Here is a 144179-nt window from a genome sequence, read left to right as displayed (position 1 = left end):
CCAATGAACAACAGACAACATGTTTACTCTACAAACTAATGAACATCAGACAGAATGTTTACTCTACAAACTAATGAACAACAGACAACATGTTTCCTCTACAAACTAATGAACAACAGACAGCACGTTTACTCTACAAACTAATGAACATCAGACAACATGTTTACTCTACAAACCAATGAACAACAGACAACATGTTTACTCTACAAACTAATGAACAACAGACAGCACGTTTACTCTACAAACTAATGAACATCAGACAACATGTTTACTCTACAAACCAATGAACAACAGACAGCACGTTTACTCTACAAACCAATGAACAACATACAGCATGTTTCCTTTACAAACCAATGAACAACAGACAACATGTTTCCTCTACAAACAAATCAACAACAGACAACATGTTTACTCTACAAACCAATGAACAACAGACAACATGTTTACTCTACAAACAAATGAACAACAGACAGCATGTTTACTCTACAAACAAATGAACATCAGACAGCATGTTTCCTCTACAAACCAATAAACAACAGACAACATGTTTATTCTACAAACCAATGAACAACAGACAGCACGTTTACTCTACAAACTAATGAACATCAGACAACATGTTTACTCTACAAACCAATGAACAACAGACAGCACGTTTACTCTACAAACCAATGAACAACAGACAGCATGTTTACTCTACAAACCAATGAACAACAGACAGCATGTTTCCTCTACAAACCAATGAACAACAGACAACATGTTTCCTCTACAAACCAATAAACAACAGACAACATGTTTATTCTACAAACCAATGAACAACAGACAACACGTTTACTCTACAAACCAATGAACAACAGACAGCATGTTTACTCTACAAACCAATGAACAACAGACAGCATGTTTCCTCTACAAACCAATGAACAACAGACAACATGTTTACTCTACAAACCAATAAACAACAGACAACATGTTTATTCTACAAACCAATGAACATCAGACACCACGTTTACTCTACAAACCAATGAACATCAGACAGCATGTTTACTCTACAAACCAATGAACATCAGACAGCATGTTTACTCTACAAACCATTGAACAACAACATCACATTTACTCTACAAACAAATGAACAACAGACGGCATGTTTACTCTACAAACTAATGAACATCAGACAGCATGTTTACTCTACAAACCAATAAACAACAGACAGCATGTTTCCTTTACAAACCAATGAACAACAGACAACATGTTTACTCTACAAACCAATGAACATCAGACAGCATGTTTACTCTACAAACCAATAAACAACAGACAACATGTTTATTCTACAAACCAATGAACAACAGACAGCACGTTTACTCTACAAACCAATGAACAACAGACAGCATGTTTACTCTACAAACCAATGAACAACAGACAACATGTTTCCTTTACAAACCAATGAACAACAGACAACATGTTTACTCTACAAACCAATGAACAACAGACAACATGTTTACTCTACAAACTAATGAACAACAGACAGCACGTTTCCTCTACAAACCAATGAACAACAGACAGCACGTTTACTCTACAAACCAATGAACAACAGACAACACGTTTACTCTACAAACTAATGAACATCAGACAGCATGTTTACTCTACAAACCAATGAACATCAGACAACATGTTTACTCTACAAACCAATGAACAACAGACAACATGTTTACTCTACAAACCAATGAACAACAGACAGCACGTTTACTCTACAAACCAATGAACAACAGACAACATGTTTACTCTACAAACCAATGAACAACAGACGGCATGTTTACTCTACAAACCAATGAACAACAGACAGCACGTTTACTCTACAAACCAATGAACAACAGACAGCATGTTTCCTTTACAAACCAATGAACAAGGGACAGCATGTTTACTCTACAAACCAATGAACATCAGACAACATGTTTACTCTACAAACCAATGAACATCAGACAACATGTTTACTCTACAAACCAATGAACATCAGACAACATGTTTACTCTACAAACTAATGAACAACAGACAACATGTTTGCTCTTCAAACCAATGAACATCAGACAACATGTTTACTCTACCAACCAATAAACAACAGACAACATGTTTCCTCTACCAACCAATAAACAACAGACAACATGTTTCCTCTACAAACCAATGAACAACAGACAGCACGTTTATTCTACAAACCAATGAACAACAGACAACATGTTTACTCTACAAATCAATGAACAACAGACAGCATGTTTATTCTACAAACCAATGAACATCAGACAGAATGTTTACTCTACAAACTAATGAACAACAGACAGCATGTTTCCTTTACAAACCAATGAACAACAGACAGCATGTTTCCTTTACAAACCAATGAACAACAGACAGCATGTTTACTCTACAAATCAATGAACATCAGACAACATGTTTACTCTACAAACCAATGAACAACAGACAACATGTTTCCTCTACAAACAAATCAACAACAGACATCATGTTTACTCTACAAATCAATGAACAACTGACAGCATGTTTACTCTACAAACAAATGAACAACAGACAGCATGTTTATTCTACAAACCAATGAACATCAGACAGCATGTTTACTCTACAAACCAATGAACATCAGACAACATGTTTACTCTACAAACAAATGAACAACAGACAGCATGTTTACTCTACAAACCAATAAACAACAGACAACATGTTTACTCTACAAACAAATGAACATCAGACAACATGTTTACTCTACAAACCAATGAACAACAGACATGTTTACTCTACAAACCAATGAGCAACATACAGCATGTTTACTCTACAAACAAATGAATAACAGACAGCATGTTTACTCTACAAACCAATGAACAACAGACAACATGTTTACTCTACAAATCAATGAACAACAGACAACATGTTTACTCTACAAACAAATGAACAACAGACATCATGTTTACTCTACAAACCAATAAACAACAGACAACATGTTTCCTTTACAAACCAATGAACAACAGATAGCATGTTTACTCTACAAACTAATGAACAACAGACAACATGTTTCCTCTACAAACCAATAAACAACAGACAACATGTTTACTCTACAAACAAATGAGTAACATACAGCATGTTTACTCTACAAACTAATGAACAAGGGACAGCATGTTTACTCTACAAACTAATGAACAACAGACGGCATGTTTACTCTACAAACTAATGAACAACAGACAGCATGTTTACTCTACAAACCAATGAACAACAGACAGCATGTTTACTCTACAAACTAATGAACATCAGACAACATGTTTATTCTACAAACCAATGAACAACTGACAGCATGTTTACTCTACAAACCAATGAACAACAGACATCATGTTTCGTCTACAAACCAATGAACAACAGACAGCATGATTACTCTACAAACTAATAAACAACAGACAGCATGTTTACTCTACAAACCAATGAACAACAGACAGCATGCTTACTCTACAAACAAATAAACAAGGGACAACACGTTTACTCTACAAACCAATATAAACAATTAAACAAAGTTTTATGCAATATGGTTAAAGTGTTTTTGAGTTAATGTCCGACATGTTGATGACGGACAGACGGACAGACAGACAGTCCGACAACGGTATACCATAATACGTCCCGTAAAAGCGCGTATGAAAAACGGCCTTGGTCGTCTTGATAATCTTATAGTTCAAAGTTTTTATCTATTATAATTTTCTAGATAAAAGGCAATAAAATGCTTTGCTGAGCGCAGCCTGATACAACTGCAAAGCCGGGTCGAAACTGAACATTTGGGGAAAATCTGGGCACAATATTCAAGCTTGATACTGTCTGAATTTGGATTGTGATAAAATATTTGACATAATATAGGTTTCTGACACAAATTAAATGTGATCAAAGATCTTACCAAATCTATTGCACAATACTGTGCTTTGAAGATTTCTATTTAATGCCTCTCTGGTGCAATTACCCTACTCAATCCCAGCCTTTCTTTTTTAGTATGAAACTTTGTAGTACACTTTCAAACAGATCCTTACACTGAAACACAAGTTTTCGTCTGCAAACTAGAAAAATGCTTCTTTTTGACCCCTTATTCCTACATGCTTGGGGCAGTTAACCCCAAACTCAACCCAGCCTTCCCTTTGTTGTATGGAACCTTTTGGTACAATATCAGAGAGATCCATACACTGAAACACAAGTCATTGTCTGGAAACTAGAATTATGCTTGTTTTTGGCCCCAATTCCTAAACTGTTGGCCCAATTGTGGTACAATTTCAGACCAATTGAAATACTTACACACAAGTTATTATCCTGAAACTAGAAAAATTTTGGGCCCTTTTGGGCCAATAATTCCTAAACAGTTGGGACCATCATCCCAAAAATCAATCCCAACCTTCCTTTCTGAAAAAAATTCATAAAGATCCATTCACTTAAAGTTATTGTCCGGAAACAAATGTGTCTTTGGACCACGACAATGCAGACAAAAGTTGACATCATACATTATACGATCCCAAAAATTGTTTTTGCGGTCGTATATAAACAAAAACATATTAATAAAATCCAGCATTGATATTGTTCAAAGTTTATCTCCATCTGTTATAATGTTCAACATAACAAGTATTCTGAGAGTTTTGCATGGCAATACATAGTCCCCTACCGGTTAATAACCAAAAACAGCAAAATTTCCTTAAAATTACCAATTCAGGGGCAGCAACCCAACAACAGGTTGTCTGCTTCATCTGAAAATTTCAGGGCAGATAAATCTTGACCTAATAACAATTTTACCCCATGTCAGATTTGCTCTAAATGCTTTGGTTTTTGAGTTATAAGCCAAAAACTGCATTTTACCCCTATGTTCTATGTTTAGCCATGGTGGCCATCTTGGTTGGTTGGCCAGGTCACTGGACACATTTTTTTAAACTAGATACCCCAATGATGATTGTGGCCAAGTTTGGTTTAATTTGGCCCAGTAGTTTTAGAGGGGAAGATTTTTGTAAAAGTTAACGACGCTGGAAGACAACAACGGACGACAACGACGGACGCAAAGTGACGAGAAAAGCTCTCTTGGCCCTATGGGCCAGGTGAGCTAAAAATATGTTTACTAGTACAGTGATACTGGAAGTGACAACTCATGCTAAACTCAGAAATTATACACAAGAAACTAAAATTAAAAATCAAACAAGACTAACAAAGGCCAGAGGCTCCCGACTTGGGACAGGCGCAAAATTGCGGCGGGGTTTAACATGTTTATGAGATCTCAACCCTCCCCCTATACCTCTAGTCAATGTAGAAAAGTAAACGCATAACAATACGCACTTTTAAATTCAGTTCAAAAGAAGTCTGAGTCTGATGTCAGAAGATGTAACAAAAGAAAATAAATAAAATGACAATAATACATAAATAACAACAGACTACTAGCAGTTAACTGACATGCAAACTCCAGACTTCAATTAAACTGATTGAAAGATTATGTCTTCATCATATGAATATCAGGCACAATCCCTCCCGTTAGGGGTTTAGTATCTTACCATCAACAGATGCATATTTAGGCAATTTGTCTCTTCAGTGTTCTGTCAAACCAAAATATTTCAAGTCCTAAAATTCCAATGTTGAAGTACTGATAATACCAACAATGACCAAAAGTAAAAAACATTAATTAAATATATCTATATTAATATTACCAGTAAAACAATACATGGTATAACAAGAGTGCTGAAATGTCTGGCCTTCTTTACTAATCATTGTGTTATGTTCATAGTCCTAAGTATAAAGCTTTATTACAACTGTCACATAAACTTAACATTAAGAAGAAAACTAAACATTGACAAATGAACCATGAAAATTAGGTCAAGGTCAGATAAAGCATCCCGGGCAGGCATTTACAGCTAACAATTCTTCCATACAACAAATATAGTTGACCAATTGCATATAGTATTAGAATAAAAGACCAAAACTTAAAAACTTAACTTTGACCACTAAACCATGAAAATGTGGTCAAGGTCAGATGACACCTGCCAGCTAGAAATGTACATCTTACAATCATTCCATAGACCAAATATAGTAGACCTATTGTATACAGTATAAGAAAAACAGACCAAAACACAAAAAATTAACTATAACCACTGAACCATGAAAATGAGGTCAAGGTCAGATGACACCTGCCAGTTGGACATGTACACTTTACAGTCTTTCCATAGACCAAATATACTAAACCTATTGCTTGGAGTATCTGAGATATGAACTTGACCACCAAAACTTAATCTTGTTCTCGATCCATGAAATGAGGTCAGGTCAAGAGAAAACTGTCCGACAGGTATGAGGACCCTTCAAGGTACGCACATACCAACTATAGTTATCCTATTACTTATAATAAGAGAGAATTTAATATAACAAAAAATCTTAACTTTTTTTCAAGTAGTTACTGTACCAAGTGACTGACAGAAACTTCGTAACATGAGGCATCCATATACAAAGTATGAAGCATCCAGGTCTTTCACCTTCTAAAATATATAGCTTTAAAAAAGTTAGCTAACACCGCCGCCATCACTGTGAGATCACTATCCCGATGTAGAGCTGAACAAAAATTATAAATTCAGCAATATTCAAGTTTTATTACAGCAATTATATATAATATATCCATAGTCTAACAATAGAGAAACATCAAAATATGGCATCCTTAACTTTATAACAATATTTGATTTATTATATCTAACAACAACCCTAGACACAATTGATCTAGTGGTATAAACCTGATCACAATAATACTTTACTATTTTGAACCATTTATATCTAATTAATTGTTATTTCATATCTGATTAAGGGTTTGTCTTTGACATGAGTTAATTCGTTCTGGATCATGTTGATGAAATATACTAATTATTACATAGCTACCATTATATAGAATTAGTTCCATTCGACAATCTTATTTAAAACTTAAAAATGGAAAATTAAAACAAATTTTGATGTAATTTCCTTAAAAGTGTGTTTTTAAATCACAGTTCTATAAAATGCAGTTAAAACAATATTTTAAAACTTAAGATTTGGATTTGACCAGTTGTGTATAAAAACATATTTCCTATCGGCTTGTAGAGAATATACAAAGCATTAAGCATATCAAGAAATGTCTGTAGGAAGCTCTGTAAATATAAGGCAATCTTTGGTTTCAACAGCTGTGTTAAAAGTTACTCAAAACTCCTCGTTAAATGGCATAACAGCTGTGTCAAAAGTTACTCAAAACTCCTCGTTAAATGGATAGTACTTGTGCTTTAATGCTCTGAAATTATAAATAAAATCCTACTTATATAGAAAATAAGGAAATATTTGTTTATCAATTTCAAAGTCAATTTGTCTTCACCTGTTGATAATTAATTTGTTTTAAATATACTGAAAGTGTGGTTCAATTTTACTTTTAAAAATCACTGAAATTGCATGAGATCAGCCATTTTGTTATCAAACTGTCAAATTCATATGTGATATCATGGCATTAACCAATTCACATATTCTATTAATTTTTCTAGAAAAAAAGGACTGAATATTATCAGACACACCCATTGGATATAATGTCATGATTCCAACCAGACATAGCTGTAGAACTAAACACTCAAATAGACACCCCACTTTAGCAACGGTCATACACCCATAACAGTTAAGGGCATACAGTTTTGATCCCATATTTACATTTTGATTAAAATTTCCATATAGACTATTTTTTACCTAATTAAAGTAAAGTTGTAATAAAAAATATACCTTCATGTGCTACTTTTGAGTTAAATGAGGTCGAAATTTTGTGTATTAAATTCGGATTTGTGGCTGTATTTTCCCTTTCGAAAGAAAGACATAACTTTTTTGTTTTAAAAGATAAACACAAATTGTTTTTTTTGTTAAATAATTTGTAATTTCTGTATTTTTTAAGTATCCTAAAAGTTTATACAATTTTTATTCAGAAATAACTCATATTTATCAAATGTTCATGAATGTAGAAAAAAACATAATTTTTGCTGTATATTTATCAAATTAAAAAAATTGCACTATTTACATTTTCATGAAAATTGGCACACATAATTTTCTCCCGTAATCAAACCAAATGACTTTTTAAAAATGAGGGGTCCATGAAGCCGTTTTCAAGTAAAATAAGTTTGAGTGATAAAAATCAGTCGAAAACTGAATCTTTTCCCAATAATAACAATTTAAGTTAGCAAAGTCATTACCTCTCCTGCAACTGTATCGTATGCCCTTTTTTTTTTTAAAGCATTCAAAGAGATGACCATATTTCTATACCCCAGCCAATCCTTGGGATATGGAATTAGTTTACAATAGATATCTTATACAATTGAGAATGGAAATGGGGAATGTGTCAAAGAGACAACAACCCAACCAAAGAGCAAACAACAGCTGAAGTCCACCAATGGGTATTCAATACAGCAAGAATCTCCAGCACCAGGAGGCATACTTTAAACTTACATGTCTTCTGTACTCATCACTCAATTTGTAATATTACCACATCCCCCCTCCCCCACCAGGAGGCGTACTTCATACTTACATGTCTTCTGTACTCAATCTGTGATCTTTATTCAGATTTGTCAGCTGCGTCATTTCCTCCTCAGATAATTCAAAATCAAATACCTATAAATAAACAGCAGTTATCAGTCACCATGGTTATACAGTGCAACCTGCCTACATCAGATAATTCAAAATCAAATACCTATAAATAAACACCAGTTATCATTCACCATGATTATACAGTGCAACCTGCCTACATCAGATAATTCAAAATCAAATACCTATAAATAAACACCAGTTATCATTCACCATGATTATACAGTGCAACCTGCCTACATCAGATAATTCAAAATCAAATACCTATAAATAAACACCAGTTATCATTCACCATGGTTATACAGTGCAACCTGCCTGCATCAGATAATTCAAAATCAAATACCCATAAATAAACACCAGTTATCAGTCACCATGGTTATACAGTGCAACCTGCCTACATCAGATAATTCAAAATCAAATACCTATAAATAAACACCAGTTATCAGTCACCATGGTTATACAGTGCAACCTGCCGACTTCAGATAATTCAAAATCAAATACCCATAAATAAACACCAGTAAGGGAGCTACCATTTGATTTTTATGGGGGGGCTAGGAAGAAAAATTTTGTCCTGCATTTTTTTTTAGTTGTAATCTCTGTCCTGCCTTTTTATTTTTCACTCTATTCGGTCCTGCCTTTTTTTTTATTAGTTTATCCTGACTTTTTTTACCTAAATTGTCATCCTGCCTTTTTTTTTTGCAAAGTGTCTCATCCTGCCTTTTTTTTTTACTCAAAACTCCTGTCCTGCCTATTTTTTTCAAATTTCATCCTAGCCCCCCCATAAAAATCAAATGGTAGCTCCCTAATCAGTCACCATGATTATACAGTGCAACCTGCCTGCATCAGATAATTCAAAATCAAATACCCATAAATAAACACCAGTAATCAGTCACCATGGTTATACAGTGCAACCTGCCGACATCAGATAATTCAAAATCAAATACCTATAAATAAACACCAGTAATCAGTCACCATGGTTATACAGTGCAACCTGTCTACATCAGATAATTCAAAATCAAATACCTATAAATAAACAGCAGTTATCAGTCACCATGGTTATACAGTGCAACCTGCCGACATCAGATAATTCAAAATCAAATACCCATAAATAAACACCAGTAATCAGTCACCATGGTTATACAGTGCAACCTGCCTGCATCAGATAATTCAAAATCAAATACCCATAAATAAACACCAGTAATCAGTCACCATGGTTATACAGTGCAACCTGCCGACATCAGATAATTCAAAATCAAATACCTATAAATAAACACCAGTTATCAGTCACCATGGTTATACAGTACAACCTGCCTGCATCAGATAATTAAAATCAAATACCTATAAATAAACACCAGTTATCAGTCACCATGGTTATACAGGGCAACCTGCCTACATCAGATAATTCAAAATCAAATACCTATAAATAAACACCAGTTATCATTCACCATGGTTATACAGTGCAACCTGCCTGCATCAGATAATTCAAAATCAAATACCCATAAATAAACACCAGTTATCAGTCACCATGGTTATACAGTGCAACCTGCCTACATCAGATAATTCAAAATCAAATACCTATAAATAAACACCAGTAATCAGTCACCATGGTTATACAGTGCAACCTGCCGACTTCAGATAATTCAAAATCAAATACCCATAAATAAACACCAGTAATCAGTCACCATGGTTATACAGTGCAACCTGCCTGCATCAGATAATTCAAAATCAAATACCCATAAATAAACACCAGTAATCAGTCACCATGGTTATACAGTGCAACCTGCCGACATCAGATAATTCAAAATCAAATACCTATAAATAAACAGCAGTTATCAGTCACCATGGTTATACAGTGCAACCTGCCGACATCAGATAATTCAGAATCAAATACCCATAAATAAACACCAGTAATCAGTCACCATGGTTATACAGTGCAACCTGCCTGCATCAGATAATTCAAAATCAAATACCAATAAATAAACACCAGTAATCAGTCACCATGGTTATACAGTGCAACCTGCCGACATCAGATAATTCAAAATCAAATACCAATAAATAAACACCAGTAATCAGTCACCATGGTTATATAGTGCAACCTGCCTGCATCAGATAATTCAAAATCAAATACCCATAAATAAACACCAGTTATCAGTCACCATGATTATACAGTGCAACCTGCCTAATCTGACACCTTATTATCCAACATCCTGCTTTAACCGACACATTTACATGGTCCAACAACATGTCTATCATTGCAGAAAAAACCTGAGTATTCAGACACCCTGCTTAATTTCTGGTCCCCCAGTGTGTCAGATAACACAGGGTACACTGTTTATACTGCCACATTTGGGTTAATAAGCAATTATTGCATCAATATCTACTAGTGATTTGTAAATTTAGAATTTACTGCATGCATTTATAATTGTGTTTTTTTTTTACAAAAGTGCACACGCTGAAATGTCTTGCCTTCTTTACCAACAATTTACATTGTGTTGATAGTCCTACACATAAACATATACTATCTATCTAGTATGAAAAAGAAAGTTAACTTTTTAAAATGACACAAAAGCTTAAATTTTTATTTTTAATCTAAAAATGTAATAAAAATAATTGGATTACCTCCCATTGCCCACATAAAAATAATTAACCAAATACTAGTCATGCTAGTTGGATGAAATACCAAACTGGCTTTAAAAAGGAAAAAACAAACTATAGGTATTTCAATCAATTTAAGTTTTTGAAATCTTTAAACTTTAACATGTTAAACTTAATATTACATTTTCAATGGGTGTCTTTTAAGGTTTGAACCTCCCCTAAAAACATTAAAGACAAACCCCACCTTGTTTTTGTACAAACATGACAAAATTGTTCTGGTCTCTCCATGAATGATTGAACATATTCAAATTCTTTTTGTGTATAAAATTAATATTATACTTTCATAACAAAAGATGGAAGTTTGGGGATCTATTACAATTTAAAAAAGGCATTTTAAGTAGCGTCTAACCATACAAAAATTAGCATTTTTGGCTATTTCTTTTTTCTGTGATAAGGCACATTATTTTCCAGGTTACTGGTTTATTCCATTAAATAAATGATCTTTATCTGCAGACACAAATCAATTAAATACCTGAAAGTTTTCTGTGATTCTAACTTGAGTTACACTTTTTGGAATAACAGCAAGACCTCTTTGTAATAAAAATCTAAGGAGTATCTGAAATACAACAATTTATTTTAACCATGTTAACTTTTAATATATTTGCCTACTGTATTGCAACTATAGAGATAATAGCATTTAAAATAAAGATCGAATACTTTAATAAATTAGGATATCTGAAAAGTAATTGTATATATTCATTTAAACTTGAGAATAGAAAAACGATAGAAATGGAGAATGTGTCAAAGAGATAACATTACCTGACAAAAGAGCAAGTCATGAGCCTGTTGTTCAGTGGTTGTCATATGTTAATGTGGTTTTAAGATGTTTCTCTTTTTTCATATATGTATATACATGTATATGGATTAGACATGTTAGACTGTTGATTTTCCTCTTTAAATTGTTTTGCACTAGTCAATTTGGGGTGCTTTACAGCTTGTTGTTCCATGTGAGCAAAGTCTCTGTGTTGAAGGCTGTACTTTGACCTATAAATTTTATATACATTGCAACATAGATGGAGAGTTATCTCATTGGCTTTTTTGATATTTGATGTTTGCTTATTTAGCTTTGATAAGTATTTGGTATAACCCCTTAAGCTTTGATAAGTATTTGGTATACCCCCTTTAGCTTTGATAAGTGTTTGGTATAACCCCTTTAGCTTTGATAAGTGTTTGGTATAACCCCTTTAGCTTTGATAAGTGTTTGGTATAACTCCTTTAGCTTTGATAAGTGTTTGGTATAACCCCTTTTGCTTTGATAAGTGTTTGGTATAACCCCTTTAGCTTTGATAAGTATTTGGTATAACCCCTTTAGCTTTGATAAGTGTTTGGTATAACCCCTTTAGCTTTGATAAGTGTTTGGTATAACCCCTTTAGCTTTGATAAGTATTTGGTATAACCCCTTTAGCTTTGATAAGTGTTTGGTATAACCCCTTTAGCTTTGATAAGTGTTTGGTATAACCCCTTTAGCTTTGATAAGTATTTGGTATAACCCCTTTAGCTTTGATAAGTATTTGGTATAACCCCTTTAGCTTTGATAAGTATTTGGTATACCCCCTTTAGCTTTGATAAGTGTTTGGTATAACCCCTTTAGCTTTGATAAGTGTTTGGTATAACCCCTTTAGCTTTGATAAGTGTTTGGTATAACCCCTTTAGCTTTGATAAGTATTTGGTATAACCCCTTTAGCTTTGATAAGTATTTGGTATAACCCCTTTAGCTTTGATAAGTGTTTGGTATACCCCCTTTAGCTTTGATAGGTGTTTGGTATAACTCCTTTAGCTTTGATAAGTGTTGGTATACCCCCTTTAGCTTTGATAAGTGTTTGGTATAACCCCTTTAGCTTTGATAAGTGTTTGGTTACTTTGGTATAACCCTTATTCTAATTTACATTGTTCATAGATCAAACGTTCAGTGTATGTTCAATTATTTGCGTTAATAGGTCTTATGAGTGAGTCTCAATGGGGTCTAAGCGTGACGCTGGATTGACGATTTTCTGTAAGCGTGACGCGTGAAAATCAAAATATTGTGCCATGAAAACGGGAAATGAAGTCTAGCGGGACATGGGAAATTACAAAAAAAGTTGCTTACGTACAAAGTGTAAGCGGGATACGGGAATCTGACAAAAAAGTAAGCGGGATCTGGGATCAGAACCCCCCAATGAGACCCCCTTATAATTTAATTAATAAGATTTAGTCTTAGATGCATTTTTTATCAGTTGTAAGTGGCTTTGAACTAGCTGTCAGTAACTGCTAGTACTCTCAGATCCGTACTTAGTGTCTTTTTGTTGTTGGGATGTACAAGTACCGTGCCATGTCTACTATGTGTAGTATTTGTATTTTTGTCCATCTGATGAGTTGAGCCTTTTTCAACTGATTTTTATAGTTTGTTCTCATGTTGTACTGTTACACCACTGTCCCAGGTAAGGGAATGGTTGGGATCCCGCTATCATGTTTAATCCCACAATATTTTGTATGTTTGTGTCTGTCCCAAGCCAGGAGCCTGTATTTCAGTGGTTGTCGTTTGTTCATGTGTAACACATTTGTTTTTCGTTAATTTTTTGTACATAAATTAGGCTGTTAGTTTTCTCGTTTTTTTTTAAATAAAATTGTTTTAATTGTTTTACATTGTCATTTTGGGGCCTTTCATAGCTGAATATGTGGTATGGGATTTGCTAATTGTTGAAGGCCGTAAGATGACCTATAGCTGTTAATTTTTGTTTCATTTGGTCTATTGTGGTGAGTTGTCTCATTGGAAATCATCCACATCTTTTTTTTTATATTAAATTATTTTATTTAAATTGATATTATATAGTGTGTCTTTCTAAGTGGTTGTCATTTGATGTGGTTAATAAGTGTGCACATGTGTCTCGTTTTTTTTATATATATATAGATTATACTGTTGGTTTCCCTCTTTAACTGGTTTCACACTAGTCATTTTTTTGGGGCCCTTTATAGCTTGCTGTTCCGTGTGAGCCAAGGCTCCTATAGTGGTTACTTTTACAAATTGTAACTTGGATGGAGAGTTGTTTCATTTGGACTAATACCACATCTTCTTATATCTATGTATATTACAATCTTATAACCTCCTTGTAAAAATTTTAAAATAACTTAATAGTTATTGAAGATAACAGAGTAATCAAGTTTTAAGAAAAACTATTTATAGTAACAGAGCTATATGATATATGTTCCTATATACACAAGTAGGTATATATAAAACAAGAGATCTCACCTGTGCTGGAGTTTTATTTTTCTGTGAAGCAAGCTGTTTAACAACTGGTTCTTCTAATGCTGGGGTATGGGGGGCACTAAAATAAAATAACATATTATTATAACAATGCTGGGGTATGGGGGGGGGAGGGGGGGCACTAAAATAAAATAACATATTATTATAACAATGTTGGACTCCTCTGTGGCTCAGGTGGGCAAAGATTACATGTTAACCAAGATGAGTTTCACAGTCAGCAGCTTTACCTTTTCCTTCAGGTGACATTGTAGTGGGCCAGTTAAATTTTGTTACCAGGTGAGCATAGCAGTGAATCTTTGTTTCCAGGTGATATTGCAATAGTAATGAACAAGTTTAGCCTTTTGTTTCCAGGTGAACTTGCAGTAACCAAATTAACCTTTTTGTTTCCAGGTGAAATTGCAGTGACCAAATTAACCTTTTTGTTTCCAGGTGAAATTGCAGTGACCAAATTAACCTTTTTGTTTCCAGGTGAAATTGCAGTGACCAAAGAAGTAAGTTCAGTAAGGGCCATATTTGGCCCTAATTATAAAGTTCATTAAATGTTTAAAGCTGCCTTAAAGACATACATGTGAGAAAGTTAAACAGAACTGTTTTGGTCAAAGTTTAATTCTAACACATTGAAATTTGACAAAATCAGATGCATTTCAACCGAATTATGGAACAGGAAACATAGAGAGCAGTCGTTGACAAACTTAATATTCAAACAAGATATGTGAAATGTCTTCACAAACATTATTTCAAAAGATCTTTGTTGTCGATGTATGCGCTCTATGTTTCCTGTCCAATAATCTATGGAAATTTACCCATTTTTATTGATTTTTTGGTGAAAAATCAATATGAGTACAACTTGTGATGTCATAATGAAACGCAGAATAGTAAAATTTTCAACAAAATGGCTTATTTCCTATCTAGTCACTGTATTAGCTATAATTTATTGTGATATTGGTCAATAAATCCGAATTTGAAATTTACGTAAAAAAAGGGGGCCATTTTAGGACCTTACCTTACCTTCTCCTTTACCTTTTTGTTTCCAGGTGAAATTGCCATAAACAATTTTACCTTTTTGTTTCCAAGTGAGATTGCCATAAACAAGTTTACCTTAATGTTTTCAAGTGAGATTGCATAATAAATAAGTTTACCTTTTTATTTCCAAGTCAGATTGCCATAAACAAGTTTACCTTTTTATTTCCAAGTCAGATTGCCATAAACAAGTTTACCTTTTTTATTTCCAAGTCAGATTGTCATAAACAAATTTAGATTTTTGTTACCAGGTGAGCTTAGCTGGTGAACAAGTTTACCTAATGTTACTAGGTGACCCTAACTAGTGAGTAAGTTTGTCATATGATACCAGGTGAGCCTAACTAGTGAGTAAGTTTGTCATATGATACCAGGTGAGCCTAGCTAGTGAGTAATTTTATCATATGATACCAGGTGAGCATAGTAGCATACCATGTTTACCTTTTGTTTCCAGGTGAGCCCAATGGTGAGTAAGCAGTGACTGTAATATTCTTGGATTTACAATATTCTATTAACTTATTTTGTGCAAGATGAAGATGGCACTCAACCTGCAAAGGTGAAGAGAATTTATAGTTTTACTATCTACAATAATATATATATGGTCTAGCGCGTCGAATACAGTGCAGGCAATTTGGTGTCACGATATTGCAGTAGCATTATGAGTTTGAATCATGGCCTGGGAAGAACAAAAATTTTGCAAAAGCGAATTTACAGAACCAACATTGTTGGGCTGATGTTTAGATGAGTTGCATATATATGCAGAATGTACACAGTCATGTATCACCATCACTGATGGTTGTCCCATGGATAAATCTGTTGTAGAGTTGTCACTGGTTCAGACGAAAACAATTGAAAACAACGTTCAAACCTATGATTGCGTTGGATAAAAACCTTTTTTTATACATGTGCATGTAACAAATTTCGTTGTAGAAGGGTCTAAATACAGCAAAAACAACATTTTCAAAAAGAATAAAAGGGTGAAAAAATATATTTTAACAAAACCCATTTGACTAACAGGTCGAACAACTGATGTTCTCAAACCCTGCTGATCATCATGATCATCATGTAGAACATTTAATCAATGTTTTTAATTTCTAAATTGTTTTGTTTCTTGGAGCACTCTGCACAAAATGCAGATATTTACTGTGTGTTTTTCTATGTTTAAAAGTACTTAAAGACTGATTGAATTGTTTCACATTTTCTCATTATAAGCTTCTTTTATAGCTGACAATACAGTTTTGGCTTTACTCATTGTTGAAGGCCTTTATAGCTGACAATACAGTTTTGGCTTTACTCATTGTTGAAGGCCTTTATAGCTGACAATACAGTTTTGGCTTTACTCATTGTTGAAGGCCTTTATAGTTGACAATACAGTTTTGGCTTTACTCATTGTTGAAGGCCTTTATAGCTGACAATACAGTTTTGGCTTTACTCATTGTTGAAGGCCTTTATAGCTGACAATACAGTTTTGGCTTTACTCATTGTTGAAGGCCTTTATAGCTGACAATACAGTTTTGGCTTTACTCATTGTTGAAGGCCATACAGTGATCTTTAATTGCTTACATCCACATCATTTGCACTCTGATGGAGGGAGACTTGTCTCATTGGCATTCATACTTCTCCTTACTTATATTAAACCTACCTGATTATTACTAGGTTTAATTCTAGCCACTTCAAGCAACCTCTCTATTTGTTTACTGTTAAAATTAGAAAGGCCTATATCCTTCACTAAACCTTCGTCCACACAGTCTTCTAATGCCTTCCATGTTTCAACAAAATCTACATCAGAATACAGCACATTACCATCTTTCCCTCGGGGTATAAACTCACCACCTTCCTGTTAATCAAATGAAAAAAACAAGACTAAATGGGGAATTCTTCCATGGAACATAGATGATGCCCTCAGCTTGCAAACAATATAAAGTTATAAACAATGATAAAGGGACATAACTGTAGAACAGTAAAAGTGATGCTTCTTAAATTTGTACTTGATCTGAGTTATACTGAAATATGTATTCTGTATTAGGTTCATAACATTGTTTGATGCAAATTTTTAAGTTTGAGAATAGAGTGATGCCACCCAAATTCAAACTTGATCTGTGTTTTGTGATAATAAGTATTGTGTAACAAGTTTCATAACATTCAGTTGGGGTAAACTAAAGTAAGAAAATGGACGGATTTCAACTCATATTGACAGACAAGGGAAAAACTTAATGCCCTCTCCACTATATATATATGACAGGGACTTTAAAAAAATCATTTTAATGTTTATATGAAGATAAGGCTATCCATCATGTCCATAGTGTCTGAAACAACAGTCTACCCAATAATGCCAATAGGCTTTATAATACAGGTACCCAATGGTCTGATACAGGCGATTTTACTGATTAACAAAATCCTTATGTAAAAGCTTTAGGTTGACTGAGAGGTGTCAATGCTGAAATCAAGATATGCTTATTTAAACTGTTAACTCATAGGCCAATGGACAAGATACAGGTCTAAATATGATAGTCCTAAATAATCCTGCCATACTAACCTGATAGCCCATAGGCCAATGGACAAGATACAGGTCTAAATAGGATAGTCCTAAATCATCCTGCTATACTAACCTGTTAGCCCATAGGCCAATGGACAAGATACAGGTCTAAATATGATAGTCCTAAATAATCCTGCCATACTAACCTGATAGCCCATAGGCCAATGGACAAGATACAGGTCTAAATATGAAATTCCTAAATCATCCTGCTATACTAACCTGTTAGCCCATAGGCCAATGGACAAGATACAGGTCTAAATATGATAGTCCTAAATAATCCTGCCATTCTAACCTGATAGCCCATAGGCCAATGCACAAGATACAGGTCTAAATATGATAGTCCCATACCTGCCAACTTTTCAGAATGCCCATGGGGGTTTTATGTGCAAGATGGCTGTCATAGTCCTAAAAAACCTTCAAGGGGGTCTGTAAATACATTTTAATGTTGTTTTTTGGCTCCTGTATACTTTTATAAGCCTAATGTGATTGTAAAATTAATTGTTTTGTTTAAATTGTGGACAAAATTGCACTTTCAAAATTTCATTTTGGGAGCCTCCATGGGGGAAATCCCCCGCAAATAGTGACAGTTGGCAGGTATGTAGTCCTAAATCATCCTGCTATACTAACCTGTTAGCCCATAGGCCAATGGACAAGATACAGGTCTAAATATGATAGTCCTAAATAATCCTGCCATACTAACCTGATAGACCATAGGCCAATGGACAAGATACAGGTCTAAATAGGATAGTCCTAAATCATCCTGCTATACTAACCTGTTAGCCCATAGGCCAATGGACAAGATACAGGTCTAAATATGATATTCCTAAATAATCCTGCCATACTAACCTGATAGCCCATAGGCCAATGGACAAGATACAGGTCTAAATAGGATAGTCCTAAATCATCATGCCATACTAACCTGATAGCTCATTGGCCAATGGACAAGATACAGGTCTAAATATGATAGTCCTAAACCATCATGCCATACTAACCTGATAGCCCATAGACCAATGGACAAGATATAGGTCTAAATAGGATAGTCCTAAACCATCATGCCATACTAACCTGATAGCTCATCTAGGCCAATGGACAAGATACAGGTCTAAATATGATAGTCCTAAACCATCATGCCATACTAACCTGATAGCCCATAGGCCAATGGACAAGATATAGGTCTAAATATGATAGTCCTAAATCATCATGCCATACTAACCTGATACCCCATAGGCCAATGGACAAGATACAGGTCTAAATATGATAGTCCTAAATCATCCTGCCATACTAACCTGATAGCCCATAGGCCAATGGACAAGATACAGGTCTAAATATGACAGTCCTAAATCATCATGCCATACTAACCTGATAGCCCATAGGCCAATGGACAAGATACAGGTCTAAATAGGATAGTCCTAAACCATCATGCCATACTAACCTGATAGCCCATAGGCCAATGGACAAGATACAGGTCTAAATAGGATAGTCCTAAACCATCATGCTATACTAACCTGATAGCCCATAGGCCAATGGACAAGATACAGGTCTAAATAGGACAGTCCTAAATCATCAAGGCTTTTCTTTAAACTGGAACGGACTAAATCTGGTCTGTGACATGTATTCCATAACTGTAACAATGATCATTTACAATTAAACTGACTCAGTACTTAAATGTGAATATTTGCATTGGTATTATTTAGGTCTCAAGATAAGAAATCAATTAAAAACCAGATGCTCCGCAGGGTGCAGCTTTATACGACCGCAGAGGTTGAACCCTGAACGGTTGGGGCAAGAATGGACACAAAATTCAAGCTGGATTCAGCTCTAAATTTGGATTGTGATTAAATAGTTGACACAGCATAGGTTTCGGACACAGAATGAATGTGGTCTAATGAACTTAAATGTTTTGTTTTGTCTTTGAGCAATTCACTATGCTGTTGAATATCAATAAAAAAAAATTGACATCCCCCTTTCCCTTATTCCAAAACTGATCTCAATTCAAATTTCTAATGACCCCTAACAATAACTACTCATTTAAATACATTGTAAAATATTAAAATGTGCTTGTTATCACTGAATGGTAAAGATTGTTTTAATTTATCTGTTGGTAGTAAAAGTGAATATACATTGTACATTGTATAAAACAATGATTTAAGTTGATTCAACTACTATTCTGGACAAAGAAAGATAACTCAAATTTTCAAAGAATATTGAAAATTTCTTGCTATTGCACAATATTGTGCAATGAGATATTTCTTGCCATTGCGCAATACTGTCAGACTGTGCAATTGAAAATACTTGCCATTGCCCAATACTGTGCAATTGAAGATTTCTTGCTATTGTGCAATACTGTGCAATTGAAAATTTCTTGCTATTGCACAATACTGTGCAATTGAAGATTTCTTGCTATTGCTGAATACTATGCAATTGAAAATTTCTTGCTATTGCACAATACTTAATATGATAATTTTGGATCCTGATTTGGACCAACTTGAAAACTGGGCCCATAATCAAAAATCTAAGTACATGTTTAGATTCAGTATATCACTGACGCTCAAGAATTCAATTTTTGTTAAAATCAAACTTAATTTAATTTTGAACCTTTTGGACTTTAATGTAGACCAATTTGAAAACGGGACCAAAAATTAAGAATCTACCGTATTTATTATAATAAACGCCCCGGGGGCGAAGACAATTTCCGAAAGGGGGGCGTCAATTAGAGAAACGAATTTCGTACCTTACTTCATTGACCTTTACCTGAATTTTGTTGAAACAGACTATAGTAACATACACATGTTTCTTATTGTCTCCATAATCTATAAATAGCGTTTATCGGTAATGTGACCTCATCAAATAATTTGTTAAAATTTTCGAATGAACAAGCGTGCACATCAATGGAATTTAATTTCAACAGCGTACTGTGTAACTGACAGATCTATTTTTAGAACTTGTACACACTGTGTTGGATTATCGGAGTGGATTAAAACATGGGCATTATTGATTTTTCGTTTCATGTTTCTGAGTGACCGGGTCGATGTCTTTGCAATATTGTAATGGTTAAGTTTCAATTTTATTTTTTTAACTACAAAATGGGGGCGTTTATTATAGAAGTCAAAAGTTCTGAATGCACAATTTTTGGTAGGGGGTGTTCATTAGAAGGGGGCTTTAAATAGAATTAATACGGTACATACACAGTTAGATTTGGCATATCAAAGAACCCCAATTATTCAATTTTTGATGAAATCAAACAAAGTTTAATTTTGGACCCCGATTTTGGCCAACTTGAAAACTGGGCCAATAATAAAAAATCTTAGTACATTTTTAGATTCAGCATATCAAAGAACCCCAACGATTCAATTTTTGTTAAAATCAAACTAAGTTTAATATGGACCCTTTGGACCTTAATGCAGACCAATTTGAAAACGGGACCAAAAATAAGGAATCTACATAGTTATATACACAGTTAGATTTGGCATATCAAAGAATCCCAATTATTCAATTTTTGATGAAATCAAACAAAGTTTAATTTTGAACCCCGATTTGGACCAACTTGAAAACTGGGACCATAATCAAAAATCTAAGTACATTCTTAGATTCAGCATATCAAAGAACACCAACGATTCAATTTTTGTTAAAATCAAACTAAAGTTTAATTTTGGACCCTTTGGACCTTAATGTAGACCAATTTGAAAATGGGACCAAAAATTAAGAATCTACATAGTACATAGTTAGATTCGGCATATCAAACATGTCAAAGAACCCCAATTATTCAATTTTTGATGAAATCAAACAAAAGTTTGACTTTGGACCCTTTGGGCCCCTTATTCCTAAACTGTTGGGACCAAAACTCCCAAAATCAATCCCAACCTTCCTTTTATGGTCATAAACCTTGTGTTTAAATTTTATAGATTTCTATTAACTTATACTAAAGTTATGGTGCGAAAACCAAGAAAAATGCTTATTTGGGCCCCTTTTTGGCCCCTGATTCCTAAACTGTTCGGACCTTAACTCCCAAAATCAATCCCAACCTTTCTTTTGTGGTCATAAACCTTGTGTTTAAATTTCATTGATTTCTATAGCTATATACTTATACTTAAGTTATTGTGCAAAAACCAAGAATAATGCTTATTTGGGCCTTTTTTTTGGCCCCTAATTCCTAAACTGTTGGAACCAAAACTTCCAAAATCAATCCCAACCTTTCTTTTGTGGTCATAAACCTTATGTCAAAATTTCATAGATTTCTATTTACTTAAACTAAAGTTATAGTGCGAAAACCAAGAAAAGCTTATTTGGGCCCTTTTTGGCCCCTAATTCCTAAAATGTTGGGACCAAAACTCCCAAAACCAATCCCAACCTTCCTTTTGTGGTCATAAACCTTGTGTTAAAATTTCATAGATTTTTATTCAATTTTACTAAAGTTACAGTGGGAAAACTAAAAATTTCGGACGCCACAGATGACGCAAACGTGATAGCAAAATTATATATGAAGAAAAATTTTTCAATTTTTGCAGTCGTATAAAAAGGTAAATGACTTTTTATCATGTTTACAAATGGTTTATGAGCTATTTCATTTATCAAGTCTTATATTGTATATATGACAAGAAAAGATGCTGTCTGCTCTTTGGTCTTAGGCTTATGGAAAGTTCTGGATCTGCCACTGGTAAACAACAATGGGAGCCTTGTCTCACACCAAACAGCAACTCAGGTTAGTATAAATGGCCCCACAATGACTAGTGTAATACAATTCATATAAAATCTCTAATGTATGTCATTCTGATATATAATATTAAAGTTATAAAGTAAGAGTGTATTCAAAGCCTATTACAGCATACATGACATATATACTGAGTGCCAATGAAAACGCAACACTTTTGTTTTTGAAAAAAATCTTAAAATTTTTATTTTATTTATATTAGAACTTTGTATAGTTGGTTGAAAATGACTTTTAAGACAATTGTCGACAATTTTACGGTTGAGTGATTTTTGGAACAAATGCCAACTAAGGGTTATTTTGAACGGACATACACAGAGTTCACCGCTTTTCAACATACCCACCGTTTTCACGATTTTGTCATTTAAAGCTTGGCTAATGTCATGAATTTTCCCGCCCTTATTGTTAAGAAACTGTACAGGGTTGAAATAATCAGCATAACTATAGTATATAATGCATAAAATTTTCCTGTACATTCAGTATCTCTTTTACAAGTATTTACAGAAAACCCAGAATAAATCATAACAAATTTACCTTACTGGTGACAAAGATATCTTTCCTAGTGATAGTTGATTCTACGATAAGTTGTTTAAGTGCCTGGCCTACAGCTCGTTCGTTCCTATAGATTGCAGCACAGTCAAGATGTCTATAGCCTGCTTTAACAGCGATTCTTACAGCTTTTAATACATCGTCTTCTACCTGTATAATAAATATATACAAATAAAACCATAGAAAAACTTCTACCTCTTTCATAAAATGTATAATATTAACCAAATAAAACCAGCCAAAACTTTCTATATAGTAAATTGATCCATGTAAATCAGGTCAAATATTAATAAAAAAATATTTGACTTTTAAATCAACATGATCAATTTGTAGTAATTTAAATTAAACTAAAAACTAAAGATTGACTCTGAATTGATCTGTTGGCTTACCTAGACAACCTTGGACAGTAAAATTTGGTCAGTCACCATAGATAACCTTCATTCTAAATATAGAAACTGAAGGATTTAAATGCACAATATAAATATTACATACATGCTTAATATCATATTTCCTCAGTCAAAATCTAAGTAACAGATCAGCAAGTTGAACGATTGCAAATGCTTAAATTCATTACATGTCCCAACATAAGGGGGAGGGGCATATCTAGGGGGGTGTCACTTTAAATACTATGTAATGAGAGGTAGGGATGAGCTGCTGGAATAGGATACTATTTCATGCTTCATGACATATATGAAAAGGGTGAGAAAATCAAATTAATCTTATCAAAACGTTGATATTATCACTTGCTTGATTATATCATAAGTATCTGAAACTATAATCAATGATAATCATGATAATCAGATGTCAGTATTTTTTTTTTTGGTGGGGTTAAACTACAGTCATGACAGTGGTAATTTCATCAGCTATTTGTGAAACAATTTTTCTCTATTAATATTCCATTCATTTGATTATGTCGATGTGTTCTGTCATTTGATTGGGGACTTTCAGTTTTGTATTTTCCTCGTAGTTCAGTATTTTTGTGATTTTTCTTTTTATTCCAATGAGGCATTTCCACTGAACATGATCTAAATTATTAAGGAACCTATTTTTTTATTTTAGTTTTGTCTTGATTTACAATCTATCATGTCTTTCCTGAGAAAAAACAATTTTAGCTAAAATATTGAAATGTCATGACATTGATGATTTATGGTGTCTTCTCAGCCATTTAATTACCAATTATAATGATTAACATTATTATAATGATCATCATGATTATAATGATTATCATGATTATCGTGATTATAATAATTATACACAAGATTCAATGGATCCAGGTTTTCCCCTTTCCTTTAAAAATACATTTTGTAGATTATTCACAGGTAAGAATTATGACTGAAATCTTGCACAATAAATAAAAGAAACCTATACTACATTTACTATCTGACAGCCATATTTTGAATCAACAGTCATGACAGTACATGCAGTTATTATGGTTCTTCAGCATGTTCAGATAAATATGATAAATAGTGTGTACAGCTATTCTTGTATTATAAAGTCCATGAGTGTTGAGTATTTAAATATAAAAACTGCATCCAAGACCATTATGTATTTAAGGTTATAAAGAGAAACATGATTATCGCTATTTTGTGCATTTTTCTTTTGATCTTTTTTTGTGATAATTTTCATATCATGCTTCTCGCTTGAGATGGAAAAATTATCGCTAGAAACTAAGGAGACCACGTGGCGTTGCTAACGAAATTGACATGAAATTGACAACGTCGTCCTAGGTAAAATAGCGATAAACAGATTATCATTGGTCATCTCAACTCGATTGCTTTTCTCACTTTCGCTGTACCAGCTCAAGCGAGAAAATCAATCTTGTTGAGATGATCAACGATAATCTATAAAGACACAACAAAAAGTTTTAAAATAATTAAATGTCCTGCTACTATGATAATAAATTCTGCTAAAACGTGCCTTTCACCATCTTCATGATTTTGAATTGTAAAAAAACAGAATCTAAGGTCCATTTTTCAATCAAGCTAGCAAAATTTGATGCAGGAATACAGATAACTAATGTTAATTTGCATTTAAAAGAATAAATGTATGCGATTATAACTCATTATAATTAATATTTTGACAAATGTACATTATTTTTGCTTGATTTTTAATGTTTTTAAATTGACATTTTCAGGGGAGGTAACTCTGAAATTCTGCATCTACATGTCTCTGATTTTCAGAAGGAATCTACATAGAATTTAGAACCCCCCTTTACTCTGGGTTGGGAACCACCCTTTTGAAATGGTTGGATCCGTCACTGTAGAGGGAGGGAAGGAGGGGTCCTGATCCCAAAATCCCTAGCTTAAAAACACGAAATCCCGAAATCCCAGAGTCCTGATAAAGGTCCTATCCCCCTCACTATAGATTATATAAAAATCAACTGCACTGATCAGTGTAAAGACCTCCTCAAGTCATGTTTTCAAATACACAAATCAAGATTTGTTAAAAGTTCAATTGTTATTATTATCATGATTATATTACATGAGGGGGGGCTAGAGGGGGTCTCATCCCGATTTCCCGGTTTTAATATCAGAAAATCCCAAAATCCCGGACATATTTTGTTAAAAATCCCGATCCCGATAAACAAGAAATCACCATTTATTTAATAAAGAGGTCCTCCACTATTTTAGGTAACGAATAGACACATCTGACACAACTTTTAAAGGAGGCCGTCCTGGTAAACTTTGAAAATTAAACCCTCTGAGTATAATGTTGTTCTTAATCATTTGCATTTTGACCAATATATTTAGTACGTACATTTTAAACACGTCAAGTTGGGGTTTTCTTCAAAATTGCAGAATGCCAGAAATATTTTTATATGATATTCGATTATAGAGAAGACTGTGTCTGTGAAATTATATGTGTAGTAAGGCCAAGAAAAAAATACATGTGTTTCAGGTAACATCCCCTAAAAAATTAGGATAGGTAGGAAAGCAAAATAGTTTTTTTTCAAACGTTTTTGACTGGTTCATATGGGAGAAAAATTTTGACTTTACAAGTGCTTGTCCACATAACATCCAAAAACCTTTTAAGAGTAGAGTTATATAGATTATAGGTAGTTAAAATTAGGGAAGATATACTAGTCAACAAAAGAAACGATACAAGACTTTTTTTCAAATTAAAGATAGAGTTTTCCGTTCATTGGACCAATATTGAAGGAAGTAATACTTAATCATTATGGAAATATAAATCCGTTTAAAAAAAATTTTTTTTTTGCTTTTGTGATGTTTTTTCGCGATTTTTTTTTTTTTTTTTTTACAAAATTTACATAAAACGACAATTTTAAAAACAGAAGTTTCAACTAATGATGCCAAACTCTCATTTAAAGGTAAAGACAGTGTTTGCCATCAATTTGTTTTTAAAAATCATACAGTTTCTTCGTTCATTAGTTTAAGCAAAGTTCGGCCCCACGAGAAATCGTTAAAATGTATACATTATCAACTGATTTACCATAGACAGTATGTGTAAAGTGATTTTCAAAAAGCGGTAACAATCAATTATTATGTGTCGATTTTTTATTCAACTTTCCGCAAAACTAATTTACACCCTATGATCGTTTACACGGAATTTAGATACTTTCCGAAAAGTTTTGATTTTCATTATCACATGTGCATACATTGCAAATGAAAGCTTTTTAAAATAGTGTATATCATTTTGTTTTATATGTAACACTTTTTGATAAATTTTATTTCAAAGTCGTGTATCGTTTCTTTTGTTGACTAGTATATATATAGGGGTACCGGAAACACATGTGTTTTCTTTTAGGTCTTACATGATCTTACTCTTATTGAAAATATCCAAATCAAGTCTAACTTTTGGTAAGGGTTGTAAGACCTTTACTACACTGTTTGGGTATACTGATACTCTAAATCAGAGCGACACTAATACCAAGGAGCTTAGACTATTAACATGAATTTTGGTTAGCATTTCATTCGCGTACAGTGGATATTAAATATGGCACTGGCTACGGTTACTTAAAAAAAAAACGAGCAAAAAATAACAATAATATCTGGATCTACTCTGTTTCAAGATGCAGTTCTGATTGAAGTATAATAAAAATGGCACTTTTATCTGTCCAAGGTACAGTTTTTTGTCAATCCCGTTATATTTCAACATAAAAATCCCGATTTCCCATGGCTAAAAACATGGGTTTCCCGTATCCCGATGTTTTTCTATCCCGAATTCCCGATCTTTAAACAAGGCAATCCCAATTTCCTGTTGCTAAAATCGGCCAATCCCGACGTCCCGAAAATGGTCTCGCCCCCCCCCCTTACATGTTGACATGTTTTATGGTTCACTCTTGATCATTGTTTGTAAGTCGTATTACAACTGTGTGTATATATATTACCCGGCGTCTTTAGTGTCAAGACCACATAACTGTTTAAAAAGCACTATTAATATCGTTAACTTGGTTTGTTGGTTAAGTATCACGTTATAATAGCATGCTGACTTACTTTCTAAAATACTAAAATAAACAGATAACTTGATACACGTGTTAAGGTCGGTCTTTATACTCACATGTTGAGGAGCATAAGTTCCGAATCCAAGAGCTGGCATCACACTACCACTATTTAAAGTAAAACTAAACTTATTTGCCATTTCAGTTTTTAAATGCACTTCTTGAATATATCCAAAACTTGACTAATAATACACACAAAATTCAGGAAAACACAACCCCAAGAATTTGCACAAATTCGGTCGACTTTTCTACATCCTAACCTTAAGCATGTGTTGAGATAAAACTTTAAATAATCCTGAATTTAAACACGTTATCTATATTGTTCAATAAGTCAGTTTGCTTTTAACCTGTCATTGGATGGACTCGACAAAAATCAAACATATTATCTGTACACACAAATCCTCAAGTGTTCACCTCTAACATTGAACCAATTTCTGGACATTTTTCCGAATGGCAGTCTGTTTTTATGAAAAACAATGAAAAACAAAGAGACGAACGAAATAGAATTTCCCGCGAAAATTAACAAATGTCTGTAATACTATAGTACGGTTTTCGAAAGAAAAACAGTATATGTAAAGGCTAGGTTTCTTTATACTTAATAAATGACATAATAGATTAACGTGCATACCATGAATATAAAACTTTGTAGACGACACTTGTCACATTTTATTGTGTTGTAGAATTCTGTAGACGATGAAAAATCACTGTGACAGCCATAAGCAGCCGAATCCTTATAGTTATTATGGTGGTCACAGTCGGTTGTAACATTCAATTAAGAATTGAATGCTTCTTTTTGTAAATTTATTGGGGTGTAAAAGCGTTGACCGAAGTACATTTTGTAAAAATGTGCGCACGGTCAACGCGTTTACCACCCTATAAAGTTACGAAAAGAAGCATTCAATACTTATAATTACATTTTTTAGCTATGATCATGAAAACACAAGTTTTTATATATTTTTTTATTTAATTCACCTGTGCATTTTATTGTTGGACCACGTGTTATCATGAATGAAAAGTTGTATTGAGCATACAACTGCTTACAGAATAACACGTGATGTGCAGTTAGCCAATCAGAATAAAGTATTATAATGAAACATACATCTAATGTAATTATTGCAGACAAAAAAATGACTTTTTTTTTTTTTTATAAAATTGATAAGATTGATATATATATATGATATCAGTGGCTGGACCCCCCTTTTTTTGTTTGTTAACTGAGTAAAACAAAATAAAACTACTATAAGAATCAGTTGGAAATAGTTCATCAGATCGCCACACATATTAACATCAAGACAATAGAAAAAAGTACCGATCTGACTGGCAGTTACTGAATGCTAGCTCAAAGCAATAACAAATAATAAATAAATCATATTAATTCTGCCAGACAAAAGAATCTATATCTGAACAAATAGAACGAATATAAAAACGTCAAAATCAGTCTAATCAGGGCGCTAGTTTTCTTGATTGCTTTTTGTTTTCTAATTATGTTTTATGTTGGGGCCTTCATAATTTTAGTTATGTTTAAAGTTTAGTAAGCTTTTTGGCTTGAAAATTATTATATAGATATATAGGTAAACTTGAAATAGTCATACAGGATGAGATCTTCAAATGAGACTAGACTGTCAAATGATTAATACTAATCGTTCGATTATGTTGTTGTTGCAGAATCAATGATGAATAGGGAAAAGGTAAACTAAAAAAAAACCCAATCTAATCTAATGAAAATTTAAATCGGACAGTCAGTTCACTTCTTCATCACATGGCAAATCATGATGAAAAACTCTAACATATCAAACAAATGGAAAACAACTGTCATACTCCTGACTTGGTAAAGGCATTTCCTTATGTATAAAATGGTGGATTAAACCTGGGTTTAATTTATAGCTGACTAAATCTCTCACTTTCACTGATGAAAGTCGTATAAAATTTGATTTGATTGGCAACCATGTGTGAACAAAAACACAGACATAGTGGGTAAAAACGTCAAAATGTGGGGTACAGTACGTAGTCAACGTTACAGTGTTATTATTTTAAACACTTAGTCTATAAAAATAAACAAATATGAATCAAATATGACAACAACTGAGTACCTTACAGAAGGTATCATTGGCGGATCCAGGGAGGGGTGGGCCGGGGTTGGGGTTCCTGGGGTTGGAACCCCCCTTTTTTGGCCGCTCAATGCATTTGAATGGGGACATATAGTTGGAACCCCCATTTGTCCTGGGTTGGGAACCCCCCTTTTTAAAAAGGCTGGATCCCCTGGGTATTGTCGTTAGCAACTTCTAATATTTCAATAGGGCGACAATTCAAATGATTCCTTATAGGAATCCTTGTCTTTATCATCAGTTAATATGTCATCATGGCTGAAGTTGTCAGGAATCTAAAGCCTCCATTTGTACAGGCTTTTTTTTGTGGCATCCTTTCGACTAGTACATATTATTGTTGACAGGAGCCAGGCAGAGCCTGCTACCAGGTGCAAAATGTTATTGCTTCGTTGAAGAAAAATTGGTGGCCTTGCATGGTCTTTCCCTTAGACACATTCCCTGCTTTTTTTATTCTCTATTCTTTTTATATGCATAAGGTTGCATGTACTCTGATCTATAATTTTTTATATCCTTGGTGGATAATTGTTTCATTGCCCATTCAACCAAAGTTTTATTTTACTTCACAACAAAGAGCAACGATAATTGTTTTTCAAATAACTAGGTCTAGTGTAGCAAAATTAAGGCGAGCAGCAGCACTGTCCTGTACGATTGATTTAGTTTATTTGAACGACAGAATTATAGTTTTCTACATCATTATGTATGAACACATAGAGATAAGATCAATGATACAGCAGGCTGAGGAGGAGGAATACACTAAAGTACCACATCAGGGGTCTTGCTCACGAGGAGTGCAGAAAGTTCTATATAATTGGCAAGGTCAAACAAAAGACTTAAACTGTTGCTGCTTATCGGCTAAGTAAGTGTCATTAAGATAAAAGAGTAAACTGATTGACTTATAGTCAGATTCATGTGACTAGGAGCAGTGATATATCTTCCTGCAGATTATAACCTAGTGAACTTATGTCTTCCTGCAGATTATAACCTAGTGAATCTGGTACGGTGACATGTCTTCCTGCAGATTATAACCTTGTGAACTTGGTACGATGACATGTCTTCCTGCAGATTATAACCTAGCGAACTTGGTACGATGACATGTCTTCCTGCAGATTATAACCTAGTGAACTTGATACGGTGACATGTCTTCCTGCAGATTACAACCTAGTGAACTTGATACGGTGACATGTATTCCTGCAGATTATAACCTAGTGAACTTGGTACGGTGACATGTCTTCCTGCAGATTATAACCTAGTGAACCTGGTACAGTGATATGTCTTCCTGCAGATTATAACCTATTGAACTTGGTACGATGACATGTCTTCCTGCAGATTACAACCTAGTGAACTTGGTACGATAACATGTCTTCCTGCAGATTATAACCTAGTGAACTTGGTACGGTGACATGTCTTCCTGCAGATTATAACCTAGTGAACCTGGTACGGTGACATGTCTTCCTGCAGATTATAACCGAGTGAAGTTGATACGGTGACATGTTTACCTGCAGATTTTAACCTAGTGATCTTGGTACGGTGACATGTCTTCCTGCAGATTATAACCTAGTGAACTCGGTACGGTGACATGTCTTCCTGCAGATTATAACCTAGTGACCTTGGTACGGTGACATATTTTCCTGCAGATTATAACCTTGTGAACTTGATACGGTGACATGTTTACCTGCAGATTATAACCTAGTGAAGTTGATACAGTGACATGATGTCATCCTGCAGACTTTTACCTATTAAACTAGGTATGAAGACATGTCTTCATGCAGACTTTTACCTATTAAACTAGGTATGATGACATGTCTTCATGCAGACTTTTACCTAATAAACTAGGTATGATGAAATGTCTTCCTGCAGACTATTATCTAGAAAACTTGACACGGTGACATTTCTTTCTGCAGACTATTACCTAGTGAACAGTTTACGGTGACATATTTTTCTTTAGACTATAAACATGTGAACTGCATGGGTAGAGTGACATGTTTTTCTGGAGACCTTTTACATAGTTCATTGGTTATGAACTTGGAACAGTTATGTGTCTTCTCGCAGACTATGACCTACTGCAATGTGTATAGTGACATGTCTTCCTGTAGACTGTTGCCTAGTGAACTTAATTGGTACAACGACATGTTTTCCTTCAGATTGTTACCTAGTGAACAGGGTACAATGAGATGTTTTCCTTCAGACTGTTACCTAGTGAACAGGGTACAATGACATGTTTTCCTTCAGACTGTTACCTAGTTAACTGGGTAGAGTGACATGTTTTCCTTCAGACTGTTACCTAGTTAACTGGGTAGAGTGACATGTTTTCCTTCAGACTGTTACCTAGTTAACTGGGTACAATGAGATGTTTTCCTTCAGACTGTTACCTAGTTAACTGGGTAGAGTGACCAGTGGCGGATCCAGAATTTTTCATAAGTGGGAGCCCACTGACTGCCTAAGAGGGGCCCGCTCCAGTTATTCCCTATATAAGCAACCAAATTTTTCCCAAAAAGGGGCTTCGCGCTCCCCTGAATCCACCTTTGGTGACATGTCTTCCTGCAAACTTAACCTATTAAACTGGGTACAATAACATGTCTTCCAGCAGAAAAGTACATATCGAAATATTTGCAATGCATTTTTGTCCTACAGACTATTACCTAGAGAACTGGGTACAATGACATATCTTTCTGCAGACTGGTACCTATTGAAATGTTTGCAATGACATGTGTTCCTGCAGACTGTTATCTATAAAAATGTTTCTAAGAACATGTCTTCCTGTAGTTTATTACCTAGTTAACTTGGTGCAATGATATGTATTCCTTCAGACAATTACCCTTTGAAATGTTTTCAGTAACACGTCTTCCTGCAGACTTTTATCTAGTGAACTGGGTATGGTGACATAACTTACTGAAGACTTGTACCTAGTTAACTGGGTACAGTGACATGTTTTCCCGCAGATAGTTACCTGCTGAACTGGGTACAATGACATGTCTTCCTTCAGACTGGTACCTTGTTAACTGGGTACAATGACATGCCTTCCTCCAGACTGTTACCTTGTTAACTGGGTACAATGACATGTCTTCCTTCAGACTGTTACCTAGTTAACTGGGTAGAGTGACATGTCTTCTTACAGACTATTACCTAGTGAACAGGGTACAATGACATGTCTTCCTTCAGACTGTTACCTAGTAAACTGGGTACAATGACATGTCTTCCTTCAGCCTGTTACCTAGTTAACTGGTACAATGACATGTCTTTCTCCAGACTGTTACCTAGTGAACAGGGTACAATGACATGTCTTCCTTCAGACTGTTACCTAGTTAACTGGGTACAATGATACGTCTTCCTGTAGACTATAACCTAGTTAACTGGGTAGAGTGACATGTCTTCTTACAGACTATTAACTAGTTAACTGGCTCATTCAAAACTTGACTCAGCAGGTTTATTATGTACAATTCAAGGGACATAATCATATCACATTTACATGTTCTCCTTATATGATTGTGATATTGGCCACTGGACATTATACATGAACCCAACCAAAACACTTTTAGAATATAGAGGTCTGCATGTAATTAAACCATGGAAGTACAATACTTCCATGATTAAACCTTCTTCATCAATAGACAAATGTTCAAAGAATTTGTCAGAATTTTTCTTTATTAATTCCCTAAAAATTTAGTCTTTACTGCTACAAAGGACAAGGTACAATAAGGCCTGTTTTTGGCCCCCACCCCCCTATTTTCTCATTTTTTAAATTCTGTTTTGGAAAGCTACTTATTATGTTAAAACATTCCCTGATCATGTTTGAAGTTTGTTTGGATGAACTTCAAAACCACTAATTTTCGCAACTGGGTGAGGTGAGGGGGGTTATCTTTTTATTTAAATAATTATTCAAATATTGTAATTCTTAAATTGTTATTGTTTTAGTGCCTGCATCAACGTGACCCAGGAATTTTTTGATTCCAATGTCATTAGAACTGTTTTTTTCAGGGTCACATATGCTAAGAAATTTTAAGAAAAAATGCCCAAAGATCGTTATTTTGACTTCTTTTGGTGTTTTTGATGCCCTTTTACCCCACTAACCTGACCCATTTTCCGAAATTAATGGTTTTGAAGTTCATCCAAACAAACTTCGAACAAAAGGGAATATTTTAACGTGATAAGTAGCTTTCCAAAGCAAAATTTATACAAGAGTGCACACACTGAAATGTCTCGCCTTCTTTACTAATCATTGATATTATGTTGATAGTCCTAAGTATAAAGCTTTATTACAACGGTCACATAAACTTAACATTAACCAAGATAGCTAAACAAAGACCAATGAACTATGAAAATGAGGTCAAGGTCAGATGAACCATGTCAGGCAGACATGTACAGCTAACAAAGCTTCCATACAACAAATATAGTTGACCTAATACTTATAGTTTAAGAAAAATAGACCAAAACACAAAAACTTAACACTGTGCAATGAACCGTGCAATAAAAGCTGCGGGACTGACATACAGATCATAATATATTTCCATACACCAAATATAGTTGACCTTTGGCATATAATATTAGATAAAAAGACCAAAACTTAAAAACTTAACTTTGACCACTGAACCATGAAAATGAGGTCAAGGTCAGATGACATCTGCCTGCTAGACATGTACACCTTACAATCATTCCATACAACAAATATAGTAGACTTATTGCATAAAGTATGAGAAAAACAGACCAAAACACAAAAACTCAACTATAACCACTGAACCATGCAAATGAGGTCAAGGTCAGATGACACCTGCCAGTTGGACATGTACACCTTCCAGTCCTTCCATACACCAAATATACTAGCCCTGTTGCTTATAGTATCTGAGATATGGACTTGACCACCAAAACTTAACCTTGTTCACTGATCCATGAAATGAAGTCGAGGTCAAGTGAAAACTGTCTGACGGGCATGAGGACCTTGCAAGGTATGCACATACCAAATATAGTTATCCTATTACTTATAATAAGAGAGAATTCAACATTACAATTTTTTTTTTAAGTGGTCACTGAACCATGAAAATGAGGTCAAGGACATTGGACATGTGACTGACGGAAACTTCGTAACATGAGGCATCTATATACAGAGTATGAAGCATCCAGGTCTTTCACCTTCTAAAATATAAACCTTTTAAGAAGTTAGCTAACGCCGCCGCCGGATCACTGAAAAAATAGGGGGGGATTTAAAATGAACAAAATACTATATTACTCTGAACAAAGGAACAAGAAGCACAAACTAGTAAAGATTTATTACATATACTCACAACCTAGTAAAACATACACCATATAATGTCAACCTAGTAAAACATACACCATATAATGTCAACCTAGTAAAACATACACCATATAATGTCAACCTAGTAAAACATACACCGTATACTGTCAACATAATAAATTGTAAATAATCTGAAAAAAAACCATTAATCATGTAATACATTGTCAAAAAAGATGCTCCGCAGGGCGCAGCTTAACACGACCACAGAGGTCTAACCCTGAACAGTTGGGGCAAGTATGGACTCTGAAGTTGGATTGTGATAATATTTTTTGACATAATATAGGTTTCTGGCACAAAACAAATGTCAAGATCTTACAAATCTTTTACGAAATACTGTGCAATTAAAAAGATTTCTTTTTGAAAATTTTGAGTAATTTTGAAGAAAAAACAATTGAAACCCTTAAAAAAAGTGGAACCCCACACCCAAAAAACTTTTTGAATCCCCCCTTGGAGCAATTACCACCAAACTCAATCTCAGCCTTGTCATTGTGTTATATGGTACATTGTAGTACAATTTCAGAGAGATCCAAACACTTAAACACAAGTTATTGTCTGGAAACTAGACAAATGCTTGTCTTTAGCATAAGTTACAACAGCGTACGTACAACAGATACAGATAGTATAGGATGACCCAACATTGGTTCAAACTGAAACATTATTATACATTGAAATTTTCAAAATAGCTGATTTAAAGAAAGTGGCCATCTTCATTCGATTAATGTACAATGTATTTCTAAATGTACACATAATGGTATATAAATGTTCTTCTGACAACATGATAAAATCTCTTAATATAATAAAAACAGAACATCATCAATAAATAATATATTTTCTCTCAGTCAAAATACTTATCAAATCTATTCATTTTTAAAATTGTCTGCATGCCCAAACAAATACAACCTTTGATATAAGTTCTTTGTCAACTCATAGTGCGTAATTGTCAAATTATTTAGCAATGATCCTTTAAATTACTCAACCTAAAGATTCAGTTTTGATGTCCCCTAAAAGGTATAACATTCAGATGCGTTTACCTTCTTCCCTTTAACCTAATCAATCAATAGTCTTAAAGTACATAGTAATCACTATGATCTGGAAGATTATATAAACATACAGAAAATATTACAGATTGAAATTAAATTGGTCAGGAGATGAAAGTTTAAACATATATCTGATCTTCTTGGCTTCTAAAAGGTACAACCTTAAAATTATAAAATTCAGATTAAAGATTTGCCTGTTTTAATAATTATTCCCTGCAAAATATTAAGTTAGAAAACACATTCTCAAGATATGTTTTATGGTTTATAAATAATAAATGTCCAAATCTATGTTAAAATTTCACAATTTCAAATATTTATATTCCATATTAATTGTAGTTCATAAATATCATGAATGTTTCAACTATACATATATACATGTACATTTTTTTATTCACTTTAAGATGTAAAAGATTAATCAAAAAAGGAAATTAAAATTCTATCATTCTAGATGTGTTATGTGTATAAACCTGAATAATCAATTAGTTTCTAACATTCAAAAGGCAATTTCATACTCCAAATACTATATAGATACTTCTGTTGTTTATAAATATTATAGTACACATCAGTCTAATATTGGTCAGTTGAGAAATAAATTGTATCGATTCCTAAACCATGTCAACAGTTACTGTGTCCATGTATGATCTAATGATAAGTCCTATATAACATGTATAAGTGATAAATGTGTTAATGACATCAGTTTTATGGGGTCTGTCTCCTGTGTGACATTCTCTGTTTATCAAATCTAGCTTCTATCTCCTCGAGAACACGAGGGGTATATCTGACTACTAAACGCACAACTCCCTTTGCTTCTTTTAATAATTCTACGGCTCTCTCATGATGTTCTCCCTCCACACTGACACCATTCACTGATAACAACTGGTCACCTCTCTTAAGTCCTCCATGTCTGTCAGCTACGCCATCTTGGATGATACGAGAGATGTATATGGGTGAATTCTGTTCCTTGCCTCCCATCACATTGAAACCTAATCCCTCCTCAGTCTTAGGAAGTTCAACAACCCTGGGGTGGGCATGTCCTTCACTAGCAGCAAAGGCAGCAACAGTTGCCTGAAAACAATAAAATACAAAATTTAATTCCCTGAGATGGTCGTCTTTTCACTGGTAGCAACTGTGGCCTAAAAACAATTAAAATCTCTTTTGATAGCTGATTTTCTGAACAATGTACAAATGTATGTGGTAAAATTCAAGAATAAAATAAGATAAATATAACCTATATTTCTTAATATTTTACAATGCATAGTATTTTCTATATCTATTATATTCAAAATCACAAAAACAGCTAAGTGCAGCACAAAGTTCAGAGATTCAGAACAGTCTATGGGAGATAACTCCAATTATTTCTCAGCATTATCTTTTAATAGCTGTAGTTTTGGCCCTGCCTCAAGTTTTGACCCTGACTCAGCCTTGCACAGTATAAGTATTACTTTGGATTTAGTATTGGCCCTGATTCAGTATTACCTTAGCTGTAGCATGGGCCCTGACTCAGTAATACCATAGCTGTAGCATGGGCCCTGACTCAGTAATACCTTAACTGTAGCAAGGGCCCTGACTCAGTAATACCTTAGCTGTAGCATGGGCCCTCACTCAGTATTACCTTAGCTGTAGTAGTATTGGCCCTCACTCAGTATATCCTTAGCTGTAGTATGGGCCCTGACTGAGTATTACGTTAGCAGTAGTATAGGCCCTGACTCAGTATAACCTTAGCTGTGGCATTGGCCCTGACTCAGTAATACCTTAGCTGTAGCATAGGCCCTGACTCAGTATTACCTTAGCTGTGGCATTGGCCCTGACTCAGTATTACATGAACCTTAGCTGTAGCATAAGCCCCGAATCAGTTTTACCTAGCTGCCGCATTGGGCCTGACTCAGTATTACCTTAGCTGTAGCATTGGGCCTGACTCAGTATTACCATAGCTGTGGCATTGGCCCTGACTCAGTATTACATGAACCTTAGCTGTAGCATAAGCCCCGAATCAGTTTTACCTAGCTGCCACATTGGGCCTGACTCAGTATTACCTTAGCTGTAGCATTGGGCCTGACTCAGTATTACATGTACCTGAGCTGTAGCATAGGCCTTGAATCAGTTTTACCTAGCTGCCGCATTGGGCCTGACTCAGTATTACCTTAGCTGTAGCATTGGCTCTGACTCAGTATTACATAAACCTGAGCTGTAGCATAAGCCCTGATTCAGTTTTACCTAGCTGCCGTATTGGGCCTGACTCAGTATTACCCTAGCTGTCGCATTGGGCCTGACTCAGTATTACCTTAGCTGTAGCATTGGGCCTGACTCAGTATTACCTAGCTGCCACATTGGGCCTGACTCAGTATTACCTTAGCTGTAGCATTGGCTCTGACTCAGTATTACATAAACCTGAGCTGTAGCATAAGCCCTGATTCAGTTTTACCTAGCTGCCGTATTGGGCCTGACTCAGTATTACCCTAGCTGTCGCATTGGGCCTGACTCAGTATTACCTTAGCTGTAGCATTGGGCCTGACTCAGTATTACCTAGCTGCCACATTGGGCCTGACTCAGTATTACCTTAGCTGTAGCATTGGGCCTGACTCAGTATTACCTAGCTGCCACATTGGGCCTGACTCAGTATTACCTTAGCTGTAGCATTGGGCCTGACTCAGTATTACCTAGCTGCCACATTGGGCCTGACTCAGTATTACCTTAGCTGTAGCATTCGCTCTGACTTCATCATTTCCAGTTATATCTACAGTTTCATAGATATGTTCATACACCTCTCTGACAGCATTCAGAAAGTCACTTTGGAGAATCTTCTGTAGTGCAGCTAACTTTTGTGGAGGGACCTGACCACCTGTAACAGAAATATTATGATTAAAACAATAAATAGGTGCTATCACAATATCCAGAATGTGTTGAAGTGCAGCTAACTTTTGTGGAGGGACTCTAACACCTGTAACATATATTGTACAATAAAAACAATATCTAGAGTCCTTACGCCATATAAAATATATAGTATGTGTGGTTCCAGATACATTTTCAAAAAGTTAGGGTAGGTAGGTACAGATTTTTTTTTTATCTTGATTTTTTTACATTGAGTCTATAGGACATTGTAGGAGCAACATTTTGACTTTAACAGTGCTAATTTGTGAAAAATGACAAAAAATTGTTTAAGGTAGGCTATTATCAAGTAAAAAAAAGTAGGGTTGTAGGGTAAATGGAACCAGAAATTTACTCTACACAATGTGTTAAGCGTCTCTTATTTTTAGTGAGGGACTTGACCACCTAGTCTAGAACAGAAATTGTACACTGAAAACATTAAAGCACTAATCACAGCATTCAGAGAGTTGGATCTATCTTCTTTGGAGAGACCTGTCATATAGTTTTAATTCAACTGATTAATTTGGGACAATCAGTCATGGGTAGTCAGTGTGTACACTGTAACATTGGGACAGTCAGTCATGGGTAGTCAGTGTGTACACTGTAACATTTAGACAGTCAGTCACGTGTAGTCACAAAAATGTCAGTATTCTCCTCAGAAACTAACAAAACCTTTAAATAGACTTATTAAAAGGGGATATAGTTACGATACTGTTGTCAGGTCATTAAAGATTGCATATTTTGGCTTTAACATTGATTCACTGATAGGGTCTTTGCATCGGAACTAAACACATTTATTTCTAAAAAAACAGTTGTTGGCATGACACGGGTTATGTTCTTCTCATATATTTTATGATAGTATGATACTAAACCCCTAACGGGAGGGATTGTACCTGATATTCATATGATGAAGACATAATCTTTCAATCAGTTTAATTGAGGTCTGGAGCTGGCATGTCAGTTAACTGCTAGTAGTCTGTTGTTATTTATGTATTATTGTCATTTTATTTATTTTCTTTTGTTACATCTTTTGACATCAGACTCGGACTTCTCTTGAACTGAATTTTAATGTGCGTATTGTTATTCTTTTACTTTTCTACATTGGCTAGAGGTATAGGGGGGAGGGTTGAGATCTCATAAACATGTTTAACCCCGCCGCAATTTTGCGCCTGTCCCAAGTCAGGAGCCTCTGGCCTTTGTTAGTCTTGTATGATTTTAAATTTTAGTTTCTTGTGTATAATTCGGAGTTTAGTATGACGTCCATTATCACTGTACTATTATGCATATTTTAGGGGCCAGCTGAAGGACACCTACGGGTGCGGGAATTCTCGCTACATTGAAGACCCATTGGTTGCCTTCGGCTGTTGTTTGCTCTATGGTCGGGTGGTTGTCGCTTTGACATATTCACCATTTCCTTTCTCAATTTTAGTGTGTACATTGAGACAGTCAGTCACAGGTAGTCGGTATGTACATTGAGACAGTCAGTTACAGGTAGTCAGTGTGTACATTGAGACAGTCAGTCACAGGTAGTCGGTATGTACATTGGGACAGTCAGTCACGGGTAGTCAGTGTGTACATTGAGACAGTCATTCACAGGTAGTCAGTATGTACATTGAGACAGTCAGTTACAGGTAGTCAGTGTGTACATTGAGACAGTCAGTTACAGGTAGTCAGTGTGTACATTGAGACAGTCAGTCACGGGTAGTCGGTATGTACATTGGGACAGTCAGTCACGGGTAGTCAGTGTGTACATTGAGACAGTCAATCACAGGTAGTCAGTATGTACATTGAGACAGTCAGTTACAGGTAGTCAGTGTGTACATTGAGAGTCAGTTACAGGTAGTCAGTGTGTACATTGAGACAGCCAATCACAGGTAGTCAGTGTGTACATTGAGACAGTCAGTTACATGTAGTCAGTGTGTACATTGAGACAGCCAATCACAGGTAGTCAGTGTGTACATTGAGACAGTCAGTTACAGGTAGTCAGTGTGTACATTGAGACAGTCAATCACAGGTAGTCAGTGTGTACATTGAGACAGTCAGTTACAGGTAGTCAGTGTGTTCATTGTAACATTGAGACACCTAATCACATGTAGTCAGTATGTACATTGAGACAGTCAGTTACAGGTAGTCAATGTGTACATTGAGACAGTCAATCACAGGTAGTCAGTGTGTACATTGAGACAGTCAGTTAAAGGTAGTCAGTGTGTTCATTGTAACATTGAGACAGTCAGTCACCACAGGTAGTCAGTGTGTACATTTGGACAGTCAGTCACCGGTAGTCAGTGTGTACATTGTAATACTGGGACAGTCAATCATCATGATCATGAGTAATTACATTAACTTACTTTTCTGTAAGGCATCCAACAGGTCAATTGCTCTGTTGATATCTGAAAAAGAAAACAATAATTTACAACTACATGTACAATGTTTTGTCTTTCACCTGACAAAAATGTCTGTGATAACCTTGAGGCCTTATTACCATGATTAATACAGAATTCCCACAATAACAGCTTGCATTTTATAATAACTTGGTTTTCGTTATAACTTATACCCTTGCCTAAAAAGGTAAAAACAATACTAGGTGCAGTATCATGAGTTAGAGTATTGGCTTAACATAAAATTTATGTGAAGCAAATACTGCACCTACATGTACTGACCTAGTATTATTTTTACCTTTTTATTTCCTATCATTAGTCATGATGTCATAAATGCAGCTTGGATAGCAATTAGATGCTGATTTGACCAGGTGCCATATGACTTTTCTATAACCATGATAACATGTATAAGTGATTATTGTATCTAACTTCGGCACTTGGGATGGATTGATTTGGTCTATAATGACATGAAACCTTGATAGGGATGTCGTCCACAAATATGTTGTGCTGCATGATCATAAATAAAGGTAGCTGTGGAACTGTAAATCCAGGTCTGTTTGCCCAAAATCATGTTGCCCCTTTTACAAATGTATAAAGATTTTGTGTTGAATAAGTTTTTAATCATGCTATAGTGTATCGCTATGAACATCAATAAATTAAGGTAACTTAGGTTTTTTTAATTAGTCAGAGCTTAGACATAAATAAATCTAAATCTGTCTTTAACTCATAGAGGTCTAAACTTGTAGGTTTCAAGATTTGTCTCCCTTTAAAGGGGCATAAACTACGAGATATATATAACATGTATAAATAATCTGAAATATTATTTTTTTGGCCTAATAATAGTTCGTTTTTAGAAGCCAGTATCATGCATTCATGAGTATGGTTAAATTTTGATAAAATAAGCTAAAAAACATTGACTATGAATTATTCACTTGCAAGTGAATAATTTCGACCTCATTGAATCCGTATTCATGTGAACTTCAATTTAACCTCTTAGCTTGAGATGAATAACATGTGAATGGTATGTGTACAGTTATTTAAAGGAAAAGAACGTCAACATTGAAAGTGAAACAAAGGTAATTCATTTGATTGACTGATTCGATCCACACGTAAAAACGATGATAAAAATTTATTTTTCATTAACATGATTAAGGAATGACTGAAATATTTTTTCTGTTTATGAACAAATAACATAAAAAATGTGGTACACACTGAATAACCTGCCTAGTGGGTTATTTTAAAGTGTGCACCACATTTTTTATGTTACATGTATTTCGAATAGACAGAAAAAATATTACAGTCATTTCTTATAATTTTATTCAAAATTTTATTCTAAACCAGAGTAAACCATAAAAAAAATGTTAATGACATCAGGTGTCACATGCGAAATTATGTCTATGAGCTAATAAACGTAACAACGTCAGCCATTCATAAGAAGCATACAAATTCAATTATTCTATACTACATGTATGAAATTAAATATACATAGAAAAATCCAACTGCATGAGTTTGCTTAATCTATTTATATCTATATTTATGTTTACATCGCTTATATGGTCATCATTGACTTTAGAGGTCAACTCAATAGTTAATTAGAAAGTGTCAAGATTGATTTACACACAAAATGAAGCTACTTTGTTTTTCATGTCTGTGCCCTTTTCATTCATTTTCATTGTTTATTTTAGACTTTTAATAGTTTGGATAAATGTTTTACATTATTATAAATCAAATATTAGAATTTGATTAAAATCGGTGAATATGAATTTGACAGCTAGTTCCCCTTTAATTTAAGACAAATAATTACTCCAATAAGTCAATCAGTGTTAAGCTAGAAATATTTGACCTGAATAAGCAAATATTGACTACTACAAGTCGATAAGTTACCAAAATTGGTCACCTTCATGACCCAAGCACATTTATAAAAAGGTCAAGCATCTACATGCACATTAACAGCATTGAAAGACTATGCTTCTTCATGATAGCCTAAAAAAAACAGAGATAAGGTTTATTTTCTTTACAATGCAACCATCTAATACCAAACAAAATGAGGAAAATAATCTTGTGTTATGTACAAATGTTCAATTACATAATTAAATATAGATAGTGCACTCAGATCGTCAATTAAAATGAAGTAATTTCATAAACATAAATACCTTTACACCTAAACAAGTATGTCATTTTCTGATTTAAATAAGTCTTAAAATGACAGGGGCGTAGCTAAAATGAAACGATGTGCAAGCAACTAAAAAATTTTGGGACTCTTTTATCATTTGTTTATGCAGAAAAATGTTTTTTTTTGGTTTTCGGTAATAGGACGGTTATAAGAGGAGCTATATGTAGATAGGACTTATACAAAATTTATGAATGTAAAACTATTAATTAATCTTCTAACGAGTAATACATAAACAACACATATTTGTGATACAGAATTTACTCAAAATTGTCCAAAATCTGCTCTTCGGGTCTAGGCAGAAACAAACTTCTCTATTACTTTGTCAATATTCACACTGAAATCCCTAAGAATATGCAGTAATGCTAGTAACTGTCATTGTTCATTGTTGATCGTACATTTGTTTTCAACATACATGTACGTAGTACACTGATAGATCTCCATGGTAGCACTCGCAAGATGTTACAAACCAGCGTACGTGTTCTGCATCGAGCAATTGAATTCATCAAAATTACATGCCAGATCAGTTTCGTATGTCTCGGGCAGTGTTGAGATTTGTTCGTTTGTGATATTTCCTACAACACGATGAAGCAGACACAGCCATGACAGCGCAAAGAAGCCATTTTCTGATAATACTAGACCCGACTCCACTCTCCAGTTCCCTTATCATATGGTCTATGAACGCAAAAAATAATGAGACTTTCCAATACTAATTTGGCGTGTTTGCAGGGTGATTCGCTCCGGTAGTCTGTCGATCACATCGCCTCGGCATATTATCAACGATATCGAAGTGTTCTGATAATTCTAATACCGATTGGTACATCTCATTCCAAACTGGTGAACCGTACCTGAGACTACTATAACACAGTGTTATAGTAGTCTCAGACCGTACGTACACTGTAAAATGTGCTCCAAAACTACATATCTTAGACTTAGTATTAAAAATTCAAATCTTATTAAAGATACTAGTTACTGTCCGATTTTGTCATAATCTCCAATAAAACTTTAATTTTGAAACCAAATGCAGTTATTTACTCATATTTATCAATTAAACAGTGACAACATAGGTGCATGTTTCCTTTAACATTGAATTTATAAATTTTTATTTTGCTTTTTTTTTTTTTGCATGCCGAATCGATGTGCACGCAACTGCGTGTTAGCGTATTGGGATCTACGCGCCTGAATGAAAACAATTTTATATTACATATTTTGACTTTTGTACATTTATTTGTATGTCATGTTTGGCAAAAACAAAAATCAAAGAGCAGATTGCTCTGAGGGATACAATTGCCATTGTTTTCATTGACACATGTATACATTGTACATGTAGCTGGATAATATTATTTTCAAAACTAATTCAACTGATGTACATTTGTAAAATGTAATTTAGGTAATCTAAATAGTTACAAAAAAGCCAATCCCGGTTAAAAGTGTATGAACAATGTACTTTAGGCCTTTTGCGTTTTATTTTTGTACTATCAATTCCAAGTTTACTTTCCACAGCAGTCACTGTGAGACTCAGAGTGAGAGAAGTATTTCACTTCGTATCTTATCACCTTTTTTCCTACGTTAATTCTAGGAGGAACCCCATTCCTAACTCTTTAAATATTTAATTTCCTTTGGGTCAGCGATCACGACTCCTTTTTGTACGCATTCCTCGGTTTAAATTGCGATCGTTTTTAATATAATACGACGTTTATCGACAGAACGACTTAATTTTTCTCAATGCGTTGTACATGTTTTGATTTTGAATTCACGGAAGTGACTTCCGGAAGGGAGACAACTCAAAAAGATAATATGGAAGACTCCATTTCACCTGAAGGGGTGTTGAAAGTAACGGACTACATTTCTTTTAATTTAAATGATGCATATGATTTATAATTATGCAACAACAATGACCCTCAATAGCAGACATACATAGAAAGGATCCCATGACATGCATGAGTTATAAATTAATCAATTGAGTGGGGAATCCAGAGCAACTATTTAACTTAGTACCCCTTGAAGTCAAGTAAACTATACGCATGCGCATAATTACCTAAACAAACCCTGTAGTACATGTAGTAAGAACGTATATTAAACCTAAATGGTTCTCTATTTTTTATGGAAGTACAATATCAAATATCAGTTTAAAAACGGTGACATATAAGTAAAACTCCACTTCAGTTCTTATATGACAGAAATAGATTTATCGGAATTCAGAGAACTCTCGCATTTTTATCACAACTGGGGAATTCCCTCTGACGTGTTTCTAAATATAAATACTGATTGATTGTAATTTTCCGTGTTGTTAAAAACACGCATATAAGTCAAGGGAAATATCAAACATGAAGATTATGAAAAGAACATTATAGGAAAGTTGTTTAAGTTCAATCCCTTTGTTTGTTTTTACCTTTTAAAAAAGACAATCATAAGAATCTGAGATGGTCCTTAATCATGTTAATGTTTAGAATAAAACGGTTGACGTGAGGGAATTGTCCTGAGCCACTGGTATAAGTCTACAGATTGCTTGAAAGCAATCGTATACCAAAAAGGTCTCTAAGTCTTACAAGTAGAAGTTTCGAAACAGCTATATAAAACTTTTCACAAGCTGTGAAAAACAATCTTACCTTGTTTTTTTTTAATTCAAAATCTTACTCCTACCAAGCTTAATAATCTACTGGTAATATTAACTTTCAAATTTCAAAAATCTTGATTGAGCTCGTGGGCAAAATCATGAAATATCAAAAAAGTTTTATACTCATTAAGTTAATACGATGTCACCCATTCAACAAAGTGATTAGAGAAACATAACATACATGTTGTTATTGTGGGCTAAAATATAAAAACAAACTGTGATAACATATATGTATGTTACATGTTTCAAAGGGAAAATATATACAACCTTTATTTTGTTAAATTTTTCTCAAGTTCTATTGATATTATATATAATTTTCTTTAAGTATACTAATCTTTGCAAAGATATAACAGTTCATAGTTTACCAATCATGCATAGTACACTTATGTTATTACAGAAAATATATTCCTGCAATAACAAAAGGGTGTTATTACAGCTTCTCTGTATCTCTTTAAAGGTTTTGCTCTGACATGCATAACAATGTATATATTTTCAATTCATTGTAAGAAATGATGATCAGAGCTTGTAATGAGGCACTGAGCAAGATTCCAAGTGTCTCATTTACTCTCATATAGTAAGTTTCATTCTTGTAATAACTAAGCCTTGTTACCACAGCTTAGTTTCAATTTAAAGCCTTGTCTCATATTGATTTACCATGGTTGATCAAAGTTGTTTTAATGGAATTAGAAAATTAGTTATCAAGGTAATGTATTAAGCTACTGCGCAAAGTTTTAAGAATTTCAAAGTGCTCATTAAAGATGAAATATTTATGATATATTTAACTGATATCAAACACCACTACAGATTAAGGAAAAAAAGAGTAGACAACTCATGAAAGTGTCTGTAATAATGTAAATGCTCTTTTGTTCCGACGTTGGAAAGTTCCGGGCAGAAAAAATAACTAGCCGAAAAGTTCCGAAGGAACTTAGCAACTAGTTACTTTGTTCTTTCCTCTGGTTTAAAAGTACCTTTTTGCCAAATTCTTCAAAACCGGAACTAACAAACTAGCCCAAAAGTTCCAACAGAACTTATCAACCAGTCACAAAGTTCCATTTGGAGATTTGATGCAAAGTAAAAGCGTAACATATTATCTTTGAAAGTTTTCCAAGGGGAAAAAAAGATTCTAGCCACAAAAGTCAAACGGAACTTGTCAACTAGTCACAAAGTTCCGCTTTGTCAAATAAGTCTATAAAGGAACTAACAAACAAGTCAAAATTACCAACAGAACTTATTAAATAGTCAGACAGCTACATTCAGAGAGTTGGCTAAAAAATGGAAGAACATATCAGCAATGAATTTTTAAAAACCGGAACGCAGAGACTAAAAGACCCTAGCCACAAATGCCTAACGGGACTTATCAAATAGCTACAAAGTTCCTCCTTCATCGGCGATTTAACCCAAATTGGAAATAGCAAACTAGCTTAAAAGTTAAACAGAACTTATCAACTATAGTCACAAAGTTCCTCTTTGTCAAATAAGTCTATAAAAGAACTAACATATTTCCATTGTATTTATTCAATATCTATTTAAATACAATGAGTTATTAAAGAATGGTGGGCACACGTTCACTTTTCAGTAACACATTTTAGTTTTCATTTGATATACACAACTATGATGTACATATTGTCCAACTAGTTTGTTTTATACCGAGTGTAATGAATAGTTATTATGACATGCTGGAATAAATTGACTATATGATTTGTTCCTGAACGATGTAACTAGTTGTTTTGTTCTGGCCAGAATTTTTCAACTAGCTACATTGTTCCGGGTATTTTTAACTAGCTACTTTTTTCCGGAACTTTTCAACTGCACTCGGAATAAAACAGCTAGTTGGAAAGTTCCATCGGAACGAAATAACTAGTTGAAGAGTTCCGCCGGAACAAAGTAACTGTCGGAACATAGTGGCTGTTACAATAACACATGCAAAAATGATGCATGTTATTTTCTCTGATAACTTATTTAAGTTAGACCCTTGACTGTTCAATGCACATAGAGGTGCTTGCCACATGAGCTTTGACTCTGGAGGCTCACAAATCAAACAGATTTGCTTTCATTATATTTGCATTATATTTGCATGCTTTTTCATTTTTATTTGGTAGTATTTGCATGATGCTGCATGATTTGTTTATGTGATGGTCGGTTAAACATGTAGAGCTCACCAGAGTTCATGAATGTTTTTTTGTTATTATGTACATATATGCAGACTCTAAATAAAATTTACTAACTTACTTACGGTGGCTTATTATTAAAAGTGATAACATATTTTTTTACTTCTAAAATTACAACATTGAAGTTTGTTTCTGTAATTTTAAAAAGTTTGTGTGAAACTTTTTAATATTCACAGCCAAAATCACTCGAAGAATTGATTCTGAAATCAAAGTAGTACCCCTGACTGGAGATGGTGACAGGTCAACAAATAGTCCTATAAAGATTTTCACTATATATTTTAATAAAGTTTTCATGCCGATATTTTCCTTTTTTTTATTTTTGTCGAAACGCCGAAAGCACAGGCACTTGTTTCTATTCATGATAGTGGGTCTTCCAATGCACTTGTTTCTGTGGCCGAAAGTCCATGATCATCGTAACAAAATTTGGTATGACTACTAGTATACACAAAACCAAAAACGTTAAATATCTTTCAAAGGTGTAAAAGGCTTTTTTTTTCTTTTTCGCTCTACACAATGTTTATCATTGCAACATATAGAATATGTAAGAGATGTTGTAGTAATGAGGTCGAAGATGAAACACATTTTCTTTTTAACTGTGATAGTTTATCAGATCAAAGGAAAGACATGATAACAATGATAAATAATTGCTGCAAGAATTTTCAATATCTTGACCCTAAACAAAAACTGATATGGTTAATGAATAATGAAGATGAGAATTTATTATCAGAATTATGCATGTTCATTAAGAAATATGAAAAGTTTTAATGGGATTTATTTCCCTCTACTACTTGTAATTTGAACTTTATATTTTCTCCATAGTGAGTTCTAGAGCACCGTCCCTTGATGAATATTGTCCAGTAGCAATGTTAACCCTTGCTATTGTGCATTAGTCATGAGGAGAATCACTATTGGAGTAATCTCATGTATCTGTAGCTAGTTCTGAAGGATCCCCCCTTGATGACCTTTGCATTGTTGTGATGAAGTCCCTCACTACTGTGCACTGGTCATGAGGAGAACTACTGCAGATTGAGATACTATATTCCCGGTTCTATTTTTGCTATTTTTTAGTTTCCGTATTTTAAAATAAACTTAATATCATATCCTTTTAATATTAAATCGGCCTCATTGCACTCAATGTCTCTTACTATAATTATATCCTACATTACTCATATTATCAATTAATTATTTGTGTATTACTTATTGTGTATTTCACTAATGTTTATATAATCATTGTATTATGATGTTTTTGTATCTTGCCTGACAAGGGCCCATGATTGGAAAAATAAAATAATGTCTAATGTCTATTCTTTGATATCGTAATTTACCTTTTTCTAAATGAAGCGGTTCAACATTTATCGACGCCATGACTTCCTGGTCTCACTAATTAGCGACAACAAGAATTTTAGCGACAACAAGCGACAACAAGCGACAACAAGAATTATTTTAGCGACAAGAAAACATATTTTTTTTAATTAAAATTAATTATTGCAATAAACATTAAAAGAATATGCAAAAGAAATAATTTTAGCGACAAGAAAGTTAAAATTGATAGAAAAAAATGAAACATTATTTACATAATATTTTATCATCTATCATGTATAAAAGCCAGTATTACGTTTAATTATTGTGTTATGAGATTACTTTTCCTTGTGTTTTAGAACATATTATTAATTTATCTTATAATTTGGACGCTTTCGTGAGATTGTCTTCCCAGAGGTCAGGATAACATGTCTCTAGGATAACTCATCGCTCTGGAAAAAATTCGAACAATCGTCCACAAACTGACAAAATTAATATTCATAAATGATTTCAATAAAAGTTTGTTTATCAAGGATTTATAGTAAATATACAAATCATTGTCGCTATATATAATAAGACAGAGGCTATACTCATGATTTTGACAGCTCCGCAAAATAGTTTCTTTTCTTCTCTTCTTCAAGTTTTCCAGTTTTCCATCTTAATAAAGGTGATTAATACCTGGTGCATAAGTGGCATGTTTATTTAAAACTAGTTAATGTTTTGTTAAAAACAAAACAAAAAAGTTGGTGGCTATTTCACCGGCTGCGGCTCCGGTAGTGTTTTGCTAATTTGTCGTGTATAAAAAATAAGAATAGAAAAAAAATAGAAACATAATACACATGATACACTTAGATAAAAAAATCTCTATACAAATATATCTCTTTGAAACATTTATACAAATCGTGCATATTAAAAGTGATCTTCCTTACTTAGAAGTCTCTTAAACAACTGAGTCTTTTAAAGCATTTTCAAAAAGCCGATAACTATCAAAATAGATACTAGTTTTCTTTTCTTTTCTAGGAAGTATGTATTTAAAAACAAGAAAGAATGTGTCCATAGTACACGGATGCCCCACTCCCACTATCATTTTCTATGTTCAGTGGACCATGAAATTGGGGTCAAAACTATAATTTGGCATTAAAATTAGAAAGATCATAATATAGGGAACATGTGTATTAAGTTTCAAGTTGATTGGACTTCAGCTTCATCAAAAACTACCTCGACCAAAAACTTTAACCTGAAGCGAACGGACGGACGCACAGACGGACGCACAGACGGACGCACAGACGGACGCACGGACGAACGGAGGCACAGACCAGAAAACATAATGCCCCTCTATACTATCGTAGGTGGGGCATAAAAATGTACTGTATGTTAGTCGTAGACTACACATAAGCGACCCAATATAAAAATCGACATTCAAATTAAAACTTTCATTAAATTTATCCTCAGAATATATATCATGCTTGACATGAGAGGTATTTGCGGTAAACAAATTTCGAGAGCCGTAAGGTCTCACCATGGAAGTATTATATTGACGTCAATATAATACTTCCATGGTCTCACGAACAAATATGAGTTAAATCCCGCTGCATGTATTTGCCTTTAACTCGCCGCCCAATAACTGTATACATATTAAATATGAGTTTAATCCCGCTACATTTAATGGCCTATCAACTCGCCCCACTAATGAATATGAGTTTAATCCCGCTCTTGTCTTCATGTTGTATGTTTTAATGTTCAGTTGTGTTTATGTTATTTTATATTCGGTTAAAAGCTCTTTAGAGCTTATGTTTGTATTGTTATATGTAAACCGATTCAACATAAAACTTTCGTATTAGTTTAATCCCTCTGCATGTATTGGCCGACCAACTCGCCCCACATATGATCACATATGAATATGACTTGCCCCACTTATGAACATGAGTTTAATCCCGATGCATGTAATGGCCTACCAACTCGTCCCACTAATGAAAATGGGTTTTACGCCCAACCAAATCGCCTTGATAATAGAAATAAGTAGTATCCCACTGTATTTAGACTTAACACTTGCAACTCGCTCCGCTAATGAAAATGAGTTAAAGTTTGGTTAAATTAAAATTAAAGCTGGTGTGTTTATGTAGATTAAACTCTTTATTTGTACACAATTAAGTGTGATTTATACTTTTATTATACAGATGCAAATATTTGATTAAAATCAGATATTACTCTTTACACATGTTACAGGGACAGTCTAAGTCAGTATAAACTAGAGTTGTCCTTGATCTTTTCGAAAGATGTTTACTTCCCAGCAAGAAGACAGATCTAAGAATGCAGGCGGACCGTGACCCTGAAAAACAAATCAGAAAATTTTAGTTTGAACAAAAAATCAATTTACAAAAAAGCTGAACTTGTTAGTTATTCGGTATAAAGTCATCTTAAAATTCAACGTGAACTAACCCTAACTCTAAACTATTTATTTTGAAATAGATATGTCTGTATCCACGCGTTGTATACCTTTTTACAAAACTATTTTCATTTTTCTGTGTACGTTATTTTCTTTGGCGGTATTCTGTGTAATCAAGGAGGTCATATAACATAACCTTCTTGGTCCACGGTTATGTTTGTGTCTCTGAAATTGTCTTACATCCAAGACGTTTAAACACACTTAATTATTTTTTCACACATGTTCTTAGTCGGGAACCTGATGTTCCATGGTTGTATGTCGTTTGCTGATGTGGTTCTTAAGTGTTTCTCGTATCTTGTTTATATATATATATATCAGACCGTTGGTTTTCCCTTTTTTTAATGGCTTTACACTAGTCATTTTTGGGCCGGCCCTTTCCAGTATAGCTTGATATTCGGTGTGAGGCAAGGCTCCGTGTTGAAGGTCGTATTTTGAACCGTATAACGGATTTTTATACATTATGACTGGTGGAGCGTTGTCTCATTGGCACTCCGAGTAGATAGCCGACTGCATGTCCCCAGCATGACTTGTGTAAAACAATAATTGTCTAGGTCGAAACTGGCATTCCGTTTGGAAATCAGCCTATTTGCGTTTCGTCTACTACGTATCGGTTAACCACAACAATTCTCCTGTTACTTTCATTTTTTTTCTATCTTCTGCTTGATATATTGGACAGACAAAACTTTTTTACCATTCTGATTGGGAATCCCGGATATATACAAGTCTGAAGGAATATACTGCATAGTACGGGACTTTTTACCAGATTTAAGTCTCAAATTTTACTAACTAGGCACTATAGGAGTGTGAAGCTGATCGGTCATTTTTTTTTCTCTCAAGTATTTCAAATATTTCTTCATCTTTTTTTTTATTGAGCATGTTTATCTGTAGGAACAGATGCAATAGTAGTTAAATGATCTTTAATATTACCATAGACATTTATATGTCCTCAGTGGCGGATGTTAAGCCGGGGGGTCCGGGGGTTGAAGCCCCATTTTTAACGATCAAATGCAATACAATACAATACAATACACTACTATATTTTATTACTTTTCAAAGTAAAGGGCCCAGGTTCAATCCACCATATTCTACATTTAAAAATGCCTGTACCAAGTCAGGAATATGACAGTTGTGAGGCCCCTCATGGGGGGGGGGGGGGGGGTTCTAGTAATCACATAATCACCATTTTTTTGCCAATATAATCACATAATCATTAAATATTTGCTTATCTTTAGTAATCAAATAATCATAAACTAAAAATACAGTCCTAGGTAATCAAATAATCATGAAATATTTGGCTTAATAATCAAATAATCATTAAAAAAACGGCCAAGTAATCACATAATCAAAAACCCCATGAGGGCCCTCAGTTGTTATCCATTCGTTTGATGTGTTTCATCCTTTGATTTAGCCATTTGATTAGGGATTGTCCGTTTTGAATGTGTTTTTAAGACCATAACATTAATAACAACATTACATAAACATTACAGAGTGATTAAAGAAACATAAAATAATAGTTCAAATGCATGAGGAAAGGGTCAGTGGTCAAGGGGAGGTAATTTTGCTATCTATTTATTAATTTTCTGATTTTCTAAGTTGCAGGCCTTTATCTGAAAAAGATATAAACCAAAAAAAAAAAAATTTAAAAAAATGCTATCTTCATTACTCATGATCCATGTAAAAGGATAAATTTTTGTTTGAATTAAATAAAGATTCACTAAACTGGTTTTTTTTCTTCATATAATCAGTCATATCTCTTCTGAGGTTATTGAAAAGAGGGCATTCCAGAAGAAAGTGCATTTCATTTTCAATAGAATTTGAATTACAATATAAACATATCCTCTAATGTCGAGGTAATATTTCATATTTACCACACACATTGATAAATCGTTCATGTCTGTCAGTTTCTATTCTTAAACAGTGATTGCTGGATCTCAGTGTATTTTGTTAACAAATATTTTTGGGGTGCCTTAAATCTAAATACTGTTCATAGTCAAATGACCTCTTGAATGAATAGTAAGCGTCCAATTTGCCTTGATTCTGTAAAAAAAAAAAGAATCCTGCATTTTCTCCCAATCATTTCGAAAAGTTGATTTGATTTTTTTTTTCAGTAAATCTTAAAATTCATTTTTGCCTAAAATTTTTACATGCTGTACATATATTTAGGTTAATACCCAATTTTTCGCTGTCTGCTTTGTTGGAATCCCCATTCCCTCCTCTTTAGCCTTGGTCGACTCCCTTTTAAAAAAAAATGCTGGACCGTCCAGTTTGTCCTTGTATATAATTATACTATTCAATAGATACTACAACGGCAATCAGCAATACTCGGGTTAATACGCTACTCTTCTTCAATCCCTCGGTCGATTCCGTTCCTCATAGAAGGAGAGCCCTCGTCATTCCTCGGGTGTATCCGCTACTCATCGGGTGCTCATAAGGAGAGTAACGGATTAAACCGAGTACTGCCGATTACAGTCTCCGCCAGAACAGGTTCTAGTACCGTAATTTATTTCCTTGTTTAAAGTTAACTTAACTTCAAACTTCCTGATAAACTTTGGCTAATATCAAGAAAAACTCTATTTTGTGACCTTCAGTAGAAGCAAGGTATGTTAGATAGATACTTGATTCTCTATAAACTATAAGTACAAGTTTCCTGAGACATTATTAAAACTCAATACACATACTATTCTATATAGAGATGACCCTCGACCACACCATAGATGTAATACCCATAGATAAAGCTCGCCAAAAGTTCCCCACTGTTCTCTATTGTTAGATACAAAGAACCATGACCAAATTGACTGTCTTTGATGTTATATGTGTGTTGTACCCAATCAAGTAACTCTAGCCATATTTCTTATCTGTTGATCTCATTGACCAGTCCAGCATAATAGATTTTCTTAAATGTCTTCTCGAGTTATGTCCCTTCTGTTGTTAATATATGTCTATTTTTAGCACACTGGACAGACAAACAGAATGGTCAAAAAATGGATGAAATCGATCAAAAATTGCGCATTTTACGAGGGAAATATTGAACTAAATTCAAAAATGTAGTTTTAGGCTTGTGTCTTCATATTTCATAAAAACTGTGTTCCTGTTAGTTCCTGAAAATGGGAATAGCACCTTTCTGTGCTTCTGAAATACACCTTTTCTTTGATATGCTTCATTAAGGTGTCGAACTGCGTCGAATTTGGGGAAAAAATAATAAGAAAGTACATTATTTTCCTTTTTTCATCAGGTTTTCTGGTTTTAAAAGAGAAATTGTCTTTTTAAAATCATTTTTATATTTTTCAGAATAAGTTAGTTAATATATTATATCATAGATGAATTTTATATATTTTATGGCTAATTACAAAAATTATAATAATTTCATTCAAGTGGTTTATGAAATATGTATTTATAATTACTGTAAAGAGTTTTAAGTTTAGTGAAATATTTACAAAACATACAATGCATGGAAACTAATTTTTGGAGCATACATATTTTCAACTTGTTTAATGTTTTCTAACAATTATATTTTCAATAAACTTGTTTATAAGTAATAGTAAACATTGTTAATTATAAGATAGAGTTAAATTGATATAAAATTTAAAAAGGATCAAAACAGAAGTTCTGCCTAAAAAAGAAAAATATTCATATTTATTAGTTTCTTTTCGATAATAATTTGTTATATTGTTTTATCTAAACAAATATTATTTTTTATAATCAAGTCAATATAAAATATATATTTTGATTTTGTTTCTTTCTGATTTTTAGCATGTTTAATTGCTAAGTAGCTTTTAATTGTCAGTTTTCTATTGTCATGATTGTAAATCTGCATCTCCATGACCAACTGGTTCATGTCATTATCAGATAAGTGTGAAAGCCATTACAACGCACATATAACCTTTGAAGTCAGGGTTGAGCTTCATCTATGGGTATTACATCTATGACCACACGTAGATATCTGTTCTTGAAATATCTATCTAAAATTCGTACAAGACCACACTCTCACTATACCACAGGGGTTCGAAAAAATAGACAAATCAGTGCGGATCCAGAAGTAGTCTTGAAATTAAGGCTATTATAATTTTTTTCTTTGACGCCTTAAAGAAAAAATTATAATAGCCTTTCAAGACGTCATAATTATTTCTTTTAATAATTGTTATCATTTTTCATGTATACAAATCTTTGAATGTTAATTAGGGAGCTACCATTTGATTTTTATGGAGGGGGGGGGGGGGCTAGGATGAAAACTTTTGTCCTGCATTTTTTTTAGCTGTAATCTCTGTCCTGCCTTTTTATTTTTCACTCTCATCGGTTCTGTCTTTTTTTTTTTTTAGTTTATCCCGACTTTTTTTTACCTAAATTGTCGTCCTGACTTTTTTTTTTGCAAGTGTCACATCCTGCCTTTTTTTTTTACTCAAAACTCCTGTCCTGCCTATTTTTTTCAAATTTCATCCTAGCCCCCCCATAAAAATCAAGTGGTAGCTCCCGTATGTGCAAATGTCAAAATTGTCGGATTTATAGCATCTAAGGCTATAACTATAGCATCATTTGAAATACCACATTGGAATAAATAGAGATTAATTGGTTTGACAAATAACTGATGCATTTACGACTGTGGGTTTAACGGCATCAAACATTAATACTGATATCTGATTAGTTTAAGATACTTATGATATAATCAAGCAAGTGATACAATCAACCTTAAATTTCAGGTTCATCTGACGAAAGATTTTGGACACTTAAGTGTCTATGTCAGTTGATTTAATTTAATGTTAATGTGAAACATTTTAACTGATTTACTCATTAAAAACGCTCTGATTCTAGCTTAAGTATGAAAAATCTATCAAATATGCCCAAAAAAATGTCACTTTTCAGATGGTTTTCTTCAAAAATGAAAGTGGCCGCATTCATTCTCAACCTTTTTATATATGTTATGTATTATCATCAAATACAATTTACATTTTAATATAACACTTTCTGTCAAGACGGAAACCGTCTAAAATTTAAATAAAATGCTAAAATTGTGAAGATTTCAGTAATTGAGCATGACTTAATGATGCTAAGTACCCGATATATGAACATTGTATTGTCAAAAACAGCCAATATTTATGGAACAGAAGCATTCTACTTTCCAATAAATAACTAAAAGTTTACATTTTATCAATTTTGTAAAACTGCTATATTTTGGGGCCAAAAAGGGATCTTACTGGACCTTCTTCTTTTCTGCTGAAGTAAGATTGAATATAAGAACTTCTTGTGATAGATCAACTACTTTTTGTAATGCAAAAATTATCACGATGACAAGATGTATCAACCCTTAGAAATTGAGGAAAAACGTCTATTTGTTTTGGAGTTATTGCACCTGAAATACAATAGTTTCTAATGTTTGGAAGTTGTCTCCCATTGTTATCGTGAAAACTTATTATGGAGCTAGATTAAAATTTGAAATTTAAAAAAAAGTTCAACACAAGATTTATTTTCACTGAAAAATACAGAAAAAAATCTGTTGACCTGTTGTGGAGTTTAATTACCCTTGAAATTATATTATTTTTCATTTTTTGGGGTTATAATCATGAAAAATGTAGGAGTTCAACATGAAATTTCAGAAAATTAAGAGAAAAATTGTTTGGATTTATTTCCTATGAAACCAAATTTTTGTATTTTTTGGCTGTAAATTCTGAAATTATTGCAGAGGTAATTATGAAATTGATATATGCATGAGAAGATCTATTTCCTTGAAGATTTCAGAACAAATATGTAGACCATTTTTTTGTGTTATTACTATTACATGTACATGTACCCTTGAAATATATGTAATATTTTCCAATTTTAGCATAATTCAGCTGTTAAATATTTAAAAAAAATTGTGAAAGATCAATTACTCTTTGTATAAAAACTAATCAAAACTGAAAAGTGTAAAAACTGCGAAATTGATTTATAAGCATGACAACATGGATAAGAGCTATCTAGTTTGATATTTTCGACAACCTACTCCTGGATATTGTTTTTTTTTGTAGCATTATATTATAACATCATGTATATCGTGATGTTGTTTAAAAGGGCAGTTACTGCAGGGGGAGGTGTGAACCTAATTTGGGTCCAGTATTACATTGTATTGTAGGGTATATTCTCCATTGTTGATATAAGAAACAGTCTGTGTAAATTGCAATCCTGCTATATGAGTTTTTGATCTATTTTAAAACAATTAAAGACTCAATTAATATGATAAATGAACAAATGGAAATTTGAAAACCTTAAATTATTCATAATTTTGTTGTAATAATTATATATACAGAAATATGGTATAAGGATTAAAATTATTTTAACTAATGGGATCACATGGAAAATATATATTTTTTTTATCATGGCTGCAACAATTTACTTATTTTTCATATACTCTGTGTTGATTTTTTGTTAATTACGGTCCAGGCAACAAAATTCTAACCACTGAGTGAAATATTATTTATAGAACAACTAATCGAAGAATTCAAAAAGAGAAAAAATATCAAACCGTGACTGTATGCATGAACAACACACACATTCACATTAAAATTATGCCCTTTAAGTGCACGCATGAGTTAGTGATAAGTGTTGCTTAGTCACTTAAGTTGAATATTTTTTCATATTTGAATTCTTTGATTAGTTGTTCTTTTCATATATGACCGCAAAATTTTTGCGGACGTGTATTGGTATCACGTTGTCATCGTCGTCATCTTCGTCCGTGTCATTCAAAGACATTTTGTTTCCGGACAATGACTTTAGTACATGTAAATAGACATCTATGAAATTTAAACACAAGGTTTATAACCACTAAGTTGATTTGGGGGTTATGGTGCCAACAGTTTAGGAATTAGGGGCAAAAACAGGGCCCGAAGAAACATTTTTTCTAGTTTCCAGACAATAACTTATGGTATGGTGTATGGATCTCTCTGAAATTATACCACAAGTTTCCATACCACAAAAGGATTGTTAGGATTGGCTTTAGAGAGGGGTATGGCTTAAACGGTTAAGGAATTAGGGGCAAAAAAGGGGGAAAACAAGGGTTTATGGACAATGTTAATGGAATAAAAGGACACATTTTAAGTTTGGATTACCACCCTTACACTGCTATTGAATTATATACATTAACATAGAAATATTGTATTGTCTTGAGGTGCTTAGCTGTCAATTTATTTTCATAAGTTACTATTTTACTGATTAAGCAATATCTATTTTAAGCCATGCACGATTGTGTACTGGTATGTAACTTTCATTAACTTTCTATTTAAAGCCTTTTATGATGTATTTAAATGGTAATTATGAAGACACACTGCACAAACACTCCTCCTTCCACTAGGAAGGAACCGCCTATGACAGTAAGCAACATGTGTGTAACTTAGAATATTAAAAGTTGTGATAAATGATGTAATTTTTCAGCAGAGATGTGCACCAACCAATGGAGAACAATTGAGATGGTTATTTTACAGTAGTAATAGATTTCAATGGAGGAAGGTAAGACTGTAAATTTATTACAAAAGTTGAAATGGTAGCTAAACTTTCTTTGATCACAAATTCATCACCTATTGTTAATTTATATACATACCTGTCAACTGGTCCGTATCCTGGGAGTGTGACCCGAGATTTTCACAACTCTGACCTGGGACACCTGCTGGGACGTTAAAAACCCAGGGAATTCCAAAAAATTACCTGTTTTCACCCGGATTTCTATAAGCCTTTAGACTGTTTTCATAGTTATTTTCCTTTGAAATACTGGCAAATTCATAATTCTTCCTGGACAAGAAGTTCAACTAGCAATGTAAACTCGACTATCAACTTAAGTGGAAATGGCATGAGTTTTAGCAACTATCATAACTATTAGATTACCAAACATAGCCTCGAACAATGAGTAAAACCCATGCAGTTAATTCAGTCCGCTTTAAAAGACATGGTTTTAACAAAGGGGCATAACCTCAGTACACAAATATTTGATTGGCACTTACTAAAAACTAATATTTTGCTGACAATCAACATGTCGATCTTTTTCATCAAAATCCAACAAGTAATGCCAGACTGCCTACATTGCAAGATCCTATTTATGTTACATTTCCAAAAAGTAAAATAAAAAAAATACGGCAATACAGCTAACATCTAATCTATAACTGGCCCAATATAGAAACAGTCAACATTAGGATCTGATGTCTGATTTTAAACTTAAAGATTTAATTCTTTTTATAGCTGTCTCTTATTTAGTATATAATTAAAATTACATGTATGTTTCAGAAGAAACGTTATTTTGATTTAGGATAACAACGCTAATGTGCATCATATTAAAATTCACTGTCGTATCCCATTCATGATGACACACATGTGCTAACACAAAAAAAGTGCACAGGTTATGCCGTAAATATATTAATAGTAATAATCGATTTTTCATATCATAGCAAAAAATGGAATTATAAGTAGTGAATGCTAAAATGTTTTATTAATTTCATAAGGTTGAAAGTGCACACATTTTCAGAAGGAAGCGCTTCCGTGCTTCATACAGAATGTACTTCGGTCAACGCTTTTACACCCCAATGAATTTACAAAAAGAAGCATTCAGTTCTTAAATTTATATTTGAGAGGATCGGTAGAGGACTAGAGGTGCACTTAGTCTTATATCATTTTGTGGTATTAAACCCTAAACCCATTTCGTAGTATAAAGGTTAAACTTTCAAAATAACCTCAAATCAAACTTGTCTTTATAATATAAAGCATGTGATGGTAGTTGCTTTCTTCTTGAGGTAACTTTGTTCTAAAGTTTTTGTGTAGACTTAAATAATATGCATGATTTTAAAATAATTTTAGGAAATGTTCAAGGAAGAAGGACACATTCTTCATCAATGGCAGAACCGTAAGTTATTTTGATTAATACATTCATTAAAGTCATATGATTCTTTCAATTAAAAAGGAAATAGAATAATGTGTTTTTTTCACTTGAATAGTGAATAATAATATATTTATAAAATTTTCATGGCTTTTTGATGTCAATTAAACTCATCATAGATACAAAACAAATCTTAATTATGCTGATTTTCTCACTGAAAATAATTGAATGTTCTGCATGATGTTGTGTTAAAATTGTGATATCCAGCTCTAAATGCATCTTAATATCTCATATTAAAAAGGCCCCATAATGAATTTAATACAATGTGTGTCTTTTATTATATCATGTTTAATGCTAATGATTCCATGTGTGTCCATCATTTTTCCATAGAGGGTTAAAATAAATCCAAAGGGGTGTGATTTCAAAGGTTGAATCCTCTATTAATTTTACTAATTATATATTGATTTGCCAGTCATTTATTGTCAGTAGTGAACCTTATAATGAATTTATCACACACAAGTTTTTCTGCCAATTTAGTTTTGTATAAATAAAACAATGAAGTACAAAATCATTTGTAGATGATGTCATCACTAAAAGTTGATGTGATGATTTGCTACCTCTCCTGTATTACTGTTACCTCTCCTGTATTACTGCTACCTCTCCTGTATTACTGCTACCTCTCCTGTATTACTGCTACCTCTCCTGTATTACTGCTACCTCTCATGTATTACTGCTACCTCTCATGTATTACTGCTACCTCTCATGTATTACTGCTACCTCTCATGTATTACTGCTACCTCTCCTGTATTACTGCTACCTCTCCTGTATTACTGCTACCTCTCCTGTATTACTACTACCTCTCCTGTATTACTGTTACCTCTCCTGTATTACTGCTACCTCTCATGTATTACTGCTACCTCTCATGTATTACTGCTACCTCTCATGTATTACTGCTACCTCTCCTGTATTACTGCTACCTCTCCTGTATTACTGTTACCTCTCCTGTATTTGCTTCCTCTCCTGTATTACTGCTACCTCTCCTGTATCATGTGTATTACTGCTACCTCTCCTGTATTACTGCTACCTCTCCTGTATTACTGCTACCTCTCATGTATTACTGCTACCTCTCCTGTATTACTGCTACCTCTCCTGTATTACTGCTACCTCTCATGTATTACTGCTACCTCTCCTGTATTACTGCTACCTCTCCTGTATTACTGCTACCTCTCCTGTATTACTGCTACCTCTCATGTATTACTGTTACCTCTCCTGTATTACTGCTACCTCTCATGTATTACTGCTACCTCTCATGTATTACTGCTACCTCTCCTGTATTACTGCTACCTCTCCTGTATTACTGCTACCTCTCATGTATTACTGCTACCTCTCATGTATTACTGCTACCTCTCATGTATTACTGCTACCTCTCCTGTATTACTGCTACCTCTCATGTATTACTGCTACCTCTCCTGTATTACTGCTACCTCTCCTGTATTACTGCTACCTCTCCTGTATTACTGTTACCTCTCCTGTATTACTGCTACCTCTCCTGTATTACTGCTACCTCTCCTGTATTACTGCTACCTCTCCTGTATTACTGCTACCTCTCCTGTATTACTGCTACCTCTCCTGTATTACTGCTACCTCTCCTGTATTACTGCTACCTCTCCTGTATTACTGCTACCTCTCCTGTATTACTGCTACCTCTCCTGTATTACTGCTACCTCTCCTGTATTACTGCTACCTCTCCTGTATTACTGCTACCTCTCCTGTATTACTGCTACCTCTCCTGTATTACTGTTACCTCTCCGGTATTACTGCTACCTCTCATGTATTACTGCTACCTCTCCTGTATTACTGCTACCTCTCCTGTATTACTGCTACCTCTCCTGTATTACTGCTACCTCTCCTGTATTACTGCTACCTCTCCTGTATTACTGCTACCTCTCCTGTATTACTGATACCTCTCCTGTATTACTGCTACCTCTCCTGTATTACTGATACCTCTCCTGTATTACTGTTACCTCTCCTCTATTTGCTACCTCTCCTGTATTACTGCTACCTCTCCTGTATTACTGCTACCTCTCCTGTATTACTGCTACCTCTCATGTATTACTGCTACCTCTCCTGTATTACTGCTACCTCTCCTGTATTACTGATACCTCTCCTGTATTACTGTTACCTCTCCTCTATTTGCTACCTCTCCTGTATTACTGCTACTTCTCCTGTATTACTGCTACCTCTCCTGTATTACCTCTACCTCTCCTGTATTACTGCTACCTCTCCTGTATTACTGCTACCTCTCCTGTATTACTGCTACCTCTCCTGTATTACTGCTACCTCTCCTGTATTACTGCTACCTCTCCTGTATTACTGCTACCTCTCCTGTATTACTGATACCTCTCCTGTATTACTGTTACCTCTCCTCTATTTGCTACCTCTCCTGTATTACTGCTACCTCTCATGTATTACTGATACCTCTCCTTTATTACTGCTACCTCTCCTGTATTACTGATACCTCTCCTTTATTACTGCTACCTCTCCTGTATTACTGCTACTTCTCCTGTATTACTGCTACCTCTCCTGTATTACTGCTACCTCTCCTGTATTACTGCTACCTCTCCTGTATTACTGCTACCTCTCATGTATTACTGTTACCTCTCCTGTATTACTGCTACCTCTCCTGTATTACTGCTACCTCTCCTGTATTACTGCTACCTCTCCTGTATTACTGCTACCTCTCCTGTATTACTGCTACCTCTCCTGTATTACTGTTACCTCTCCGGTATTACTGCTACCTCTCATGTATTACTGCTACCTCTCATGTATTACTGCTATCTCTCCTGTATTACTGCTACCTCTCCTGTATTACTGCTACCTCTCCTGTATTACTGCTACCTCTCCTGTATTACTGCTACCTCTCCTGTATTACTGCTACCTCTCCTGTATTACTGTTACCTCTCCTGTATTACTGTTACCTCTCCTGTATTACTGCTACCTCTCATGTATTACTGCTACCTCTCCTGTATTACTGCTACCTCTGCTACCTCTCATGTATTACTGCTACCTCTCCTGTATTACTGTTACCTCTCCTGTATTACTGCTACCTCTCCTGTATTACTGCTACCTCTTCTGTATTACTGCTACCTCTCCTGTATTACTGCTACCTTTCCTGTATTACTGCTACCTCTCCTGTATTACTACTACCTCTCCTGTATTACTGCTACCTCTCCTCTATTACTGCTACCTCTCCTGTATTACTGCTACCTCTCATGTATTACTGCTACCTCTCCTGTATTACTGCTACATATAAATTATATTTTATACTAAATTCATTAAGATTATAGAAATTGAGAATGATAATTAGGAATGTGTCAAAGAGCCCAAAAAAGCCAAAGGACTGAACAATGCGTCTCAGCCAGAACATCTAGCACATTGGCAAGCTTCAGCTGGAGCCTAAATTCCAATGCATTCTAGTTAAGTGATTATAGATAGACGTCACACTAAACTCCAATGCATACTAGTTAAGTGATTATAGACGTCACACTAAACTCCAATGCATACTAGATAAGTGATTATAGACGTCACACTAAACTCCAATGCATACTAGTTAAGTGATTATAGACGTCACACTAAACTCCAATGCATACTAGTTCAGTGATTATAGACGTCACACTAAACTCCAATGCATTCTAGTTCAGTGATTAAAGACGTCACACTAAACTCCAATGCATACTAGTTAAGTGATTATAGACGTCACACTAAATTCCAATGCATACTAGATCAGTGATTATAGACGTCACACTAAACTCCAATGCATACTAGTTAAGTGATTATAGACGTCACACTAAACTCCAATGCATACTAGTTCAGTGATTATAGACATCACACTAAACTCCAATGCATACTAGTTCAGTGATTATAGACGTCACACTAAACTCCAATGCATACTAGTTCAGTGATTAAAGACATCACACTAAACTCCAATGCATACTAGTTCAGTGATTATAGATGTCACACTTAACTGCAATGCATACTAGATAAGTGATTAAAGACGTCACACTAAACTCCAATGCATACTAGTTAAGTGATTATAGACGTCACACTAAACTCCAATGCATACTAGTTAAGTGATTATAGACGTCACACTAAACTCCAATGCATACTAGTTCAGTGATTATAGACGTCATACTTAACTCCAATGCATACTAGTTCAGTGATTAAAGACGTCACACTAAACTCCAATGCATACTAGTTCAGTGATTATAGACGTCACACTAAACTCCAATGCATACTAGTTCAGTGATTATAGACGTCACACTAAACTCCAATGCATACTAGTTCAGTGATTATAGACGTCACACTAAACTCCAATGCATACTAGTTCAGTGATTATAGACGTCACACTAAACTCCAATGCATACTAGTTCAGTGATTAAAGACGTCACACTAAACTCCAATGCATACTAGTTCAGTGATTAAAGACGTCACACTAAACTCCAATGCATACTAGTTCAGTGATTATAGACGTCACACTAAACTCCAATGCATACTAGTTCAGTGATTAAAGACATCACACTAAACTCCAATGCATACTAGTTCAGTGATTATAGACGTCACACTTAACTCCAATGCATACTAGATAAGTGATTAAAGACGTCACACTAAACTCCAATGCATACTAGTTCAGTGATTATAGACGTCACACTAAACTCCAATGCATACTAGTTCAGTGATTATAGACGTCACACTAAACTCCAATGCATACTAGTTCAGTGATTATAGACGTCACACTTAACTCCAATGCATACTAGTTCAGTGATTATAGACGTCACACTTAACTCCAATGCATACTAGTTCAGTGATTAAAGACGTCACACTAAACTCCAATGCATACTAGTTCAGTGATTAAAGACGTCACACTAAACTCCAATGCATACTAGTTCAGTGATTATAGACGTCACACTAAACTCCAATGCATACTAGTTCAGTGATTAAAGACGTCACACTAAACTCCAATGCATACTAGTTCAGTGATTATAGACGTCACACTAAACTCCAATGCATACTAGTTCAGTGATTAAAGACGTCACACTAAACTCCAATGCATACTAGTTAAGTGATTATAGACGTCACACTAAACTCCAATGCATACTAGTTCAGTGATTAAAGACGTCACACTAAACTCCAATGCATACTAGTTCAGTGATTATAGACGTCACACTAAACTCCAATGCATACTAGTTAAGTGATTATAGACGTCACACTAAACTCCAATGCATACTAGTTAAGTGATTATAGACGTCACAGTAAACTCCAATGCATACTAGTTAAGTGATTATAGACGTCACACTAAACTCCAATGCATTCTAGTTCAGTGATTATAGACGTCACACTAAACTCCAATGCATACTAGTTCAGTGATTATAGACGTCACAGTAAACTCCAATGCATACTAGTTAAGTGATTATAGACGTCACACTAAACTCCAATGCATTCTAGTTCAGTGATTAAAGACGTCACACTCAACTCCAATGCATACTAGTTAAGTGATTATAGACGTCACACTTAACTCCAATGCAGACTAGTTAAGTGATTATAGACGTCACACTTAACTCCAATGCAGACTAGTTAAGTGATTATAGACGTCACACTAAACTCCAATGCATACTAGTTAAGTGATTATAGACGTCACACTAAACTCCAATGCATACTAGTTCAGTGATTAAAGACGTCACACTAAACTCCAATGCATACTAGTTAAGTGATTATAGACGTCACACTAAACTCCAATGCATACTAGTTAAGTGATTATAGACGTCACACTAAACTCCAATGCATACTAGTTAAGTGATTAAAGACGTCACAGTAAACTCCAATGCAAACTAGTTCAGTAAAAAATAAAAGACAGAAGATGTGGTATGATTGTCAATTATACAACTTGATCTCCTCCATAGACCTGAAATGACATAGAAGTTAACAATTATAGGTCTCTATACAGCCTTCAGCAATGAACAGAACCCATATCACATTTTCAGCTATGAAAAGCACTGTTATGACAAAAACAAATGTAAATCATTTCACTCAAGAAAGCTAACAGCTTGATTAATATAGAAAACAATGAACAAAATACAAATATGGTATACAGCAACAAACGACAACATTTCACTAACAGGCTCTTAAGGCACATACAGAATGTGGCATGGACAATAAACATGTTAGTGAGTGCCAAACCCTCCCCTTTCCTGGGGAAGTGGTGTAACAGTACATCATTCAGGTGAACAAATTATAAATATGATTATCAGTTTGTACTATATCATGCTATATATTCTTAATTTCTCAGATTTTCTTTTTTTTATTACAATTCAAACGGCCTGTAGCACCACTTCTTCTTTATATAATTAGTTACATAGTGTGTTAGTGACCTAATACGATATATATGGGGTCAGTAAATTCCATATGGAATAAGCGAAGTATAGTATTAAGATCCTACTTCCAATTGTCTATACAGAAAACAAATGCAACAATAACGACTTTTATATAGCTTTAAATTTGTGTTATGAATTTATTTCAATTGTTCATTACATGTATCAATTTCTTTGTCTGTTGAATCCTTCCATATTTCTTTTTAAGTTTTGAAAGGGAAGTAACTCCGGTATGCCAAAAATAAAAACATGAACTTTAATTATCATTGATTATGTTTTATAAACTTATTTCAACCTTTCATCATCATTTGTTTTCGTCTGTTGAATCCGTTCAGACTTTTCCTCAACACAATGTTGTTTTTATAAAGGGTTGTGGCATCTTTTTTGTTTTGAAAGGGAAGTAACTCTCCCTACTAACCCCATATGGTTGCTAACCCTATATGGTAACTAACCATATATTTTTTAGGACACCCTATATTAAATATACATAGTCACCACGTGTAGCCCATTAACCAATCATATCCCCATAAATCTATAGGAGGTAAGATACAAAAAGTTACTCTGTATTTATAGAATACCAACAGAAGAAGACAACCGATTACAGGCAGCCTATACTGTCCTTTATATTGTACCTAGGGCTATTGAACACTACATCGACAGAGAGTACAAAGGTGGTTTTCTCAAAGCTATCCGTGATCATAAAGATCAACTAAAGACCAAACTCAGATCAGATGAATGGGATTTACTCAGCCAATTAATAGGTACATTACTAATCTAGCATGAGACTCATTCATAAGATCTATAACAAATAAAGAACAGATAAAAAAAGTGACAAAATATGAGAATACTTTTAAGTAAGATGACAGTAAAAAAGATATGCTTCCAAAATTGTTATACTTAATAATAATGTGCACATCATTAAGAAAATGAATGGTATTTGCATATCATTTATTATATTGAGTTTTTTTAAATGCAACTAATTTTATGCATCAGGCATTCAGTTTTACAAGTGTTTGTCTGAAGGTACATCTGTCCCAAAGATGCAATTGGTTTCCAATATCTAACTTTGCTTCAACCAAATATTATGAAACTCATACAAAAGTGCTTATTACCACACAATTACACAGATCAAATTTGAATTTTGGTGGCGTCATTTAACCATTCTAGAGTTATGCCCCTTCAAAATAGAAAAATGCTTTTTTCTAGCTCACTTGGCTCGAAGGGCAAAGTGAGTTTTTCTCATCACTTGGCGCCTGTCGTCCATCGTCTGAAAACTTTTACAAAAATCTTCTCCTCCGAAACTACTGGGCCAAATTTAACCATTCTGGCCACAATAATCATTTGGATATATATATAGTTTAAAAGATGTGTCTGATGACCCGGCCAACCAACCATATGTAGATTTTGGCTTATAACTCTGAAACCAAAGCATTTAGAGCCAATCTGATGTGGGTGGTTAAACTTTATATCAGGTCAAGATCCTCCCCAGAAACTTTGAGATGAATCGGACTACCCGTTGTTGGGTTGCTGCCCCTCAATAGGGAATTTTTAGGAATTTTTGCAGTTTTTATACGCCCGTCAAAATTTTGACGGGACGTATTATGGTATACAAATGTCGGGTGTCCGTCCGTCCGTCTGTCCGTCTGTCTGTCTGTCCGGCGTAAACATGTCGCACCGTAACTTGAGAACGACTTATCCAAATTTCATGAAACTTAATATAGTTGTTTCTTATGATGGTCAAATGATCTGTATACTTTTTGGTGAAAAAAGGATTAAAACTTTTTGAGTTACGGCACTTTGTAACTAAAACAGGGGTGTGTTTTTTTTTCACATGTCGCACCGTATCTCAAAAATGATTCTTGATTATGGCTTAAAACTTTGAACACTTCTTAGTTATATTAATCTTATTATCTGTATACTTTTTGGTGATGATTCAAAATTTTATTTTTGAGTTATTGAGTATTTTGTAAAAAAGGGGGAGGGTTTTTTTTACATGTCGCACCATATCTCAAAAACGATTTATGATTATTGCTTAAAACTTTACACATGTCTTTGTTATATTAATCTGAAGATTTTTATACTTTTTGGTGATGATTCAAAATTTCATTTTTGAGTTATTGAATATTTTGTAAAAAAAGGGGGAGGTTTTTTTTACATGTTGTGCCATATCTCAAGAACAATTTATGATTATTGCTTAAAACTTTACACACTTCTTTGTTATATTAATCTAAAGATCTGTATACTTTTTGGTGATGATTCAAAACTTTATTTTGGAGTTATTGAGTATTTTGTTAAACAGGGGAGGTTTTTTTTACATGTCACGCCGTATTTCAAAAATAATTTATGATTATTGCTTAAAACTTTACACACTTCTTTGTTATATTAATCTAAAGATCTGTATACTTTTTGGTTTTGATTCAAAATTTTATTTAAGTGATATTTAGTTTTTTGTAAAAAAAATTAAAAAAACAGGGTTGGGGGTTTCACTTGTCCCGACGTGTCTCAAAAACAATATATGGTTATTGCTTAAAACTTTCTCTGAAACTATTTATGATTATTGCATAAAACTTCCACACAAGACGTCGGGCGTATCATGCGCTCATGGCGCAGCTGTTTATTTAAATATCATCTTGAATATTATTGTAGATAGAGATAAACTGTAAACAGCAATAATGTTCAGCAAAGTAAGATCTACAAATAAGTCAACATGACCAAAATGGTCAGTTGACACCTTTTAAAAGGAGTTATTTATTGCCCTTTATAGTCAATTTTTAACAATTATTCATAAATTTTTGTAATCTCTTACAAAATCTTCTCGTCTGAAACTAATTAAATTTGACCACAATCATTATAAGGGTATCGAGTGAAAAAGATGTGACCCTGCCTGCAAACCAAAATGGTCAACATGGCTAAAAATAGTACATAGGATAAAATGCATAAATTGTGTAAAATTTTTGTAAATTTTTACAAAATATTTTCCACCGTAATTACTTGGTTCATTATAGATGAGAGACAATTCTAAGCAGCAATAATTTTCAGTAAAGTTAGCTCTTCTAACACATCACCATCACCAAAACACAATTTATCATGAATCGATCTCACTCACAGTGTCCTTTGTTTAATATGCAGATATACCAAGGTGAGAGACACATACTCTTTAGAGCCTCTATATCTATCTCCACTCTGCCAATGATTCAGTTCTGTGATGATATACATACTAAATCATACATAACTATCTAAATCACCATGGTAACCACATGTTCTGTTTCTTTTCCAGTTCACCACAGATTGTACCATTTCTATGATAAGATAAAACAAGACGCCATTCTAGATAAAGACGTCCTTGATAAACTGATATCCAGATGTATCCTTGGGATAGATGATAGGGCAGAGATAGAACACTACCACAGACAATCTGATCGCAACAAATGTATCTTAGATCTTCTAATTCAAAGACCACAAGATTCCTACAGTGTATTATTAGAAGTTCTTAAAGAGTCTCCTACTTGTCCTAGAGACCTCATAGAATGTATGGAATCTAAAACTACCCATCAAGAAGTTGATTCACATTCCATGGTCAAGTCAAGTAGTGAGTACTTACTATACATTTTGATTATTTGTAGGAATTAAACGCAGTGTTTTATTAAAACTTAAATGAGACAAAACTATAAAAAAATAAATCGACCTCTATTTTTTATTCAGTATATTGGATAAACATTGAAGAAACACTGAAAGAAGGTTGGTATATATAGTGAAAACACTTTTACTGTTAAATGTATACAGTATAAAAATAATAAAAACACCAGTTCTTAGTAAGAAATCTTTAATGATTTTATATACCATATATTATATTCACAGAATGCTTACAGTTACTGAAAGCAAATGAAAATTATTGATAACGAGCTATGAAAACACAATTTATTAAAAAATGATAATTTGTAGTCATGCATATGCATTTTTTACCTCATATTTCTTTAAAAAAATGTATGATAAAAAGATTTTTTTACCTCATATTTCTTTAAAAAAAATTTATTGTGACCTATACCTTTTAAAATAATGTTCATATATGTATATATAGTTACAGGGAACCATTCAGTCAGGTTACAAAAGAACTACCACCATCTGACTCAGAAATTATCAGATATAAGAAATGTCATTGATTCATTAATATCAAAGGGAGTTTTAGAACCCGACGACCATGTAGAAATAGTTTCTAGTGGAGTGTCAGCTGAAATGAATAGAAAGCTAATAGCTAAAGTCAGAAGTGAACAGGATTATCTGTCCTTTCTGGAGGCTCTCAAGGAGGATCCTAGCAATGAAGAACTGGCATCTGACTTAGAATCAACTGATGTTAGCCAAGAAGAATTAAATCTTGTTCAAACAGGTTCAGTTATTTTATTAACTATTTATGAATTTACCATGTTTACATAAAATGCAAAACATGTGCGAGCATAATAAACATAAAATCATCTAAAACTACCAAGAGAATAGGAAATAATTCTAATATAGCCTAGATCAGGTATATGATGGTCAGCAAGTGAACTTTTACCAGAAGTGTTAAATATATTACTGGTGTATAAGATGTGTCAAGATGGGTTCAGCTCAAAAGTGTTACTTTGCATTTATGATTTTGTCAATTGGTGATTTGTTTATTTGTAATTTGAAATTAGTAGTACTTTGTTTCAATCTTTCATTATAGGTTTTTTTAAATTGTATTCTTAAATTAATGGCACGATCGGTAAATTGATCTTTATGTTACATAGATTTACCTTTACTGTTTTATAACTTATAAGCCTACATCAAAGTAAGACTAGAAAATACTCTGACAATGTATCACCATGCTTGTTTTAAAGAAAACTCTTACTAAAATTTCCAGCAAATTTATCTCCAATTGCTGTCTCATATTTAGCAAGATTAGCAATTATTCGAACTGGAAAAGTTAAATGACATATATAAAATGAAACTCCATATGCATATAGTCAATAAATGAATATAGATATATCACTATTAATTCATTAGAAGCAACATATATCATTGTGAGATTCAGAAAAGTAGTTTATGTTAGTTCATAATATTTTACGATCTTTGTTATTTTATGATTCTTACCACTCTATGCATTTCACAACATTATCAACTGGCACTTTTTGTACTCTGCATTTCCTGAAATCTCAGTAACTTTAAAAGATTTATGTCTCTTGGAAATATTTAATATCTGAAAAATGCAGTTCCCTCATGAGTACAATTTTTGACAGATTTTTAACAAATTATAATCATTGGTTTATATTTTCATAATTATTTTTTTGGGCAAATTTAGAATTAAGGGCAGATTTTTGTTGAGCTTGCGACTTTTTCGCAGAAAACTCAACATAGGGATATTGATCAGGCGAGTTCGGTGGCGACAAAGTACCTTACTTCTTTAAAAACCTTTGTATTTTAGAGGGGGGAAGACCTGAATGCTTCATACTTTGTATATATTATATTATGAAGTTTCAGTCTGTCTCATGTACATTGCATGTGGCCTTGACTTTATTTTCATGGTTCAGGCAATAATCGAAAAGGAGATAAATATGATTTTTTGTAATGTTAATTTCTCATGAATAAAAGGATAACTTTATTTAGTATGTATACCTACTTAGCAAGGTTCTCATGCCCGTCTGACAGTTTAACTTGACCTCGAACTCTTTTTATGGATTGGTGAAATTTTTATATATTTATTTATTACAACAGCTACAGTACCATCACTAACAAACAGACCAGGGTTCCAGACACTAGTTACATTAGTATCTATGGTTAAAGATGTACAGATTGCAAAAACAGAACCAGAGAGCAAGGATACAAGTTTATCGGCAGATATTTATAGACTACAATATTGGTATAAAAAGATAATCAAAATGACAGCGATGGCTTCTCATCAATATCAACAATTCGTTGAAACAACACAAGCAGTATGTTATTATTCTATGTATATTAAGTGTATGTTTGAATGTAGTTCATTTGCAACACAACCTTGTTAATCCATTTAAAAAGTAAATACATAAGTATTGATATATGATTATTATAATCTTTAGTGAAAGAAAGATTATCTCTTGTGGACTGGTTTCTAAGGGCAGTTGTGAGATATATATGCCATCATTTTGTCCTCAACCTTACAACATTTTTCATATACTAAAAAAATAACTTCTTTGCTACCCAACCTTTTATAATGATAAGATACCTGCAAAGACCAGTATCGTTGTTATGCCCAACTTGGAAGGGGGATTAAGTTTTAACCATGCCCCTACGTCTGCCTGTCCGTCTATCCCGATTTTTTTTCCATTCCCTTACTTCTTCAACAAAATGTTACGAAACTGTTACGCAATGCTTATTAAGTTCAGTATTTTTGTGTTAGTATGGCGTTCATTATCACTGAACTAGTATATATTTGTTTAGGGGCCAGCTGAAGGACGCCTCCGGGTGCGGGAATTTCTCGCTACATTGAAGACCTGTTGGTGACCTTCTGCTGTTGTTTTTTTATTTGGTCGGGTTGTTGTCTCTTTGACACATTCCCCATTTCCATTCTCAATTTTATTTTTTACAGAGTTTGTCTTTAGTGCCGTGTGGAGGCAGTAGAGTGCCTCCCCGTGCTATGCTCTTATAATATACTAGATTATTTAGTGTGTGTCCGAGCGAGAACTGCTCTAGTTCATTACTTTAGGAATATTTATCAATATTCAGCCCCATTCTACTATTTAGTCAGCCATTAGTCCTACCCTGATATACACTATCTTTTTCGGGTAATTTATACTGATAGCATTTGACATTTTCAGCGGAACAAATTTATCAATTTTACATAACTTAAATTATTGTATGCTGGTTCATATTCTGGACGCCAATCTTTGCTCCTTTATTATGTAATTCACTAACAAAACAATTATGAAGCTTAGAAATGGAAAAATACTAAATACTAAACTTGTTCAAAGGGTATCTACACGTCTCAATCTTCAAAATCGGTTATCTAAAAATACTACCATCGCTAACATTTTTAACAATAAATATCGTGGTTACCCTTCTATCGATAAGTGTCATGCCAAAAAATGACTTACATGTCCCCGTCTTTCCACCAACAATACGGCAATGTCCACGTTTAATGGTCGCACATTTTCTTTAAATTTTGAAACTGATATAACTTGAAAACAAACAGTATTATTTATTTACTCACATGAAACAAACCGGGGTGTGGTATTCAGTACGTAGGAGAAACTGGACGATATTTATCTAAATGCACTAAAGAACATCTATATCGTTTTAAAAGACCAAATAAATTCAAAAGTATCATTTACCAACACCTTAAGAAGCACAACCATCCTTTTAAATATTTAGCAGTTCAACCTTTAGAAGAAGTAAATAAGCAGCCTGGTGAATCGCATTCAAAGTTTGTACGATCAAGGAAAATAATTGAATTAAATTGGATTGAAAAATTACAGACAGTTTACCCTCTCGGTCTAAATGATAATTTCATGGGAATTGGTAATATATCTAGAACCAATTCTGTTAACATTTTGGATATAGTTTCTAAAACTGTTCGTAAAAACCGTTCTCACGGTCGTAGAACAAACCGCAATCAAAGAAAATTTCGGGCCAATCGTACCAATATTTCGGACCTAATTTCTATTTCAAAAAACAACGGCAGATATTATCTGTTAACAAAACTTTGTTCGTTACTGGTTAATAAGTTAAATAAAATTTTGGAGGAGTGCAACACGATTTCATATAGCAGTCCTAAGTATGAAATTGTTCAAATTATTATGGCATATTGTTATTCTAAATTATTTCCCAAAATTGATCGCCCTGAAGATCATAAAAAACATTTTATTAAAATTAAGTATGTCAATAAAGGCTTTGATTTTGTAAATATTGCCGGTATATTTAACGATCATTCTGTTAAAGAACAAATTCTTGGATATTTTGACAATACTGAGCTACCTCTTATTTGTTATATTTACAAGAAATCTACCCGGAAATTTGTGTTTAATTATAGTCAATTGTGTAAAGATGTTAATATCAGTGAAAATACACCTACTTCATGTAATTGCAGTAATTCCGAATATATTTATGGACCCATTTCCCATGTTATAACAGGAGATCTTAACATCGTTCAAGACCGAGAGTTAAAATCATTCCTCAGTAAAGGACCTAAATATCGTCCCCGTCAATTATTAATTGGAATGAGTGTCGTAATATCATCCACCACTCACTCCATACTTACTGTATGAAATGGATAAAACGGGAAAAAGCTAACAAAAAATCTGTGGACTCTTTTTTTAATTCAGTAATGAAGATAGTTGATATACGTATTCAACATTTTAAAGAACATTTTACTATTAACAATAACCACAATAAACCTGTTTCTCGTATCAAACATAAACTAAAAGAACTAGCCAAGGAATTTGTTTTTGTCCCGGCCGATAAAGCTACTAATAATATTATTATTGTTTGACGTAAATTTTACATTGAGGTTCTGAAAAAGGAAATCACCAATTCACCAACATTCCAACTGACTCCATTTTCAGAAAATGAAATCTGTTACAAACATAAACTTTTAGCCACCGCTTTACAAGCAGAGCCAAATACAATGAAAGTCCCAACTTTGTATTGGCTTCCGAATTGGCTACACAAAACCCCTTACAAATATAGATTTATTTCGTCTTCAAGCCATTGTTCAACTACTAAATTGTCTATTCTTCTTACCAGCACACTTGGTACAATTAAAAACCTTATAATAAATTGTTCAAATAAGGCCTTCAAAAATAGTGGAATAATTTACTTTTGGAGTGTCAAGAACTCGTTGGAAGTACTTGATAAATTGCATGCTTATATTGGTGATTTTGAATCTGTTCAAAGTTTTGATTTTTCTACCCTGTATACCACATTGCCTCATATTCTCATTAAGGAAAAATTCACACACCTAATAAAATGGGCATTCAAAAAATCAGAATGTGAATATATATGTTCCAACTCTTTTAGGTCACTTTTTAGTAGCAATAAACAAAAAAACTATGTTAATTGGACATGCTTTGATACTATATATGCCCTTGAATTTTTACTAGATAACATTTTTGTTCGCTTTGGGGATTCTGTATATCGTCAGATTATCGGAATTCCAATGGGGACCAACTGTGCACCACTTATTGCGGACCTCTTTTTGTATTGTTATGAGTTACAATTTATGACAAAAATCAGCAAAGACCCATCAAAACAACATCTGATAAGCAAATTTAATAATACTTTTAGATATTTGGATGATATTTTGGCTCTCAATAATGACGACTTCAGTATGTATATTAATGAATTTATCCTGCTGAACTTACTTTAAATAAAGCTAATACTAACAATGACCACTGCCCTTTCCTCGATCTTGATATCTATATCACTAACGGAAAGCTGAATACTAAAATTTATGATAAAAGGGATGATTTTTCATTTCCTATCGTTAATTATCCGTTTTTAGATGGTGACATTCCCTTGTCACCATCTTACGGTGTTTATATATCTCAACTTGTACGATTTGCTCATGTATGTAACAATGTTTTAGATTTTAACGAGAGAAATTTATGTATTACTGAAAAATTATTACACCAGGGTTTTCGATATCACAAACTAGTCAAAACATTTACTAAATTTTATCATCGGTATAAAGACATCATTCATAAATATAGCTCAACATGCAGACTTCTTATACGTTCAGGTATTTCACATCCAATTTTTTATGGAAATATTCTGTATAAAGCACAAAGGTGTCAGTATTCACCTCAGAAACTTACAAAACCTTTGAATAGACTTATTAAGAAGGGATATAATTACGATACTGTTGTCAAGTCATTAAAGATTGCATATTTTGGCGTTAATATTGAGTCACTGATAAGGTCTTTGCGTCAGAACTAAACACATTTATTCTAAAAACAGTTGTTGGCATGACACGGGTTATGTTCTTCTCATATATGTTATGATGGTATGATACTAAACCCCTAACGGGAAAGATTGTGCCTGATGTTCATATGATGAAATCATAATCTTTCAGTCAGTTTAATTGAAGTCTGGAGCTGGCATGTCAGTTAACTGCTAGTAGTCTGTTGTTATTTATGTATTATTGTCATTTTGTTTATTTTCTTTGGTTACATCTTCTGACATCAGACTCGGACTTCTCTTGAACTGAATTTTAATGGTTACATCTTCTGACATTAGACTCGGACTTCTCTTGAACTGAATTTTAATGTGCGTATTGTTATACTTTTACTTTTCTACATTGGTTAGAGGTATAGGGGGAGGGTTGAGATCTCACAAACATGTTTAACCCCGCCACATTATTGCGCCTGTCCCAAGTCAGGAGCCTCTGGCCTTTGTTAGTCTTGTATTATTTTAATTTTAGTTTCTTGTGTACAATTTGGAAATTAGTATGGCGTTTATTATCACTGAACTAGTATATATTTGTTTAGGGGCCAGCTGAAGGACGCCTCCGGGTGCGGGAATTTCTCGCTACATTGAAGACCTGTTGGTGACCTTCTGCTGTTGTTTTTTATTTGGTCGGATTGTTGTCTCTTTGACACATTGCCCATTTCCATTCTCGATTTTATAATACCCCCGCTTTAAAAAAGGGGGGGTATACTGTTTTACCTCTGTCTGTCCGTCCGTCCGTCCGTCCGTCAGTCAGTCCGTCCCATGAAACTTTCGTCACATTTTTCTCAGGAACTACACATCCACCCTTTCTGTAATTTGGTATCAACATTTATATATGTCAGCCATACCGTGTGATGCGTTTTCAGATTCATCACTTGACAACTTCCTGTTTACCGAACACTTGTATGATTTTACACATGATAGCCAAGTTGAAAATTTTCGTCACATTTTTCTCAGGAACTACAATACAAGGATTTCTGAAATTTGGTTTCAGGGTTTATCTAAGTCAGCTATACCGTGTGATGCGTTTTCAGATTGATCACTTGACAACTTCCTGTTTACCGAACACTTGTATGATTTTACACATGATAGCCAAGTTGTAAATTTTCGTCACATTTTTCTCAGGAACTACACATCCACCCTTTCTGTAATTTGGTATCAACATTTATATATGTCAGCTATACCGTGTGATGCGTTTTCAGATTCATCACTAGACAACTTCCTGTTTACCGAACACTTGTATGATTTTACACATGACAGCCAAGTTGAAAATTTTCGTCACATTTTTCTCAGGAACTACAATACAAGGATTTCTGAAATTTGGTTTCAGGATTTATATAAGTCAGCTATACCGTGTGATGCGTTTTCAGATTCATCACTCGACAACTTCCTGTTTACCGAACACTTGCATATTTTTACACTATTAATATTATCCACTTGCGGCGGGGGTATCATCAGTGAGCAGTAGCTCGCAGTTTCACTTGTTTACTTCTTATTACCACAAAACACAGATCAAGTGTTAATTTTGGTGACGTCACTTTCACCATTCTAGAGTTATGCCCATTTACAGACTGAAAAATTACTGAATTGTTGCGTTCGTTCTATAACTTTAGTTTGTCCCATCCAAATGGTATGTAATTTATACACAATGCTCATAACCACAAAACAAAGGTCAAGTTTGTTTTTTGGTGACATCACTTTTACCATTCAAGAGTTATGTTCCTTAACAAATGAAAACAACTGCTGATTTTTTTTATTTCCAATCTCTTACTTATGTTTATCTCAACCAAGATATATATAAGTAATGCTTATTACCACAAAACTTAGTTTAAGTTCACATATTATACTTTTTTTCACTTTTACAGTTCTTGAGTTAAGTCCCTTTAAATCAGTTTTATGATATCTGTTTATTTGTGAACAGATTTTGATGAGAATTGGCGGAAAGGAGAATCCTGTTAATAAAGATATTAGATTGAGTCATGTCCTGTGTAAACAAGTTAAGAAGATTCTTGACCATTTAAAAGGTAATCTATGGATTTATTAAATATGGCTGAACAAATTATATGATACTTTATATTAGGATATTATGTGCTTACATATATTTTATAAATCATTAAATCTAGTATTAATTTTACTTTTATTGTTCAGCTTCTTGCAGACCCAGCTGGTACTCTATTCAAGTAATACTAGGGCACAAGCTCTTAAATATGACAAAGAAAATTAAAAGTTCACTGTATTGAAAATTGAAGTAAAGTTTCTTAGTCAATAAAGTCATATTTGAAGATGTGGTATTATTGCCAAAAATATAAGAAAACTATCCACTAAATGCAGAATTACTGTACACGTTTTAGGATATAAATAATTACAATTCGACTGTCAACAATGAGAAAAATCCATCAATTATTAAGGTCCCAGGATTGCAAAGTGTGATCTACTGTAAATCCGAAATTATTGCGATGTTTGTTTGCTATTGCGAAATTCGACAGAGTTGTAAACAATAATTTAAACTCACATTTTGAAATATTTTATATGAATTAAACAGAATTTGTCAAGTAATCGAAAAAAGTAAAATTTCATTTTAGTCCAAAATGACAAAATCGAAATAATAAATGTGCGCAATGATTTCTGAACTTACAGTAAATCAAATGAGAAAAGCAGCAAATGCAACCTGTTGGACACAAAATCAAAAACAAAAAATCCTAAAAACGATTGTGACAGGCAGCAACACAGATATCAACAGCTGATCAGCAGGTTGTATAAATGAAATACTCTTTCAATCAGTTTATTTAATTCGTGTGAGCTGTACTCTAAAACCGTCAATCTCGTGAACAAATGGTTATGGAATTACATAATGATTAGAAAGCTGGATCAAGGTTAAGAACCTCGGACACTACATCCAGGAAAACTAAACTGGCTCTTGAATGGAAACAAAAGCCTCCGTCTACCAGGGGACGAGATGCCAAGCGTTTCACCCAGGGGATGGACCTCGAAAAAGACGTTGGTTCTGCAAAAACCCCTAACCCTACCACCAGTACAAGCGTAGATAACATCTGTCAGACACAAGCCAGGGATACAGTTATTGGTGTTTCACTTACACCAACAAAATATTGTAGACCAGATGCACTCAACATCAAGACAGATACTGTCACTAGTCCGTACAACTCCCAGTACACCAACCAAAACTAGAAGTAAGCGTTGTAGGATAGACTTTACAGAGGGTTTTGATGTCGATGGCGCGACCTACATCGCACACCATCACACACATCGCCAATACCCTTGCCAGATCCAGAAGCCATTCGAACTGCCTTCGCCCTACTAGAACAGCCAGACACTCCGTACCAACCTCAACCACAAGGTCGGAGCAAGATGAAAAATGACAGAACAGCATATCCAACACTGCAAGAATAGGTTATTGTAGTCCGCAATATCTATTTAAATATCCAGACGTTAAAATCAAACATCATCATCATTTAGTTTAATTAAGGTCTTGAGCTGGCATGTCAGTAACTAATAGTATTCGATTGTTTATTTATGTCTTAATGTCATTTTGTTTAGTTTCTTTTGTTACCTTTCCTGACATCCGACTCAGACTTCTATTGGACTGTTTTATTATGCGTATTGTTGTACGCTTGTTTTTTTCTATATTGGCTAGAGGTATAGAGGATGGTTGAGATCTCAAGAAACATGTTCACCCCGTTGCAAGTTTGCGCTTCTCCCAAGTCAAGAGCCTCTGGCCTTTGTTAGTCTTGTTTGGTTTTTAAATTTAGTTTCTTGTGCATAATTCGGAGTTTTGTATGACGTTCATTATCACTGAACTAGTAACATATTTGTTTAGTGTTTAGTGGCCAGCTAAAGGACTCCCTCCGTTTGTGGGAGTTTCTCACTGCGTTGAAGACCCATTGGTTGACGTCGGTTGTTGTCTGCTTTATGGTCAGGTTGTTGTCTCTTTGACACATTGCCATTCCTATTTTCAATTTAATTGTAATATCTGGTCAAAATAAGAGTTAAATTCGTTGAAAATTGTGGAGAGTACCCCTCAGTTAAGAGCCCTTGTATCACCTTTTTGAGTGATTAATATAGCAATTTTACCTGACCATATCGGGAAATAGGTATTTAGTCGGATCTTAACACGTACTTGTGATTTGGTTAAACCGGTTTTGTTATAAATATACGGAGAAATGTCGAAATGTTCAGGACTTAATTAAATCCGTATTTCGGTAGGATGGTGCAAGCATACGATTTTTATTGCGTCTTACACTTTGAGAAACGAATGATCTTTAACTACTTTATTCAAATATTGTGTAAAAACATTAATTTTGAGCTTTGAAAGTCAAGTGACTCGATCATTTTCCTGAGATAGTTTTAAAAAATTGCAAAGAAATATTTTTATAGTGGGTTAGGTTTCATTAGTCTTCACTATCTATAGATAAACAACTTTTGGTTATATTTATAATTAAGAATCATCATTGAAGGTGGAGCACGATTGCGCAGTTAATTAATTCTATTGATGTGCCATTTGTATGCAAGAGTGACATTCCGTTGTATTATGTGCCAATTCGAAAAAGTTATGCGAGTATTCTCTCCCCTTAACAGGTTAATTATTTTATAATTAAGTTTACGTTTCTGATATAATTATACCCCATGCAACGAAGTTGCGGAGGGTATAATGTTTTTGACCCGTCCGTCTGTCCGTCCGTCCGTCAGTCCGTCCGTCCGTCAGTCCGTCAGTCCTGTTTCTTGTCATCGCAACTCCTCTCAAACCACACAACAGAATTTCACGAAACCTTTTCAGATAATAAGGACATACTATGTAGTTGTGCATATCGACGGGAAATTGTGATTCAATTTTTTTTCTAGGAGTTACGCCCCTTTGAACTTATTTACTTTAATGCAACAGTTTGTCATCGCAACTCCTCTCAAACCACGCAACAGAATTTCACGAAACCTTTTCAGATAATAAGGACATACTATGTAGATGTGCATATCGACAGGAAATTACGGTTCAATTTTTTTTCTAGGAGTTATGCCCCTTTGAACTTATTTGCTTCAATGTACTTCTGCAACAGTTTGTCATCTCAAATCCTCTGAAAACACACAACAGAATTTCATGAAATTTTGTAGATAATAAGGACATACTATGTATATTGACAGGAAATTATTATTCAATATTTTTTCTTATACAATTTTTTTTCTTATACTTATTTAATTTCTCCAGTGACAATGTGGGGACATGGGGTATGTGAGCGTGCTCATTAAGGTTCTTTAATTTTGAATAATTACAAAATGTATACATTCAATATATTTCAGTTTTTGTTATTGGTGTATCAAAAACATCTAATGATAATCACAGAAAGGGACCGGCGAGCAATTTTTAATTGTAGCTTATTCAACCTTAAAACAATTTTCCACTATAAACGAATGTTACTTTATTCAAATATAAGGACTTAGTTAGCTAAATCTACAAATTTTATTAGATATTATAATTTTTATTACAATAGTTTAATATGCTAATTAATAGATAGCATCCTGACGAAAATCTGCCCATATCTTATAAAGTCCATTTTACTTGTGACATTCTTAATTCCTCCCTCAATCATGGTCTACTTCTTCTAGCAGGAATTAGCTTTTGCATTAATTGTTGACATTTTGTCCTGAACCAGAATGAAATGTTGATACTGCACGTAAAGATAACAACTATCAATCAATTATAAAACCATAAATTATATCAAATGTTTCTTGATGAGTCCCCTCAATTTTGAGAAACAATATCCTGTGGATCATGTGATTGATGATTGTTTAAAAGGGGTTTGTCGCAAGCAAAAAGTCTTATTTCAAAAGTTGTAGTTTGTTGCTGTATATCATATTTGTTTTCCTTTCATTGTTTTGTACATATACCAGTCTGTTACTTTTGTCATTTGAATGTTTTACATTGATCATTATGTGGCCTTTATAGCTGACTATTGGCTAATTAGTTGTCTGATGTCAAATGTAACCAGTTTTAATTGTCTGTTGTCAGACGAATGAATAAGTTTCAGTTAGCTGATGTCAAATGTAAAGATGTTAAGTTTTTCTGATCAGATTCAGTTGCTTTATTCATGTTAGTTGTCTGATGTTAAAAGTGGAGATGTTCAGTTCTTTTATCAGCTTTAGTTGTTTTATGCATGTTAGTTGTCTGATGTCAAATGTAAAGATGTTAAGTTTTCTGATCAGCTTTAGTTGTTTTATTTATGTAAGTTGTCTGATGTTAAAAGTAATCCCTTTCAGTTTCCTTTTGTCAAATGTAATAAGTTTTAGTTATTTGATTTCAATTGTAAAAAGTTTTAGGTATTTGAATTCAATTGAAATCAGTTTTTTTAGATGGCTGATGTTAAATGTAATTAGCTGAAGTTGTTAGGTGTCAAATGTTATCAGTTGTAGTTGTCCGATATTAAATGAAATCAGTTTTGAGACGTCTATATCAAATGTTATTAGATTTAGATGGCTGAAGTTAAATGTAATCTGTTTTAGTTGTTGGACGTTAAATGTAGTCAGTTATAGTTGTCAGAATTCAGATGTCAAAAGTAATTAGTTTTAGTTGACTGATTTTGAATTGTCATCAGTTTAAGTTCGCTGAAATTAAATATAAGCTGTTTTATTTGGCTGATTTTGAATTGCAATCAGTTTTAGTTGGCTAAAATTAAATGTTATCTGTTTTAGTTGGTTGATGTTAACTGTAGTCAGTTTAAGTTGTCAGAATTCAGATGTCAAAATTAATTAGTTTTAGTTGGCTGATTTTGAATTATAATTAGTTTTAGTTGGCTTAAGTTACAAGTAATCTGTTTTAGTTGGCTGATGTTGCATTGTACTCAGTATTAATTGGCTGATGTTAAATGTATTCAGTTGTAGTTTGCTGAAGTCAAATGTATTCAGTTTTAGTTGTCAGATGCTTAATGTAATCAGTTTTAGTTGTTTGATGAGAAATGTAATCAGTTCTAGATGTCAGAAGTCAAATATAATCAGTTCTAGTTGTCAGATGTGAAATGTAATCAGTTTTAGTTTTCAGATGTCGAATGTAATCAGTTTTAGTTGTCACATGTCAAATGTATTCAGTTTTAGTTGTCACATGTCAAATGTAATCAGTTTTAGTTGTCACATGTCAAATGTAATCAGTTTTAGTTTTCAGATGTCGAATGTAATCTGTTTTAGTAGTCAGAAGTCAAATGTATTCAGTTTTAGTTGTCAGATGTTAAATGTAATCTGTTTTAGTTGTCAGATGTCAAATGTAATCAGTTCTAGGTGTCAGAAGTCAAATGTAATCAGTTTTAGTTTTCAGATGTAAAATGTAATAAGTTTTAGTTTTCAGATGTCGAATGTAATCTGTTTTAGTAGTCAGAAGTCAAATGTATTCAGTTTTAGTTGTCAGAAGTCAAATGTAACCAGTTTTAGTTGTCAGATGTTAAATGTTATCAGTTTTAGTTGTCAGATGCTAAATGTAATCAGTTTTAGTTGTCAGATGCAATTAGTTTTAGTTGTCAGAAGTCAAATGTAATAAGTTTTGGATGTCAGATGTTAAATGTTATCTGTTTTAGTTGTCAGATGCTAAATGTAATCAGTTTTAGTTGTCAGATGCAATTAGTTTTAGTTGTCAGAAGTCAAATGTAATAAGTTTTGGATGCCTGATAGAAATGTTTTCAGTTTTAGATGCCTGATAGAAATGTTTTCAGTTTTTGGATGCCTGATAGAAATGTTTTCAGTTTAAGATTCCTGATAGAAATGTTTTCAGTTTTAGATGCCCGATAGAAATGTTTTCAGTTTTAGATGCGGGATAGAAATGTTTTCAGTTTTAGATGCCTAATGGAAATGTTTTCAGTTTGAGATACCTGATAGAAATGTTTTCAGTACCATACATCTGTTATACATGTCCATAGTAACATATATTTGAAATAACTGTAATCATTATCAAATGCCTGGTTAAAACTGTTATAAATGTTTGATGATTTGATGTATATGGAATAAGTATGTGATTCCATAATTTAACATGTTACCAGTACCAGATGTATGAAGTCATATTTGATTAATATGTTTCTAAACCTTGTGACTGCTTTTTGAGAATAACTATTGATTACTTATTTTCTTTAATAGTCTATATTTTAATTATTCCAGAGAAAGAGGAAAAAGAAACTGAAGAGGAAGAAGTTATCCCAAGGAATATAAGAGGTATGTTAGTAGTTCATGTAGTGTTGATATTTTCTAACTTGCCAATCGAAATGACAGCAGTGATGCAAAGTATGGAATTTCTATTGCAGCATAACGGCCAAAATAAGTTTTTATTTTATTACAATAGTTTATATTGTAGATGGTTGAAGAGAGACAAAATATATTAAAGGGATATACAAACTAATAAAGCGATAAAGTAATCTGACAATGCCATGGCAACGAATAGAAACAATGATAAGACAAATATCAATAGACAACACGAACTGCATAACAAACACATTTAAAACCCCAAAGAAATCTGGTGGTAATGGTAATGTGTTCAGGGAAGAGTAAAAGTGGTATACCTTATTTTTGAAGAAGATCCCTATTTTATAATGTATATGTCAAAGGTCCAGAATGTTATAGCATTAAATACAATGTGCCTAATTTAAGTTATCAGTTGTCTACTTGTAGGCTTTTTATTCTTGAAGGTATAATTATCAAATTGTTGTATTTTTATTGAAACTTTATATAGTAGATTCTTAAAAAGCAAAAATGATATGCAAAATAAAATCAACCAACAAGATAAATTGCTAGGAGATAACGAGGATATTATACCAACTTTTATGTGGTTTTTATCCTATTATCTTTTATCTTTAATGGATAAACTTAGACGTATTAATTATAGAATAATCAACAACACAAATTCAACATAAACTAGGCAAAAAAGGAAAAATAACTTGCTTGTTAGATCATTTATAGTTTAATAATAATAAGTAAATGGAATAGTTAGCTAACATTATTTCATAGAGAACAAAAGTTTTCTCTATTTAAATCAAATATGCACATTTTCTGACAATTTCAACAGGAAGAATGGTTAACATGTCATTACCTTGTATGACCACCTTTTTTGCATTTCTTACCACCCTTGCATTTCTTACCTTGATGATAATTCTGGAGACATTGCTGGCCATGGCAACACACGAATATGGTTATATTCCAAAAAGGTCATCGAAATGTCTACCACGTGACAACGGGCGTTAATGTTTTGCTTAAAAACACAGTTAAAATAATGTCCTTGGAGAAACGGGAGAACATCTGGTATGAGAATTTCTTCCCTATGCCTTGTTGCATTTAATTTACAAACGATGATTTTGAGCTTGGTGCGTTCCTGGTAGATTATTCCACCAACATCAGACAAAATGTTCATTGCGACTGCGGTTGTGCAGTTTGTGACACGTCTACCAATCGATTCCTAAGATGAATAATGCGAATGTGCCTGTTTGACGTAACAACGTTTCATGTGGCATGCCACTTTTGGGGTGATTATTTGTTGTGCCAGTATCTCTAAGACGAGTCTTAAGCCATGCAATAGTCATTCTATAAACATTAAAATGCACTTGATTAATTCTCGCTGGGAACAACGCAATAGCTCGTTCTCTCTAATTTTGGCATAAACGTGGCATTGATTAACATGTAAAAGAGGGACAAAATATACCAAAGGGACAGTATAACTCATAAATGGAAAATAAACTGATAAGGCTATGGCTAAAAACAAAAAGACACATAGTACATATGACACAACATTTTAAACTAAAGAATAAGCAACACGAACCCCACCAAAAACTAGGGGTGATCTCAGGTGCTTCAGAAGAGCTCTACATGTAGCACCCGTCGTGTTGCTTATGTGAAAAGAAATCCGGTAAATAGTCTTTATTCGGTAGGTCCCATTCATGAAAGGGAAGGGGATAGTAGTTACGATGTAAGTTTCTCTATTTATACCCCCGCTTTAAAAAAGGGGGGGTATACTGTTTTACCTCTGTCTGTCAGTCCGTCCGTCCATCAGTCCGTCAGTCAGTCGTCCCATGAAACTTTCGTCACATTTTTCTCAGGAACTACACATCCACCCTTTCTGTAATTTGGTATCAACATTTATATATGTCAGCCATACCATGTGATGCGTTTTCAGATTCATCACTTGACAACTTCCTGTTTACCGAACACTTGTCTGATTTTACACATGATAGCCAAGTTGAAAATTTTCGTCACATTTTTCTCAGGAACTACAATACAAGGATTTCTGAAATTTGGTTTCAGGATTTATATGTCAGCTATACCGTGTGATGCGTTTTCAGATTCATCACTCAACTACTTCCTGTTTACCGAACACTTGTATGATTTTACACATGATAACCAAGTTAAAAATTTTCGTCACATTTTTCTCAGGAACTACAATACAAGGATTTCTGAAATTTGGTTTCAGGATTTTTATAAGTCAGCTATACCGTGTGATGCGTTTTCAGATTCATCACTCGACAACTTCCTGTTTACCGAACACTTGCATATTTTTACACTATTAATATTATCCACTTGCGGCGGGGGTATCATCAGTGAGCAGTAGCTCGCAGTTTCACTTGTTTTTAATGTGACCCTTTTGTTACAATCGTGTTCCACGGAAATAATAACCAATAGGAAAATTAGATCCCATCTCTATATACTTGTAAACAAAAAATTTAAATGTTTGAAATCAGAAAATAATATCATGTCATTTCCGATATTTTTACAAATGAGTAAATTTGATAGATAAATCATTCAGGTTACTAGTTTTAATCTTGAAAATATTTGAAATCAATATATGTGATTTTTTTTCAAATCAAAAACCAATGTAATGTTTCTTTTTGGTTTTTTTAGCGTAGTATATATGACAATATGGATGAAATCGTCATTCTCCTATTTTTTTTAAAATTGTGTCTTATTTTCCTTAAACTGGTAAAGATTAGTGATATAACTCTCTTCAGCTTCTATGTTTGCTATCCATGTATGCTTTATCTGATATTCGGTCACTTTCTAAGTATTCTAACTTTGAGATAGTTTTTGTCTTTCAATGATTCTCATAATATTAAGGGTAATATTAGTGTTTTAAAAAATATGATTTGCTCATTGTTGTATTCTTTCCGAAAGAGGGAAATTTCCATTTATCTCTTAAATTGCAACTTTAATGTATTAATAATAGAGGGTCGACGTTATCAGTAAATGTTGGTGCATGATGATAAAATGTACACTTCCTTTTTGAAGATAAGAATCCCCCCGATTTTGAATCATGTTATTTTTGGAAAAACAATAAATATTTGGGATCTCTAAAGAATCAGGATATTTTGACGAATCACAGTAAAATTTTAACCAATTTGAAGCTAACGGTAAGGGAAAAATGACCATTTGACGCCTGACGGTAAAGGATATTCCTACCTTTATAATAGATTAAAGAAATAATTCATGGAGGCTTGAATATATCGTGATTTTACCACATGTTTCCGTTGTCCCTTTATGACAAATATTTTACTCTGAGCGATATATTCATGCCCCCATGAATTATTTCAATTCTAATAGACAAATACAGCAATTGTTTTGGATCAAAGCGCTCTACACAGCTACTTTTGCATAGGTACTATTTCTGTACTAAAAATCTGTAGTACTGGAAATTTACTTCTAATATTTAGTACTATTTCTTTACTTTAGAAGTATTGAAATATTTAGGTACTTGTATTTTCCAGTACTTGATTTGTACTTAAAATATTGGTACAAAAATGATACCAAAATTGATCACAGTATTCCATGTTAAACATCCTAACTTTAAGAGATTTGAAATAGACAAACTTTCAAATTGCTAAAAAAATGTGACCGTGCAACCTCAAATCTGTAGTACTTAAATTTTAAGTACAAATCAAGTACTGTAAAATACAAGTACCTAAATATTACAATAATTTTTAAGTAACAAAATAGTACTGAATATTAAAAGTAGATTTCCAGTACTACAGATTTTTGGTACAGAAATAGTACCTATTCAAAAGTAGCTGTGTAGGTGAAGGCATTCTTTGCCGTTCCTATGAATAAACGCACTTTTGAATTGACGTAAAAGAACGGAGCAGTGACTATTTACAATAAAATATTTAGATAAGTTTGGATGAATCTAAATGATAGTTGTATTTCTATGTCTTATAAGTATACAAAAAGTGCTTATATAACACATTTTAGCATCGTTTGTTTACGTTTCATTGTTTGTGATGATTTTCGGTTTCACAAGCGTGTATTTTCCCGTAAAATGCGTATATTCTGACGTCATAGTTCTATATCATCGGGTAGCTCATTCATAAAAAACGCAAATGACGTGGGAGTACGATCGGAACAGCCCAAACAATATATTTATGTTTTACCACAGGTGTGTATTCAAAGCTTTTGATGGACGTTATGTTACGTTATGTTAGAATCTTGAATTGATTTTCTTTTATTGATAAGAATCATTTTTTTTTTTTTTCAGAGCAGATAAAAAATCAAATAGAAGACTGGGAACAGAAAGATAAGAAGTTTGTGTCTACAAGAGCAAGCGATTATGTCATGAAAACTGTACAGGACAACAGTTGTGTGACTTTAACTGCCCCAGCAGGAGTTGGGAAATCTTTTATCAGTAGACATACAGCGCTTGTTTTACAGAAGAAAGGATACAAAATAATACCAGTGGAATTACCAACAGAGATAAAGACTTATTATCAGCCTGGTAAGCAGACAGTCTTCATTGTAGATGATATTTGTGGAAATTACACTGCCAACCAACAACAAATAGAGAGTTGGAAACAACTGTTACCTGTGATTCACAGAGTTATTGCAGACAAATGTTGTAAGATTATTGTATCGTGTAGGTTACAAGTCTATAAAGATGATAAGTTTAAGATACTAACACCTTTTCTATCTTGTGAATGTAACTTGGTATCATATGAATTATGTCTTACATCTGATGAGAAAACAAATATAGCAAAAACCTATATTGGTACAAATGTAAAAGATATTGATGATTTATCACAAAACAGTGATTTTTTTCCACTTTTATGCTACTTATATCACGAAAAAAAAAGTTCAGATGTGAAAGAATTTTTCAGAAATCCTTTTGTGGTCTATAAAAATGAGCTAGACAGGTTAAGTGAGAATGGGGATGAAGGGAACTTTAAGATGTGTAGTCTTGCTTTGTGTATTCTCTTTAATAATCAGCTAGAAGAAAAATGGTTCCAGGGTAAAGCGACGGATGAACAACGACAGATCATAAATGACACATGTGAGGCTTGTGGATTTAACAGTATACCAAAGGAAAAATTAAAGAAATCACTTGACACCCTAGATGGTACATTTATATGTAAACAGAATGGAATTTATAGAACTGTACATGACAAACTGTTTGATTTCCTTGCTAATTACTTTGGTCAGAAAATGATTGAATGTTTGATAGATCATGGTGATAGTGAATTGGTACATGAACGTTTTATTTGGCAGAAATCAATAGATGAGCTGAACAGTAGTATAGACTTTATTATTGAAATACCTGATGATTATTTAAAATCATATCTACAAAGGTTGATAAAGGACTGGTCAGCAGGAAAGGTGTCAGATGTGTTTGATAACAATAATATGAAGGAATCATCATTCAGACAACAGTTATTACAGTACTTACAACAACTAGATGTATCACAACAAGTAACATTAGCCAGTACCAAGGATACAGTGAGATCAAAAGAAGAGTATGGATCAGGTAATACCCCACTAATAGATACTTGTTATGAAGGTTATCATGATATGGTAGAATGGCTGCTACATAATGATGTAGATGTGGATCAGCGTAAAGATGATGGGATTACTGGACTGTGCATGGCAAGTGGTGAAGGACATACTGATATAGTAAAGTTACTGTTAGAGAAGAATCCTGATGTAGATCTATGTAACAATGATGGCTGGAGTCCTCTGAATACAGCAAGTGCTAAAGGACATACTGATATAGTAAAGTTACTGTTAGAGAAGAATCCTAATGTAGATCTATGTGACAACGATGGCTGGAGTCCTCTGAATTCAGCAAGTGATGAGGGACATACTGAAATAGTAAAGTTACTGTTAGAGAAGAATCCTAATGTAGATCTATGTAACAAGGATGGCTGGAGTCCTCTGAATACAGCAAGTGCTAAAGGTCATACTGATATAGTAAAGTTACTATTAGAGAAGAATCCTAATGTAGATCTATGTGACAATGATGGCTGGAGTCCTCTGAATTCAGCAAGTGATGAGGGACATACTGATATAGTAAAGTTACTGTTAGAGAAGAATCCTAATGTAGATCTATGTTACAATGATGGCTGGAGTCCTCTAAATGCAGCAAGTGATGAGGGACATACTGATATAGTAAAGTTACTGTTAGAGAAGAATCCTAATGTAGATCTATGTAACAATGATGGCTGGAGTCCTCTGAATTCAGCAAGTCACGAAGGCCATACTGATGTAGTAAAGTTACTGTTAGAGAAGAATCCTAATGTAGATTTATGTAACAAGAGTGGCTGTAGTCCTCTGAAATCAGCAAGTGCAACAGGACATACTGAAATAGTAAAGTTACTGTTAGAGAAGAATCCTAATGTAGATCTATGTAACAATGATGGCTGGAGTCCTCTGAATTCAGCAAGTGCTAAAGGACATACTGATATAGTAAAGTTACTGTTAGAGAAGAATCCTAATGTAGATCTATGTAACAATGATGGCTGGAGTCCTCTGAAATCAGCAAGTGCTAAAGGACATACTGATATAGTAAAGTTACTGTTAGAGAAGAATCCTAATGTAGATCTATGTAACAATGATGGCTGGAGTCCTCTGAATTCAGCAAGTGCTAAAGGACATACTGATATAGTAAAGTTACTGTTAGAGAAGAATCCTAATGTAGATCTATGTAACAATGATGGCTGGAGTCCTCTGAAATCAGCAAGTGATGAGGGACATACTGGTGTAGTAAAGTTACTGTTAGAGAAGAATCCTAATGTAGATCTATGTAACAAGAATGGCTGGAGTCCTCTGAATACAGCAAGTGCTAAAGGACATACTGATATAGTAAAGTTACTGTTAGAGAAGAATCCTAATGTAGATCTATGTAACAATGATGGCTGGAGTCCTCTGAAATCAGCAAGTGATGAGGGACATACTGATATAGTAAAGTTACTGTTAGAGAAGAATCCTAATGTAGATCTATGTAACAATGATGGCTGGAGTCCTTTGAATTCAGCAAGTGCTAAAGGACATACTGATATAGTAAAGTTACTGTTAGAGAAGAATCCTAATGTAGATCTATGTAACAAGAATGGCTGGAGTCCTCTGAATTCAACAAGTACTAAAGGACATACTGATATAGTAAAGTTACTGTTAGAGAAGAATCCTAATGTTGATCTATGTAACATTGATGGCTTTACACCATTGATCTCCTCATGTATCAATAACCATACCAGTATAGTCCAGCTATTAATCAAACATAAACCAAACATTAATGCTCAGACATATGATGGAGGTAATGCTTTATATTTCAGTACACGGAAAGGAAACATAGAGATTACACAGATACTGTTAGAGAATGATGCTGACTGTAATATATGTGCTCATTGTAAACAAACAGTAACAGAAACAGTTAATAACAATCGATCAGAAACATTAGATGAATACAAACAATCGTTATTTGATAATTTGGTTCAAGATACATCATCACTTGCAACAGATTATGTCAGTAGTAAGTCAGTAGATTATGCCTTTGATTTAGAGACTGGTTCTTCTCCATTACACATTGCCTGTTTTATGGGTAGGGTAGATGTAGTTAAGTGTCTTCTGCACCACAATGCTTACATTAACATGACAAAAGATGATGGCACCTCTCCATTATTTTATGCATGTGAAGTAGGACATGGGGATATTGTATGTTTATTGTTAGAAAAAGGTGCAGATACACAGATATGTAGACTTGATGGGAAATCCCCTTTAAATATTGCAATAGATAACGGACATACATCTATTGTAAAGGTTTTAACAAATCACAACCAGAAGGATGAATAAATTTTTTGTTAACCCGTATTCATTTGGTCATGTAAATTTTGTTAAGACTAGAGATGGGGACCTTATCATGCTGTATCAGTGTTAATTTTTGAAATAAACCATTCTTTATTGTCGAAGGTAGAAGAGCTTTAATCAAGTTTTATAATTCAATTTGGAATTTTAAATGTTAGATGAGTATTTTTATTACAAACGTTTGTTCAAAATTGTTTATTTTTTAATGCTGTAGTTAATATTATTTATTTTGCGTCTTTGGTTTGATTTCTTTTTCCAGTACTTGAAATTGTGAATTAATATAACTTGTGTACATTTCTACAAATTAACCTGATTATAGATATGTTGTAAATAATATAATTTTTATATATTTCCACAGTTGAAGCTGTTTCTAAATATGTTGTAAATAATATAATTTTTATGTATTCAACAGTTTGACCTTTTTTTTTAAATATGTTGTAAATAATATAATGTTTATGTATTCAACAGTTTGACCTTTTTCTCATCACTTTGCGTCCGTCGTCGTCCGGTGTCGTCTGTTAACTTTTTACAAGCATCTTCTCCTCTGAAACTACAAGGCCAAATTTTACCAAACTTAGCCACAATCATCATTGAAGTATCATTTAAAAAAATGTGTCCGGTGACCCGGCCAACCAACCAAGATGGCTGCTATGGCTAAAAATAGAACATAGGGGTAAAATGTAGATTTTGGCTTATAACTCTGAAACCAAAGCATTAAGAGCAAATCTGACATGGGTTAAATTGTTCATCTAGTCAATATGTATCTGCTCTGAAATTTTCAGATGAATTGGACAATAGGTTGTTGGGTTGCTGCCCCACAATTGATATTTTTTAAAGATATTTTGCTGTTTTTTATTATTATCTTGAATATTAGTATAGATAGAGATAAACTGTCAAGAGCAATAATGTTCAGCATAGTAAGATTTACAAATAAGTCAACATGACCTTAATGGTCAATCGACCCCCTCAAAGAGTTATTGCCCTTTATAGTCAATTTTTTAACAATTTTCATTAGTTTTATAAATTTTTGTAAATTTTTACAAAATATTTTCCTCTGTGTAACTAAAGGGCCAAGTTTATTATAGATAGAGAAAACTGTAAGTTGCAAGAATGTTCAGTAAAGTAAGATCTACAAACACATCACCATCATCAAAACACAATTTTTGTCATGAATCCATCTATGTCCTTTGTTTAATACATGTATGCACATAGACCAAGGTGAGCGACACAGGCTGTTACAAGGCCTCTAGTTTAAATTGTTGTAAATAATATAATTTTTATGAATTTAACAGTTTGACCTTTTTTTTTTTTAAATTTGTTGTAAATAATATACTTTTTATGTATTCAACAGTTTGACCCATTTTTAAATATGTTGTAAATAATATAATTTTTATGTATTCAACAGTTTGACCTTTTTTTTTTAAATATGTTGTAAATAATATAATTTTTATGTATTCAACAGTTTGACCTTTTTTTTTTAAATATGTTGTAAATAATATAATTTTTATGTATTCAACAGTTTGACCTTTTTTTTTTAAATATGTTGTAAATAATACAATTTTTATGTATTCAACAGTTTGACCTTTTTTTTTTAAATATGTTGTAAATAATATACTTTTTATGTATTCAACAGTTTGACCTTTTTTTTTAAATATGTTGTAAATAATATACTTTTTATGTATTCAACAGTTTGACCCATTTTTAAATATGTTGTAAATAATATACTTTTTATGTATTCAACAGTTTGACCCATTTTTAAATATGTTGTAAATAATATAATTTTTATGTATTCAACAGTTTGACCTTTTTTTTAAATATGTTGTAAATAATATACTTTTTATGTATTCAACAGTTTGACCCATTTTTAAATATGTTGTAAATAATATACTTTTTATGTATTCAACAGTTTGACCTTTTTTTTTAAATATGTTGTAAATAATATAATTTTTATGTATTCAACAGTTTGACCTTTTTTTTTAAATATGTTGTAAATAATATAATTTTTATGTATTCAGTTTGACCTTTTTTTAAATATGTTGTAAATAATATAATTTTTATGTATTCAACAGTTTGACCTTTTTTAGCTCACCTGGCCGAAAGGCCAAGTGAGCTTTTGTCATCACTTGGCGTCCGTCGTCGTCGTCGTCCTGCGTTAACTTTTACAAAAATCTTCTCCTCTGAAACTACTGGGCCAAATTTAACCAAACTTTGCCACAATCATCATTGGGGTATCTTGTTTAAAAAATGTGTCCGGTGACCCGGCCAACCAACCAAGATGGCCGCCATGACTAAAAATAGAACATAGGGGTAAAATGCAGTTTTTGGCTTATAACTCAAAAAACAAAGCATTTAGAGCAAATCTGACAAATGTAATATTGTTCATCAGGTCAAGATCTATCTGCCCTGAAATTTTCAGATGAATCGGACATTTCCTTGTTGGGTTGCTGCCCCTGAAATGGTAATTTTAAGGAAATTTTGCTGTTTTTGGTTATTATCTTGAATATTATTAGCTCACCTGGCCCGAAGGGCCAAGTGAGCTTTTCTCAGCACTTGGCGTCTGGCGTCCGTCGTCCGTCGTCTGTCGTCCGTCGTCTGGCGTCGTTAACTTTTACAAAAATCTTCTCCTCTGAAACTACTGGGCCAAATTTAACCAAACTTGGCCACAATCATCATTGGGGTATCTAGTTTAAAAAATGTGTCTGGTGACCCGGTCAACCAACCAAGATGGCCGCCATGGCTAAAAATAGAACATAGGGGTAAAATGCAGTTTTTGGCTTATAACTCGAAAACCAAAGCATTTAGAGCATATCTGACAGGATATAATTGTTTATCAGGTCAAGATCTATCTGCCTTGAAATTTTCAGATGAATCAGACAACCTGTTGTTAGGTTGCTGCCCCTGAATTGGTAATTTTAAGGAAATTTTGCAGTTTTTGGTTATTATCTGTAATATTATTATAGATAGAGATAAACTGTAAACAGCAATAATGTTCAGCAAAGTAAGATCTACAAATAAGTCAACATGATCAAAATTGTCTGAGAACTCCTTAAGGAGTTATTGTCTTTTATAGTCATTATTGAACAACTTTTCATCATTTTTGTAACTTGTACAAAAATCTTCTTTTCTAAAACTATGGGCCAAAGGAGTAGGTCCGGTAAGGACTCATTTTGGCCTCAAATTTCAGTTTCATCTGACGAAAGATTTTGACCACTTTTTAAAGACTTAAGTGTCTATTTCACTTGATTTAATTAGTATAAGTGAAAGATTTTAACTGATTTAGTCATTAAAAACGATCCGATTCAAGCTCAAATTTGAAAAATCTCTCAAATATGCCAAAAAACGTCACTTTTCAGATGGTTTTTGTCAAAAATGAAAGTGGCCGCATCCGTGTTCATCCACAACCTTTATATATGTTATGTATTATCATAAAATACAACTTACATTTCAATATTAAGGATGAACACGAATGCGGCCACTTTCGTTTTACAAGGAAACCGTCTAAAATTTAACTAAAATGATAGAATTTTGAAGATTTCAGTAATTAAGCATGACTTAATGGTGCTACAACCCGATATATGTGCATTGTATTGTCAAAAACAGCGCATATTTATGTAGCAGAAGCATTCAACTGTCCAATAAATAACTAAAAGTTTACATTTTAACAATTTTGTAAAACTGTTATATTTTGGGGCCAAAAAGGGGTCTTACCAGACCTTCTCCTTTAACCAAACTTGGCCACAATCATTACTAGGGTATCTATTTTAAAAAAGTGTCTAATGACCCTGCCTGCCAACCAAGATGGCCAACATCAGTAAATACAGTAACAGGTGAGAGACACAGGCTCTTGAGAGCCTCTAGTTTTTACTTTAATGGATAGTTTTTTCTTTGGCAATAATACCCAGATCTCCTTTTTTTTTTATAAAAACATAGTATACATAAAAGTGATAAATACCAGCATTTATGTATACCTTAATACATTTTATTATTTGTTTTATTTCTTTGCTATGCTAACTCCTGTTTTCTTCTCTTCATTTATTACATTATACTTATGTAAATTGTGTTCAGCAATTAAACTCATTGTGGTCCTACATAATATATATATAGTCTTCAGCTGTTGTCTGCTCTGGCTGTTATCTCTTTGACATATTCCTGCTTCTATTCTTAATATTCCTGTACAGCAGTCAGTGATATACAATTACCCAAACTGTACAAAAGTTTTATGAAGATGTGAAAAAAGTTAAATGAAGAGGACAAAATATCTTGTAAAGTGTCTTTAAACAAGCATGTCAACAAACCCTTTAGACTAGAATTTGTAAGTACACAATGTCCTAAAATGTACATTCTTTTAATCAGTGGAACAACTAATATTGTGTTATGCAATAATTTTGATTTTTTTTTTTTATCTTGGACATATCAGTGATTCACAATGTTATGCAATTGTATTGATTTATTTGTTCTTTGACATATCAGTGATTCACAATATTATGCAATAATATTGATTTTTTTGTTTTTTGACATATTAGTGAATCACAATGTTATGCAATGGTATTAATTTTTTTGTTTTTTGACATATTAGTGAATCACAATGTTATGCAATGGTATTAATTTATTTGTTCTTTGACATATTAGTGAATCACAATGTTATGCAATAATATTGATTTTTTTGTTCTTATGACTTATCCGTGAATCACAGTTTTATTCTATGGTATTGGTTGTTTTGATCTTTGACATATCAATTATTCAGACTGTTATGCAATAGTATTGACTGCTTTTTTTGACATATTAATGATTACACTGTTATGCAATGGTATTATTATTTTGTTCTTTGACATATTATTGATTCAAAATGTTATGCTATAGTGTTTATTTTTTATATGCCAGTTTACGGGACGTATTATTGTATAACGTTGTCTGTCCGTCCGTCATCAACATACTCAAAATACTGAACTAATTTGCGTGAAACTTTAGTGACTGGTTTATATCTAAAAGGTTAATTTCCTTTAAGATTTTCCTTAATTTCTAATATGAATATCAGAAGTTATTGAACCTATATTTTGAAAAAGCGACGGCATCGTGGTGTTGTCCTATAATATAGAAATATAGCATAGCAGAGATAGTTTTGTGTCAGTTTTAACCTTTTTGAATTATTTTAGAAGGTAGCTGAGCTTAATAAACACATCTTTTAATTCTAATTGAAATTTTGATGGTTTGAAGACTTTTTATTGAAAATATCTAAAATGTGGTGTTTATTGAATTTATGTATTTTTTTTAGAATTTTTCATTTGTCAATGTTGTAATTACTGTTTGCATTTTTATAGACACACATAATATATTTGATGCTATGATTAGATGTTTTCCCTGTATTTTAAATAACATGTGATGTGTATACCATTGAACAGGATGAGGAATACAAATTTATCAATATATAATATAAATATGTACAGAAAAGATTCATATTGATATGAGATAACCATACATTCCATTTTTGTCATATTTGTTATTATGTAACACATATGTTGTGTCTAAATGTAAATAAAGAATTGAATTGAATTAATAAAATCAAGTCTTAATATACAGGGAACATTTGATAGTGACACATAATATTTTACTTGTTTTGTAACAAATAATATTAAACTTTTTGTATATTGGTCGAAAACATAAGTGTTCTCAATTGCATTGTTTCATAGTTTTCATAAAGTGGTCTTTTCTGCTGTTGTTTTTTCTATGGTCGGGTTGTTGTCTCTTTGACACATTCCACATTTCCATTTTCAATTTAATTTTAATTATAGCTGACTATACTGTATGTGTATTTTTCCTTGTTTAATACTGTACCGCTGTCTAATTGCTTGCGTTCACTTTATTTTAAGTCTGGTGAATTGTTGTCTCATTGCCAATTATACCACATCTCTTTATTTATATATGGCAACTAATTAAAAAAAATTAAATCGTTTATTTATGAAAGATCATTTGTTATTAAAGTCATATGCAACTTCAATTTTAAATGAAATGATGCATATGGTTTTTATTATAACTAGTAAATGGCTAGTTTTGATTATAAAACTTGTTACATATACTTTTTTTCAAGAAAATTCTAAAATTTGTCCAAATTTAGAAGAAGTCTACTCTTAAATTTCAACAAATAATTCGCCGACATGTTTTTCGTATGCAGAGTGACTTTTCTCGTAAAAATGCGGATATTGCAAGTTCAAATAGAAAACCAAACGTAACCATCGCTCCGTCATCAAGATAAACTGTATCTTATTGTACCTGTTATACACGTGCTTACCTGAATGTCCATGCTTCTTTGTTGATTGTTTACAAACTAGTGACTATTTTTAAATTTTGGCTTCAAAACACAATCATTAATTATTGCTGCCATATTTCCACAACAACACTGACCGATTGAAATTATTTTTGACGATTATACGAAACTTATGCGAAAAAATGGTAAAATCCGGCATAGAAAACTAAGTTTATGATATATGTATGCATTGGTCTAGTTATTGGATTTACATCATTTATCACCGGTCACTGGTTTTATATGACTTTAAAGCTTGCATATATAATGTGTCCCAAAATTAATTTAAATCATAATTTTGATCATACAAACCTTCGAAGATTCTGGTAGGCCTGTGTCTTAGTATTTGTACTGACAGTGTAATAAAAATAAATCTATTTTGAAACTTTCTCATAATCATAGATCTACAAAAATATGAAAATATTTTATTATTATTTCAATGAAGATATAACCTTAATTTTATTTTATTTTGTATTATTTGAATTATATTTTGCTAACATTGTAAAAAAATAAATACATGTATATGTAAATATAATTTGTGTCAGACAAAACTAATCATAATAAACATATTTATCAGTATTGATTATTTGTTTGACAAAACCATTTTTCCAAAAATTTAGAAAGTGTCAACTTTTGTTTATATGTTAATTTGTTAAAATAACCGTTTCAGTTTGTTTTTTTTGGTGGATATTCTTAATGTTTACAGAATTATTTCAGAAAGTGTCATCTTTAGTTGATCTATTGATTTGTTCAAATGGCCATTCAGAAAATTGTCACTTTAGTTGATTTGATAATTTATTTCACTGTGAATTGGCAAAGTACGTTGTCAAGTGAAGCCATAACAAAATACACCAGCAGCAAGTAAACAACGAGAAGTTTACACTCCAAAAAGGCCCTTTTCGGGACTATTTCAGAATGTGTCATCTTCGGTTAATCTGGTAATTTGTTCACACCATTTCAGGATGTGTCATCTTTGGTTAATCATTTCATTTGTTAAAAGGACTATTTCAGAAATCGTCATCTTTGGTTTGTCTGTTAATTTGTTGAAAAGATCATTTCAGATTGTGTCATCTTTGGTTGAACTTTTAATTGGTACTTTGATGTCAACTTTTGTTGATATTTTAATTTGTTAAAGGGATCATGTCTGATAGTGTCATCTGTGTCAATCGTTAAATTTATTAAAAGGAATTTTTTTTGATAGAACCTTGGTTTAAACTGGTTTGAACAATATCCCTCTAAAATACTTGATAACTCAGAAGAGACATTCATCATTTATTTGAGATGGATCCCATTTTAGTGGAGCTACCACAAAATTGAACTAGGATTGTTGTATGATGAAAACTTGCCAGTGAGACAACATTCCTCTCGAGATAAATTGGCTAAGATGAGAGCAATTATATGCCAACGTTTTGTCTCGACTGCGAGACATAGGTATATTAATCCGGTTGTATCAAGGCGTTAACTTTTTTTCATGCTTTATATTTCAAAAAGAAGCAGACATGGATGCTTCATACCTTGAATGCATATGTAAAATGTTATGAAGTTTTCTTCTGTCATATGTCAATTGGGCTTGACAATATTTCCATGGATCCACGGCTTGTCATGTAAGTTTCTCACTTCATATGAGTTTTTATATATGAGTTCTTTGCAATATCCACAATGTCAATCAGACGGGGCTCAAGTGACTTCGACCTGATTTTATAGTTCAGTTAAGGTTACGTTGTTGTGTCCATATCTCAGATACTATAAGCAATGGGGCAACTATATGTGGTGTATGGAATGATTGTAACGTGTACAAACCAGACTGGCAAATATGTTCTAACATATACTTCATTTTCATAGTTATCTAGTCAAGACGTCACGTCAATGTTATTTTTATCTGATTTCGTCAGTTCATGAGATGCTATACTTATGAGTAAATCGTCAACTATATTAGGTGTATAAGTTGTACCTTTCTGTCTGATATGGTTCATCTGACTTTGACCTCATTTACATTGATCATGCATAATGTCACAAGTTTATTTAAACTTAAAAGGCGAGACATTTCAACGATTGTAATCTTGTTTGCTGATGTATTATGATGACGACCTGTGAAATAAACTCTATCCTATTGATTTTGGTTCATGAGGTCAAATGTCATTTTTCATAGTGTCATACATAGACTGGTAATAAAAAAGGAAGAGTGCTATATGATTGCCAATGGGACAACTATTCCACCATAGTCTAAATGATGTAGATATAAGCAATTATTGATCACCTGTTCGTCGTTTAACAGTTTTTGAATTTCATTTTGTGTAACATTTATTATGTTTATGGTTTACGGGTAATATCATTGAACCATATATAGATATAAGAAGATATGCCTTGAGTGCCAATGAAAAACTATCCATACAAGTCACAATTTATAAAAGTAAGTCATGACAGGTTAGAGTACGCCCTTCAACACAGAGACTTAGCTCACACCGAACAGCAAGTTATAAAAGGTCCCAGAAATTACTAGCGTAAAACCATTCAAACAGGAAAATCAATGGTCTAATATCTATAAAAAAAAATTAGAAACGAGAATCGAGAAACACTTATGCACAATATCAACAAACGATAGCCACTGAACATTATTAATATGTCATTGTTTAAGTAGACGTGATTCAATAATGATCAATAGGTTTCGAAAGACCAGGGATTGAAGTCATAAAACTTTGCTCAGTGCTTGGAGCACAAAAATCTTGCTCGAAATACCAAATCTTGTATTTTGATTGGTTGATTCTCGAGTCTGAGTACAAAAATCTTGCTCGAAAGTTTTATGACCGTAAGACCAGTACTGCTGTCAGGTTTAGTAGGTCGAAGGCCACGGTCAATGATATTGCGCCCCTATTATCCTGACATCTTGGAAAAAAGTTTATTTTAAAAGTTATCTTTTGATCCATATGAAATATCTTTACAAACCTTTGATGGACAATTTGCCTTGGAGTGATAAAGGCCAATATTGATTTTAGTTCACAAGTCAAATGTCAATATCATAGCAGCAATTGATAGCTTCAACATAGAGCAATATTAGTTTGCCAATGATGTAATTTAAATCTTTTGTCAAAACTTCATTAATAATAGCTTTTAAATGTCTCGTTACATGTAGAACGACATATATTCTTTCGATTGTATAGGGTCTGTAGATCTTTATTTTTAGCCAAAATATAATGTTAGATTGGTAATGTTCTTAATTGTGATAAAGACCCTTATTTATTTTTAAATCTTTAAGTCTGTTTAGAAAAGAATTGGACAAATGTTTGGTAAGTCAATATTAATTAAATGTCATCAGACATGACAACTAAAAGACATATGCTTATTCCAATCTACGTTTGGCTATACGCGTCTGGCGTACTAAATTATAATCCTGGTACCTTTGATAACTATTTGATCCAAAATAGAAGCAAACTTTAAAATATAACGTTGTAATGAATATTTTAGCATTTATGATAATGTGAACTGTCTTATCAAAAAGAAGTTCCCAAAATACAACACCCAATTTCTTCCACTACGAATCAAAATTCCAACAGATTACAACTGATATTTTGTCCCCATTGTGCTTCTCATTGGTATTTTTCCATGCATAAGGTTTTTATTCTAAATTAATTTTTATGCCCCACCTACGATAGTAGAGGGGCATTATGTTTTCTGGTCTGTGCGTCCGTTCGTCCGTCCGTCCGTCCGTCTGTCCGTTCGTCCGTCTGTCCCGCTCCAGGTTAAAGTTTTTGGTCAAGGTAGTTTATGATGAAGTTGAAGTCCAATCGACTTCAAACTTAGTACACATGTTCCCTATGATATGATCTTTCTAATTTTAATGCCAAATTAGAGTTTTTACCCCAATTTCACGGTCCACTGAACATGGAAAATGATAGTGCGAGTGGGGCATTCGTGTACTGAGGACACATTCTTGTTAGTAGCTACATGTAGATAATGAATCAATTTACAATGTACCAAACACTAAATACGTGTGTACTGATAGGCAATAGTGTAACCTTCATGCGAATTATTTCATGAATTTGGTATTATGTCGATTACACAAAGAATACAATATGATAAAGCATTGTAAAAGGCAAAACATGCCTTAGCTCCAGAATATATGCCCAGTCTTTTCTTATCAGCTTCTGTAAACCAAAACATATTATACGAGATTTTCGTCCGCAGATAAATTTATAATTGCAAAACCAAATATAAGTCTATAGCTTTTCGTACAGTGAACTAAAAGTATGGAATGCTCTTCCAAATACTATTTTAAAAAGCAAACACAGTTATAGGATTTAATATAACTACAAAACTATATACTTACAACATTACCATGATATTTGTACTGTTATGCTATATACTTATACTTTATTGTTTTCAAATTGTATTGAGTATTTATATTGTATTGAGTGTGAATTCTCATTGCTTAATATTCTTTACTTTTTATTCATATGTAAAAGTAAAGATAATTATAATCACCCTGTTCATTTGTATGGTATAAGTTTAAAACAACTTTGTGCACAGGAATTATATGGTTTATACAGCTCGTTTCTGTGTGTGGTACATTTGAATGTTGTGTCGTCATTCTCTTGTATTTAATGCGTTTCCCTCGGTTTTAGTTTATGACCCGGATTTGGTTTTTTTTCTATCGATTTATGAATTTTGAACATCGGTATAATACTGTTGCCTTTCTTTAGATTTGGAAGAAATGCCGCCATAGAAAGTTTCACTATTACTAACACAACTCTATATTTATATTCTAGTATTTTTTTTTAAATACATCAAATAACATAATTAGAAACCTAATCTTGATCTATTTCCAATTTCTAGAATTTACCTGTGAAGTTATTTTGTGTGGCATTGATCTATTCGTAAACATATATTTTACAAACACACAGTACGTATTTCTATAAAGCTGGTTTTACGTACTGTTCTAAATTAATTTTAGTTATTCGTTGTTATTCTTTGGTTTACATGTCGAAAAGTACTATCATATTATTCATGTATGTGTGTTCTCTGAGTTTGGCGTTCTTTGATTTATTTGTACTGTAATCCTGTCTTGAATGTTGTCAATATAACGATATATTTGACATTGCCATAAAGCGCAAACTTCGGATAGCCACAAAACCAGGTTCAATTAACCCACCAATTTATTTCTTAAAATGTCACGTATCAAGTAAGTAACGAAGGAGAATTAAGTAAGGATTCGGAATTATAGGCTTACAGTTCTTCCTTCCTACTTTTCTTTGTACACTATATATAGCTAACAAAAGGTTTTGATTAAGTTCTGGCAATGACGGTCATATAAACTCTAAACGTTCGTATACGGCTTTAGATTTTAAATATGCTTGCTTCGAACATCACTGACGAAACATTAATTTTCCATATGTGGATCTTGTGCATAAAATTGGTCTAGTTGATTTCAATGAAAATCTAACTCAGCCTAATACAAAGCCGGGATCACATTATGATCCTATCAAAATAAGAAGATGTGGTATGATTGACAATGAGACAACTCTCCACCAAAGACTAAATGATATAGAGTTTACAATATTGGCAGTCTGCGTGTGCAAAGTCAAAGTCACTGCCGGATACGATGTTATATAACGTAGATGTTTGTTTGGAAGACATGAAGGGTATTGCAATACTTCTGAGTCTGACGCGACGTTGCGTTTGGGGTTGGGTTGTTGTGTAGTATAAATGAGGATATTGATAGGGTGTAAGGTGTCTTATAGGAAGACAATCGATTAACTACATACATAAAATAATTGGTTCCTGTTTCTACATTTGTTGTTTCTCACTGGTGTTGGTATGCATGGTTTACTCCCCATCATTTTTGAAACAGAAGAAGTTAATTACCGACTGAGATCTTCAAAAAAATATGTCTTTCTTAGATAAGACTCAGGGGTTTTTGTACGACCAAAACTAAAATACATTTGGTCGTATATTGGTATCACGTCGTCGTCGTCGTCGTCAGCGTCGTCCGAAGACGGATGGATTCCGGATGATAACTTTAGTGTAAGTAAATAGAAATCAAAAATGTTTTAATGTAAGGTTTATTATCACTAAATGAAGGTTGGGACTGTTTTTGGGGGTTTTGGTCCCAACAGCTAAGCAACAAGGGGCCCAAAAGGGATAAAAAAAAAAGTATGTTTCTAGCTTTCAGACAATTACTTGTGTATAAGTGCATGGATCTTTTTCAAATTTTACCACAAGGCTCCATTTCAAAAAAGGAAGGTTGGGATTAATTTTGGCGGTTATGGCCTAAACTGTTTGTGAATTAGGGGCCAAAAAAGGGCCAAAAACAATACTTTTCTAATACTTTGAATAAATTGCTTATTTCTTAACCAATTTCAATTGGGTTGCATTCTTGAATTCTTGGGGTTATTAAAAATGCTGAATCCAACCGTTTATTAAGTTAATGGAAGTTGACCCCATTTTTTAATTGGTACACATGCGGTCCAAAGGGTCCAAAATTAAACTTTGTTTGATTTAATCAAAAATTGAATTATTGAAGTTTTTTTATATGCAGAATCTAACCACGTATTTAGATTTTTAATTTTGAATCCCGTTTTAAAATTGGCCTCCATTATGGTCTAAAGGGTTCAAAATAAACCTTAAGTTTGATTTTAACAAAAATTGAATTCTTGGGGATCATTGATATGCTGAATATAACCATGTATTTAGATTTTTGATTATGGGCCCGGTTTTCAAGTTGGTCCAAATTGGGGTCCAAAATTTATTATGGATATTGGACCATAATAGGTAAATTTGGTTTTTTTATGTTCATTAGACCACATTCATTCTGTGTCAGAAACATATGTTATTTATATATATTTAATCCATAATCCAAATGCAGAACTGTACCAAGCTTGAATGGTGTGTCCATAGTTGCCCCAACTGTTCAGGGTTCGACCTCTGAGGTCGTATAAAGCTGCGCCCTGCGGAGCATCTGGTTAATGTTGTCAATATAATTAATTCAAGGCAAGAAAGTCCCGGCTTTGGGTTACATATGGGAAGAAGATTATTAGGGTTTGTTTCGGAAGTAGATCCTGAACATCCAAAATATCTCCACGATCACCTATACACTGATTCACGTATCCCTGAAAATCTACAGGTTCACGAGAAAGATGCATATGGCTAATCGTCAGAACAAGAACGAAATACATTATATGAACATTAGGAATGAAACTTAAAAAGAAGCACAAACTCACTATTTTTTAAACTAAAATCGGAAGTTAAAACATGCGTAACCCGCATAAATTCAGCATCTTGTATTACATGAAAACTAAAAAGTGGAATTCTTGAAGTTGAAATGGTTAAAATTGGATCTATATATACATAAGAAGATGTGGTATGAGCGCCAACGAGAATCCGTCAATTTCATGCCAAAATTTATAAATAAAAAAATATCAATTATAGGTAAAAGTACATCATTCAACACGGAGCATTGACTTATACCAAACAGCAAGCTATAAAGGTCCCATAAATGGCTTGTGTAAAATAATTCAAACAGAAAAAACAACGATCTAATTTATATAAAACAAGAATGTGTCCATAGTACACGGATGCCCCACTTCCACTATCATTTTCTATGTTCAGTGGACCGTGAAATTGGGGTCAAAACTTTAATTTGGAATTAAAATTAGAAAGATCATATCATAGGGAACATGTGTACTAAGTTTCAAGTTGATGTAACTTGAACCTCATCAAAAACTACCTTGACCAAAAACTTTAACCTGAACTTTGCACTATCATTTTCTATGTTCAGTGGACCATGAAATTGGGGTCAAAACTATAATTTGGCATTAAAATTAGAAAGATCATATCATGGGGAACATGTGTATTAAGTTTCAAGTTGATTGGACTTCAGCTTCATCAAAAACTACCTCGACCAAAAACTTTAACCTGAAGCGAACAGACGCACAGACGGACGAACGAACGAACGGTACGACGAACGAACGAACGGACGAACGGAGGCACAGACCAGAAAACATAATGCCCCTCTACTATCGTAGGTGGGGCATAAAAAAAAAACGAGAAACACCTATGAACAACATCAATAAACGACAATCATTGAGCAGGATCCTGACTTAATAAAGGTGCAGAGGTGCATGAAAATGCAGCTGGTTTAAACGTGTTAACAGTCGCCAAACTTCGCCCTAACCTGAGACAGTTGTGTTACATTACAACATAAAAAGACACACTTAGAATTATCAATTGAAATTGCTAAACTATATAAAAAGGACATAAACAAACAATTAAGCATAAACTAAATGAATGAGTTTGATTGATAACATAATATAATGTTATACAATATTGAGGCGTATAGTTTGAATACTCGATATGTAAATTATCTGCGTGTTGTTACTATTTTTCTTTTTGTCATGGCACAGCCAGTTTGTTTTCGCTTTTATTTTGTTTAATATTTCTTTTTGTGTCTGTCGTCTCTCTTTAGAGATTGACGATTTAATGGATATTGCAATATATATTTACGACGTAAACATATGCCGTTACAATGGAGTTAAAGAGTTCTATGTCACCGACCAGACAAATGAATACATCATTCAAATAAAGATAAGTCAGATTATAACATATAGATTTCTTTGCTAATACATCCTGTAGTTTTCATTGGGTTTTTTTTTCATATGAAGTTTAATACCATTTATGTTTCTTCTTTTTTGCGTGAGTAAGATGTTATCAATTTCCATTTGGGAAATAATTAAGGGATTTTTTGCTTTGTGTATGAAGGTAGAAAACAAATGTCTTGTGATAAGAGGAAATTGATTTAATGCTAGGCTTATCTTACAGCTTTCTATTTCATCCTTAAAGACCAGTATATATAATTTGTGGCAGTCAGAGTGAAACAATAATCATATCTCCTTTCTCGAGAACAATATGTTCATTTATGGAAGTGCATTGACTGATTCAGTGACGAATACTTCCAACAAACATGGAAAATGGATATTTGTTTTTTCTACTTGGTTTACATGTTTTATGTGGAATTAATTCAAATGTATTAAGTAAGTTTATATATTTTTCGTTTCTTGATCTGGAATCTGCCGACCTATTGGTTATGTATCTTTTATTTGTGTTGATTCGGATTTCAAGAGATTATCGATAATATATAATTAGTTTCTTGATTCGGAGTATAACTGACCCTCGGAAATGTATACTTCATTTCTTAATTCGGAATCTACCGAACTTTCTGTTATGTATCTTTCATTTCTTGATTCAAAATTTAACAGACTATCGGTAATGTATTACTATATATGAATCTGATTATTTTGTTACTCGGATTTCGTCCTTGGGTAATATGATCTTAGCAGTTCAATATTAAACGTATTGACTGAGTCAAAAATGAATAATTTAGCCATCATGGTTATATTAAGTATCCAAAAATAGAAATATTACAGACTCATCAACGAGTGAAACGATAAGTGCTCACATATTGTGAGAATGGACTACATTTTGAACAAGTCTTAAAGAAAGGTAATTTGCGTTTATTTAAAAAAAAAATAAGGCTCATCGATACAATGAATCAGATAAAGGCAATTGGAATAACATTCTTTCAAATTAAAAGGAAGAATGATTTGAAATGTTTACTTGAAATTTTTGACACTCTTTTAAAGATATAACCGGTATACCTTTCCGGAGATTTAGTTTTCATTGCTCTTGGCCTTCTAACTGTTTTTGATGTTAATGCCGCGAGTCTCATGAAGAAGATAGGCATGCACCAAACTAATATCCTGGTATCTTTAATGAAGTTTTAACTGACCACAGACTCATAACATTTTGTATATATACGGCTGATGACTTTTCTTTACTAAACATCATCACAAACCTTCAATACAATATACATGCAAATCAAGGAATATCTTATCATTCTCCCAATTGATAAGATAATCCCGGGCTTGTTCTTTCTATCATGATTTTCTGGTGAAGTTGAAATCGTCCATCCGTACATTTTACGGAAGCCATCACGAGTTGGTTGACCGTTATGGAATATCCGTGTCAATAACTAACTACAATCCCGTTCCCTTTTCACAAATATAAGACCTAACGAATAAGAAATTTACCGGTTTTAAAATAGCATTAGCAACAAGACGGGTGGCACATCTAGAGCTCCTGAGATCACACCAGGTTCCTGGTGGGGTTCGTGTTGCTTAGTCGTTAGTGCTTTATGTTGTTTCTAGTTTTATTTTGTTTGTCTGTTTGTCTTTTTCTGTTTTAGCGCGTTGTCAGTTTGTTTTACATAGATGAGTTTGAGTGTTGTAAAAAACTCATATTTAATGCTTCCTCAACAAATGTACATATATATGCAATGTAATGTAAACTAATGTGTTTTTCTGTATACCTTTGTCCACCTTAGGTGATACCAGAATAAAATAATATAATAATATAATAAAGTGTCCCTTTAGCCCCTCTCTGATATACAAATGCTTGAATATGTGAATATATATTACTAAAACGAACACGAAAAGCACAAGCATTTTTAGCGAAAGTACATTTTGCCTAAGCGTTTTGTATCTTTAGTTTTTAACTGCCATATATACAAGAGCGAGGCTAAGCTAGCTTTAAAACCAAGGTTTACCCAGCACTTTATTCGGAAATTGACGGTTCCAAGTTAGGAATAATGTAGTTGTTTATCGTTTGTTCCATTGCATTATACCGTTTGACTTTTGGCAGTTTTTATGGACTTTCCATTTTTATTTGTCTTTGTATACAAGTTGTGTTTTTGTAAATAATTATTAATTTGTCGACAGAGAATTAGTTAGTGGTGTTTTTGAATGGTTGACACGTGGTCATTATTACTAGTCTAAAACAAGTCTCCGGAATAAATATCTTCAATACGGATGCAAATCACATTTAAGGACTGTTTTAATAAATCTGCTGGAGATGAAACGTAATTGGTTACCAAGTATCAGTTTATTTTAATATTTTGTCTTTTTTGTTCTTTTTATAAATTATACCTCACACAACAGTTTTCATCGAACACAAAAGGTAACTGTTCAATCTTTGGTTTGAATGAACAATGTTTTGATGTTTCGCGCGTCTTGACCCTTTTTCTATCGACTGTATTCTGCTACCTCGATACCTTCTAACCTATTTTACATGTTTTTCACGGTTTTATCTGATTTTATTTTACAACTTGATTTTATTTGATTTAACGAAGAAAACAATCCAAATAAGTATTTATAATTTGAAATTCAATTTTCATTATCAATTCTCTCTTGCAAGCTATACCACCAGAAGAGGATAATATAACATTATTTGGTAAGTACAAATTGTATAGTATTAAAAGTATGTCTAAGGAAAATACATCCAAACGTAAAACGAAAATTTGCTAAGCTATGAAAATAGACCAATATCGTTGCTGATTTAAGATGATCAATCGATTTCAACGATAAAAGTCAGTAAAATAGCAACTTCTAAGCGAGACAAATTAAAGAGTAACATCAGCTTTCCTTTTCACTTTGGCGCCTATATAAGTGCCTGATATTTTAAAACCCTGATACCACATTTGATTTCTATCTTAATTTTCAAAGTCAATGGATAAAAAGTAAGCATTTCAAATCACAAGTCGAAACAAGACAACCCATGGACAATAAGAACATGAAGGACAAAAACAACCCATCGACAATAAGAACATGAAGGACAAAGACAACCCATGTACAATAAGAACATGAAGGACAAATACCATTGCAGAACAAAATACTAATTCAAGTACAAATTGAGCAACACGATGATATCACATTACTGAAAAAAGTCATATAACAAAAATACCGAACTACGAGGAAAAAAGTAAACGAAAGTCGCTGAGCAAATTGTAAAATGTAAAGCGCAATCATATCAAACAAATAAATAACAACTGTCATATTCCTGACTGGCTATGAGTTGATATTTTTCAGCCTCTGTTGGTACCCGGGATAACCTTACGATACAAATTGTTATGGAGGATGTAGACTGGTTCACAGCTGAAGCATACTGTAAAAAGAACGGATCATTCAAACAGCGAAGCCAGACTTTAGTGAAATATATAACTACATTTCTTAAAAGGTCAAATATTTTGTGAGTACATTTTTCTCTCTGATTAATTTATGTATTTTGTTAAAAGTGAACGTATTGACCTTTATCACTTGGTTATACCTGTAAATGGTTGCTTTGGTGGAACATAAGGCATCCATTGTAAAAGGTTTCTGGAATTAGACTGAATACAGCATTATATATCAAGAACCCTGTCATATGATGTATAAACACATTAAAAGAAAATGCAGAAAAAAACAAGGAAAATTTTAATTACACAATGAGCATTGTTTACTTACACTAGTACCTTCAAAAGTTATAATGTACATTTATTAAATGCTTCTTCTATTCAAAGACAATAACGATCAAAACCAAGGGTAAACAAAGACTCAAAAAACCAAAGGACATTTACATCAACAGTTATAAATAATAACTAAGAAACAACACGAACTCCACTAAAAACCGGGTGTGAAATTATGTGCTCCGGAAGGGTAAGCATTTCCTGCACGGTATACGGCACCCGTCGTGTTATTTCTTTGTTCAGTTCGGTAATGATTCCAAATTGTGGAATCTGTATCTAAAGAACACCTGTATTAAGTGACCACTTTTGTCTTCTTTCTTGGATTGTCAGTTAATACAGGTTTGACTGTATACATATATCATGGTAACGGGAATAACATCTTATAAGATAACCAGAACTTTGACATTTTTGTTTCTATTTTTAGCTTATCAGATCCATGGTTTTGGATTGGTATGATCAAAAATCATACCAATACAGATTTCTACAACGCAGATTGTGAATTATCAAATTTGTTTCCAGCTCTGAAAAATTTGATAACCACTTCCAACGCTTATAAATGTATTGTAGCAGCCGCTAGTAACACAACTGACCTTATAGACGTCCGAAGTTGTAGGGAGAAACATCCATACATTTGTTATAAATCTGGAGGTAATGTGTTGTAGGGGCGCTAGTAACACAACTGACCTTATAGACGTCCGAAGTTGTAGGGAGAAACATCCATACATTTGTTATAAATCTGGAGGTAATGTGTTGTAGGAGCGCTAGTAACACAACTGACCTTATAGACGTCCGAAGATGTAGGGAGAAACATCCATACATTTGTTATAAATCTGGAGGTAATGTGTTGTAGAGGCCACTCAGTTAAGAACTCTTGCAACAACTTCTTGAGAGATTTATATGTAGCTTCCTGACAAATTTCTGTCCCTATCTAATAATGCCCTATTTACTAGTGACATTCTTAATTCACTTCCCTAAATCATGGTCAACTTCTTATAGTAGGACTTAGCTATTGCATTAATTGTTGATATTTTGTCCTGAACCGGAACGAAATGATTGACACTGCACGTAAAGATAACAACTATCAATCAATTACATGACCATAAAGTTATTTAATGTTTCTTGAGGTGTCCACTCAATTTGGAGAAACAATTTCATGTGAATAATGTGTATGATGATTGTTGAAAAGAAGTTTGTCTCAAGTAACAAGTCTGTAACTTATATGTGTAGTTTGTTATTGTATATAATATTTATTTTTCTTTCATTCTTTTGTACATATACCAGTCTGTTACTTTTGTCATTTGAATTCTTTTACATTGATCTTTATTGGGCCTTTATAGCTGACCATTGGGACCGGTGTAGGTTTTGCTAATTAGTCAAATGTTACCAGTTTTAATTGTTTGTTGTCAAATAAATAAGTTTCAGTTTCAAATTAAAGACATCAGTTGTCTGATCAGCTTTAGTTGTTTTAGTCATGTTAGTTACCTAATTTCACATATAATTCCTTTCAGTTTTCTTATGTCAAATGTATTGTGGTAGTTATCTGATGTTTAATCAGTTTTAGTTGTCTGATGTGAAATGTAATCAGTTTTAGTTGGCTGATGTTGAATGTAATATTTTTTAGTTGGCTGATGTTGAATGTAATATATTTTAGTTGGCTGAGGTTGAATGTATTCAGTTTTAGTTGGCTGATGTTGAATTGTAATCAGTTTTAGTTGGCTGAAGTTAAATGTTAGCAGTTTTAGTTGGTTGATGTTAAATGTATTCAGTTTTAGTTGTCAGATGTGAAATGTAATCTGTTTTAGTTGTCTCATGTTGAATGTTATCAGTTTTCGTTGGTTGATGTTAAATGTAATAAGTTTTAGGAGGTAGACTTCAGATACCAAAAGTAACTAGTTAGAGTTGTCTGATGTTATATGTAATCTGTTTTAGTTGTCTGATGTTAAATGTAATAAGTTTGAGTTAGCGGATGTTCAATTGTATTCAGTTTTAGTTGGCTGAAGTTAAATGTATTCTGTTTTAGTTGGTTGATGTTAAATGTAGTCAGTTTTAGTTGTCAGACTTCAGATGTCAAAAGTGATTAGTTTTAGTTGTATGATGTTAAATGTTATCTGTTTTAGTTGGTTGAGGTTAAATGTAATCTGTTTTAGAAAGGTAATATCAATTGTAATCAGTTTTTTTTGGCTGGTGTTAAATATAATCAGTTTTAGATGGCTGATATTAAATGTAATCAGTTAAAGTTGGCTGATGTTGAATGTAATCAGTTTAAGTTGGCTGACGTTGAATGTTATCTGTTTTAGTTGTCTGATGTTAAATGCAATCAGTATAAGTAGTCTGATTTCAAATGTATTCAGTTTTAGTTGGCTGATATTAAATGTAATCAGTTAAAGTTAGCTGAAGTTGAATGTAATCAATTTAAGTTGGCTGACGTTGGATGTTATCTGTTTTAGTTGTCTGATGTTAAATGTAATCAGTTTAAGTTGTCTGTTTTCATATGTAACAAGTTTTCGTTGGCTGATGTTAACTGTAATCAGTTTAAGTTGGCTGATGTTGAATGTAATGAGTTTTAGTTGTCTGATTTCAAGGGTAATAAGTTTTAGCTGGCTTATATTAAATGTAATCTGTTTCAGTTGGTTGATGTTACATTTAGTCAGTTTTAGCTGTCTGATGTCTGATTTAAAATGCAATCAGATCTTGTTGGCTTGTGTTAAATGTAAACAGTTTTAGTTGTCTGATGTAAATTGTAATCATTTTGTGTTGTCTGATGTTATATGTAATCTGTTTTAGCTGTCTGGTGTTAAAAGAAATCAGTTTTTGTTGTCTGATGTTAAATGTGATTATTTTTTGTTGTATGATGGGAAATTCAATCAGTTTTGGATGGTTAGTGTTACATTTAAACTGTTTTAGTTGGCTTGTGTTAATTGTAATCAGTTTTAGTCAAGTGATATCAATTGTAATCATTTTGTGTTGCCTGATGTAATCAGTTTTTGTTGTCTGATGTTAAATGTAATTTATTTTTTGTTGTATGATGTGAAATGAAATCAGTTTTGGTTGGCTGATTTCAAATATTATCTGTTTAAGTTGACTGATGTTGAATCATAATCAGTTTTAGTTGTCTGATTTCAAATGTTATCAGTTTAAGATGGCTGAAGTTGAATGTATTTTGTTTAAACTAGCAGACCTCAAATGTTATCTGTTTAAGTTGTCGGATGTTTAATGTTATCAATTTTAATTGGCTGATGTAAAATATAATCTGTTTTAGTTATCTGATGTTGAATTGTAATCTGTTTTAGTTGACTGATGTTAAATGTTACCAGTCTTAATTGGCTGATGTTAAAATGTAAACAGTTTTAATTGGCTCATGTTAAATGTAAACAGTTTTAGTTGGCTCATGTTAAATGTTACTAGTTTTAGTTGACTAATGTTAAATGTAATCAGTTTGAGTTGACTGATGTTAAATGTAATCAGTTTCAGTTGACTCATGTTAAATGTAATCAGTTTTAATTGGCTCATGTTAAATGTAAACAGTTTTAGTTGGCTCATGTTAAATGTTACTAGTTTTTGTTGGCTGATGTTAAATGTAATCAGTTTTAGTTGGCTCTTGTTAAATGTAAACAGTTTTAGTTTGATGATGTTAAATGTAATCAGTTTTAGTTGGCTCATGTTAAATGTAATCAGTTTGAGTTTACTGATGTTAAATGTAATCAGTTTTAGTCGGCTCATGTTAAATGTAAACAGTTTTAGTTGGCTCATGTTAAATGTAATTAGTTTAAGTTGACTGATGTTAAATGTAATCAGTTTTAGTTGGCTGATGTTAAATGTTATCAGTTTTAGTTGACTGATGTTAAAGGTTACCAGTTTCAGTTGGCTGATGTTAAATGTAATCAGTTTTAGTTGGCTGATGTTAAATGTAACCAGTTTTAGTTGGCTCATGTTAAATATAATCAGTTTTAGTTGGCTCATGTTAAATGTAAACAGTTTTAGTTGACTGTTGTTAAATGTAATCAGTTTTAGTTGGCTCATGTTAAATGTAATCAGTGTTAGTTGGCTGATGTTAAATGTAATCAGTTTTAGTTGGCTGATGTAAATGTAATCAGTTTTAGTTGACTGATGTTAATTGTAATTAGTTTTAGTTGGCTGATGTTGAATGTAATTAGTTTTAGATGACTGATGTTAAATGTAATCAGTTTTAGTTGGCTAATGCTAAATGTAATCAGTTTTAGTTGGCTGATATTAAATGTTATCAGTTTTGGTTGGCCGATATTAAATGTTATCAGTTTTAGTTGGCTCATGTTAAATGTAATTAGTTTAAGTTGGCTCAGGTTAAATGTCATCAGTTTTAGTTGGCCGATATTAAATGTAATCAGTTTTAGTTTGCCAATATTAAATGTAATTAATTTTAGTTGGCCGATATTAAATGTAATCCGTTTGTGTTGGCCGATATTAAATGTAATCATTTTAAGTTGGTCGATATTAAGTGTAATCAGTTTTTTTTGGCCTATATTAAATGTAATCAGTTATAAGATGTCTGATTTCAAATTTTATCAGATTTAGATGGCTCAAGTTAAATGTAATCTGTTTTAGTTGGTGGGCGTTAAATGTAGTCAGTTTCAGTTGTCAGAATTTAGATGTCAAAAGTAATTAGATTTAGTTGGCTGATTTTGGTTTGTATTCAGTTTAAGTTGGCTGAAGTTAAATATAAGCTGTTTTAGTTGGCTGATGTTGAATTGCAATCAGTTTTAGTTGGCTGAAGTTAAATGTAATCTGTTTAAGTTGGTTGATGTTAAATATAGTCAGTATTAGTTGACCGATATTAAATGTAATTAATTTTAGTTGGCCGATATAAAATGTAATCAGTTTGTGTTGACTGCTATTAAATGTGATCCGTTTAAGTTAAACTTTATTAAATGTAAACAGTTTTATTTGGCCGATAATAAATGTAATCAGTTTTAAGACGTCTTATTTCAAATGTTGTCAGATTTAGATGGCTGCAGTGAAATGTAATCTGTTTTAGTTGGTGGACGTGAAATGTAGTCAGTTTCAGTTGTCTGAATTCGGATGTCAAAAGTAATTAGTTTTAGTTGGCTGATTTTGGTTTGTAATCAGTTTAAGTTGGCTGATGTTGAATTGCAATCAATTTTAGTTGGCTGAAGTTAAATGTAATCAGTTTGTGTCGGCTGATATTAAATGTTATCAGTTTAAGTTGGCCGATATTAGATGTAATCAGTTTTATTTGGTCGATATTAAATAGAATCAGTTTTAAGATGTCTGATTTCAAATGTTATCAGATTTAGATGGCTGAAGTTAAATGTTATCTGTTTTAGTTGGTGGACGTTAAATGTAGTCAGTTTCAGTTGTCAGAATTCAGATGTCAAAAGTGATTAGTTTTAGTTGGCTGATTTTGGTTTGTAATCAGTTTAAGTTGACTGAAGTTAAATATAAGCTGTTTTAGTTGGCTGATGTTAAATTGCAATCAGTTATAGTTGGCTGAAGTTAAATATAATCTGTTTTAGTTGGTTGCTGTTAAATGTAGGCAGTTTTTGTTGACAGAATTGGGATGTCAAAATTAACTAGTTTTAGTTGGCTGATTTTGAATTGTAATCAGTTTTGGTTGACTGATGTTTAATGTAATCAGTTTTAGTTGACTGATGTAAAAAGTAATCAATTTTAGTTGTCTGATGTTATATGTAATCAGTTGTAGTTTGCTATTGTCAAATATAACCAGTTTTAGTTGTCTGAAGTAAAATTCTATCAGTTTTAAATGGATAAGTTCAATGTAATCTTTTTTACTGGCAAAACTCAATATTATCTGTTTAAGTTGTTAGATATTAGATGTTATCAGATATAGTTAGATTAAAACAATTGTAATAATTTTGTGTTGTCTGATGATAAATACAATCAGTGTTAATAAGCTGATGCTAAATGTAATCAGTTTTAGTTGTCTGATGTTAAATGTAATCAGTGTTAATTGGGTGATGTTAAATGTAATCTGTTTTAGTTGTCTGATTTCAAATGTAACCAGTTTTTGTTGGCTTATTTTAAATGAAATCTTTAATAAGATGGCTGATGTCAAATGTAATCTGTTTTAGTTGTCTGATGTCAAATGTAATCTGTTTTAGTTGTCTGATGTCAAATGAAATCTGTTTTAGTTGTCTGATGTCAAATGTAATCTGTTTTAATTGTCTGATGTCAAATGTAATCTGTTTTAGTTGTCTGATGTCAAATGTAATCTGTTTTAGTTAGCTCATGTCAAATGTAATCTGTTTTAGTTGTCTGGTGTCAAATGTAATCTTTTTAAGTTGTCTGATGTCAAATGTAATCTGTTTTAGTTGTCTGATGTCAAATGTAATCTGTTTTAGTTGTCTGATGTCAAATGTAATCTGTTTTAGTTGTCTGGTATCAAATGTAATCTGTTTTAGTTGTCTGATGTCAAATGTAATCTGTTTTAGGTGTCTGATCATGTCAAATGTAATCTGTTTTAGTTGTATGATGTTAAATGTAATCTGTTTTAGTTGTCTGGTGTCAAATGTAATCTGTTTTAGTTAGCTCATGTCAAATGTAATCTGTTTTAGTTGTCTGGTGTCAAATGTAATCTTTTTAAGTTGTCTGATGTCAAATGTAATCTGTTTAATTGTCTGATGTCAAATGTAATCTGTTTTAGTTGTCTGATGTCAAATGTAATCTGTTTTAGTTGTCTGATGTCAAATGTAATCTGTTTTAGTTGTCTGGTATCAAATGTAATCTGTTTTAGTTGTCTGGTATCAAATGTAATCTGTTTTAGTTGTCTGGTATCAAATGTAATCTGTTTTAGTTGTCTGATGTCAAATGAAATCTGTTTTAGTTGTCTGATGTCAAATGTAATCTGTTTTAATTGTCTGATGTCAAATGTAATCTGTTTTAGTTGTCTGATGTCAAATGTAATCTGTTTTAGTTAGCTCATGTCAAATGTAATCTGTTTTAGTTGTCTGGTGTCAAATGTAATCTGTTTTAGTTGTCTGATGTCAAATGTAATCTGTTTTAGTTGTCTGATGTCAAATGTAATCTGTTTTAGTTGTCTGGTATCAAATGTAATCTGTTTTAGTTGTCTGATGTCAAATGTAATCTGTTTTAGGTGTCTGATCATGTCAAATGTAATCTGTTTTAGTTGTATGATGTTAAATGTAATCTGTTTTAGTTGTCTGGTGTCAAATGTAATCTGTTTAGTTGTCTGGTATCAAATGTAATCTGTTTTAGTTGTCTGATGTCAAATGAAATCTGTTTTAGTTGTCTGATGTCAAATGTAATCTGTTTTAATTGTCTGATGTCAAATGTAATCTGTTTTAGTTGTCTGATGTCAAATGTAATCTGTTTTAGTTAGCTCATGTCAAATGTAATCTGTTTTAGTTGTCTGGTGTCAAATGTAATCTTTTTAAGTTGTCTGATGTCAAATGTAATCTGTTTTAGTTGTCTGATGTCAAATGTAATCTGTTTTAGTTGTCTGATGTCAAATGTAATCTGTTTTAGTTGTCTGATGTCAAATGTAATCTGTTTTAGTTGTCTGGTATCAAATGTAATCTGTTTTAGTTGTCTGATGTCAAATGTAATCTGTTTTAGGTGTCTGATCATGTCAAATGTAATCTGTTTTAGTTGTATGATGTTAAATGTAATCTGTTTTAGTTGTCTGGTGTCAAATTTAATCTGTTTAGTTGTCTGGTATCAAATGTAATCTGTTTTAGTTGTCTGATGTCAAATGTAATCTGTTTTAGTTGTCTGGTGTCAAATGAAATCTGTTTTAGTTGTCTGATGTCAAATGTAATCTGTTTTAGATTTCTGATGTCAAATGTTATCTGTCTTAGTTGTCTGATGTCAAATGTAATCTGTTTTAGTTGTCTGATGTCAAATGTAATCTGTTTTAGTTTCATAGTTTAGTTAATTAAAGAAAAATCAGATGCAGAAGACTGCGTAACAGGAGCGTATTATACAAAATATTAATTACAACATAGTTCATAATACAAACAGTATACATTTTTAAATTATACATCTTCAGAAATAAGTCTTTTTTTATTACAGTTTTAAATTATACAAGCATCTTTTCTACCTTTTGAAAAAAAATTGACAGTTTAGACAGCACATTACTATTATAATATTTAAGCATGCCAAGTATTTTTTTTTACATTTGGATATTTTAAATACTATGGGGGTATGAACTTCTCCCTTAAATCCTTAACTTCACAATTGGTACATTTACATATATAGTGGTAAACATTCCCAAGACCAGCTTTACAAAGTGGACAAGTTCTCTCATTTCGTATTACATTTCTCCATCTTCCTGTTTCGATGGAAATTTGGTATGACACACACTTAATTTAGGAGATAACTGTATTGTATTTTAATTATATCAAATCCCTAATTGATGCCGTCGGAGCTTAAAATACAATATTGTTATCTCCATTCTAATTAAAACTAACTGAAAACAACGTTAAAACATGTATTTTAAATTTGTTATATGCCGTCTGCGCTTGCGCGTACGTCCATAGCATCAATTGTCAATTGATGCCATGTAAATAAGTGACGTTATACCATCAAAATGAACGCTACAAATTGGTTGCATTAGAATTCCATATATTCACTCTATGACCCCACCTTAATTTTAACAGATATGGTTCTACGCAAAACTCTTCTTGAAGTGTAAATAAAATTCCTCCCGTTGATGAGTTGTTTATATCAGAGAACCATTTTTGAATAAACCTGGTCATAGAGATGCTGCCTTAAATTAATTTTAATATAATTAAAATCAACTTGCTCCGGAGTGTTATATACTTGTATCATGATGGGAAATGTAATCAGTTTTGAATGGTTGATGTCAAATATTATCTGTTTTAGTTTTGGGTGTATCATTATCAGATTTTAGTTCTCTGATTTCAAATGTTATCAGTTTAATTTATATGGTTGGAGTTAAATGTAATCTGTTTTAACCTGCAGACCTCAAATGTTATCTGTTTTTGTTGTCAGATGTCAAATGTAATCTATTTGTGTTGGCTGATGTTAATTGTAATCAGTTTAAGTTGGCTAATGTCAAATATAATCTGTTTAGTTGGTTGATGGTAAATATTGTCAGTTTTGTTCTCCTCTTATATTGATGCGTTTCCCTCAGTTTTAGTTTGTTACCCCGATTTTGTTTTTTGTCCATGGATTTATGAGTTTGAACAGCGGTATACTACTGTTGCCTTTATTTAGTTCTCATAATTCAGTTGTCAAAAGTAATTAGTTTTATTTGTATACTGTTAAATGTAATTTGTTGGCTGATGTTAAAACGTAATCTGTTCAGTTGATTGATGGTAAGTGTAGTCAGTTTAAGTTGTCAGAATTCAGACGTCAAATGTAATCTATTTTTATGCCCCACCTACGATAGTAGAGGGGCATTATGTTTTCTGGTCTGTGCATCCGTCCGTCTGTTCGTTCGTCCGTCTGTCCCGCTTCAGGTTAAAGTTTTTGGTCAAGGTAGTTTTTGATGAAGTTGAAGTCCAATCAATTTGAAACTTAGTACACATGTTCCTTATGATATGATCTTTCTAATTTTAAAGCCAAATTAAACTTTTGACCCCAATTTCACGGTCCACTGAACATAGAAAATGAAAGTGCATGTTTCAGGTTAAAGTTTTTGGTCAAGGTAGTTTTTGATGAAGTTGAAGTCCAATCAACTTGAAACTTAGTACACATGTTCCCTATGATATTATCTTTCTAATTTTAATGCCTAATTAAATTTTTTATCCAATTTCATGGTCCATTAAACATGGAAAATGAAAGTGCAAGTGGGGCATCCGTGTACTTTGGACACATTCTTGTTGTTGGCTGATGTTAATTGTAATCAGTCTTGTGTAGACGAAACGCACGTCTGGCGTACTAAATTATAATCCTGGTACCTTTGATAATTAACTACTAGTTGGCTAATGTCAAATATAATCTGTTTAGTTGGTTAATGTTGTCAGTTTTAGTTCTCAGAATTGAGATGTCAAAAGTAATTAGTTTTAGTTGAATGCTGTTAAATCAGTCGGGGCACTTAGCGAACTCCATAATATTATGGAATTGGCTAAATTTGACTGCTTTATGAAAAGCCATAATATTATGAGATTAAATAATATTTCCAGTAATATTATGTGTGTCCATAATTTTGAATATTATTGAATTTCATAATTATGCATGAAAAAATAAAATTTGATGTGTCCGAAAAACAATGTTTTGGGTACTGCTAACAAGTTCCGTAATTTATTAATCTTGAAATGCTATTTTTATGATCATCTATTGATTATATTCATCCGACAATCGTCGCCTTTCTCGCGTCATATTTAAAATGCTTTCGTCTTCAATGTCTTTTATCTGGAACAGTTTTTTGTACAAGGGAGACAAATCGTGTCGTCTTATAAGCCATATTTTTGTTAAGTGTATTATCGTTCCTTAAACAATGAATAAATCGTGTTTTAGAAAATAAATGTAGAAAATAAGTGTGTCAGTTGACCTCGTTTTCAATACATAAGTTTTATCAAGGGGAAATGTTATAAAAAAAATAGTACACATCCTTCAGACGTCTTTATAAATTATAAATGACTATGTACACAATAGGTATAGAAACACATTACTTTCACGTGTTTATATGTCTTGATTTGACGAAATTTAATTAATGGTCAGATCCACAAAAACTCATTACATGCAATTGTTATTGTTTCAAATTCAGTTTATGTTGCAGACCGTTTTAATGTTGCTTATGTGTATTGGTGTATATTGGGTAAGGTGGGTACATTAATTCGAATACACATGCATACAACGTATTTTTTCTGTCACCATCAAATTTGAAATGTTTCTTTTCAAATCCTTTAAAAATAAAATTGTGTCTGTAAAAGAAAAGTCTCTTGTGTTGTCTTACATGTAAATAAAAATTACATCTTAGAATAAAAATCGAGACATCAAGACAGAATTTAAATCATAATCTATAAACATAGGCAGGTAGAAATTAGATATTCATTTTGATGTATTACCAATAAATATTTATTTCGACGTCGGTCAATATTTGATGATAGATACACCTGAGTATTTAAAACAGCACTATGACATGTATGATTGTTATTTTCCTACATAACACGTTGCATATCAAAATTCAGTTATTGTCCATTTCACTTCTATATATCTGCAGAAAAAAATTCTTAAAAAATTAAAATAACATATTGGTTCTTGAGAACCACAAAATTAATTTATATACAAGTATAAAAACAGCAGAAGAAATAAATTGTAAATATTAAACTATTTCAATGCGAAGCAAGGTCATATGTAATACAATATTATTTAGTTCAGCAGTATCATTAATTGGTAAGAAACAGATGACATAATTTACGTTTGATATGAAAATTTATACACATTGCAGAATGAACTCATAATATTAATGCCTAGTTGAAATTATATCATAACGTACTAATGGGAGTGCAACCTGCCAAAATAATCTTTTGGAAATAAATTAAGATATAAGTACTGTATGAAATGTGGATGATGACTTATACATGACGACATTTATAATAGACTTTTATTTTTGTTTGTTAATATATAATATTAAAATCGAAAAAAAATTATTCTATTTCTATTTATCCAAATTTATTCGTTAACTTCTTTACACATCATACTAGTCAAAACACGAAGTTTGTTAGTCAAAATATAATATAGAATAATATAAATAAATATATTAAATATTTATAATATATGCATATTTTAGGGGCCAGCTGAAGGACACCTACGGGTGCGGGAATTCTCGCTACATTGAAGACCCATTGGTTGCCTTCGGCTGTTGTTTGCTCTATGGTCGGGTGGTTGTCGCTTTGACATATTCACCATTTCCTTTCTCAATTTTATTTGAACACTCCAAACAAATATCAATCACTACGTGTTAATCGCAATTCATTGAATGGTAAATCAGTTGATTCAAACAATAAAATATAATATAAAAGCTACGAGAAATGTTGTATAAAGGTTTAAAAATTGTTCTATTATCTCGGCTAATATTCTAAAACTATAACACCTGTATTCCTTAATTTCCGAATTAAGTAGTATTTTTTTTATTGAGAGTAATGACTTATTGCTCCGGATTCACAATAATATGTCCGAGTAGGACGTCATGTCTAATTACATAAAATTGAGATCGAAATAGGGAATATATGTAAAAGAGACAACTCCAGCCAGAGAGCAGACAACAGACTGACACTTTGTGAACTAGCAAGACTTTAATCCTGGTGAACATTTCAGACTAGTAAAAAGCCTTTTGATATGGTATTATCGTGTTTTGTCGTAAGGTAACTGTTTTTCTCCAATTTAAGTTTAAACGAGTGAATTCATATAAGATATATGACGACGTCCCATTGAATTGCTTTACACTAATACAATAATAAATTACATATATGAATGTTACTACCTATTAAGTTTACAAAAATGTCGCGCTTACAAAATACTAAAACAATATAACCACTCTCTGTGAAAGATGGGCGACAGATTCCAGAGGGACAGTCAAACTTATAGATCGAAAATAAACTGACAAGGCTATGGCTAAAAAAGAAAAGACAAACATTCAAATAATACAACCCAATAAACAACACAGAAAGGTAAAAACTGAGCAACACGAACCCCAACGAAAACTGTGGATCATATCAGGTGCTCCGGAAGGGTATGCTGATCCTGATCCACATGTGGCACCCGTCGTGTTGCTCATGTTATTACAAACCCGGTAAATACTTTAATTCGGTATGTCATATACGTGAAAAGGAAAGGGGATTTTCGTTATGAAATAAGGAACATATCCGATATCATCTGTAAAACGGTTAATCCATAACTATCATTTATCATCTACAAAATACCACATTTAATAACATGCATACTCTATCGACACCATTCAAACTCTCGTTAATGGTCATCTTTGAAAAACTAAAGCTAATGATTGAAGAGTTTTGAAGAAGGCTTATTTTCTTTGGTAAAGTGCTAGTATTACACCATAACGAATATTATGGTACACCATAATTTAAGATATATTATAAAAATCAATAATATTATAAGATAGCATAATGTGTGGATTAATATTATGAAATCAAATAATTTTGGAAATGCTTATAATGCATCAAGATATTAAAAAAATCGATCATATCGTGATAACGATTTTATTGGAATATGTTTTTGTTTCGGTAGACATGTCTACCATGTGGTGATCTCATAAGATAAACACTGGCAATGTTTTGAATTTGACATAGGTAACAATTTATTTGAAAATAAACCATTGATCCTCCATTTCTTTTACTTTTAAAAAAATCATAACTAAAAAACAGGCAAATGATACCCAGAGGACATAAAAACCCACAAGTCGAAAATAAACTGACTAAGCCATGGCTAAAAAAGAAAAAAAAAACACTCTGATAACAGTAAACATTACAGAAGAATAAAAAAACGTAGACAATTTTATCTAACATTTACAACATACCCAATTTAATAACCATTCTCTATCGATGTACTCTTCGATTCTATTATATAAGTGCATTAATTTTAAAGCAATGTACTGATTCATTCATTCAAATAAAGCAGTCAATATAAAAGTTTCGACACTATTCAAACTCTGGTTCATGGACATTTTTATAAAACTTAAGCTTATGATCGAAGAGATTTGAAGAAGTCTTATTCTCTTTGGTAAAGTGCTACCCAAAGTATTTTTTCGTGAAAGCAGCATACCATCCGTATATACATTGGACATCCGTTCTGTCCGGACATCTTTTTTTTTCATCCGTTAGGCGTCCGTTCGTGCTATCCGGGAAGGTGTGATATGCAAAGTACGAGAAACGGAAATGTACCGGACAGAACGGATGTCGAACGTACATCCAACGGAAGAGTATCGCATAAAACGCACACCTAACGGAAGCGTACCGGATAAAACGGATGAACAATATATACGGAAAAATAAAAGGCAACAATAATAATACATGTACATCGCATAAATATTCAAAATGTTTAGGTGTAACTGTTTTTGGTTTATTCTTCAAAATACCGCATAAGGTCAGCGTCTGAAATACGAGCTGCTTGATTGTGAAGAATCGCCCTTATTTTAAAGTTGATTATGAATAATAAGAATTCATGAACCTTAAGAAATCTGACATACCAATAATTGGCATTTCTGACGCAAAAATTTCAATTGGCATATATCCGTTTCAGATCCGTTGATCATCCGTTTTATCCGTTATACGTCCGGTAGAAGTCCGTTTCTCATTCGTTCAACATCCGTTTTATCCGTTATACGTCCGGTTGAAGTCCGTTGGTGAGTTTATCATCCAGACCACCAACAGATGTATAACGGACACGTAACGTATACAAAATGGAAACGAAACGGACGAGTACCGTACAAAACGGACGCCTAACGGACGTTCAACGGACATTTTATCCGTTGGACGTCCGTTCAACGTTTTGAATATGCTCAAAATTTTCCACCGGACAGAACGGACGTCGACGGATAAAACGTACGCTTAACGGACATGCAACGGATATGGACGGACGTCTTACGAATAAGAACGGACGTCTAACGGATATGAACGGATTGAAAAAAGGTTTTCCGTTAGGCGTGGGTTCGAGCTATCCGGTAAGATGTGACCGAGGCTTTTCTTGCATCCTTATTTGCAGCACACTATAAAACACGATTTTACATTTCTAGCGATAGACTTTACATCTACAGCGCTTGAATTTACATCTTCAGTGCTATACACTTTATACGGATTTGGCTATACTTTTTGGACCTTTTGTATTATAGCTCTTCATCTTTTTTATAAGCTTTGGATTTTAAATATTTTGGCCACGAGCATCACTGAAGAGACATGTATTGTCGAATTGCGCATCTGGTGCAAGAAAATTGATACCGTTAATTTTATTACTACCACTGGGTCGATGCCTCTGCTGATGGACTATTAGTCCCCGAGGGTATCACCAGCCCAATAGTCAGTACTTCGGTACTGGCATGAAAATACGGATTTTTTATGTGTTATTAAAATTTGCTATTACAAAATGATAGAAATTGTTATAAATTAAGGAATGTATCTCCCTCATGCAAAGCTCTGATTCCTTTCACGGATTTGGCTATACTTTTTGGACCTTTTGGGTTATAGCTCTTCATCTTTTTTATAAGCTTTGGATTTCAAATATTTTGCCCACGATCATCACTGAAGAGACATGTATTGTCGAAATGCGCATCTGGTGCAAGAAAATTGATACCATTAATTTTATTATATCTTCAGCGCTAGACTTTACATCTTCAGCGCTGGACTTTACATTTCCAGCGCTTGACTTTATATCTCCAGCGCTTGACTTTACATCTAGATCTCCAGCGCTTAACTTTACATCTCCAGCACTTGATTTTACATCTTCAGCGCTAGACTTTACATCTCCAGCGCTTGATTTTACATCTCCAGCGCTTGACTTTACATCTTGAGCGCTAGACTTTGCATATCTCTAGCGCTAGATATTACACATCTCCAGCGCTAGACTTTACATCCACAGCGATAGACTTTACATCTACAGCGCTTGACTTTACATATCCAGCGCTAGACTTTAGATCTCCAGCGCTGCATGGAGTTTACATTTCCAGCGCTTGACTTTACATCTCCAGCGCTATACTTTATACCTCCATCGCTTTACTTTACATCTAGATCTCCAGCGCTTAACTTTACATCTCCAGCGCTTGATAGTACATCTTCAGCGCTAGACTTTACATCTGCACCGCTTGGTTTTACATCTCCAGCGCTAGACTTTGCATATCTCCAGCGCTAGATTTTACACATCTCCAGTGCTAGACTTTACATCCCCAGCGCTAGACTTTACATCTTCAGCGCTTGACTTTACATATTCAGCGCTAGACTTTAGATCTCCAGCGCTGGAGTTTACATTTCCAGCGCTTGACTTTACATCTCCAGCGCTATACTTTATATCTCCAGCGCTTAACTTTACATTTCAGCGCTTGATAGTACATCTTCAGCGCTAGACTTTACATCTGCCGCGCTTGGTTTTACATCTGCAGCGCTTGACTTTACATCTCCAGCGCTAGACTTTGCATATCTCCAGCGCTAGATTTTACACATCTCCAGTGCTAGACTTTACATCCCCAGCGCTAGACTTTACATCTTCAGCGCTTGACTTTACATATTCAGCACTAGACTTTAGATCTCCTGCGCTGGACTTTACATCTCCAGCGCTAGACATTACATCTTCAGCGCTAGACTTTACATATCCAGCGCTAGACTTTACATCTCTAGCGCTAGACTCTATATTTCCAGCGCTACACTTTACACATCTTCAGCGCAGGACCTTAAAAGACACTTTATAATCTGTGTGAGACCAACAGGACTTCGTACTTTAGAGCCTCTAGTTATTTATTATAAAGAAATCGCATGTATAGGCGCACCTGTATTCTGGTTGATATTCGAATGTGTTACGGAGAATATATCTCCCAATTGAAACTATATTCCGCGCTTGTATGACAGTTATGAATATTTTTATATTTTTCTCATAGTATTTGTTATATGATATATTTTATAACAATTGCATTAGGATTTTTTGTAATTTCACATTTAAATTTGCAAAAGTATCATCTCCTCTAAAGCAGTGACATCGAATGTTTGCTTATGACTAATTTTTTTATCCAATATTTACAACATTTATTATAATTTCACAACATTGTTTTCGCTGTAATAAAAGCGAACTGTTTACGTCTGCAACATTAGACAGAAAATTTCACACTAAGTTAACCTGATTCCCAGAGATGATAAAAACAATGTAATTAAATATCCACCAGCTGCATTTGCAGACGACTATTATTTGAACTCTTAATGACTAGACTGACCTACTGAAGGTGTCATAACATTTAGGAATCCCATTAAGATTAACGTTCAACCTTCTACACTGTAATAAACTATTTAAAAAATACTGTTATTTTTAAAAGAAATTGTAACTTTGTTTCAACATAATTCATATTGTACTGAAAAATAACGATTAGATTAATTTAACTTGCAAAATTATAAGTAAAACTATAAAAACGAGTTCTACTCTACTTAAATTCAATCATACTCCTTAAAACTATTTAAAACTATTAACTATTGTTTTTCAATAATTTAAAACTACTTAAGTTAAGATATCTAATCGGGTCCTACTAAAAAGCGTCGGGAGCGCCCGGATGAAGAAAAAGCGCCCGGGAAAAAAATTAGCGCCCGGGGAAAATATATAGAGATGAATGTTTCAATTTTAACAATAATATATGAATACTATTTCGAAAAGATAACAATGGATCACAGTTTATGCTGAAGATTTATAAATCGTTAAACACCGACAGATACGTTTCTCAAATTTCCCAGATTAATATTAATTTTATAAAATTAAAAGAGTTGCACATTATTTAAGAACGGTTAAAGTAATTGAACAAGTGTTCACCATGCGGTTGCGAATATTAGACCTCGGGCACTGATTTTTTTTAAACTAACTAAATATACGTTTTGATCGAGGACAATATCGTTCATGATTCTTCTATATACTTATATTTACCAACTTATATACAATTTTTAAATCTAAAATGTAAAAGTGCAACAACACTATCTACACACTTTAGATTTAGCATCGTAAATATCCCCATTTATACGGGTGAAACGCGCAATGTTTTTTTATCATTCAGGAAATCACTTATTCTCCCGGGCCTTTTTTTCTTCCTCGGGCGCTTTTTCTTTTCTCGGGCGCTCTCGGGCGTTCCCAAGCGTTTTTTAGTAGGACAGATCTTATCGTATTATTTATTTATCGTAGGACATGTAGAAAAAAATCCGTCCTTTCGGATAAGTAGTTTTATACATATCACCCCAAGGTTATCCTAGTAACGTGTCGAGTAACGAGTAGCAGCACAAAAGCAATTAAATGGTGGTGTCAAACTGTCAAATCCAATGTATCTGTGTTTTCCCCCAAAATGTTTTTATACGGAGCACTCAGGGGAGGACTAGATAACTTCTTTAACACCGAAACATATATTAGAAAAAAAAAATGAATAAATGATATGTTTTAGAAATTGTAATCACAATGACTGACATGCTTGAAATCCTAAATTGGATGCGAAGTTGCTTATTATTTTTTTTTTCTTCAATTATACCCCACCCCCTTTTTTTAAGAAATGAATATATTTCATAGATTAGACTACATCCATTTTTGGGGGGTAAAATAAGGTTCTTTAACTCCTAACATTGGTAGAGCCTTCAAACACCAAACCCTGGATCAGTGCATTTAGTCTGTTATGATTATGACAGAAGACATGCAAAGAAATGACTAATGACCAGTGCATTATAGGATTTACATTTTTCCTTTTGGTCAATCATCTTGCAGGGTCCAAACGAGTTCACCTGTATATGTGCCATTTGTTTTCTTAATTTCTTTATCAGCTATTGACTTGGTATCTTCTTATCAAATAATGTGTGTGAAATTTAAATCTCTTTTAGATATACATGTTAGTTTCTTACCCTTTCTACTTAAAAAAGGCCATTTGCCAATGTAATAAAAAGAATAACTAATCAAAGAATTCAAATAGGCTGCGCGCATTAGCAAATTCATGTGTTGTTCGGTCACTCGTTGAATATTTTTCTTTTTGGATTCTTCGATAATTTATTCTATAAATCTCATTTTAATTTCAATTGTACGTACACGTACTTATGTATATATGTTTGTTAACTGGAAAATATTTCTCGGTCTTAAAATCAATTATACGTCGTATACTTTTCTATGTTAAACATATATAGTTAGGCACTTTTGTTGTATGTTTATATCATTCGTTTTTTTTTTTAGACATTTATTTCTTCCATTAGTTCACTGTTGTAGCCTAAACATATATTCAAAAGGCTAAGTCTAAAAAATCAAGTTGAACCCCATCATGAGTTGAAACACCAATATATATAGTCTTAGGTCTCTACTTTTTTATATTTTGTTGTTAGAGATGTATAAATACTCTGTCACACCCGGTCTATGTTTTAGTTAGGTTTTTTTCTGTTTGTATCGATCTGATGAGATAAGCCATTTTCAACTGGCTTCTATAGTTTGTTCATATGTTAGAAGGTTGAGCGCTCACAAACATGTTTAAACCCGCCACATTTTGTATGCGCCTGTCTTTTGTCTAGAACCTGCAATTTAGTGGTTGTAATGGTTCATGTCATTAATTTTTGTTTTTCCCCATTGATTTGTGAATTATGCCGTTATTTTTCTCAATTTAATTGTTTCACTTTTTATTTATGTCGTGTCCTTTCATAATCGACTTTAAGGTATCGGCTTTTGTCATTGTTGAAGGTCGTACCGTTACCTCTTATTGCTAACATCTACTTAATATGAACTTTGGTGGAAAATTGTCTCATTGGCAATCATACAACATCGCCTTATATTTATAATCTTAGGAAAGGTATAGGAAATTGGAAATATATATGCACGCCATTTAATAAAATTCATGCTAGTGCTTTATTACAGAAAATAACATGCAAAACATTAAACGTTTGAAGTTGTAAATTGTGTTAAAGCTTGCGGAAGAATATCTCAAAAACGTTTTACGACACTCCCGGTAAGGACCGGTAACTCTGTATTTTTTTGCGGGAAAATATGAATGGCTTCTCATATCTAATCTTTCAGAAAAATCGATTTCTTACAAAAGAGTGTCCACCATGCACTTACACTGCACTATTAAAAGCATAGTAGAATATATTGATATACAAATGGATGAAGTATAAAAAAAAAAAGAAGATGTGAAGGTATGATTGTCAATGAGACAACTATCCACAAAAGACCAAAATGACACAAACATTAACAACTATAGGTCACTGTAAGGCCTTCAACAATGAGCAAAGCCCATACCGCGTAGTCAGCTGTAAGAGGCCCCGATAAGACAATATAAAACAATTCAAACGAGAAAACTAACGGCCTTATTTATGTTTAAAAAATGAACGAAAAACAAATTTGTAACACTTGAACAAACGACAACCACTGAATTACAGGCTTCTGACTTGGGACAGGCATATACATAAATAATGTGGAAATTATATATACAGCCCTTGGATGGTGTAAACTTTCCAAAAAAATTGTATAGTGTACTGGTGTAATGGTGTAATGGTGCTGTGGTGTATGGTGTAAGGGGAATGGTGTAATGGTGTTTGAGGAATGGTGTGATTGTGTAACGTGCGATCGGGAATGGTGTGAATGATGGTGTACGACATCTCATTGGTTGAAACGAATTTCTTTTTATTTTATTTTTTCGAATTGTAAACATAAACAATAATAATAATCTTAATATTTGAAATTTAATTGCATTATGGGTAATTTCGGATCGTGTAGATAGAATGGGGAATGGTGCATGGTGTAATGTGAAGGGTGTATGGTGCAAAGGTGTAACGTGTATGGTGTAATGCTGTATGGTGTAATGGTGTATGGTGTAACGTTAGTGGGAAGTTTACACCATCCAAGGACTGTACATGTAACTGTTATATTAATAATAAAATAACAACAAACCAGTGCATACTCTGTGACGTTTATTATATTAGTATAATAGTCCCAGGTATACTGATTTGTATCTCAACAATATCATAGTTATTACGGTGCGGTTGAATTTCCTGTCATTTATTTATCATCCGCGCAAGAACTTGTCTCAGAAAAAAAATATACTCTGTACATTAAACTCAGTTTCAGGTATAGCAAATGTACAGAGGTGTGATCTTTTTCTGTGACATCTGCTTTTGACCATCCACAAGAACTTGAGTCATCCGATGTTCAGTACTTCAGTACTTTGATTAAGTTGGAAGTTTTCAGTTCAAAATCGATTCATGATTTTTTTTGGTGAAAATAAGATTTTTGAAATATCAATTATTGCAACAACAGAAATCGCGTAATTGTCTTCAATAGTTTTAATAAGAACATAATACTTTGTAAATATAGGACCAATTGGCCTATTATTTTCCTTATTACAGTGTATCCAATTTAATGATATACATTGCCTTGTATTGTTTCTTGTGTTCGTCCGGAACCATTCATGAACTATTTGCCACTGGAGTCCAATCAAATCGTTTCCTTTGTTGACTAGTATATATAAATCGATTGAAGCTTGTTTATATCAAGTGACTAATTACATGTAATATTTTTTTTATAAACTGTAGTATCAAAGCTCCTCTATGCACACAAGACGTAATTTATAATAAACTAGTATCTCAATTGTTTGTAAAACAATTGAAAGGTCTTTCCTGTAAAAGTGATGTTTTCGTAATGTACTTTGTATGTCCTTTCGTTTGATATACGACAAGCATACCTTCTGAAACTTTTCGCTTTTTACACCTAATGACCTCATTCGCCTACATTTTTGAGACCGGAAGTATGATATATGTAACACAGGGTAGATGAGCTTTCATTTGATATGCAACAACGCCATGTTCTAGAAAGTTTGATTTTTGCACTTAATAACCCCATCCAACTAATTTTTGGAGGTCGGGAATTTGATATTTCAAATGTACACATCACGACCTTTCATTTGATATACAACAACCCTATCGTAAAAGAAAATTTATTTTTTGCACTCAATGACCCCATCCAACCAATTTTTGGGGAACGTCAATTTGAAATTTGAAATGTAAGCTTTATGTTCTTTCATTTGATATGCGACAACCTTACCATCTGAGAAATTTGAATTTTTGCACTAAATGACCCTACCCTTCCACCTGGGATGAAAAAGAGGTTTAAATTTTTCATTTTTTAAGTAGATTTTATTGAGACCTACAATTTGATATATCAGATGACCCCATTTGACAAAGTGCCAAAAATGATGCAATATCAACGATATAAATAGAAGTTATGAAACTTACAAAGTCAATGCAAAACATGAAAATTTCAAAATGATTTTTTGGTGTTTTTTTTTCCAATGGAATGTTTTTGGTATTTAGTCAAACATATAACTATGTTAACCTGTTCAATTTCTTAAACATTTTAAGTGGTAAGCTGTTGTTGATTCAGAAATACATGCCGCAGCTCGCAAAATTTCAAACTGCATTATCTCTAAAACGACAATAGATATCTCAAATCTGTTAAATGGTAAATGATCTACAGTTAAAGGACAACATTATAGAAAAAGAATTGGGACAATTTCAAAGTTCACCAAGGTCACAATTAATCATCAAATATATGATGCAATACCAAACTTGAGAACCGGAAGTCGTAGAGACATGGGACTATCACCATTCAACTCAGGACCACTTGACCTTTCAAATATCACAAGGTCAAGGTCATAGTATAATGTGAAGGTCAAGGTGAAATTTCATCATGACCTGACATTGACCTCAAATTGAAGGTCTTGAATTACTGATCATCTTTGCAGTTTATAGTAGGTTGATATCTGTGACCTTTAAAAAGATATACACAAAATACTATACTTTTAAGAATTATCCCGTTGTAACTTTTGAACAGACGGTCGGGCATTTTTGGGCTTAGTATATAAAATGTAGAGCTCGTGGAGAGGAACATTTTATACGCTGTATGTATGCAGCAAAGTCTTATCGTTTTCCTAATATGTAAGCTTGAAATTGCAGCGTAATTTTATTTTGCACTCTGTGACCTTTGACCTTGGGTGCATATTAAAGGTCACATGAATTAAAGATTATTGGTGCAGGTCCCAAGTCTCTACGACTTCCGGTTCTGGAAATACAATTTTTCTAAAATTGTACACAATTTTTCAAGGGGAATAACTCCTTATAAGGGTTAATAACAAAATGATTGTATATGTTCATTAACATTGCCATCTGTTCCTGTACATGTTGCCGTTTTCAAATCAATTCTATCTCTTATACTTTTTGAGAAAAATGCAAAGGAAAGAAATTGTTTCAAGGGGATATAACTCTCATAGGGGACAATAAAATCCTATTCAACCTCATATGGTAATAAATCATGATGAGATTTACCTATTGTCTAAATAATGTCTGGATATCTTTAAAAACAACGAGGGGGTGCCGTGTTGAAAAAAATCAATAAAAGGGAGATAACTTCTAAAGAGGATGATGAAATCCTTAACAGGGTCATTTGGTAAAACTGCATGATGAGGTCTATCAATGGTCCATATTTGGTCTAAGTAACTTTAACAGAAAGAAGGGGCGGGCATGTCAAAAAAATGTTGGAAGAAAAAAAAGAAAAAAAAGAAAAAAAAAAACATTAGAAAAACAATAAGGTCTTTCCTCGCGGAGAGGAAAGACCTTAATTATGGACTTCTTTCAGTAGTTATTTTATATCTATGTTAATCTTTGGTACACCATTCTTACATGTCAGTCCTCTCCCACCATAACACCACTCGATTTTGGTTAATAAGTTGAAAAGTTAAATTTCGTTTATTGTAAGTGTAATGTATCAAGAAAACAAAGACGGGTTCAAACAGAAAGGTTTTGAAATTAAAGATAACTGTGCACCTTAAGATCAGCATGGGTTTATTAGTCGTCAATACGTGTACTTAAAGTCCAGTCTAAAAATAAGCATACTAGGTACTTTGATTCAAGGACGAAACCACGATGTCTAGTCTTACTAAAAAATATAATCAATATTCAAACTCTACTTATGAAGATTAAAACAGATTATATACCCATGTCATATCTTTTACCACTTAATCATAAAAGAATCGAGTCTTGTCATTGCCAGTGGCGATCTATGATAGGGCGTGTGCAAGATGTTCACCCCCCCCCCCTCCTTTCATCGAAATAGACAGAAAATAGTATGGTTCTCACAGTTATATGTATCTAAAGGATAAAGTTGTCCTTCACCCAGCTCCTCTCGCCGGTATGAATTGTCTTTTGGGATTTACACTCCCTTTTCACATTTCATGGATTCTCCCTGATTGTACCAACTATTGTACAGAAATGAGTTAAATCAGTCTATAAAATACTTAAGGTGGTATGGGAGTCTAAATAAAAATGATAGAATTTGTTCGTTACTTTGCCAAAACGTAGTATCTATTGATACATGTCGAAAAATATAATAAAAATGATAAGTCAACGCGCATTTTCTCAAGCTACAGGACGGGACAAAATGACACATTTTGTATGGATTATACAGGAAAAAACACCATTTTGTGATTAGAAACTAAACAAAATGATAGAATTATTAAATACTTCAGGAAAATATAGTTTTCAGACACTGCTTTAAGAATATCAAAAGAAAAGATAGGGTCACCGTACTAAATACAAAATAGGAAAATTCCATGAATCCTTCAGAAAATGCACTGTTTTAGAGATACCTCCCCCTAAAATGCCAATTAAAAAAACCTAAAAACAAGCCAAAATAGTTAACATTTGCAAAAATATTAATATTTATAAGTTCTATTCTTATAAATTGGCTCTTATAAATGAAAATTCACATTAAATATCTGCATTCCTGCATCAAATTTTGCTATCTTGATGGAAAATCTAGATCTTTGGTTCTCTGTTTTTTACAATCCAAGATGGAGGAAGACACTAATACCATCTTAAGACTAGATCATCTTTTATTTAAATTTTCTCAACTTGTAATTTTTTAAGAAAAATATGTATAAGGTTTTCAATCAAATTAGTATTATCACAACTGCATGTGACCATGATGACTTTGTGTACTTTTGAAAATGTTACAATTACTGTTACACAGTAGCATATCAGATTCCTAACCATTTATATCTATAGATGAAGGCTATCCATTGGGGAACCGTCGTGTAATGCATTAAATTTTTGCTCGCGTAATTAACATAATTTAAAGAAAGATGTGATATTGTAATCAATGAGTCAATTTTTCACAACAGACCAAGTGACACAAAAATTAACAACTTAAGGTCACCGTACGGCCTTCACTAATAAAAAAATACCAAACTGCAAAATCAGTTACAAGGCCTCGAAATGATAGGTAAAACAATTCAAACAAGTTAACAAACAGCCTGACTTATGGTTTAATTGGTGAACGACAAAAAATGAATTATACTTCATATGAAAATGCAATATTTTGATGGCTGATACGAGGGTGTTAATTTACTCTATCACATGAGAGTGACAATTTTTTTTTAATGTTACCTTTTCGTCTAGAAAATCGATAGTTTAAAGGACAATGGGTTGAATATACATCAAGTAAATAAAAACAAGGCTAAAGTTCCGCTACGTTTTGACTCAGATTTTATCATTTGACTGTCAATCCCCCCCCCCCCCAAAAAAAAAAAAAACAATACCGTTCCTGTTTGTATGGTTTAACACTAGTAATTTTTAGGACACTTTATAGCTTGTTGTTCGGTGTTAGCTAAGGCTCCGTGTTGAAGGTCGTACCTTAACCTATAATGGTTTACTTTTATAAATTGATACTTGGATAGAGAGTTGTCTCATTGGCACTAACACATGCCACATCTTCCAATATATGTATACTATATAAATAGAAAAACTGATTACCAAAACAAGATGAATAAAAAATATCAAACAAGAATTACAAATACATCATTTAGTGAAACATTCCATGTGGAACACCTAATAAAATTATTATTTAGCGAAACAATATTGGGAGGAACATATATTATATTAATTTGCATATAGGAAAACACATCAACTTAACATTGAATACAATGTTTTTTTGAGGATTTTATATTAAATGGTCTTCAAGTGAAATGTGCCAATTTTCACCATTGAAGTGTTCTGTTAGGGGAACATACAAATATTACACTAAGAACACATTTACATTGTACAAGTTACAGTTTGGTAAATAATTATCTAAGGAACCCACACACCTTTTAAAAGACACATATTTATGGTAAACACATACATGTATCACTTAAAAATGAAGCGATCCCACATAACCCGTTATTTCCTGAGAGACGGACAGAGGTAAAGGAACATGGGAAGGGAAGCGGGGGTTAGCGGGCGGGCAGTTGGGGTCAAGGGATCAGGAACTGGATGAAGAGAAGAGGTAAAAGATGAGATATTCTGGTGAAAATGATTTGACGGATTTTCGTATAGGGGTTAAGAAAATTGAAAGTAGGAATCATCCCTCTTTTCTGTAACGCCAAACGTATTTTTTATAAATAATTTAACGACCGAAAATAGCAGATTTTATATAAACATGTACATACATGTATGTTATAAACATAAACATGTTTACCCCCGCCACATTTTTGAGCCTGTCCCAAGTCAGCAGCCTCTGGCCTTTGTTAGTCTTGTATTATTTTTAATTTTAGTTTCTTGTGTACAATTTGGAGTTTAGTATGGCGTTCATGATCACTGAACTAGTATATATTTGTTTAATAGGGACCAGGACCAGGTGCGGGAATTTCTCGCTACGTTGAAGACATGTTGGTGACCTTCTGCTGTTGTCTTTTCTATGGTCGGGTAGTTTTCTCTTTGACAAATTCCCCATTTCCTTTCTCAATTTTATGACTTCCTCAAGTTTTATAAACAAAATGGAAAACAATTTTCATGCAAGTAACTTTTGTAGATTTGTAAATTATAATTTTACTACAGTTTGGGGATTCCGGAGTGGAGGTGGGTGAGGTTCTATGGGTTGAACCCCCCCCCCCTTTTTTTTTTTTTTTTTTTTTAACTATTATTGCATTTGAATTGGGACATATGTTGGACCCCCTTTTTTTAAATGGTTGGATCCGCCTCTCAAGTATACGTTATGTTAGGTTTCATTGCAAATCTATTGTGTAGCATTTTAAAACAACATATTTTATACAACCTTGAAAATATATGTCAAAGTTCACCAATATTTACCCCAGATAGAAAACGGCGCGTTGTTGAAACAATCAAATGTGATTATCAAACAAGATAGGAATGTTAAAGTTAGGCTTGTTGCTAATTAGAATAAACAGGCTGGGAGTTCCGATAATAAATCTCAGAACTAGACTGTCAACAATTGAGATTTCCTGTCGAAATAATTATCCGCTATACTAAAGAAGAAATGCATATGTTGGACGTTATAAAATGTTTCATTTTAGTATACTAGCTTTATACATTTTTTTTCTAAAACATTATTATATTACTACATATTACTTTTAACTGATTCGCTGTAATTGATTGTTATTTTCTTTACGTCCAGTCACAAATATTTCGAACATGTTCAGGACAAGAACAGATAAATCATAAGTACAACATGTAGGTCCGTTATGCAACTGTATGGAGTTTAAACATCACGATTTTAATTGTTGTGAAATAATTCTGACTCTGACCATTTTGATATTGACAAATATAATGTCTATCAATATTAGAATAGTATAAAGCATGACATTATTCTCATTGGAAACTTTAGAACTTAAAATTGGGAATGAAAATTGGGAATGTGTCAAAGAGACAGTAACCCGTCCAAAGAGCAGAAAACAGCACAGGGCCACCAATTGGTCTTCAACACAGTGAGGAAATCCCACAAGTGAGGTTTTGCTTGCATCTAAACAGTATGTTTGTATCCAAGTTCAGCAAATATGAAATTTAATAAAAAAAATAATCTCCGAAACATATAAAGGAACCAAAATAAGTAGTAAAAAAACCCATACTAAACTAACATAGGCCAGAGAATCCCGACTTAGAATAGCCGCACAAATGCGATATGTATACATATAATGGCAGTCAGCAGGGTTAACCCTCTTGCTGCCGGAGGGACACATATGTCCATACCGGCAGTGCCGGAGGGACATATATGTCCATGGTTAAATTTATGCAATCTTCACATCAATGCTGTGTCTTTTTCAATTAAAAGACTGAAGATGCAAAATAGTATGTTATTCCCCAATTTGTCCCAAATGTAGCGGTCATTATGTCGTGTCGTCATATATCGAATGACGTCGATGTTTAGCCTGTTACGTCACAGACGTCGAGCTGTCATATTTTCCGGCATATGAAATGCAACCTTGAAAAACGGTCGGCAGCAAGAGGTAATTAAAGAACATCAGTTGTTCGATCTGTTAGTCAAATGCGGGTTTTTTTAAACATTTTTTAACTATTTTGGTCTTTTGGAAAATGTTGTTTGTGCTGTTTTTAGACCTTTCTACAACGAAATTTGGTTTACATGCACGAGTATAAAAATTGCGGTTTTTATCCAACGCAATCATAGGTTTGAACGTAGTTTTGAATTTAGACTCGTATAAATATATATAATTATATATATAAAACTCGTCTAAACATCAACCCAACAATGTAAGATCTGTAAACTTGCTTTCGCAAATTTTTTGTTCTTCCCTCGCCGGGACACCCAATCGCCTGCACTGTTGCCGTCCTGCTAGACCTCAATTTATATATAACTTGTTAAGTGAAATCTGACCGCCCCCCCCCCCATGTATACATGTACATCTATTCTATGTGGAATCAACAAACACACAGCAATATGCAAAGTAAAAAGAAGTCCGGAACCGATCTTAGAATAGGTAACACAAGAATATTTTAAGACACGTTCGAAAGGCGGCTATTGTTTGTGTCAGCTCGACAGGGACACATTCAAATGTCTGAATGTTGCAAAACTGCACGAAAAACGTATCGCATGTAACACACCCACGAAGAGGCTGCCCATGACAACGTAAATAAACCCTAGTACTGAAATGTATTAAAACTACAAAAAGACAAAGAGTACACAAAACAACATTAAATACTGAGTAACAAAACACCTACAAAAAAAACCAACAGAATAGTAAACAGATGAATGCATCTCTCACAAAAAATTAATTGTTTAGCTCTACCAAGATTTATTCTGAAAGTTATAGATTTTTTTGGGGAGAAAAAGATCGTGGATTAAGACTTGTGCCTGATCAAACATATAAATTGAAAATCAGTATTTGCTGCTTTTCCGACAGGTGTAAAAGAAAATCTTGTCTGCCAGGAGTCAGAATAATGTATTCGAGTAGAAACTCTTCAATTTCGAACTTTATTCGATCGTCACTGATGAGCCTTTTGTAGACGAAACGCGCGTCTGGCTCAAATACAAAATTTAAATCCTTGTATCTACGATGAGTTTATTAGGCTTACTGTGAGTACTCTCATATTTGTACTTAAGTGTCTATTTGGTTTTGTTTGGGATGTACAAGTACCCGGACACGTCCACGTGTATTTTCATGTAGTATTTGTATCTTTAATCATCTGTCGAGTTAAGACTTTCAACTGATTTTTATAGATCGTTCTTATGTTGTACTATTACACCACTGTTTCATGTAAGGGAGTGGGTTGCGATCACGCAAACATGTTTGACCCCGCCACATTTAGTATGTATGTGTCTCTCCCAAATCAGGAGCCTGTAATTCAGTGGCTGTCGTTTGTTTCTGTTCCATATTTGTTTTTCGTTAATTTTTTGGTACATAAATTAGGCCGTTATTTTTCTCGTTTAAATTGTTTTACATTATCATTTTGGGGTCTTTTATAGCTGACGTTGCGGTATGTTGACCTATAGTTGTTAATTTCTGTGCCATTTTGGTCGTTTGTGAAGAGTTGAAGCATTGGCAATCATACCATTTCTTCTTTTTTCTATATTTGCCTTGTGAACTAGCACGCTTAATAAACTGACCCAGTGCGTCATTGTAGTACAAAGTTTTGAAAATTTTCAAATCTCATATATCAATTTCCGTCATAAGACGGCATGCTGGACTCATTCGTATCTTGGACTGTTCGCATTCGGGATGCAATCTGGACTCAATCGGCAAAAAAACAGCAATGGTAAATCTTTCTAGATCATGCCCGTTCAACATGACACTGTCCAGAAAATAGTTATCAAAGACACAAGGATTATAGTTTTTTAAGGCAGACGCGCGTTTCGTCTACATAAGACTGATCAGTGACGTTCAGTTCCAAATAGTTATAAAGCCAAACAAATACAAAGAAGAAGAGCATTGAGGACCAACAATTCCAAAAAGTTGTGCCAAATACGGCTAAGGTGATCAATTCCTGGGATAATGAAATTGTTAGTCACAGATCATTGTTACGATTTTGATCATCGCGATACTAGAGAATTTGTCACGACATAATAACGATTGTAATTCGACTAGACAAAATTGATTGAGACTTCCCGAATGTTAAGGGACGCACCTAACTGTCGGGGTGCTTGTCCAAACTCTCCGATCCGTAGGAGTCTGAGTGTTACGAACGTATACTACAGCATTCAGGCAATAACAGGACATTCCATATCATTGAGGATAGTAATCCGACTTTTTAACTTTTCGAGTCTTAGCGCAGTCTGATTTCAAACGGGAGCAATAATCGACACTGTGTAAACCCCGCTTTAAAGATCATAGAACGATTCTAGCACGCTCATGCCGTCCTAATCACGCATGTCTTACGACCTTACTACGTTTATACTACGACCATTTTTACTTATAGCCATGCTCGGGCTCATTCTCATTGTCAAATAAAGCATGTAAATGCTCCCCAGGTTTTATTCGTCTGTATATAATTTGGATCTAATGTCGCTAGTCTCCAACAGCTCAGCCATGCTTGACACATTTGTATCATCCCACTATTAATTGTTCAATAAAATATCTTCATTTGATCTTGATAGATCAGCAATTTACGTTGTGACAGGTTAATCCGACATCTCATCTGGATCAGGATTCGTATCAGAGGCCCCACTGACTCTACCTCTATACATATCATGCACAAATACAAAATATTGTAGATTTTGGTGGCCTGTCTGTGTTGTTATCGAGAATTCTACGTATAAATGAAAATAAGGAGGAATGGAACAGTATTTATATTGACTCCGACAACATGATATTGACGTTATTATATTACCGAGAGCGTAGTAAAATCGCCATATGAACATGGTAAGATCGTGATAAAATCATTCTTTAATCGCAGAAGAAACGTGCTAAGATCGTTTTTTAATCGGATAAAGTGTGGTATAATCGTAGTAAGAACGTGATGAGCGTAGCAAGATCGTGATTATCGTAGTGAGGTCGCAGAACAAGCGTGGTGAAAACGGGGTATACTCTTGGCAGAATCGTTGTAGAAAAGTAATGAAGTCGTAGTAGCATCGTGAACACATCCAAAATTTACATTTTCATGCCGCCCATACCGCGACCTCAACACGATCTGAATACTTTTTATATCGCGCTGATCGTGGTGCGATCGTGGTCTAGTGTGAGTGTGACTTGTTCATAAGATAACAGCGGGCAAGCTGAAGAGATGCCGTGCATTTACATTGATATATGTTTACATTGTATATTTAGTATTGACCATTTACTGAAATAACTATCTTTTCTGTCTTTTTGGAACATTACCATTCAACTTTCATTGTAATTCTTTTGCACTATTGAGGAAGTTATATAATATAAAACATCGTAAAGCTTAATTTATAGCTGTTTTGATTTTAGCCAGTGGCTTTATCTCCGAAATCTAAAAATAACAGGAAAGACGAAAACACCTGTTATATTTACCTGAATGTGTGAACTTGGATTGGGTATTAAATAAAAAGACACTTTTCTGTTTATTACTGTTACTATTACAAAATAGAAAAGAAATGAATTTCATCTTCAAATTGGTTGCAGTTAATCTTTCTTCTATATATATTGGCATTCTAAGATATCTTCCTTTTTCTATTAATAAATTATGATCTCTTATTCTAGTTTTGTTATTAGTTTTCTAAATTGAAATTTTGAGTAAGTTAAATATTTTTCATTTGTATTATTTAGTCTTACAAGATTATAAATAGTGAGTTTGCTGTTATCCTTCATATCTTATCATTTACTATCTTTTCATAAAAATCCTTCAATTTTAATTTTATTTGTTCTCTAATAGTTTTAGTTATCTTATGAGAGGAATATTTCTTGAAAGTGTCTAAATCCATACCAGTTTCTTCTGATACATGTTTTACATATGAGAACCAACTGAAGAATAAATTCGCACATAGTCTAAGCTTTGAGACAAAATAAATGATTCCTTTACAAGAGGATAAATGGCATGAGAATATTATTAGTTACATAGTGTGCTAGTGACCTAATACGGTATATATGGGGTCAGTAAATTCCATATGGGGTGAGAGCGAAGCTATAGTCCCCATATGGAATTTACTGACCCCATATATACCGTATTACGTCACTAGCGCACTATGTAACGAATTTATCTTACCGACTATCTTAACGTGTGAAAGTAAGACTAGTGATTCTCAAAATG

At 33.3% G+C, this 144179-nt stretch overlaps 3 protein-coding genes and 1 long non-coding RNA gene across 8 annotated transcripts; 1 reads left to right on the top strand and 3 right to left on the bottom strand.

Annotated features, from left to right (window-relative positions):
- Positions 1-6609: 6609 nt before the first annotated feature.
- Positions 6610-28200, bottom strand: LOC143084053 (aldo-keto reductase 1B-like). Of its 2 annotated transcripts, XM_076260467.1 has the most exons (10): positions 27832-28198; positions 23302-23466; positions 19568-19684; positions 17169-17363; positions 15968-16074; positions 14495-14570; positions 11741-11824; positions 8558-8640; positions 7239-7291; positions 6610-7193 (listed from the first exon to the last, which is right to left on the bottom strand). In XM_076260467.1, exons 1-9 carry the CDS (start codon positions 27910-27912, stop codon positions 7249-7251), a joined length of 951 nt encoding a protein of 316 aa, XP_076116582.1. In that variant the 5' UTR covers positions 27913-28198; the 3' UTR covers positions 6610-7193; positions 7239-7248. The 2 variants fall into 2 exon arrangements, with proteins under 2 accessions (XP_076116582.1, XP_076116583.1); XM_076260468.1 differs by lacking the exons at positions 6610-7193; positions 7239-7291; positions 8558-8640 and adding an exon at positions 10324-10425 and having other exon boundaries at positions 27832-28200.
- A 6923-nt stretch (positions 28201-35123) lies between these two features.
- Positions 35124-49785, bottom strand: LOC143084052 (protein lin-7 homolog C-like). Of its 4 annotated transcripts, none has more exons than XR_012981005.1 (5): positions 49725-49785; positions 41415-41456; positions 38892-39040; positions 35247-37266; positions 35124-35186 (listed from the first exon to the last, which is right to left on the bottom strand). XR_012981005.1 is itself a non-coding variant. In XM_076260466.1 (4 exons), exons 1-4 carry the CDS (start codon positions 49762-49764, stop codon positions 36901-36903), a joined length of 597 nt encoding a protein of 198 aa, XP_076116581.1. In that variant the 5' UTR covers positions 49765-49785; the 3' UTR covers positions 35124-36900. The 4 variants fall into 4 exon arrangements, 1 of the variants encoding a protein (XP_076116581.1); XR_012981006.1 differs by having other exon boundaries at positions 35124-35216; positions 35277-37266; XR_012981007.1 differs by having other exon boundaries at positions 35277-37266.
- Positions 49786-51850: 2065 nt separating this feature from the next.
- LOC143082077 (uncharacterized) lies at positions 51851-54175 on the bottom strand. Its single transcript, XR_012980264.1, has 2 exons — positions 54013-54175; positions 51851-52027 (listed from the first exon to the last, which is right to left on the bottom strand). It is a non-coding gene; the product is annotated as an uncharacterized LOC143082077 (long non-coding RNA).
- Positions 54176-54609: 434 nt separating this feature from the next.
- On the top strand, positions 54610-93400 carry LOC143084339 (uncharacterized). Its single transcript, XM_076260751.1, has 10 exons — positions 54610-54742; positions 59543-59617; positions 60953-60998; positions 67970-68157; positions 70674-70985; positions 71475-71780; positions 73124-73341; positions 79251-79353; positions 85472-85525; positions 89820-93400. The coding sequence occupies exons 2-10, from the start codon at positions 59608-59610 to the stop codon at positions 93398-93400; spliced, it is 4818 nt and encodes a 1605-aa protein (XP_076116866.1). The 5' UTR covers positions 54610-54742; positions 59543-59607.
- The last annotated feature ends 50779 nt before the right edge of the window (positions 93401-144179 follow it).

Source organism: Mytilus galloprovincialis, chromosome 7 (genome assembly GCF_965363235.1).
Source record: "Mytilus galloprovincialis chromosome 7, xbMytGall1.hap1.1, whole genome shotgun sequence".
Lineage (NCBI taxonomy): Eukaryota > Metazoa > Mollusca > Bivalvia > Mytilida > Mytilidae > Mytilus > Mytilus galloprovincialis.
Note: the sequence above shows the minus strand (reverse complement) of the source record. Positions and strands in the feature narration are given on the sequence as shown.

Excerpts from the sequence above, each read along its gene's own strand:
- LOC143084053 (XM_076260467.1), bottom strand. The coding sequence starts at position 27,912 with ATGGCAAATAAGTTTAGTTTTACTTTAAATAGTGGTAGTGTGATGCCA. Across the intron at positions 19,685-23,301 it reads ATATCTTTGTCACCAGTAAG|TTATGGAATACATGTCACAG; the intron begins GTAAATTTGTTA and ends TCATTGTTACAG. Across the intron at positions 14,571-15,967 it reads GGCTCACCTGGAAACAAAAG|TGCCCCCCATACCCCAGCAT; the intron begins GTAAACATGGTA and ends ATTTTATTTTAG.
- LOC143084052 (XM_076260466.1), bottom strand. The coding sequence starts at position 49,764 with ATGGCGTCGATAAATGTTGAACCGCTTCATTTAGAAAAAG. Across the intron at positions 41,457-49,724 it reads ACCGCTTCATTTAGAAAAAG|ATATCAACAGAGCAATTGAC; the intron begins GTAAATTACGAT and ends TTTCTTTTTCAG. Across the intron at positions 39,041-41,414 it reads GTTGGATGCCTTACAGAAAA|GTGGTCAGGTCCCTCCACAA; the intron begins GTAAGTTAATGT and ends TTTCTGTTACAG.
- LOC143084339 (XM_076260751.1), top strand. Across the intron at positions 60,999-67,969 it reads TCTTCATCAATGGCAGAACC|AATACCAACAGAAGAAGACA; the intron begins GTAAGTTATTTT and ends CTGTATTTATAG. Across the intron at positions 71,781-73,123 it reads ATTAAATCTTGTTCAAACAG|CTACAGTACCATCACTAACA; the intron begins GTTCAGTTATTT and ends TTATTACAACAG.